This window comes from Galleria mellonella, unplaced genomic scaffold (assembly GCF_026898425.1).
Source record: "Galleria mellonella isolate WM207_F2 unplaced genomic scaffold, CSIRO_AGI_GalMel_v1 utg23, whole genome shotgun sequence".
Taxonomy (NCBI): Eukaryota; Metazoa; Arthropoda; class Insecta; order Lepidoptera; family Pyralidae; genus Galleria; species Galleria mellonella.
The window spans coordinates 2,432,461-2,576,639 of record NW_026442045.1 but is presented as its reverse complement, the minus strand read 5'-3'; the positions used below and the strand labels follow the sequence as shown (position 1 = coordinate 2,576,639).

Here is a 144,179-nt window from a genome sequence, read left to right as displayed (position 1 = left end):
CTAGCAATGGGATTTTCAGTCTCCATTACTAACAATCCCTTTCCCCCCAATTTAGCTACATTAGCCATATGAATCCTGATAGATGGGCAAAGATCTCCACCTAGTTGGAGCCTACTGATGATCAGCGTCGTCGAGCCCGGCCTAGGAAGCGATTGCATAATGATCTAGACGCATTTAAAAATGACTAGTTTGAGGTGGCACAGAACAGGAAGTTTTGGAAGATGGGGGAAAGTTTTGCCCAACAGTGGGATATCATTGATAGGAATGCCAATATTTTATGCTAGCTGTATCCCCCGGATATATTAATTTTTTAAAAATATCCTGTGTTCTAAGTTGGTATATACTCTATCCATGTAACAAATGTCAATAAAATCTGATCAGTAGATTTTGCATAACAGGGTAACAAACATCCATCCAGCCTCACAAAATTTCGCATTTATAAATAGTAGTAGTAATTTATCATTATTTTCCACTCACCTGATATTTAAATCGGCTTCATTTATCTCATAATATATAAAATGCAATATAACATTTAATAATCCTTCACCACATAATTATTTAAAAAAACAACGACTGTTAAATTCCGAACCGCCATAACAACTGAGGTACAACTGAAAAACAAAGGCCGATTCACACGGTCCGCCATGATTTCGTTGCGCGACCAATAATTAGTAGATGCGGCGGCCAATCGCGGCCCGATGCGATTGGCTCGTTCCGACCATTGGCCTTAGTGAGGGTCGCTCGTCGCTGCGGGATACATAATTAAATTGATTGCGTATTGTCGTGAAGCAACGTAGTTGGCTCCACAGACGAGAATGTAATTCGTGCACATTAAAGATTTAAATAAATTTTAAGCGACTCCTAAAATGATGGGTCTGAATTTATTTGTATTTTTTATATGTGTGTGTGTGTGTATGTATATGTGTTAAACGATTACGTCGTAATTCTGAACAAATAAGATTCTGAACGATCTTGAAAAGTATACATAGCTAGGCATTTAAAAAAAAAACGTTTATACTCATTTTACTACGATATGAATAGATACACAAGCCTCGTTTTAAATTCAAATATTTTCAATATAATGTATACACGAAACAGCTTATTATTCATTAGCATATTTTTCATTAAAGTTATTGATTTCTTTCATTAGTTACCTAAGGTTTCAATTAAATAGTTTTGAAGTTATTCTGGTATAATAAAAAAGGTATTTTGATTGTTTGTTTGTATTAACAACCAACGCGATTTACTTCCGGCGGTGACAAAGGTATTGTAAATACCATTTACTCTAGCAAAGTACTAAGAAGAAAGATAATGGTGAAGCATATATGCATATAAAAGGGAGACTTTGTATAAAAGTCGATTGCTTGGGTACCTCTGTCCCATTCGTGTTTCTACCGTGAAGCAGTTATGTTTGCATAGCTGTGTTTCGGTTTGAAGGGTGGGATATGGCGTGAATTTACAGAGTACAGTGGAATAACATCTGAGTCCTTAGGAATGGCAACGCATGGGGGGTATCATGGGCGAAACAGTATGTGTGTGTACTGTTATGTCCATGGTACTGCTCATGTCTATAGGCGACGGTTACCACTTTCCATCAGGTGGGCCGTCAGCTTGTTTGCCATTCTAAGTTGTATAAAAAAAAAATAATATAATAATATTTATTGAAACCAAAAAGATATGTAACATGAGCCTTCCTCTGCTTACAAATCTTATAAACTAACTTACAAAATGTAGCTAAATAATCAATCTAGACATATATCTACTTATACATAGTAGATGTCATGTCTTCTATTTAGGTACCTGATTTAATCTCTAGTAGTCTGATATTTAAATGGAGTAGAACATGTGCTTCTTTTAAGTTCAGATCACTGCGATAATTCTACTAAAAGATTGTTTTGGCTAGAGACCACTTCCTCTCTTCCAGAGCTGTGGGAAACCGAAATTAAATTTGTATCTTTTTTATATTAACTTCATTATTCGTATCAATCTTAATATATTTTGGAATAAAAATAGATAAGATGTTTCTTATTAGCATTTACATTTGCTATCAATAGCTTTCGGAACATCAAGGCACTTAGTATATGCATTTTAAATTTTCCTGTAAATTAAGTACGACCCCACAAGTAAGTAAGGTACTTCCTATTTTATCTACTTTCCTGCGGAGTCTATTTTTATGTATAAGTATTATCAAAATTGTTGTAGAATTAACGACACAATTGTGTAATATACAAAATCATAAACAACAAAGATGAACTAAGAATCTCCTTCCTTTTTTAATCTACTTAAAAGCAAACAAAAACAATCATAATAAATAGGACAAAATAAAAACAAATGCCACTTAACCATATCAATAGCCTGGTCCTAAAGCTAAGATACTTTGTATTATGTGGATCCAAAACTTGTGTCACTTCTTTTCTATTGTTCATTGCCTCTCTCTATCTCTATATATGTCCTTATGAAACATGCTGCTACGTCTGCTGCTTGGTTTCCAAGTCTCGGTGACAAATACAATAAGAAATAATAATGGAAATAAGTTTAACGGCGCGTGACGAGTGCGTGACACGCGCGTGGTCGGTGCATGAAATAAACGTATTGGCAGCATAACGTAACGCGATAACGCTCATTAGCGCGTCCGCACTCCGCAACGCTAACGAGATACATTTCGCTACATTCCGCCCGGAGCGACGCGATACCCTCAATTAAACTATCACAGGATGATCTTGTTCGAGTCACTCGGCGATTTTCAAACTTTGCCTTTATGTCATCATCATCAGCTATTCTGATCCACTGCTGGATATATGTACACATGGCCTTTCTTAATTACTTCAAACCAATACAATTCTTTGCTTGTTATATTAAGTTTATTCACGGTATATTATTTATTTTTATTTGAAGAAATCTTAATAGATATCTACTCTTTTCAAATGGAAGTACTGTAGCATATCTACTAAAACCCCACAATGCTTTGCTATTACGCAATAGTAGATACAGCTACGGATTCGCCTTCGTGTTTTATTGTGATGTCAGTGGCGACGGTCATACGAAAGAATAAACTTGGAATTATTGTCAATATTCTTAAAAATGTGACAAAAATACTAGCACTAATAATTTTGAAATATACACATAAGTTTTAAATTATAAATGAAATTCTGGAAAACTAACTCAAATATAGGTACGCAGTTGATCTTTCTTTTTATACAACTTAGAATGGCAAACAAGCTGACGGCCCACCTGATGGAAAGTGGTAACCGTCGCCTATAGACATGAGCAGTACCATGGACATAACAGAGTTTACTGTTTCGCTTATGATACCCCCCATGCGTTGCCATTCTTGAGGACTCAGGTGTTTTTCCTCTATACCCTGTAAATTGACGCCATATCCCACCCTTCAAATCGAAACACAGCCATGCAAACACAACTGCTTCACGGTTGAATCACGAATGGGACAGAGGTACCCAATCAATCGACTTTTGTACAAAGTCTCCCTCTGGTGATTATAATACACGAATCGTTTAAAACTAACTTTGATACAGGCATGACTATAGTTTTTCAGTTAGATAAACTAAACATAATCCTAAAGCATAGTAACACACTTAGGTTAAAAAATTACCTATGCATCATTTGAAAACTCAGTCATACTTCACATCGTTATGTTTGTAAATTGTCTTGTTTATTTCCTATATTATATAATGCAAATAAAGTATACTCATTCATTCATTCAATTAATTTTACTTATAGAAATTTAAAATATTATTGCAAAGAAATTTATGTCTATTACAGTGTTTGTTTGTTTATGTTTCTCTCTATAGGTGGGCGTAGACAATACAATATTATATTTATTTACTAACATGGTATTAAGTATATAAATATTGCATTGTATGCGTTTTGTGTAAACACATCAAAAGAAGAACCAAATTGTCATTTGAAATCAATCAAATGTTGCTCAGTTATTGCCTAATTCAAAAAATACGTAGTTGAATTAATTATCTTCAGGTCTAAAAAAAATATATAGTACCTACATTATTATATCTATATATTATACGTATATAATAAGGTACCTCTATATATAGATCTAGATTTTTAATACCAGTTACTAACAAAAATTAAACATTATACCAATGAGGTTAAAGTTATAGCAATTCTACGTGAAAATTCGCAAAGATGTTTAGATGTTTGTTTCTCTTACATTTAGTTTTAACATAACAATTTTGTACTCTTAAATGACCAAATTAATTTGTGTTTAGTACGAAAATGGATTATATTTTCAATTAACATAATATGGATTAGCTTTATTCTAACTCACACAAACAAATAGTGAAAGCTAACGCATAACATTATTGGATTACATACATTTCACGCTGGATCTATCTAGGCCTTCACTACCATACACATATTACTTCGTTACTTCAGTCTACTCGTATTCACGGTACATTAACATAGTTTACCTACGTGATCGTGATAATTTTCGTTTCTTATAAATTATAAACCATCCAATATAAAAGTTTAAAAGTTAATACTGAATTGTAAATACTAAACATCTCTTCGGATGTTAATACCTGAGATATAGAGAAGTGGAGACGTCATTGTAGTACCTGAATAAATGCCGTTATACTAAAAAAAACAAAACATCTTATAAGCATACTGTATAGGAAGATCGGTGAAAGAATTATCGCCAATACATTACAATATAAAATAATTTGCGAAGTGCACGTCGCCATTCGGCCTGCCCGTCGAAAGTCACGAACTCACGCACCGCTTGCCGTACTACGCCCGCGGCGATAACGCCAGGGCTGGTACTCTGTAACAAAATATATATAATTAGTCAAATATTGAATAACTAGCAGTATCTTGAGGCTTATCTCATGTTAATTAGTATCTAATGTACCAACCCTATGTGTCGATCTATAACGTGATTTAGATATACATGAAATTTCATTCAAATATCTACAGCCATTTGAGCGTGATTAAATGGTTACCGTCACGATTATTAATTAATTACAATGATATTTTAAATAAAATTTCGTCCAGAAATAGACAATGTCTTACATTAACTACATATGTTAAGAGCTACACAGTACAGAGCTACTTTTAGTCTTATTTACTTTAGTACAGCTATGAAATAAATACTCATCTTCGCCGAGCTGAAAGTATATTTATATAATAGTTACAGACCTATTATAAACGTTAAATTTTTATACACAGGAATAAACTTCATTATAAAGGTATTTTGGAAGATGTAAATATAAAATTAAATAAATGTAAGACAATAACGAAAAATCTAAAAATGTGTATGGAATTTTGACAGTTTTACAATTACACAACCTCTATTTTTTTGTCTTTTATGAAAAACATGGGTCAATTATTTCTTCAGAAAAAAATATTCACTTCCATTGATTCTTACTTAACACTTTACGTTAAATGGAGCCATAAATAAAACAGCCACATTAGCTCGGAAATCCCTGTTTTCTGTAGAATCAGCTCCAGATAATAAAAATAAGTTTCTAGCTACTTCTCGTATTAAGGATGCTAATAATTTTTATTTCATCTAGTTTCGATCGTCTAGTGTATATTTTCGAAAATAAAACTACAAAAATATTATCTTAACTGTTCTATTTAGGTACTTACCATTTTATTATAGGATTTGGTAATTTATAATAATGTTTGTATATAGTAATTACAATATCTTGATATATTGGCTTGATAATGGATATACCTATATCCAATACATAATAACAAAATTAAGGACCCCATAACAATAAATACCTATATAGATATCCTACACATCCTACTGGTATCAGTGATATCAAAGTGTGTGATGACCTTTTTTTCTAGCTTTAATGTAATTAGTTGCACCGACAAAGGGAAACTTAAATGAAAAGAGAGAATGTCCGAGGAAATCAATATATAGATATTACCCATGTCTGTTATAGAGCAACTTCGTGCTTTATTTTCACTTTGTTTTTAGAATTATATTGACAACCCTAACTGCCAAATTATGTCGCCGAATTGGTTTATACAGCTACCTAAATAACAATGAACAGTAGCGAACGCGGCAGCGGGCTAGTCACGGGGCGAGGGAGGCGATATCAACTTATAACGAGTTTGGACAACTTGCTAATGAGTGGAGCGCGAATGTCACGCTCGCTTCCCGGCCGACGCTACTTTGTCACCGGCCGTCACTTCGTCACAGCCGCTTCGTCATTGTTACAAGCCAATTCGTCATGAACTGCGGAATTCGATTTCAATTAAATGTTGAGATTTAATGAGAACATTGATGCGGATTTTAATGATATTTGTTCATGGGATACAGAGATGAGGAATCATTATAATTGTGACAAAATTTTTGCATAGTGGTACTGAATACTCAATTCAGGCAAACTATAACGTGTTATGTGTACATAATAATAGAAATAAGGAGAGAACTTATGTGTAATGACTGTATATATAGGTATATATGAAAAGTGGTAACCGTCGCCTATAGACATGAGCAGCACCATAGACATAACAGAGTGTACTGTTTCGCCCATGATACCCCCATGCATTGCCATTCCTGAGGACTCAGGTGTTATTTCTCTGTACCTTGTAAATTAACTACAATATCCCACCCTTCAAACCGAAACACAGCCATGCAAACACAACTGCTTCACGCTAGAAACACGAATGGGGCAGAGGTGCCCATGCAAACGACTTTTGTACAGTCTCCCTCTGGTATATATGAAATAGATATACACCTACTTACTAAAAAAAATATTCTTGAAACTTACGAGATCGCAAGTATTTACATACGTTACTATACGATCGAGTTACCACTAGTATACCATTACTCGTGATGACTTGAAACTGCATTATTCTGATAATTAATCCATATATGAATACATTGGGATTTTTGTGATGTTCATGACATATATATGATTTACCCCTCATATTGCATTGTGTACTGAACCTAGTAATTTTATTACCCAAAGTCAACTTCTGGCATATCTTGACATGTAGAGACAGAACGTCATGGTATATTCTTTGATATCAATGATATTCTTCACGTATATAGACGACACTTACCACTTTTCTTCTATCAGTCTGGTCATATTTGGTTTCAAAATTTACACAGAAACAGAAGGTAAGAGGTTGCAGGTAAAGCCACAGCAAAAACATAATTGATCGTGTACCTATGTATTTTGTCTAAAAGTTTTCTTCCTGAAAATTTATATATTTTTCGTTATTTCAAAATCTTGTAGGTTGATTATTGAAGTTAATTTAAGTATTTGAAAATATTTTTAATACATAATCCTTCTTTTGGGAATCTTATGATAATTTACCAGAGGGAGACTTTGTACAAAAGTCATTTGTTTGGGTACCTCTGTCCCATTCGTGTTTCAACTGTAAAGCAGTTGTGTTTGCATGACTGTGTTTCGGTTTGAAGAGTGGGATATGGCGTGAATTTACAGGGTATAGAGGAATAACACCTGAGTCCTCAGGAATGGCAACTCATGTCGACGTTTACCACTTTCCATCAGGTGGGCCGTCAGCTTGTTTGCCTATCTAAGTTGTATATAAAAAAAAGTAAATATCAGAACGGATAACATGGAGATGTGGGTTCAAAACCAACTTTATCAAGTCGTTTGAAAATATGTTTTCAACCTATATATTTAGGATTCTTTTTGAATATTAACTATATATGCGAAGATAATCAACATCTTATCCAGACTTATAAAATGCATACGAATTTATTAGATAGACTCTTATTTAAAAAAAAAAAAAAAAAATTACGTTGCGCTGATATAGATCTCGAAATATGAAAATTTGTACTTGCTCGTATATGGGATGAAAGGTTTATTTGGTATTTAAAATATTCAAAATCTTAATAAGACATAAGAATTCGTAAGAAAAGAACTATCGGGAGTGGCAATGCGCGACGAATTCATATGGTATTGTATTGTATCAAGCATTAACTGTTCGCTGTTGGCATGTCCAGCAGTGGAAAATAAATTGGCTCTCCCATAAGGAGGCTTTTGCTAGTAGTTGTCACGCTTGGTAGGCAGGTCAGCAATCGCAATTAGGTTTTAGTGCTGCCTATCCCTCGACCATTAAATTCTCTAGTCGTCTCTTACGATACCAACGAGACAATAAGAGGCAGCCCATTCTATGCCAGGACTACACGACATAATATAATATAAATATTTAGTAACAGTGTGATAATGCCGAGTGGTATTATATACAGGAATAAAATCTATTCTTTAATTAATTGTTTTTGTCTTCAGAAATGTTCTATGTTAGTTATTGTTTGTTATGCAATATAAATACAACTTTCGTCCACTATAAAATGATATTGATTAATTGAATAATAATGATATTAATAAATTAAATGAATGTTACCGTATCAAACATAGAAGTGTCATGTTGATATCGTACTATACCAATTTTAGCAAGTTTCATGCAAATTTTTTATATCTAAAATTTTATTCAGTTGTTATTATTTTAATTTTACGCATAGACTTTTTTTAAAGGAGAACATTCTCAAATCGAATGCAGGTATATTTTTTTAGTTGAACGTATTATTCACTAATTCCAGGATATTGTTTAGCGAAAAGGTTTACTCCTATACTTTAATTTTGATCAGATCTATATTGATGAGCCGGCTATGTTAATTTAATCAATATTAAATCGTTTGATATTTCATTTAAAAACATTCGGCAGTTACTAATAATAATTTACTTTAAACTATTTTTTTTTTTTATAAATTATACTGATTAGGTACTATTTTCTTGTCCTTTAGCTGTTAAGGTTCATGTAAATAGGAGCATTATCTATATTTATCATGAAGTTGCTATAAACACTTTTAAAAAAAGCTAACATCTTCAATATTGTTTACATGTGTATATATACATTTATATTTATTATTACACAAGTAAGAAAATATATATTATACAAGTATTTTTTGAGCAAGCAATTCAATAATTACAGAAGTGCGGGTTCTGTTGACGTGAAATGTGGGTATTCACCCCCTATCGTTGAATCAAAACCAGTATCAATCGAAGATAATCCAAAATTGCGTAGCATTGGAGATATGAAGTATAAGGGCTCAATCAAAGGGCTTCTCAGCCAGTGGCTTTCACTTAGCAAATCCACTTTGAGCCCCAAGCCTCATAACTCGAGTGCTCTGTAATCTCGCTTCTTTGCTGACGTTACTTGAACAAAATGGCGGCGTGTGTGCACTCACCCCAGTACCAGGAGCAACCCCTCTATGTAAACATTCCGAATAAAAATGCGCCATTACTATTTGCATTCATATCTAAAGAAAACATACATGCTAAACATTGCGACTGCAAAACACACTATAGACATTAACTTATAGAAAGACACTTATTGCTATGTATTACAGTTCATTTTCGCTGATGTTGTAACTCGCATTCGTTTATTTGAGTGCACATTGTATTTGAATTTGTGCAGTCTGTCTCTGTCACTCTAGGCTGAAAGGTAATGCCAACTCGTTCTAGCATTAAGTAAAAGGTAGTATGATTGCGACGGTAACTGGCAACTGCCACTGGTCCCATTATACGATAGGAACTGTAAACACCAGAGGGGAGACGCTGATTGATCGATCAGATTATATCGATATTAATTTATTTGTTGATATGAATCGAAATGTTAATAAATGGAACAGATTATGATTGCCAATGGTTGAAAGTTGTACTTACTTATATCTATAATTTACTTAAACTGGAAAACAGAAAAGATGTCGCGATTACCACGAAATATCATTAAAAAGATTTAAAAATAATGAGGGCGAACGTTGAATCTTTACTGATAGTACAAATTTGAAAGTAAGTTTGTTACTTCGTTACCTCTTAGCACCTCAACGTCTCAACAAATCGTCATTAAATGTAGTACACACGTAGTATCTGAGATGGAAAAAAAATAATTGCCTAATATTTAGCCCCGTTAATTAATAATCAAATTAATGAAGACATGGGTAAAGAATAAAAAAACACCCTAAAATTAATACAGCCAAAGCATTAGTAACAATAAAGTCTATATAGATAAATATATATTATTAAAAAAAAATCACACATTACAACTGTTCCGGATATTGTTTGTTTAGGTCTAACCTAATTTATCCCTGATATTATTCATACGGCCGTGTAGTCCCGGCATAGTATAGGCCACCCCTTCCTATCCCGTGGATGTTGTAAGAGCCAACTAAGGGAGGGCGATGAATGGGCAGCAGCGTCCCTCTTAAAACCATCTCTAAAGCCTGACTGCGATTGCCAATCAGCCTGCCAAACGTACCTGCCTGGCAACTACTGGCAAAACCCCCCAAGAGGGAGGCTTATATTTAGCTATGGACAGTTAAAAGCTGATATGATGATTATTCCATATGTCATATATTATGTTTTGTATATACGCAACACTGTACATAAACGACCTAACGAAAATTTTTTAACTAGGCAATTTAGAGAAAATATGTAAGTTTTAGACTCAAGAAAACAGAGTAATACAAGATATGATATTAATTAGATTAAATTTCAAAATCCTACAAGAGAGAAGAATCTGATATTAATCTAGACAATGTAATAAGGCCTTGCAGAGTAACTGAAGCAGATAGAAGCAGAGCAAAAGAAATAAAAATAAAACAATACAATCGATATGTTGATGTTCTACAGTGATAGATAATCTATTGCTATGTAGTGTTGCCAATATATAAAACATTGATATGACATATGGAACAAATATATTTACTTAAGCAACTTATTAAAATGTCTTTTATTAATTTTTCATACACTTTATTGTGTACTGCTTTACTGTAATAATACCTTAATAACTTTATTTAAATAAATTTTATATAAACGCACCTTATTCATATTTAGATGATAAAGAAATTTCCTTTTAAATAAAAATATTAGTAATTATGTGTACATTGATCTTATAACGACCATAGGGCTAATAAATCATAAAATTATTATTTTATGCTCCTTGTAAAAATTATATATAGGTAGTATAATAAATGTTTCCTCCCACGAACACTCAGGTTGTGGAATGAGCTCCCTGCCGAGGTTTTCCCAAGAGACTACAGCATGGGGTTCTTCAAAAGGGGGGTAAAGAGGTTTCTTCAGGGTCGGCAACGCACGCGTAATACCTCTGGTATTGCAGGTGTTCATAGGCTACTGTAACCACTTGCCATCGGGTGGGCCGTATGTTTGTTTGCCAACTCAGGGATATAAAAAAAATAAAAAATAAATTAGACAGAAAGATACTCTTTATTGTTTCCTCCAAAAGACTACAATAGTAAACTTATAATAAATACAAACAATTACAAGAAATAATCACTGTGAGAAAATAATAGGTGACCTTATCGCTAAAATCTCTTCCAGGCAACCTTTGGATGAAGGAGTACTTAAAAATAGTTTGATCGAAGACACGATGAAAATTCTATCATTTCTAAATATGGAGATGTAAAACATGTAATAATGTAAATATATATTCCTATTCATTATTACACATATACACACATACATAAATAAAATACAAACACATAAAAATATATAATAAGATTTAATTTTTAATTACTTTATAATAAATAAAGCTATAACAAATCACAAATATCGATATTTTGTCACGCCACATCTCTACTGCGGCCGGCCGCTCGCCCAACCATAACTAATAGTCGTGAATAATCGCAGCGGTCGCACAAAGCCACGTTTTTTTCCCTGCGCGCGACGACCAATCGCATACCGCCGCGCCCGTCTTCTCCACCAATCACGTTACGACTTTTCAGAAAAGAAACTCAAAATTACACTCGCCTCAATACACCACTCATGTTTTCACTTCAGCCTCGAGCTCCGGGTCGCGGCTTCATTCAGCAAATACTTTTTCATCAAATCAATATAGACTTTTCGTCTCTGCAATAAGAGACATAGTAACAACAACAAGAGCTGTGTCAAACTTTTGAAGTACAGAAAAAGGGTGGTCGTAATTGTGATTGCGATTGCAAATGGCGTCGGGGACTCGCACAGTTAATCGAATCATGAAATTGTACGGAAACGAGTTTTATTTACATAGATATAACAAATCTCACTGTGCAATATGTAAAAATAATAAATAATATATAGAGATATTCGTCTTGTAACTAAAACATAAGAAACGACAACACCTGTAATTAGGTAAATTAATTAATTATTAAAATAATAAAAAAAAATGTAAAATACTACTACTGAATAGAATGATAAACGACTATGCAAGGAAATGTTCATTTCTTTGTACAACCACTCTTTGGAATCAACTTCCAGCAGCAGTATTTCCAAACTGATACGACATCATAGCCTTCATCCCAACCATCTGGACGAGTTCCTCCACCGAAATCTTCCACGCACAACCACTTTTGGAATCAACAGCAGCAGTATTCCCAAACCGATACGACAACATAGCCTTCAAGAAAAGAGCATATTCCTTTTTAAAAGGCCGGCAGCAGACCTGTAATGCCTTTGGTGTTGTGGAGGATCATGGGCAGCGGCAGTCACTTACGAGTACCATCAGGTGAGCCGCATGCTCGTTTTCCCTCTGTGTTATAAAAAAATGTGTTTTGTTAATTATTGATAAACCTCGAGAGTTTTTGTAGTAGTAAGTATGCGTAATATAAAAATATTGACATCTAATTCATAAATAAGTTAATACAACTTAAAGTTATTATTTTATGTATCATAGTGACAAGAATAATATCTAAAATTGTGTTAGCAAAGTTTTCTTCTAAATTTCAAGTAGGTACTTGAAACTTATTTCATTTATAAAACATCTCTCGTTTGCGTAAACATATTTTTTCTGATTATCTTTTCATACAATAGCCCACTGTCCTGTACTAACAATATCTCAATACTGTCATCTCCAATTCTGACATCACACTTCAAATTCGCTACAACACACTCTTCTTACACAAAGCCCATTGTCGTTAAATACAACAAAATAATAATATAATAATGCTCATATTACTGAGGCAACCGACACTATTGGGATGAGTCGGCAAAACTAGTCCATTGACCACATCGGCCACAAAATGTCTGATAATTTGATAACAATGAGAAAGGAAACGTACCTGCTTGCAGCTGCCAATACAAAGGTCGGTCGGCTATTGACCATGCGTTTCTTTAATTGTATTAATATCTATTTATTATCAATGCGTGTGTGACAGAATGGGCGCGATTGTTCGCTCATTGTGTGGAGACAGTTGTGACAGCCACTAATTGACAGGTGTCAAACGGTTATCGACATCGATAAAAAGGTGCGAGCGACGCGTCCGCACTGCTCGCGATATGTGATATCTACATCCAAACATCGCTTTGTTTCGATCGATGCCGATCAATAAACGAAACTTCACTTTTTTGGCATATCGTATCGCCTCTTTAACGGATGTCTTCTTGTTTTTTAAGAATAGTATTGTTTCCAGCGACCCCTTTCGTATTTATTGTAACTTGAAACTAGTATTTAACAATCACTCGTCATTATTGACACTCATTACGTACTCGTACGAGTTTTACGTATCATGTTGCATAGTTCGTATTTGTTACTACATTTAAATTTTGTCAAACAAATGAAAGTGAAACAAGAAACATGCAGTTTATGCTACAAAACTACCATTTAGCTATAGATCCAAGTAAATTGGCATTCAAGCATAAACTACAATCTTTTATTTAGAATCCCTAGAACTGTAATATGTTTTAAACGCTTTTGAGTGAATTTCCGTCCTGAGTGATTTTCCGTCCAATAGATACTATTTATTAGTACATAAAATATGTATATATAATATAGTGATTTATATATATATATATATATATATATATATATATATTATATATATATATATATATATATATATATATATATATATATATATATATATATATATATCACACATAGTTTTATAATATTGCTATTTATTATTACATATATATATATATATATATATATATATATATATCGGTCGATATATATATATATATATATATATATATATAAATTATATATAAAAAAAAACATTTCCAGGAGTCTATTAGGACATAGTCATAAATAGCGTTGCATAGTCGATTACAATTATTTTGTTTAATTCCGTTAACATTAGTATGTATGCAACTGCTATTATTATGGTAGCGAAATTAAACAAAATATTTCTATTCGGCTAACAAGTGATATGGACTTCTGCAAAATAATATCTAGTTCAGTAAAATATAAATGTCGTTAAAATGGCAATCATAATAGCAACTAACTACGAAAGGTTTATTTTTATTATCGCTTTTTATTACCACATTTACTTTCTAAAATTTTAGTAAAATTTTGCAGAAAGAACGAGCTCAGACAATATTTCTGTATCAACAAAGGGATTAAAATCAATACTGTCCGTAGAAAGAGGCAAATATTATTCTGTAATACTGCCTCACAAATATTGTCACTGCAGGATCTAAACTTAAGGTGTTAGTGAATCATCTTCATTCACTTTCATATGAAATATAGATAACAAATAAGTTTAATGTAGTAAAGGCTGTGTAAAGGCCTCAGACATCAATGCGTAGCACACGCGTAGCAGTCTCAAAATTTATCCGCTACGGCACTAACGGACTGCTGGACGTACCTGCATTTTTTTTTATAATTGGTGAACACCCTGAATAATTATACAGTAATTATTGATAGAGTTTGAAAAATATTTTCAGATAATATTTCGGGCGTATGTCGACCAAATAGGTGACGTCCTGAAGAAGAGCTAAATTAAAAGTACCTGTAACCGGCAAGCATGTATGAAATGATTAATAAGTGTGGAAGAAGCGAAAGAGGTTCATATGAATCGAAACATTTGGCATTCCATTGTTTCTGCGTACCCTAATGGGAAACAAACGTGACAGATACGAAAACTGGATATATTTATTAGGAAAGATACTTCTAGCAGGTACAATTTGAACACATTGATGGAGATTCTTAGTAAAGCGAGGACAATAATGTTCTTTTCCTCATTTATTTAGATAAACAAATACTGACGAAATAAAAATTAATAAAAAACATTAATAATAGAAAATAATGGGTAAAGTTATCATCAACACCGTTTACCACAGTTTCGTTTCAAATATGATATAAATAATTAAACAGTGAAAAATTATGCGAGTCTTTCAGAGATTAGTTTTTTAAAAGTACCTACTAGGACAATAAATATTAAATATAACCCTTAGTGTTGCAAACTTCCATAGGTTACAGTAACCGTTTACCATCAGACCTCCTTCGTGGTATAAAATAATTTAATTTTTCTATTTAATTGGGTAATATTTAATAAATAAAATTGAATACTCATTTATGTTAGGTCAATAAATTTTTCGTAAAAAATTACTATGTTATATTAATTAATATCGCCATCTGTCAAGCAACATATTTTATTTGTAAAATAAAATAAATCTAAATAAAATAAGCATCAACACACAAAAACCCTTAGATTATATCTTAACTAAGTAATAGGACATTTATTTAATTCATGTAGTTAAAACCACGCTTCACAATCACACACCCAATGCCAATGAATTTTTGTAAAAATATAATTATGTTTACATTTATGAAACACTGCAAAAAATAACAATGAACTCTTATATAATTACCATAAATTAATATTATTACCAAGTATGTAAGATAATTTGATTATTCAATATTCAACAAAGACTGGCCCCCTTTACAGCTGCAGTATGGCATATAACCAACCCCTGGCATTATAAAATGCTTATCGCGCCTTTTGTTGAATATCCTATTATGTAAATAACTAAATATAATAATTTTTGTCGTAACAAGGCCCGCGTGCAATATCACGTCCCCACAATAATAAAATAAAAATATGTCAGTTTGCGTGTTTGTTTGTCCCTCCACCCACTGGCTGTAACTCAACACCCATTATACCACGTCACTCACATACAACGTGTCAAGATTTCATGATAAATTTAATGTAAATAACACGACAACATGCAAACGTCACGCAGTCGTCAAATTTCATAACTTGATGTTGTCGCTTGAATTTTAGAATTAAAAGCTTAATTAAGTAATAAAACAAGAACATTGATAGAAACAATAGAGAATAGAAGAAGCAAAATGCTGGGCCACCTTATACTACAAGACCATTTTATAAAAAGCATACTGGAGGGGAAAATAAAGGAAAAAAGAAGAAGGGGAAGACCAAAAAAATAACTACATGGGACAGATAAAGGAAAATCTAGGTGTCATGTCGTATAGGGAGGTCAAAAATATAGCCTGGAATAGAGCTGGTTGGAAGAGAATGCATGAATTAGTTACCCCGACAACAGGAAACTCTTAAATGTGAAGAAGTAATAAAAAAAATAAACAATAAATATAGAACTGAATTATTAAAAAAAAAAATTTCTTTAAAGTTTCGCAATATTACTTAATTAGTGTATTGCCAGTTGTAGCCACGTTTGACAGGCGGGTTAGCAACCACAGTTACACTTTTTTAAAAAAGACGCTATTACCAAATTATTTTAATTAAACTGTTTTATAATAATGAAATAAAGCATAGCCTATTTTGCACTGATTTTGATAATTATTTCAATCAATAATGTTTATTCTCATGTGCCTAAATGAATTAATTAACAATTTCCCATATTAATTTCGTGACGATCGAAGGTTGTTTTTTTGCGGAACAAAAAACAGCTTGTTATCAAGCAAAATATACTGAACACCTAATGTACAACTGTAACTGTACTTGGACTGTAGATATCTTAACCTCGGGATATCATAATGGTAACTCATCTATAAAATGATAGTATAAGGCAGAAGAAGCACAAAAGATCCCAATGGGTCAATGTGAAAATACGCATATATAAGATAGGTAAAATATGCTAGTAGACACACAATTCCTCATTCTATAATCAAATATTTTCAATCTAATGTGTCTACAAAACGTTTCTTCGTTCAAAAGCATATATCACGATTTAAATCGGTGTAGGTATAATTTTTTTTAAAACAAAATGCACTTTTATATTCATAGTACATAATTTTTTTTGTTAATCCAATCATCTATCTCATCCGTGTTATTTGAATGCTTCATTCACAACTGAAGGGTTGTCCACTTTGAATATTACAAGAGAATTTCTTTGTTGCAATGTGCTGGAGAACACATCGCGGTCTATTGTTGTGGAAGCGACGTTATTGAAATTACAGATGTCTATACGTACCAATAAAAATAACTCTATAATCGGTATTCAGATGAAATACTCATATTTATATTTTCCTGTTATTGTATGAATGATAGAATCAATACTAAAGTTTTGTAAATTATAGAAGTTACAAAAAAAAATATTGATTTACATTTTTTTTATTTCTTATCTTTAACAATAATTTCTCTATCGTTTATTATGTATAAACTAATATTAATAAATTAATAACATACTATTGAATACTATGTTTACAGTCGATATATTTTAATTACAATAAAATAATTAAAAATTGTGTCTCACAAAAAACTGACATCAAATGTGACAAAAACTAAACTATTGAACAGATTTTGATAAAATTTTTATGGGTCTAATCTATAAGTATATTCTTTCAGAAAAACCGAATCGGTTTAGAATTGATTGAATTATGAGATAACAATTATTAAAAAAAAATACAACCGAATTGATAACCTCATTCTTTTTTAAGTCAGTTGATTATAAGCAAATCGTAAGTATATTGATATTATTTGACAATTGAATAGTGTAATCTGGTAATTAAAATTAAATATGACGCCGTACTTCAGATAGATCGAGGCTTTATATGGTTGTAAGAAGAAGAAAGAGTCCCGATTCGTTAAAAGAAAAAAGAGACAAGTGACAATAAATTTATATTTAATTTGTTTCTGCGTCGAAAACAGTTTCGTTTTGATTCCATGTTAATTTTGATAATTATAATGTTTCCAGGGTTATTTATTTAAAATATGGTAAAACCTTAGGGTAAAACATAGCGCGCTAAATATTCTACAGTATCAAACTTATAAGTATACCTATATTAATGCAAAGAAATCATTGATTAATTGATTACTTACTCAGTGGAGTCATATAAATATCAAGCATAAAATTTTACTTAGACTTGTTCAAATAAATCGTACTGAATATATGCGTATACATATTCGTGCATGTGACGACGCGGGAGGAGCATTGCCGAAGATTGCCAATAAAATTGATTATTAAGTTACCTAAAATCATCGCCACCCTCAATACGACCCCATAACAGTTCCATATATTTAGATATGTCATATATTTAACTGACATGAAGAAATAATTGTTAAATATCGATAGATGATTGTTAAATGAAATACACGTATTTAATAATAAAGAAAAATAGTGTACTTTTTTATTTCTTTTAATAAGGATAAGCTAAAAGTAACTAATACAACTAATACCTAATTAAAATAAATAATAAATATTATACTTACATATTTATTTTAATTATATACTTAAATATACTTCTATATAAAAGTGAAACATCTATTCAGAATCTATATTATAGACAAGTCCTATATAACCTATATTATAGAAAAATATGATATTTAGCTATTTTCATGAAATTTAACTATTAAACGTTTACAAAATTGAACTTTTTTATTTCTATGTACCAGCTTCAAATATATAGGCCTCGTCAGCAAAAGGTAGCTGATATTCCCCTCAAATGGAAAGCTACTGAGCCGTGGCATGACAAATCACATCAAATCATATATCAATCACGCAAGATTCGCTTCTTATAGGATTAGCCACAGTAGGAAATATTAGATACTACAATTTTTTTTAATCTTTTTTTTTAATTCAATAATTTACAACTCTCTTACAAAATAACTTACAAGCTGAGTCTCCTATAAATACAGCCAATAACAACAATTAAATAATAAATGATTATAATGAATAATTGAAATATTTAGGTATATTTTTTAAAGACAATAAACAATGTGGTAATAGAAGTTATGTTTTTTAAAGGCAACTTAGTCTAAAAGAATGTATCGATGGTAAAATGAGAAAGGATATGCTATAATATTTCAGGCATGTGAAAAGAATGCCAGATTAAAGGTCAACCTTTACTGGTATTCGTACAAATGTGGATGGCTGTAGGACCAGGGAAAGCCTAGAATAACCTATTATGATCAGATGGACCGTGTTCTTTCTAAATTAGGAGTGAAGAGTCTCTGAAACTATATAAGACGGGATATATCGTCGTTATGTTTATAACTATATTTTTATATATAACATTTTTTTTATTTTATACATAAAAATCAAAAGAATTACTACAATAATATACTGTCAATCACTACAAATAAGTGCTTTCCGAGATCTGTGAAAATATATGCTCGAGCGGACTGTCGAAGATGGAAGAACGATTAAAGAATGAACCCTTCAGGCTCCAGTGCTCCTCGGCCGGAGTACGGCGGGGTGTCGGAGCGAGGGGTAAGAGCGTAGGGAGGACACGGGAGATTACGTGGAGAGTGCTACACAGTAAGCACTCTTTAGAAAATCGCAAATCGCCAGCCGCACGCCATACCTCTCGCCATTGAGATATGAAACAGCAGGTATGCTAGAAATGTTGTCTTAGAGATTTTTTTTTAAATAACAAAACGACTGTCTATAAGGCCATAAATGATTCCACTGACATTAAAAAAATATTTATTTATTTATACAACAATATATAATACATACACAACTATGTTATTACATATAGATATTTGACTTGATTATAGTATACAGACAAATCATATTACAGAATTTGGTAAAGATATTAGGTACTTGCTGCTTACTGTTACATGCTAGAATGTATTTCATTCACACGGACAATAAAAAATAATAACTATAGTAAACTTTAATTATTGTTTTTTACAAATTAGTTGTTTGTAAATTTCAACATAACAAATCAAGGTACACTTTGAATTATAACAGAATCATAATGCACGAAAGATATTGTATTCAATATTATCAAAGTAGATATTACTACTTTAAAGGAATAAGAAAGAATCAGAATAGATCCCACTTAAAAAAAATATATTATTAAAAAAATATTATTATACTGTTATTAAAAGTGAAATTATTCAAAATTTTTTTTTGTAAAAGTTGTTAGCGACCGGCCGAAGAAAAGTCCTTTATATATATTTATTTTTCGAACGTTTTAATTTATAATTATGGTTTTTTTTTGACATTGTCTTCTCGCTTGGTTGCGGTTCAATAAATTTCTGTCAAAGTCCGTGTCTTTATTATTTATCACCTCATCACAGTCCACCGCTTCGTAATAATGAGCATATTTACCTTTAATATTAAGATTATGTTTCCATCACAACATTTTGTAATCATATGACTTACAATCACATTGAACTTTCGGTAGAAACAATTAAGACTCGACTGTGAATTTAATATCACGTTAAATTCCAAAAAATAATGGAATATGCGTAAAAATATACGAAAGTTATAAAATGATATATTTATTTTTATATATTTGTAAAAATCTATATATTTATATAACTACAATTAGTTATTTTTCGATAGAAACAATATATCACTACGATTTTTGATAATCAACATAAGTAGGTACTATTTAAAATTTTGCTGATTGATAGACCGTGGGCTTGAAGTACATTCAATCCAGACAACAGAGAAAAGTTGGTTCAAATCTAATCCTATCTGATGAAGTTTTCGGAAATAAAAATTTTTTACTTGTTATTAACTGGGTCTGCTTGATATTTTACCGAAAATCGTAACTCAATGTAACGAGTGTGTCAGGTCTGCCCATTAGATCGTTCCTTGGCGCTCGATTGTCAACTGTTCAGCGCATCCCTAGCTTGTGCGCAGCACCCTCGCTCTCCATTAGCTTTTATTTTTTATTCTTAAATCGAATGCTCTTCAACTACACGTACCAATTTAGGAAACATGAATAGATGTTAGTTCAGGCTTTTAAACAACTTCATTTATTTCTAAGTAGTTATCTTCTATTCGTAACTAGAGATTAACTAAGCGTTTATTAGGGCTTATAATACGTATAATAATATAAATGTTCAATTTATATAGTAAATTTCACATATTTTTTTATAGAAATGAACACTTTTATTTACGTGTATTATCACATATGTACCTGCACGTAAACAAAACTTTTTGTTTGTAATAGTAATATTTAAACTGAAATATTGATTTGAGCATAGTCACTGTCACTTTTCGTTCTTCTTCGTACATTTTATATTTTTTTTTTACTATGAATTAAAATAGAATAGTCACTCGCCTGTGCCTTATATATATTATATTACTCTACGCTGGCAGAATACCAATGAGGGATAATAGGCGATGATGAAATTAGTTTATTTGACCCATCACAACCAATTCGCCAGAAATTAGTATTGGTTCCATTTTTGAAACGATCGTATTGTTTCAAAAATGGAACCAATGGATTTCGATATTGCTCGAAATGGTATAAATGATTAATAGTAATCATTAACTCCGGCACTACTTATCACGAGTTCATTATCATTTTTATAAAATATACCTATTTCACACAATAGAAGAAAGTCTATAGAAACTATAATAAAAATTACTGTAACATTCAAAACAATACGGCTTTGTTCAGTAAAAATAGTTTAAAATAACGTTACACGTACACAATACTGACTTGTGAAATTGGTTTGTTCTTAATATTGCGAAGTTACTATTGTTTGCAGTGTGATAAAAGCAATCTAATTGTGCTGTCAAGCATTGGTTTATAGCGTAAAGCAATTCGGCTATTCTTCTCTTTGCTTATACTGTAAAATATTTACATAAATATTTATAAACTTAATAAACAAATATTCTCTTAAATACACAGTGTCTGGTCACGATAATTTTCGAATCACGAAACCATTCAACCGATTTTAATGAAATTTCTTACTAATTATATCACGCAATTTTACGCGTGGTTTAGTACATAAAGTATTCTATATGCTAAGTTAGGATATAACCTACCTGTGTACCAAATTTAACTCTATTTTGTTTAGTATTTTTACGTGACAGAGCAACAAATATCCATCCATCATTATAAATTTTTTAATGATTGAATTTTAAAAAACTGAACCCAGTAGTTGGCAACGTATTCAGGATCAATTACTAACGTTATAAGTATATTAAGCTGTGTAAAGAATTTGACAATAATACAGTAGTGGCCAGATTTTTTTTTATACAACTTAGAATGGCAAACAAGCTGACGACCCACCTGATGGAAAGTGGTAACCGTCGCCTATAGACATGAGCAGTACCACGGAAATAACAGAGTATACTGTTTTGCCCATAATACTGCCCATGCGTTGCCATTCCTGAGGACTCAGGAATGGCAGATAATTCAATACGTCAAACATACTGGCAATTTAATAATTTTAATAATGCAAATAATTTTTAAAGAATTTTAAGGTAAATTGCTGCTTCATGATATGACAAGAAATTTATTGGAAACACACAATGTTTCATATAATAGCCATGGTACTGAGAGTAAAAGAAACCGCGAGGCAGTTTATTAATTATCAGTAACATTTTTTTAACTGTTTTCATGTTATATATCTCTAAGTAAGCGAATATAATATACATACAAAATAATATACACGATATAGATTTTTTTTGTTAGAAATTACTTAATAACATACCAAGAAAATTTTCACAAACATTCCTCAAGCGACGAGGACATTCACTAAGAAAAATTTCTTGGAAAACATACTCAAGGGATCAGGAAATATCTACCGAGTTCTGCAAAATCATGGTCGAAACAAAACCATGCAATTTCCTACTCATTATTATATATGTATATTTGTAATAAAATTGTAAGTAGACGATGTCTGTGCATAGATGATATTTAAAAAGAAATGTAATTAAGTAATTATTAAGACTAGTAATAGAAGCCAAAACACTAATTGTAAATTAATTTCTCTATCTATCAAATTTATATGTCTGTATTTGTTTGTATATTTGTCACAACATTACGCCAAAACTTCTACACTAAATAAGATATATCTAATTTAGTGCAATAGAGTACAGGCGAGTTCCTGAAAGTCTAACTTATAATCAGTTATATGTTTTCTTACTTCCAAAATTCCAAAAATCATATGTACAATGATTGTTTTAAATAAAGGAAAACATTATATGTAGGTATATTTTAGTGATAAGGGTTGGTCATGCCAAGTCAATACACAATAGCTAGTCGAAGGGGACAAAATACAAGCAACATTAAACGCAGTAGTAGGCTAGGGGTGGAACGGAGGAGAGAGTGACGTATTGTGGGTAACGGGTAACGTAAATATTGAGCACATCAATGGACACTGGGAACTCTGTGAATACAAAAATTGTGTTGCAAAAAAACTGTGATTAAATACAAAATAAAATTATAATAATTTATAACATGAATGTAAGTAATTTAGTAATGAAACATTGAGTTTAAATTGGTAGGCTGATGGTTTTTATATCTTCATATTTGTGTATATAATAGGAAGAGGTATAAAGTAATTATTTAGTCACAAAAATTTCAATACTTTTCACCGCATAATTTCAGTCAACTTACGGAAAAACATTTCTGTTTTTCCAAAGATTGACTGGGAGAGAATGCTGTATAGCATTAAGTCTACCTTATGTACTAAACATTTTTTGTAACGACATCAACAAAGAATAAATAATACCATCTGACTGATTACTTTTTTGGCCGCAATTCTTAAATACTGGTGCCATCATATTTAATATATTATATATTTCTCTTTCGCGTGTTTTCTAAAGAGTATTGTTATACGATTGAAGTGGTTCTTTGTGATGTTTTCTCATTCTACATTTCCATATTATTTTGTTTACACCGCGCCGCTCCTCCCCCACCCCGGGCCCGAAGTACGATGCCTATAACGAAGGAGCTGAGATCAAAGCCCTACCCACCACTCTACAATATTGAAATGGAACTCTGAAAATTGGACGGTCCCATTACGTCGTTGTATAATTTATGTTCTCCTTATATACTTACGGTCTCAAAGAATTGTAAAAAAGCGACCTTATTGGAGTGGGAGCTCGCACTGAGAGGCGATATTTTCTTTTTCCTTTTACATTCTATTATTGCTGAAAGAATTGAGTTTCTTCAAAAGATGCATCATTTTAATCTGTAATGGTCGTTGATGTCTTTTCTTCGTGCTCATTAAAAGACGAAGTCACATAATTATTATGATGACTGATAACTACGATCTAATGACCATCATTATGTAGCAAAACGCGTTGTTTTGCGTAAATAAGATCTCGTTCAAGTCAATTTATAAAAGTGATCATTTATAGACAAATTTACTAGCAGGGTCATGCCACCTGATGTTAGTTGTTTGTCTAGTTTGTCATAACGATATCTAATTTAATTACTTTAAAACACATTAATTTATATTTAATAATCTTAATCCAACTGTGTTGTTACTAATATTTACATTGATTTATGCTACTGCTCTCGCAGTAATCAATTCATCTTTATACTGTTATAATTGTTACAAACTCCTTTGTAATTTGTATTTCTAATATTGTATTCTTTTAATTATTCATTTTTTTTATATAAAACTGTCAGTATAACTTTTCAACACGAACTGGCGTTTTCTTCATTACAATCAGTTCACAATAATAATATCTATATACATTGAGATTATTAGAAATATTTCTCATATCAACTTACTGCAATATAATATTATTATTTTTTTCATTTCACTACTAAACTAGTACTATTAAGAAATCTATTAATAAGATTTTTTTTATATTCTGCTAGTTCTAGCCTACGGTTTTACGCACGTGTGTTATTATATAAAATATCGTATGTGCTAAATTAGAATATAGTCTATCTGTGTACCAAATTCATTCAAATCCGGTCAGTAGCTTTTGCGTGAAAAAGTAACAAATATTCTCTCATCCATGTATATAACCATCGCATAATTGAACGAAAATTTGTAAGGTTGGTTGGATCTAAAGAACATATATATGTCACAAATTTATGATATCATAAAATGTTATAGTAAGATTGTTTTAGATATACTAGTTATTTCAAAAAGTAAGAGGTACTCATTGTATTATTGTATATTTGATGTTTGTTGCCCTAGAAGTCAAAATAACTATTTCAAAATCTTAATTTGAATAAAATCTATTATAATATTTGACATTAAAACTGGCATTAACTTACTTCACAATTGGTAATAACAGTAGCTAGGCTTTACACTTCATAAATCACGAATTTGTAATGTCCGATATTTGTGTGGCCTGACGGTAAATAGAAAAACTTGTCCCCCCTCCCTACCTAGGAATGGGACAACGATTGACGGACGAGTAGTGTGGGAGACTGTTAAGGTGGAATTAGATTTAAAAAATCAGAGCACAACATAAAAGATAGGTTTCAAAATCTAGAAGATAGGTGGTAAGAATGCTATAATAAAATATAGCTAGGTACAAAGTTGTTTGCAAATGAAAATGAATCAAGTAAATAATGAATATATCTCGAACAATCTTAGCACGGTTACATTACCCTAATGATTGGAACAAAATAAAAAAAATTTTAACGAGGAAAATGGAATGGTTACTTCTTCTGCATTATCGGCATATAATAGTAAGGGACGATAGATAAGAAAGAGAACAGATCAATTGAATATTCGTGACGAATTCGTCACAATTAATCACAATAGCATCCAAGGGGACCACGAGGAGAGTAACTTGAGGTCGCTAGACTGTCATTATTAAAATAATCCCATAGTTCTTACAACAAATACTTGCTCGTTTGGTCTAACTCCGCCTTTAAACATATAACTATGTGTTCGCAAAATTGACTTTCAACGAGTTCACTCGAATGTGGAATAAGATGGAATATATTCAGTTCGACGTGAATCAAGTCAATTGTAGAAGTTTCGTCGCCAACCAAAGTTATTATTGGATGCAAATATAAATGCTAAAATGGGTAGCTGATAAAATTGATTTACCTTAGCACAAGTGCATTATGTCACAGGGGGAGTACTTTGAAATAAAATTGATTTACCTGAATAATTGTAAAATAAAATTTTTAAAAAACTTTTATACGTACTTTCCGGTGAATACTTAAGTTCTGGGTAAAAGTATAAAAAAAAAAACTATATTGTTGGATTCTCGTTAGGATTTCATATTTTATAAGATTTTGTCGATAAAAGTAATCTAGTTAAAAGTAATTCAGTGATACTCTGTTAATAAAAGTTTATTTCTTACGTCTTTAAATAAACCTTAACTTATTAACGAATTTTTGACATTAAATATATATATATTTAAAAAAAGATATAAGATAAGACTTATTTCCCCAGGTAATTATATTTCGAACAATTCATATATCCCGGTTAATACGATACGTATAAAACCGCGTGCACATGTGAAAGTGAATTTGTGGTTTGTTAAAGTGAACTTTGGCAAATAAGTGCAAAAAATAATTATTTAATAGAATAGAATAGTATGAAAAAGCACATATGCTACTTTCGTCTTAGTCACTCAATGTGCAATAATTTTAATTAATAAAAACATTAATGATACTAAGCACTATTAATTTATTTTGTTTTTTACATAAATTCAGTGTAGTGTCGGCATTAAACATCTCTTTCTTTCCCGTGGATGTAATAAGAGGCGATTAAAGGAATTTAATGGTTGAGATATGAGCAGCAGCGTCCCTTTTAAAACATCACTGAAACCTGTGATTGTCAACCTGCCTGCCATGCGTGGCAACAACTAACAAAACTCCGGTTATGGGGGAAATATATGTTCAGCATTGGACAGTTAACGACTGAAATAATAATGATGATAAAAACATAAATAAAATATTTTTTTTAGATTTAATGTAATTATGTAAGGTTATTAGGTTACGTCATCATATCGGTTAACTGTCCACTGCTGAACATAGACCTCTCCCATAATGAGGGGAGAGGTGGAAGGTACATAGACGATATTAGATGATAAAGAATATTTTTTTATAATATAATATTTAGTCTAAATACCTACTTTCCTATTACAAGTATACCTATACTGATTTCTTCGTCCTCACAGATACACTATTGAATATTACTGACATCGACTATTATTAAACAGGCCCCTCCTGCAATCTCATCATATAACTATTCTCACTATTCTACTCTAATATCATTGTTTTCAGCGATGACTTGCCTATAGAGGGCGTGATGGAGGAAAGAGGGGGACGTCATTACCGGGAGGACATCGTTACGGGGAGGAACTCGTTAACTATAGACAAAGACGCTATGTGCCCGGCCATTTTTGTGAGCCGATAGTCTAGGGGCCAACAATCCTGACTGACTGAGATTGCTGGTAAATACCTAAAAAAAAACAAATTATTGGTGGAACAGTTGAATAAAAACAGTCAAGCTTGGAATTTTTCCTAGGGATCAAATTCAAAATTATGTATATCGCCAGGGAACTAAATTTACTATAAGAGCTTAACATATTTAGTTCTAATACGAGTATACTTCTACTGAACGTAATCTATTCGTATCTGCTGTACAACCAATAATCATTGGTGTAGATGTATTCTATAATAGAAACCATAAGTCGAGAGTCAGGAGTCCGGAGTAAGAAACAGTCTATAGCTCCATCGGGAGTTTCCAGTTATTTCAGCTAGTCTTTTTTTTTATACCACTGAGGTGACAAATAAGCATATGGCCCATCTGATAGTGAGGGGTTCCCGTAGCTTGCAATACCAGGGGTAAAGTAATTTACACACGCGTTGCCAATCCTGAAGCCTCATTTTTGAAGAACCCCATGCTCTCTTCATCTCTTGAAAAACCTCGACAGGCAGCTCATTCCATAACCTGAGCATTGGTAGGAGAAAACATCTCTGAAACCGCATTGTACGCATATATATGTGATCAAGTATATGGAAACAATGGATGGAAATAACTGGATGCGAAAAACTTAAGTTTGCACTTAGTTAGCATGAGATAAGAGATAAGGCAAATTTTATGGAATAAATACAAGTATGCAGATAACGATGGTGATTGTTATGATCTTGATAATTAAATAATATTTACGTCCGTATCAAACAATAAAACCTCATAAACATAACAATCTGTAGACGCTCTACTTCTGGCCACAAGACATCTTTCTTCGGAAGATATGTGATAATAGTGTTCATATTATACTTATTAATAAAGAGATAACTTTTTATTTTTGAAACACTGCAATATGTGAAGGTTTTTATGTTTGCCACTATATATTCTCTGCTATTGAGGTCCATGGTAATAAATATATTTATAGTCGACGGTTACCATTGTTTGTTGGATAGGCTATAAGATTATTTGCTGATAATTTCTTTTTATATAACCTGGAATCGCAAATAATCTGACCACTTAATACAATTTTTGCCTAACTATCGCCTATAAATATGAGTAGCATCATGTATATTACAGAATATCCCTTATATGTAGGATTGAGGTGTTATGTTTCCCTACCCTGTAAACAATAACTTTTCAAAATGAAACACAGTCAAGCAATCACAGCTGCTTAACAATAGATACACGTGTAGAACAAAGGTAACCATTCAAAGAAATTTGCACATAATCATTTCTGGTAAATTCAAAACAAATCTGTTTAAATCACTTTTAGACAAGCTTTTATAATGTAATCTTTTATTATATGAAGATTTTTTCAGGCTCAGCAACGCGTACGTGCTACCCCTAGTGTTGCAAGCGTCCATAGGCTACAGTAACCGTAACAGTAAAAAGACTGGCTGTATGTTTGTTTGCCACCTTCGTAACTTTAACTTTAACCGCTTACCATCAGGTGAGCCGTATGCTTGTTTGCCACCTCAGTGGTATAAAAAAATATATATAAAAAAGAATTCTTGGAGGGGCGGCCATATTGACGAGTGAAGATTCTATATTTTAAACATATAATTTGAAGTATTAAATATTGTATTATCATCAGAACTAAAAATGTATGTAATTTTTAACTTAATCGGATAGCAAAAAGTGGTTTCAATTCAACTTGCAAGGTTTGACCTTAATAAACGAACTTACTAACTAACGAACGTATATTACAGGTTAAATAAAAGCTTGTGAAAATTAAAACACAGGCTCCCGGAGTACCGTCATTCGTATGACGAGATCGGGCCATCTCAGTACATAAGGGACCGCGCGTTCCAGAATTCATCTCGTTCGTTAGCAAATGCATTCCATAATGAGCGTTTTATAATGCAAATGCAAAAATATATAAAAACGCAGTGGCGAGTACAGTCTGTTGCTGTTTACACCGCACCGAACTATCTTTAATATTCGCTTATGTTCTGTGTAAAAAAAATATATTACAAATTATAAACACGGTTATACGAGATTATTTTTGAATGTCTTCTGAAAAGAATTTTATTTCTTATAATTATGTACATGTAAGTACTTAACCTATATAACTCGTTGACATAGGGGGGAAAAGGAATGTTAGTTATAAAGACTGAGAATCCCATTGCTAGCAGTATATCCAACCAGGTCGACCTTCTCGCAGTTCTCCCTGGAAACTATCATGGTTAATTCCTGATGAATTCATCATGATGGGCTAACTGGCTTGTTTTCATTCTCATCTATCACCCTTCACTGGTGCTCCGCCAGCGTATCTCGTCATCATACCATTTTCACTCATAAAAAAAAAAAACTCGTTGACATAAAATGACCGAAACAAATTCATTTTTACAGTCTAATTTTGTTTTAGTTTAGTTTATGTTTCACTTTATGCTGCGTAGCCGTACTTGCGTGTTTTGATTTGTACTCATGTTGTATAAAGAAAACGCGTAGGAGCCTCATTCATAACGCTAATATGTTAAAGCGTTACTTTACACCCACTTGAAAAACATGCAAACGTGCTAAAAAATACCTCACATTTTTTCGTTTTATTGATCACATAATATTTTATATAAAGATTTAGTGTCTATCAATATCTCTGATATATACGGGTATAATTTTGTTCTTTCGAAATACGCTACTAATTATAGCTGCAAATTCGTCGTTTACGTTACTTTCCATCACAAATATTAAATGTAGGTATAATAAAATTCATGGTGATTTGTTGGATCGTTAAAACTCTAAAAAGTAACAAAAAAATATTATCATATTCATGACATAACTTAAAAATAGAATAGTATTTTTTTTATACAACTTAGAATAGCAAACAAGCTGACGGCCCACCTGATGGAAAGTGGTAACCGTCGCCTATAGACATGAGCAGTACCATGCACATAACAGAGTATACTGTTTCGCCGTTCGTGTTTTATCGGACAGAGGTACCCAAGCAATCGACTTTTGTACAAAGTCTCCCTCCTAATTCAAATTAAATGTTAATGATGTATTTAATGTTAATGAAATATCTTATACATAAATCAATGAATTTTCGACAGCAACGGTGTGAATGAAGCACTTCTCATCTTAATAATGAGCGCTGTAATCATCATACCGCCCTTCCCTGTACAATATCCAAGCAGACAGAGACGCAGTCAGCTCGTATGCGTCAGTATATAGCGGTAACCAAGCATTATTTATATCTTAGTAAAAGATTATAGTTCTGTATAGTGACTGGGGAGGAGCGCTGAAGCACTTTATAGCATGGTATATTAGATACCTAGCATACAAGTGAATACTTGTCATATTTAAATACTATAGAATATTACGTAATAACGATCTGACAATGATAATGTTTATTATGTTATGGGCTATAAGAGAGGCGTATGCACGGAGTTTCTTTACGCGAGTCTAATACTTACGTGAACGTGTCAGAAGAACCAAAATGACTTACATAACTCAAAGGATGAGCAAGTTGAAGTAGCAATGGACTGGTTACATAGCTTGAAGAACACACACACCATTAAGAAAAAAAGGTTATTGAATGGCGATTCCGTAAACAAGCAAACGCAGTTTAGAACGACCCCGCATTTTTTTTAATGGGTGAAGATGAAATGGTAATCCCACATACGCAATCGATATATGCTGGCGAGGTACCTTTTTTTAATAAATGAAAATAGTATGGTGTCCTCGTCTGCGCTATCAGTATACACTGGCGGGGTAACAGTGAGAGGTGATAGGCGAGGATGAAAAGGCAGGTCAGTTGGCCCATAGTGATCAATTCAACAAGAATTAATCACTATGGTTTCTAGTCCCTTTCCCCTCCAACCCACATTAGATTGGGCGAGGATCTCAAATGCATTGTAGGAAGTCAATGTATCTATACAGGTAGCTTAAAACCGTTGACAAGACAATCTGTGGGGAATTCTACGAGTAAGTTCAGCAGTGGATGGTTAACGACTAGCATGATGATGATGAATAGTAATGTTACTAGATAATTTAATATTTTGTTATTTTGCTCTATAAAAATTTTGTGAAACTAATACGGGCCTTGTTGTTCAGAAGTAAACCCTATAAATTACAAAAAAAGAATCTGATTTTGAATTAGGAAAGATTGGTACGTAATTAGGTACGTATATAATAAGTAAATACCAAATATAAAAAAAGGAAAAGTTGATAAAAATTTTACGTTTAAAATATTAACACATTAAATACATAATTTTTTTTTATACATATGAACAGCGTCATGAACTACTGAACAATAATTTTGTTATTTTCTCATTTTAAAAGTCATACGAAATAAGAAAATTGTCGTGACCAACAGATCTTTTTATTCTATGGTTGTTACCATATTACACGAGCAATAAAAAATTGTTTTTGAAGCAAATAAGCTGACGGCCCACCTGATAGACAGCGACAACTGTCACCTATAAACATTATATTAACCATGAACATAACAGAATATACTAAACATACTACTGAGTATACTATATAGAACCCATTGTTTCTTCATCACGTGTAATCAACAAATCGGTTATATTTATTTATCAAATAATTTTGATTTTTATTATTCTCTTAACACGTCATACACGTACTTATAAACATTTCTTCTTTCAATACTAACATTGATTTTAAATTCTGTACAAAATAAGTACCCACACAGATATACTAAAACAATAGAGTTAGCATCATTGTTTTAACAACGCATTTACTTTACATTGCAAGGCACTAGGGTATACCTACATCTAGTACTGGTTTCCTTTTTCTAGCATTGATGTATTGCGCTTTTTACATAGTTGTCTCTTATGATCCTGGGGATGAAAAGCAATGTATACTTGCCGTCACCATTTGGCGTACTAAACTTCTTTTTCTTCTCGTCGCCTTTTCCCATTACTCTGGGTATTCATGTAACACCATTCGTTCCTGTTACATACGTCCTCCCCCACAAGATTCAATCGTTTCCTTATGAACTGTTGATAGCCATATGGTTCGAGGTTTTCTTTCTTTTTTTATTTCCATGTCTGTGATATACTGAACATTGCAGGATATACAATAATATCAATTTCAATGAATCAAATACTTTGTAAAAGATTCTAATAAATAGAGCTACAGAATCTTGCAATAAAAAAGCTATATGCCCCGATTCTCGTTCCTCGTAATTGTTTTATCTCCAGAGTTACGCAATTTGCCACGTTGCCAGTTGGGGTTAGACGAGGATTGCTACTGGATTTATTTGTGCCGGCAAATAAATTGCTATTAAGGCGTGATCGAGGGTCCTACGCCCTCCGTTCGTTACCCGCAAGCATCTCTCTAACACTGTTAAAGATTCTTGTACGTGTACAAGAAGTATGGTAAAAAAAAAAAAGAAAAATAAAACAAAATTTGATATTGGGCATATAAAACAACTTAACGAGCGTATCATTTTATTATATCTCTTAACTGGTAATATAAATTTTGTTGTTCAAAATTAACCTTTCCATATTACATTGACAATTGTAGTTTTTTTTTTTATAAAAAAGAAAATTTATAAACAAATGAAATGAAAAAAAGAATATATACAACACATCAAGTCAACAGACAGATTTTTACTTACAAATAATATAATTAATAAATAATATATATCTACATAACAAGAACCAGCACATTTTATAAACAATTGTGTTCCCCAAAAAAAACCGACTTCATTTGTAGTAAAACCAGTTATTTTAATTTGAAAACTAAATTTCTGAACCAATTTTCATAAAATTTTTATAGGACTAATCCGTAAGTATATGCTTTCAGATATTTTCTGAATCGGTATTGGAAAAACTACAACCGAATTGAGAACCTACTTTCTATTGATGTCGATTTAAAAATAAAATTAGATATAAAAATAATCCATATCCTAAATTAATATATATGACACTTTTTATAATAATTTACCTGGGAAAAATGCACGAAATAGCTGCTCGTATATTTCTTAGAATATTTTATTTGTGGTGCTTCCTATGGAAACATTTTCAATATTTTTACACAATTGCTCATTAATAAAATTGAAATAATGATTGGATTCATTATACATTTTAATAAATAGGTATTTTATACAGCAACAATACGAAACGGCACGACACTGTAAGGGATGAAATTGTGTAATTGGTCGTCGTAGCGCCGCCACCTACCGCTACGGACAAAATGGCGGATGCGAATTATCGAATTATATACGAACAAGGACACCCTAATACTGCAGTGAACCAGGGCTGTACTTATTACTTCTGAACAAATTTATTTTTCGTTAATTTTAACTAAATAGTATTACAAGTTTTTACTTCTTACCCGTGTCGTATGTAAGTATATGATGAAAATTTGTTAATTCAAATAGGTTGTTGTTGTTTATTTGAAAATAAAAACTCTATACAAAAGAGCACCTCATTCTTCAGAACACCGATACTTATCCAATTATCTACAACTTTATCCTTTACACTGTAACTACATCAAAATATAAATTCAATTATGTAATTTTTTTAAGACTACAATAAGAGAGATAGACCGAAAGAATCGAAACGTTGGCAAGAAATAATAAATTTGAAAGTAATTGCCTTCTGCTGACAGCCCTGTTGTTACACTGTATTGCAGCTTGTTTCGAAATATCTATTTACGACTTTACGATCTAAGTAATAAAATTCAATTTGTAATAAGTACCTATATAAACATTGTAGAATAAAAGACTCAGAATATTGCGTTTACGAAATTAAAGAGAATTACCGTAGTAAGGACGACGAGAAACTATGAAGAGATTTATCTAATTGTACTTTTTTTATTCTTAAATGTATTTTATTAGGTAAATATTTATTTCATTATGTGCTATTAAAGTATACTGTTTTATATAAAGTAGTTCTGTCCACGTGCATCAGCATGTAAAGTAATAGACTACTTTAAGTGACGTGTCAAGTTAGGAAATAACCTGCACGTATATCAAATTCCATTTAAATTTATTCAGCTATTTAAGCGTGATTGGGTAACAAACATCCAAATATTTTTACAAATTTTATAATTGTACCAAACAGTGTAAATTTAAAAATTATATAAAATATAGAGACTGTAGAAAAGTAAGTATTATAAATAAAAACCTAGGGAAAATCATATAATGCCATATAGTTCTAAACAAAGAAGAGTTTGTTTAGTAGATTTGAATATTACTGATTTTTATGGATGTTTTATTTTAATATTCTTTTATTTAAGTTAGTATAGAAAATTAATCATACATAACTTAAAAGTTAACTTAAAACACACACAATGTGGCTGTTTGGCTAACGTTATTTTTCTTATATTTAAAAGATAAATTCAGAAAAAAGTAATGCAAAAATAGTTTATTAAATACTTTCTAAATATTGCGGCTCCGTGTGAATCAACCCATATACTATCCTATGTTCTAAGTTACGATATAACCTACCCTTGTACTAGATTTAATTCCAGTCAGTACAAGAATAACAAACTTCTGTTCATCCATTCATTTGTTATTACAAAATTTTCCTTTTGTAATATTAATAGGATGTAATTTATTTTTGGAACTTCAATATTAAATTTTAGTAATATAGCCTGACTGCGTACCTACGAGTAGACAGAATATTCGAAAATAACATATAGCCTATATTACTTGCTGATAATGTAGCTCTCTACAGTTGAAATAATATTTAAAATCGATAGATTAATTTATAATTATAAAAATAATTTTATTTTTTAAAATATGTATAAAATAAAAACAGTATGTTTTTTATGTGTTTTTAAAACATTATTTGATCTTTTAAAACTCTTCCAGTAAGTAACAGTTAATACAGTTACAGTAACAATAAGGTATACGGATTCTTAATTAATTCTTAATTCATACATACTACCGCCGTACATATGTACATATCCATGCGTACAATGTCAACTGTCAACCAGTTCCAGACTCGAATCTGAGAGCACATAGGTAGTAGGTACATACGGCCCCTCCCACACTATCCGTAGGCCGCAGTTAAGCACTAAAAGAGGTGTACAGACAGAAAAATAATTTAAGATTTCATTCGTGAAAAATGCTACTTCGAGACGAATTAACATGAAACCAATACGAGAGCAAACTATCTATTAAATATGAATAATTTCTATTGATACAGAATTGTATAATATCATATACTTAAAATAAAAAATAGTGAATTGACAACTTCCTGCTTTTCCAATCGTTTGAAAATCTATTTATTACAATAATTTATCGAAAATAAAAATAATCTATTAACCATTTTCTAGGGAACTATAATGTACCTACTACATACATATGTATGTAGTAGGTACATTATAATCAAAATTAACAATCCTTTAACTTGGGGCGAGAGGGGAGAAGAGATTATTAGTAATGAGATTAGTCATGCCATTGCTAGCAATATACCCTATTAGGTCGACCTCCATGTGGTTTCCCTTCGGAAACTATCGTGACTGATTTATTTCCTATACTGGTACCCCGCCAGTGTAGGTATACTAATAGCGCGAGTAGGGTAACCACTTTATTTCATCAATTAAAAAAACCATTAATCCGAATACTTATTCTAGGTCAATCTATTTATTTATTCTTTATAGCACAATAAAACTATGTTTAAGTGGTGAGCTTAATGCCATATAGCGTTCTCTACCAACTAACTGTTAGATAATATAAACAGAATAGAATTTTATTTTTATTTTTGAATATTTACAAAAACTATTACATTTATACATTTATATACTAACCGCAACTTCCGTTTCCTTTCGTTTGCTTGACCAGGATATGTTCACCGAATTCCAAAAGTCGTCTATGTCCTTCTCCATTCTTGTCATATAATACGTGTATATATACGTGTATTGAATCCCTAACGATCGGAATGTGAAGCAGTACACTAAGCTACTAAAACACCAAAGTTGAGAAATATTTTTTTACGATCTTTGTGCGCTTATACAGTATATCTTTGTATTTTAATGGTTTAAGAGTACAATTGTCACTAGAATGTCATAATCTGTGACAATAGGAATGAAGTACCATAAATAGTTATTTATTATTATATTCTTTATTGCACTTGTAAGTTACATGATTTATGGTAGTAACAAGAGAAAGAAAACCTAAAATAGGGTTTTCCCTATGAGCCAATGTGATAATAGTAGGCATATGACCTCCTCTAATGGGAATTCTATAATTGTTATGCACTTATGCAATAAAAGTGACTATGATGTATTTATAAATATATTACAGAATTCTTTTTACAGTATTAAAGGAAAAAATTAAAAATAGCAATAAAAATAATTATTTTTGTCTAAGACATAAAAAGTTCTAAACAGTAAAAATTAACTCTAATACATCGCAGAAGAGTTTTTTGAATCAACATCCGTTCCTAGGTATCAAGCCCTAATGTCTGTCGATATTTCTGTCGAATAGGGTATACACTAGTCTTTAAACAATAAGTAAACAATAGTCTTTCTAACTGAAGATTTGATCGTGCGAAAAAAATGGCAAATTCATCATCATCCTCTTCCTGCTCTTATCCGAATTATTTAGCGTTGATGTAATTCACAATATCCAAGGTTTTACATTTGGTTTTACGTCTGGCCGCCTACCAGGCGTCTACTCTCCTTGGTTTTGTATTGCATTTGGAACGCATTTGTTGATGGTATTTGTTACCTATGGTATGGAGGAAAAGATTGAAGAAAAAGGAGGGAAATTTTGGGAATGTGTAAAGAAAGTTGGTAAAAAAGGAATAAAGGACTTACAGGGAAAAGGAAAAGGGGGACCTATAATGAATGGATAATATGATAATTTATAATGAAACCACTTTCAATTTATAGACCTGGTAACTTTTGTAGATATACTACACGTGCAGATATGGAAGCGAATGCAGCGATACTCTAAATACTTAAGGGACTTATCAACATCGGATAACAAACTTGGAGGGAAAAAACTAATAAAATCTATAAAAGACTCCGTCCAAATTTAAATGAAACACTTATATGAAATTAGAAGAGAAATGATTGATGAATGATTTTAAAAATCATCATCATCATATCAGCCGTTAACTGTCTACTGGTAAACGTAGGCTTCTTCCGTAAGGTTTTGCTAATAGTTGCCACGCATGCAGGCGCCTTATATAACAGTTGAGCTTTGATGATGTTTAAAAAGAACACTGCTATCCATCCCTTGACCATTAAATATTTTAATTTATTTTAAAAATACTTAATACGTCACTCATGGGTGGGAGCACCTAAATACCAACTTGAACCCTTCGACTCGTTGCAACGACGAGCTATGAGAACTGTCGACGATCCCAGGCTCAAAAGCGGTATCGAACCCTTAAGTCTTAGGAGAGATTTTGCCTCACTCTGCGTGTTCTACCACTTGTACAACAGATTGTGCTCAAAAGAATTGTTCAATATGATGCCCACAGCCACTTTATACCATCTTACGGCTCGTCATTGACAGAATGAACTCATCCTCATGTCCTACAGCCTCAACCAAACCAAAGTTACCATCAGGTGGGCCATATGCTTGTTTGCTACCTCAGTTTTTATTAAATTATTATACGAACTTTGATGGATATTTAGAAATTTCAGAAGCAAATTTAATAAAATATTTTATTATAAGTTTATGTGTAATTTGATTTCTGATGAGCATTATTTTTCGCAATTAAATATGCTACCGCATACCGCATATAATGCATAACAGAATAATATCTAAATATTGGTGCGGGAAATGATTATAATATGGTAACAGAGATCATACCTAGCAACATTTCAATCGACTTCAAAAAGAAGGAAGTTCTTATTTTTATGAAGCATAATTATGTCACAAAACCGAGTAACAGATTACGTGATATTTATCTATAAAATTGTCTAAACATCGAGTTACATATATAGTCGAGCATATGTAAAATAACATTTGATTTAAAAATTATTCCATGTTTACTTGTATAATAAGACTACATTTTTTTATTGTTATTTTATTCAATTAATTCGACTGCAATGGATCACAGTCTTATCTGATGTTAAGTGATGACGTAATCTAATCCTTTAACTTAAAAGAACGTTAAATTACAAAACTTAAGAAATACAGGCTTAACTTAATAATTAACCAATATATTTTTAACAATAACAGGGAGTTTCTGAATTTTCCTGTACTTTTTGTACGTTTATTATGCGATATCTAATAATTGTTGCCAATTATATATCAATTTCAATTTTTTTCGCAACAAACATTAATATTTAAGGTTATTTTCCTTAACAAAAAATAATGCATATGTACTTTTAGACATATCTTTGCTCATAGTTAAAAGCTCTGGCCCTGTATCGCGGTGGGGACCAAATAATTCTGCGGTGAGCATATCCCAACCACCCCCCCCCCCCCCCCTTAAGTACACCTATGACAACAAATATAATGAACTCCCTGGACTGTACTCGTATGTTAATTTTCTTACGATTAAAATCATTTCTTTGTGCGAAGAAAAATCATAAATTATGTATCTTTTTCAAATGTATTTGAATATATAACTTCTCATATCTGTTGTGCCTATCCAATAATCGGTAGGATAGGGTACATTTACGTATGTACGTACGTAATTATTACGTACGTAAGTACGTTACCCATTACATTTATTATATTAACAAAGTCAAAATATTTATAATACTTAAAATGACAAACAAGGTGACGACCTATCCGATGGAAAGTGGTAACCGTCGCTTATAGCTATTAATGATGCCTGTACATATCATGCGTTACCATTCATAAGGACTATGGACTTTTTATGCCTTCGTAACCTATAATTTACCAAATCTGTCCCTTCAAACTAACATATGGGCAAGTAAGCATGGCTGTTACATGGCAAAAATACGAATAGGATAGAGGGATGCAGATGAATTAAGTACCGTCACCCTATGATAAATATAACGAAATTCTAATTCGTAATTTTTTTAGTTTTCGTGCAATAAGGCATGTCAAAAATCTTCGTGTTTTACGAAATGGTGGCGAAACTCTAGACATTAGAAGACACTATCCTCGCACGTGTAGTAACTGGTAGTAGTTCAAGTCCAGGCACATATGAATTACTGTTATCATCTCTGTTCTGGAGCACTGCAATACCATTTTCTTTCATTAGACCATGTTAAACGTTGGACAGTTCGAATTAACTATTTTGATGGTCAGTCCCTTATTATCTGGCTCGACCCACTAAAACTACTAAGAAAAGTTGCAGCTCTATGCATCTTTTACCAGATGTATCACGTCGAGTGTTCTAAGAAATTGTTCGGATTGATACCAGCGCTGAATTTCAACATCGTACATCCCTTCTACGCACGACCACGCTTTAGTATCCACTTCCAGCAGCAGTAATTACGGATCTGTACGATATCGTCACCTTTAAGAAAAGAACATATTCCATTTTAAAATTTCTCCGGTGTTGTGGGTGTGATAGTCACTTGCCATAAGGTGAGCTACATACTCATTTGCCCTTTGTGTAATAAAGAAAATTGTGACATCAAAGCCTTTTACTTACACTCACGCATATACATATTCTATTAAATGAAAATAAACTGTAAAAAAATTTTGTATAGTTGGTAGTTGCATGAAACGTTTAGTTTATACGGTGCACAATTAGAACACTATTACCAATACAAGTTCCCAATAAATTATACTGCATGTAGACAGACATCAACGTACGTAAACATTAATATGTAAAATATATGTGAATTGGATGTACATTGTATGTTTCAACGAGCATGTTCTCTATATAAATTCACTCTGTTTTGAAATATCTTTTTATAAGAACTTTGTTCATTATATTCAATCATATAAGACATAAATATGTAAGTATGTAGATACCTAAGTAGCGAGAGATTACATAGGTATACATGTTTAAAAGCGGCCCATTGCTTTCAGAGTCGAGAGCCTCGGCTCCACAATATTATAATCAGAAAGAGCTTACATTATGAGGGAGGTCCACCCACCCACTTTTACTCTCTCACTCTCACCCACACTGTAACCATAAAGTCTTCTTAGTCGCACACGCTGCAAAAAGAAATCATTTATAGCAAGAAAGGTGTAGTATATCATTAACTTAAATAATTATGTAGGCGAACTCGTTACCTCGAGCTGCGTAGTCTCTACCTCAGTCCACAGTGTTAACGTTAACACAGTATTACTTACAGTATGAAAACGTAACGTTTACGATTGCGTTTCGACAGTCGTGAATACGTAGTGGGCGAGGTTCAACGATAGTTTCGTGATTACAGTTTCGTATAATGGAGTGGGAGTGAAGTGACTCCGCGGCTTTAATCATTGGGGAAATATTCAGTACTCCGCCGCGAAAACGCGAATTACTATTTTCTTCTCATATTTATGAAACTTTACCCCGGTGTACTTTGTTGCGCTTAATGACGTACAAAGCGACTGAAAATGCATAAATATAACAATTAGAATCTCAAAAACGAAATTATTAAAATTTTAAGCTTTCAACGTATTCCGTATTCCGTTCAAAAAAGGATCAAGATGTCTATACTCAAGAAGTGAATTTAACAATTTACATATTAACAATTTTTTCATAATATATTTATTATATATAATTCATTTTGTGCAACAATTTCAAAATGATTATGTAAATTGTTTACAACTTTCATATGATAACTACTAAACCTTATAATTTTACGATGAGATATTTTACATTGACAGTTTTAATTGCAAACAATGTAACTACTCCTATAAAAAACTAATTTTTTGATTATTTCAAACTATTTCAACGGAATATTGTTAACAGTCAGTTACATAAAATTAAAAAGTTTTTAAACGACAATGCTGAGGGATGAGATAAACTCATTTCAGCGGTGGCAAACAAGAGACAAGACTCATTATGCGTGCCCTAACTGGACATATGCCAGTAAGGCATATACTACACAAGATGGGTCTATCTTCGGACACACTGTGTAGACTGTACGGGGAGAAATCGGAATCCATGGAACACTTGATGTGTAATTGTGATTCGTTGGCAAGTATGCGTATGTCTACTGGGAACGGTTTATCCAGAGCCAGGGGACTACAGATATCTTAAACCGCGGGATATCGTTAAGGTAACACATAGGATCTATAAAATGATGGTATAAGGCAGGGGGAAGCACAAAAGATCCCGATGTGTCGACGTGCAATGGCTTACTTAACCCAATATGCGAAAATAAGACAAGATACATAAAATTAAACACCCGATTATGTTTATTTAAATATTTATACTTATTAGTTCAGCCGTTAACTGTCCACTGCTGGACATAAGCCTTCCCCATAAAGGGAATTTTACCAATAGTTGCCACGCTTGGTAGGCTGGTTGGCAATCGAAGTTAGGCTTTTAAAGATGTTTTAAGAGGGACGCTTCTGCCTATCCCTCGCCCTTCCTTAGTCGCCTCTTACGACATCCACAGGAAAGGAAGGGGTGGTCTATTTTATACCGGGGCAAATACGGTGATTTAAATATTTATACTTATAAACAATCTGTAGTTGGCAATGGGCCGAGCCTGTAGCTCAAATAGCCGACAACCCATGGTGGTTACCCCGTACTAACAAACCAAGTATAGGACGATCCCCCACTAGATAATGATCTCAAATGTACAATATTACAGGAAGTAAATAAGAACTATGGGAATAGTCCCATAGTCGAACATAGGTTCGAACTAATTAATGGTTGAGATGATCACGATAATGGTACTTAGTTATATTAGGTAAGTATATACAAACTTTACATAATGAAATAAAATGAGAATCAAGCTAACAGCCTTTGTGCCCTATGCCTTGACGACTTAACCAATCGTCATGAAATTAATATAATAATAATATACTTCTTACAAAAACAATTTATAAAACAAATTATCTTTTAACAAAATATATTTTTTAAATCCATTAAATAATAAGACAACTGTGTCTTACCTAGCAGATTAATATCTGTATTTTAAACATCAGCATACTATATACAGAAAATTATTAATTAACAATATTACAAACATTAATCTCTTCTCTATAATATAATTATATAAATTATATAATAAAAAATATAGTAAATCAAAAACATTAGCAAGTTTGCTCGACGTGTAGTCCCAGCATAGAATGGGCCCTTCGTTTACTGTGTATGTGCAAAAGGCAACTAAGGAACCTTAATAGTCGATTAATAGGCAACAGAGTTTTTCTTAATACATCATTTAACTAAGCCTATTTGCAGTAAGCAAGCATGGAAAGACTCTTTTATGGGGCGGCGTATGTCCAGCAATGGACAGTTAACGACTCGTATGTAGATATTATGTTTAAATAGACTTATTCAATTCACTAAAAGTAATTATTATTTTCAGTACATTGTGCATATTATGTGATATATACCTACTTAATATTTGGGATTGACAAGGATATAGGCTACTTTTATCTCAGTTAGTCAATATATTTTAGCCTATTGATGAAATATGCAATTATTTAATTGAAACTTTAATTCACTTTAAAATATTTCCGAAGAACAAATAAACATAGAAGTATGTAGCTACTTTTATCCTTACGTACCTGAAAAAATTATATATTAGTACTAAAATATAAATATACAACCTAATTATTTTGTATACACATTTTAATGATTAAATGAGTAGATAACAGTGGTAGTAATTAAGGTCAATATATCGCGCGCACAGGAATTTTATTATACCTATCTATAACAAAATAATAATGAATAAAATTTGCATAATTTTATTTCAATTTCCTATTTCGATATGCCGAAAATATATTATAAATTTTTTTGCATTAGTATATATAAATAAAAATCAATTGACGAATGTATCTAAGCGCATCACTTCAGTACAGCTTCTTATTTTCTTTTTGCTGTGTTGTTGTCATGACGAAGTTTATATGAAAGAAAATATTTGAAATTTCCTACAATAAGTGAAAAGATTGGGTTAAAATTTTATGGAAAAAGTGAGTGAAAGAGACAGACAACATTAGGGAAACCTTCTCTTATTTTCTTTTATTAATAAAATTCTTATTTTCTTATAGTACGTAAGTGCGATGCCGGGGCTGGCGGCTACTTAATACTTACATACCTATAATCGATTCATATCCATCTTAAGACAATATATGCCTTGTGTGTTAAATTTAGTTACATTTAAAGAAGTAAAATCTGTAATAGCATCTTTGTTAATTGGTTATTAAGTATCCGACAGTAGGCAATTTCGTACAAAAGTTCTGTTTGAGTAGCTCTTTAATCCACAGATTTTCTGCAGTCAGTTTGTATTTCAATATGACATAGAAATTACTGGGTATGGAGATATAAAATCTTATCTTATATAAGCTAAAACAATATAAATATTTTTTACAATATATTTTGTCTTACCGTCTATATGTTTATTCCAGAAGGTATGCCACAAAGTAAACGACTACACCAAATTATTATATTATAGAAAATGTAACATCATGTCATGTTATTCATTAGAATGTGAATGAATACACGGTGAGAGGCAAAATCTTGAATCAGATATGTCGATGATCTACATAAACCAAAAGGCTTGTCCAAAACGTGTAAAATTTCAATGACAATAAATGATAGGAGAAAAATGGAAAAAAAAATGATAATAGGATTAGACGCCGGAACTTTTTTTTTTCATCCTCTATTCCTCTACCTTGTACTTTATAATTTAGGTTATTTTTTAATTTAATTGTTGTAGACACATGATAGTTTGCTTCTAACTTTCTGGGTGGATTCAATTGACTTACGTAGTTATTGCACTTGATCGCGGTTGTATTGCAAGCTAAAGTTCTCCAATATCTATTATGACAATATCTTTTCATTACTAAAAACATTATTGCGTTAACCAAAATGTAATCTTTTATTTATTTTGCTATTTTTCAAAATTTTATAAAAGGCCTATAAGTAGATAGTGCAACTAATATAATTAAGTTATTAGAGCTAATTGAAGTGTGTATAGGCTATTCGTGGGCCTGCGACTTCTATCTTAGAGGTTATCATTACTTTCCCACAAATAATGGGTCGTGATCTATCGCAGGATCCTCAGCAATAAAAAAAAATAGTTATGCAGAAGAAATTACCTTACCGGAAATATCCATAACAGATGCTCTATGGACTGTTTTCTAGTAGTTCCAAATAACAGATAGGTACCCAAACTTTTTCGTATGTGATATTTGTACGGATCTATCTCAAATTTTGTTATCGACTTACAGGAAATATTTACTTATTATACGATATAGTAATTTATATAAGCTATTTATTATGTAGCAAAATAGATTACCTACTTAACAGTTATTCTAAATTACTAAAAATTCTAATAATATGTAACATTCTGAGAACAAGTATATGTAACATAGTAAAATGTTCTATTGCAACAAAACTCTTATAGGACGAATAATTTTATTAATAAACAATGATATTTTATATATCTCTATATTTTACTAATTATATGACCCGGCTTTGCACGGGGACATAGATATTTTAAAAACAATTTAAAGCCCGTGTTACTGGTTAATAATGTAGGTTTTTACAAGTGATTTTAAAATTGGTCGAGTAGTTTTTATGTTCATCTATTATAAACAAACAAACATTTTTTTTATAATATTGGTATAAATTAATAGTACAGTTGTGTATATTTAAGATAAAGATAGTCAACATAATTCCTAGACTTTGTAGTCTTCATAATTGAGGACACAAGAAGAGCATGTCATACATATTTATAAGTAGGTAAGTAATAGAATTGCTATCACTATTGTCAGTTCATTTGTCAATTCCTATAGAAATAAAAATAAATTAAAATTGAAATTACTACCTACGCAACATAATAAAAATTATCAAAGTATATAACTATGTCAAACTAATCAAACAACTGTGTATCAATATAAACGATACGATTCGAAAACTTCTGTGAGAATTTGGTAAGGAATCCATAGAATAATTATTAATTTATAGGAAGCATTCTAAAGTTCAATTTAATTATTTAGGACCCTCATGAAACAAAGTACAAGATAATGTTAGAAAGAGTTCAGAAGGGGGGGGGGAGAGGGAGGCCATTCCTAAAAAGTGTATATTAAGGTTTCTTCAGAGTCGGCAACGTGCACATGACATGCCTAGCGTTGCTAGCGTCCATAGGCTTCAGTGACCATTTACCATCAGACGGACTGGATGGAAAGAAAATTTGGACGTTTCCTGTAAAATAAAGTCAACGCCTACTATCCTTATCTACACCCATTACTGTTTGTATCCAGCATGATAGGTATAGAAATGCCTGAGACAAGTCAAAAGTGGTGCACTATTATCTGTTGTTCAACGGCAGAATAGACAATCTCGCAGCTCTCAGCCATTGTTCTTTATACACACCTCAATACTGCATGCGATTGCGTGTAAGTCGACTACTGCCGACACCGCCGGTTCGCACCTGTATTGCTCAGTTTGCTCCCACTTATCAGGCTAATTCTCTGTTCAATTCTCCGATTGCTCAGTAGCCAAATATTGATATTTTTAATGACAAATTAGATGATGATATCAGCCATTTACTATTTACTACTACACATAGACCTCCCCCTTAGGGAGTTTTGCCAGTAGTTGCTACGCTTGGCAAGTGATGTTTTAAAACAAACACTTCTGCCCATCCCATCACCATTGAGTTCTTTTAGTCGCCTCTTACGACACCCACGGAAAAGGCAGGAGTGGTCTATTCTATGCCGGGATCACACGGTTAAATTAGATAAATTTCTTAAATGTTGTTTAAAATACTTAAATTTGTAACATTAACTTATGGCTCACTACACGTATTGGGAAGCTAATTGAAGTGAACAGTTTATTCTTAAATAAAGAAATAGGTTCATAATTGTTAGAAAACCAATACTTCCATTACAGTCAATTAAACTGATCGGCACTCTTTCTTTTTTAACAAGACACCCACTTAAATATTTGGATAATTTAAATTGAAAGACAAATATCATAAACTCCAATAAAAGAGCATATTCCTTTTAAAAAAGCCTGCAGCACATCTGCAATTTCTCCGCTGTTATAGCTGCTCATTGTCAGAGGAAGTCAGTTATACAGTACGCTCGTTTTCCCCTCGTGTTATAAAATAAAACATTTATCCGCCAGTTTAAATTGTTTTAGCTTAATAGAGTAACAAACTACCGAACATCCAATATCATCATTATTAACATCTTTTTAACCTTAAATTGTGCCAGTCAATTAAAAATTGTAACAGTCTCATTGCTAACAATACATACTATCAGGTCGACCTCCGCGCGGTTTCTCCTAAATACCATAGTGGCCAATTATTGATAAATTTGTCACGAGGACACAAGTGACCTACTTTGTCTTCATCTATCTTTACTTACTGATACCCTGCTAGTGTATACCAATAGTACAGGCACAGTTCACTATTTCAGTCATCATCATTGACCGTTAACTGTCTATTGCTGAACATAGGCCTCCCCATAAGGAGGGGTTTTTTTTAATGGATGATAATGGAATGGTAGCCCTGCCTGCGCTATCGGTATGCACCGGCGGGGCACCAGTGAGAGATGACTGGTGAAAATGAAGCAGGTCAGTTAGCCCATCGTGACGAATTCCACTAGAATTAACCACGATGGTTTCCAAGGGGAACCGCGTGGAGGTCGACCTGATAGGTTGTATTGCTAGCAATGGGTCAGACCCCATTACTAACAATCCCTTCCCCCCCCCCCATAAGGAGGGGTTTTGCCAGTAGTAACTACACTTGGTACTATTTCATTATCACCCATTAAAAAACATATCCACTGCTGAACATAAGCATCTCCCATAGACTATAAGAAACAGTTCACTACTCCTTGTAATACATTTGAGGTTCTGACTATCATATCTATTATTAGAAGTAAATTGTTAATTACGAATATTCAACATAATTATAAAGAAGAGTTGATAGGTCTAGGTATATAATGGCTGATTTTATATTAGTTGTATAATATTATTTTAGACCTCTTCTTATTTGAAGTCTTTTTTTATACCACTGAGGTGGCAAACAAGCATACGGCCCACCTAATAGTAAGCGGTTACCGAAGCCTATGAACGCCTGCAATACCAGAGGTATTACGCGCGCGTTGCCGACCCTGAAGAAACCTCTTTACCCCCTTTTGAAGAACCCCATGCTGTAGTCTCTTGGGAAAACCTCGGCAGGGAAAAGCTCATTCCATAACCTGAGTGTTCGTGGAAGAAAACATCTCTGAAACCGCATTGTACGCGACCATTTAGGCTGTAAGGTATGAGGGTGAACTCCCTGTCGATGGCGAGCCGTACGATGATAGAAAGTGGCCGTAGGCATTTGTAGTAGCAACATACATGTAGGTATACAAGCTAAGATGTTATTTTGAATGATATCACCGTACACTATTAAGTAACCCTAAAAAAATAAGTATCATTAAAGCTATTATATTTTGACTTTGCAAAGTACTATTTTCCATAAGTTATATATGTTATACTAACAGTATAGAAGTATTTATGGTAAATAGTTATTGAGTTTTTTTATTAAGCATTTTATTTAAGTTAGAAAACACTTTTATTTTATTTATTATAACTGATACTAAACTACTATATTTGGATTTTCGTAAAAAAATATACATATATTGTCTTCAGAAAATAATCATTAAGCCTCGCAAAATCCACCAGAAATATCGTGCACAATTACTTCATTATTATCTTTTCTTCGGGATCCGGGTAAATTCATGCAAAATACAGTTCCACCGGCTGCTGAATGATGCTAAATGGACTTCATTAGGCGCAAAAAAGGTGGACCGACGGCGGCGAGGTGGCGAGGCTGCGTGTCTGCGTGCGCGAATTATGCAATTTCATTTCAATTTGTGGTGCAAAATGTCGCGGGGTACCTCGCGGCGAGGGGCACCGGGGTCGACCCCTCGGGAGGGTGGTACCACCTATTAAGGCGGTTGCACACACGACACAACCACACAGTTTTTTTGCCACCCTTTGCGAGGCAATCACACGACATTACACCTAAACACGGCGGGAATAAAAGCGAAAGACGTCGGATCCCGGCTGATTAAATTATTTCGCCATTATTTGATTCGCCACCTCTTTCAAAATGGCGGCAAAAATTGCATTGCGTATACAATTGTACGTACTCAAATGAGTGTAGTTTAGATGCAGACAAAACGCTGATTAAGTAACCCTTACCAATATTAAAATGAAAAACATAATAAATCTATAATTTATAAAGTTCCGTTAGTTACATTACTGCGATCCTCTTAGTTTATATCTTTTCAAGCTACCTACATACTCAATCATTCTAAGAGTAATAACAGAATAATTTTATATTGCAAATAAACGGTTTTCCTGTTATTATATCATAAAATAGAAATTAATTTTACTTAAATAGAGTTGTTAATAAGTTATTTTTAACCGTCACTTTATTACTTTAACAATTAGTTTCGGAATATTGTTATATGCTAAAAAGAACCTGTAAATACTATAGCCTAGGCTCGCACTTATCAAAACAAATTTAAATAATTATGTATATTTTATTTATCTACTTATTTATTTACATAAACAGTCTTACCAAAGTCTGATACATTTATAAATTTAAATCTTAAAAATAATGCACAATCACCAATCCATTCAACTACTTCCCTTCATTTTCTTTCATAAAAACCTTCTCTTATATAAATCCTGATTGTTTTTTAAATCAGGGTCAATAAAAACATATGCTACAAACCCATTAAAAATATAATTAACCGAATAGATGCAACCATTCGTACAACCCGCCATAAACTAAAATTTCATCCCAACCATCTGGACAAGTAGCGGTCCTCCACCGTGCGTTTCTCAAGGCACTTTCTTCCACGCACAACCACTCTTTGGAATCAACTTCCAGCAGCAGTATTTCCGAACCGATACGACAACATAACTTTCAAGAAAAGAGCATATTCCCTTTTAAAAGGCCGGCAGCACACCTGCAATGACATTGGTGTTGTAGGTGATCATGGGCGGCGATAGTCACTTACCATCAAGTGAGCCGCAAGCTCGTTTGCGCCCTGTGTTGTAAAAAAATGAAGCGTTTACATACATTTGGCAATTGATTTTTATTTATATACGTATATATGTAAAGTTAACTTTTCAGCAAATCAATTATAAATAATAAAAAAAGCATATCAGTGCCACAAGCAACACCCTTTTACCAGTATGATGGATGAGGCAATTAGTATTAATAACAATATTATATGTATCTTTCATTACATACCATTCCCTCTTAAATTAATCACGTCAAAATTTTCTTCAGGTAAGCTATCAGCTTATTTTTCATTCTAAGTTGTAAAAACAATTAGAATCGACAGGGAATAAATCCCTTTCAGAACAAAACTTATTCAATTCAATCAGATAGATAAATATTTAGTTTTTAAACCTTAATTAATACCAGTTACATTTCTATATTCAAAATACACGGACACTAGTTCAACTTTCACTGTCGTTTTATGATAGTCACCGACGGTAAATTTGTACCGATGCGAAAGCAACTAACTAACGAGGTGAAGCTTTCCTCTACATTTATATATTTCTGAGAAAAATATACTCAAATAATCAAATTCGGATCGGAATATTTATTCATGGAATCAATATTATTCTCAGGTTGTCAAAAGAGGTAACCAAAGGAGGAATAACTCAAACTGAACCGAATATCAAGTAGCCTGGCCATAAAGTAAGGAAGTAATACAACATTCTAAAGGAGTCTTTCTTATATAGTAACTACGCTGTATCTTCCTCTTATAACGAGAGACCTGAAGGGAAAGGGATTGTTAGTAATGGAGTCAAATAGCTCCATTACTAGCAATATTCCCTGTCAGGTCGACCTCCACGTGGTTCCCCCTGGAAACCATCGTGGCTAATTCTAGTTGAGTTCATCAGGATGGGCAGACTTACCTGCTTTTATCTTCATGAGTCATCTTTCACTGGTGCCCCGCCAGTGTATACCGATAGCACAGGCAGGGTTACCATACCATTATCATTACCATTCAAAAATAAAAAGCCTAGCCGAGTAGTTAATGGGTAAACAGAATAGAATAGGAATCGGATGCAAAATATTGTCAATCTACTGATAAAAAGCCCCAAAAAATATAAGAAAACTTCCACTGATTTAAGAAAAACTGCACGTTCAATCAAGTCATCTAAAGCGTTATTTATCATTGTTGTTTACTTAAAAAATCCCAGTTTTTTCATGTGACGTCATTCGCCTCATTTCAGAGTCAATAAGAAAAATAACCTATGTTATTTCTTAATGTACAATATATACCCATATCAAATTTCATCAAGTTGTTTAGTAGCTTTGTTCTAAACCCTAAACAAAATAAACTATAGTACACTAATACGGAAATAAAATATGATTATTAAAAAAAGCAATTATCAAATTTATTCAAATATATACAAGAGAGCTTTTATTCTGAAATATAATTTAGACGGACAGAATATTGAATTATTTTTAAAGATATGCACTTGAGAACTGACATAGAGAAATGAATAAATCTTTAATTGAGGTACTAGTATTTTGTGTCAGTATATATTACCAACACTAGATTTACTAAGGTTACAATGAAGCTGACATTGTTCTCATAAGAGAAAAGTCCCTATGTAAAAAATAAAACTAAAATACTTAATTGTAAATAAAAAACATCGTATTGGTAATGTAAAAAACTGCTGAATTGAGAACTTCCTTCTTTATAAAGTTGGTAGAATTTCATAAAAATAGTGGTACCAGTAATACTTATAAACCTGAAAGTTTTCAACTGGTACCCTGTTATCTACCTATCATGTCTATTTATACTTCTAACATAATAATAAAACAACAAGTGCTTCTTTTCTTCTATGCCTATATATTCCTTTATCTTATCTATACTTTAAAGTTTTTTAATTTCTCCAAATGTATAACTACTTGCTTTATTTGTATTATCCGAATTATTTTGGACTGATCTTACTTCTTAGATGGAACACTAAATATTAATAAAACAAAACGAAGTACTAATATTTTTATTATTATTTTTATGTCATTTCTTCTTCATTTTCGAAACGTTTGTTTCGGTTTTTAAATTTAGACTTACAGGTTTTGTTACATCAAGTAAGTCTAAGAGTTTTTATTATTATTAGTGTTTTACTAATACTTGCCATAGTTCATTCTGATACAAAACTTTTACTAGCACAGTCCCTTGCAAGAACATTGCTTCGTTGACAAAAAACGTAATATTTGCACCTACGTGATTATAATATTGAATAAATAAGTAAGGAATCTTCGAGCGTCGTAACTCGCGTCGGGAGCGGGAGGGTTGACTTGGCTAGCGATCGCGCGCTTCTCGCGAAATGAGATTCAATTATCTACTCATTTTTTATTTGGTCGAATCAAAGGAGTATTGATTACACAATCGTCGAGGTGCGTACTGATTGAACGGTCGTTAGAGCGTAATCTCAATTTCACCATGGCATCAATGATTAAAGGCGGTAATTCAATAAGGAGCGGATTGCGAGCGGATAATCGGAAACAAAACAAAAGAGTGCGGGCTCGATTTACGTCATTAGGAGCAGAGGCCGACTCGGTGACACCTCAAAGGTTTTGAGCCTCTTTAACGCGCCTTATAATACTTCGTTTTCGCGTTCGCTTCCGGCGGCATTGTGTTGCTGTCCAAACAGTGGGCGTCCCCCGCCTGCCAGCGCCTCCATCACACCCGATCCATTACTATCTTTGAGTATTTCGAATTGAACGGATGACGTGTTGGTTTGTTTTCCCTATGGCCTGTCATTCCCTTTTATTGGGACAATGCTCCTTTTAGTGATTTATTGGAAAAAAAAATGTGAATAGGAAATGTTTTCGTGCCAGACGCAATGCTTTATTAAAACATTTAGCAATCTATCAAATTTCAGTCGGTCTAATCTGTTTATGCTGCCCCAATTTTCCGTCAACATAAATAACATTAATTTAACTGATTTACCAACATTTATTCTTCTTTTTTCATTTAATCTAAACACCTACTTCATCTACTTTAATTTTATTTTCACGAATTATCTACTTACTATAGTTATAAGAGTAAGCCTACCTATTTATTAGAGCTTTAGAAAAAAAATTAAACATGTTAATCTTGATTTTTTTTTAAGATACTTAACTAAGCGAGTGAATATTCCTGAAGTTAGCTACAGATCATTTGAAAATACCCAACATTCATAATACCATACAATACTTATTTACACTACCGTATAAGTACCTAATAGCAATAATACAATATTATTCCGCTTAAATTGTCACAATTTAAAATTAAAAGCAACTAAGGGGAAAGAATTGTTAGTAATGCGAACTACTATTCCCCATTCCATTGCTAGCGATATAAGCTGCAAGTCGACCTCCACGTGGTCACCCCTGGAAACAATCGTGCTAAATTTAAAATTTCAGATGTATCAGGTAAAAACCAAAATAAAAAACATTCAAGATGAATATTATTAAGTGATTGTGTACTGTATGTTTAAGATACAAAGTAGCTTAAATCCTTCTTCACCCATATACGTTTACTAGATTTTATAGTAAGTGGCGAAACTGTTAAGACGCTAAAACGTAACATACAAACAAATAAGCTCACTTTCACATTTACAATATACAAATGAAGGATTAAAATTTTCAGTTTTTTAAATGTATCTAGTCATCCTTGATTATAAAATATGTACTCATACGAGATAAAACTAGTGTTTACATAAAATAAGTTTTTGATGAATTATTTAACTGAAATTTTCATTAATAATTAAAATTCAATGTGTCATGGCCTATTAATCATTAAACTGAACCGCTTGTTTCTACGCAGTTAAAAAAAAACTAGTTAGTCATTGTCAAACTTCAAATGTCAAGTGTCAGTCAAGATTTAACGTCAAAACTTATTAAAAGTCAAAACACAAAAAAGAAGATAAAAATAACCTATAGAACTATTGTCCCTGCCTTCTTCACAATCAAGTTTTTAAATTTGCAAGTAACAAGAAAACAAAATGTTTACTTCTCTTCTCAGTAAAATCAGTTCAAGAAATCTAACTTGTGGATTTCACACTACCTCTTGTTTAAATGAAGTTCGTTTGTTAACCCGACTGCGAGTGGTAGACAACTCTGAGATTGGAAAGCGAGCGATGGCTGAAGGAAAACCACCGAAAGTTATTTGTGTTTACAATAAACAGCGTAAGTACATTTTAAAAATTAACTTCGATATTAGTCGTAGCCTCAGCCACATGGAACTCGTATCTGCTGATATCAAATTTCAAGAAATCCTTAGAAAATGTGTTATGAAATGTTCATGTTTTTAACCTCATTAATTACTGCACAAGTCTAAGTCTATAGGGTCCCTTCAAGACGAGAGTATGATCACATAGACAACCATTTAACAACATCTGTTATTGAGGGAAGGGATTGTTAGTAATGGAGAGGTAGGGACTACCTATTGCTATCAATATATCCTATCAGGTCGACCTACATGTGAACCTTCTAGAAACTATCGTGACTAATTTATCATTGAATTAGTCATGATGGGCTAACTGGCCTGCCTTTTCATCCTCACTAATCAATTCGCCAATGTATACCTTTAATGCAGGTGAGGTTACTATTTCATTATAATTCATTAAAAAAACATCTGATATAAACTAGAATTATATTTATGAAGCAAAGCAATAAATATAGATAATTCAAAATTCTATTAAAAACTTTTTGAATTTCTCCATAGTGACCATGTTATCCCCACTCAGATCTTATACCAAAGGGTGGATTTAATTTTAAGCAAAACTTAACATTAAAATCGTCAATGTATTTTCATTGTAATTTAGTATTTGGTTAGCAATTGGTAATGATAATTTTTTTTGTTCTACTATGCCAATAAGGAAAGATTTTAAAAATTATTTTAACTACAACTTATGTATCTACAAAAATTTTTTAAACTTATGTTTTTATCTGCAGGTGTTGGTTACATCGGTGACAGAGTGATGGTAGCAATTAAAGGACAGAAGAAGAAGGGCATTTTAGTTGGGTTAAAGCAAACACAAAAAGTAAAAGTACCTAAATTTGACAGTAACAATGTGGTACTAATTGATGATAATGGCACACCACTAGGTACTCGTATACATGTGCCTATCCCCACCATCTTACGTACCATACTCAAAGAAAGAACACATTCTAAAGGTGCTGATTACACCAAATTACTGTCTATAGCAACGAAATTTGTTTAAGCATTAATTATTTTTAAGTAGGTAGTTAATTACAATTGTATATTGATTAAAAACTTGTTTTAATTTAGTGTATTACTTTCCTGTATTATTTCTTCAAATGTAATTCTGTAGTTTTGTTCAGACACATAACTTGTGCTCTTGTTCACCCCAGGGTGTAAATGGAGCTTCACAAAGACTTGTCTGAGTATATATGAAAATTTTTTAAAAGTCAGTCCCCCTCCTAGATAATTATACTAAATATGCATCTTACTTTGATTTCCTTGGATATACTCATCATTCAAATGCAGTTGTACTTTGCTAAAACTTTGCCAGGGTTGATATACACATCCATATATTGCAGTATTATATGTGCATGTAGTTGTGGTTCTGTATATACAATAGTAATTGAAGTGTGTAGTAGTTGTGTTGCGAATAGGTCCTAGAAACCAGACATGAGCTCATGCAAATAAATAATTTTCAAATACTGTGCAATGGTGTACTATAAAATCGTAATATAAACTGAAGACAGGAGCCATGTCTGAAACTCATATAAATTATATCAACATGATCAGTGTCAAATGTAGTGTTCATTACTACATTTAATTGTTTAGGAAAAAATAAAAACAAATTCAATCATTGAAATTTCAAAATTTAATAAAACTTATCAGTTCCACTTTAGAGTAGACTTATAGGACACGCTACCTACTGATGGAGATGAGTAGATGACACAACATCAATTTAATGTATTACATTTCAATCAAATCCTATACAAATATACCTAGTTGACGTTGAGGCGGTAAGGCGCAGCCCTATTGGCGTTACTGAAGTAATTCAAGATTTACAGTTGAGATATAGAACACAAATAACATCTACGACTGGACAAAACAGAATGTCAGTGAAGCCACAGTTGCCAAGTTCAAATGCAAGACATACTACTAGTTAATTTTTCTTCATTATAAAAACATCGTGTGTTTCCAATAGTTCTACTCCATTCATGATGCAATACCACTATAGACAATGTATGTCAACAATAGGTATATGATTAATTACATAAGTATTTAATAATAGTTAATTTAGAATTCCAATTACAAGAAACACTGGGTGGTAATAAATAAATTTATGTTAAGCAAATTCTTAAACCATACCAGTAAAGCTTAAATTCATGCATAGTATCTGTTAGCAAATACTGTAAACTGTTTAGGAATTTACTTATTTTTATTTTTCATACCACTCATTAAGTACTTACTAGTACAACACTCGAACACTTATTTGTTGCATCTTAAAACAAAGTAGGAATACATGATTTAGATACTGTCAGCTTACAAAATACGTATAAAGATGTCGTCTTTTCCCAAGTAAGGCTTTAGAATTGTAATATTGCTATAATTAACATTCAATTAGTTAAAGCTGTGAGCAATAGGTACCCAGACATCTGAATTATTGACAAACAAATACATATTCACAGTATGAACAAGAACGAGTCGAGGCGCGGGGCCCCGCCAGTGTAAAGCATGAACAAGTACGAAACGGGGCCCGGAGCCCTGTTGTAACGTAATGTAATGTTTGCACAACAGCTGTGACTAGACATAATAAAGATTCACGTGCAATCACTACTACCCAAGTCTAACTCGAAACATTAAACAATCCGGTAATCAAACTATCACACGACACAATTTAATAGAATTTATCTTTATTATAATTAATATAAATTAATCTTAAAACTACGACAACTAATCGGAAGAGTTAGTGTCGCTACTTCTATATATTGTTAAATCAGCTTTAAATAAATAACAAAAGCAATATTATTGACATGGCCCGATTCTGAAAACATCATTCTCTAAATCGATAAATCTATTCACTAGTTTTAGAAATGGTCTAACATCATCTCTAAAGTTAATAAAATTTGTAAATAAAAAAATTTAGTAATTTCAAATAAAGTAGTCAAAGACATTAGAGACTAGTTATTCGAACGGTTGGGAGAAAGTGCTGCTATTCGGATGTTGTATAAAAAACTATGTAACGAATTACATCAAACACTATTAACTGAAATGTTTTCATCGAATGTAACACTCAGACTACATTGCACTGGTTAGTGAATTATAATGGATAAATTTAGGGCATGGCATTTAAACAGAATCAGGCCCGCCGTCGCTATCTATGCTCAGTACACTACAGAGGAGCAAGTCAAAACTATCAATTCTAACTCCATTCACTAACTCTTTAGCTTTAGCGAACATTCTTAGTAAGAATAAGAAAAACATTTGCCGCATGTCTGAGGTACTGAGCTCGTTCTTTCCATATTCATCTATACCGAATAGTTTCCGTAAAACCTGCTTCCTTCTTAGTTGATATGATTTTAGATCAAACATTTGTAAAAACAGATATCTAAAAAATAACACCCAATAAATTGCTATATAATATATAATTATTTGTACAACATTAACATAATCTAAAGGTGAGACAAGGTACTTGGACCTCTGTAGTCGAAGGTCACTTGAGCGCGGTGAGGACCTGAGGAGGGAGAGGGAGATCAGAGTAAGGAAATGGATGGATTGGATTCCTTCATTTTTACACACCTATATAATACATGGGTTTGATTAGGATAATTTCATTTTTACACAATATTATTCCAATATTTTTGATTATCTAATCGCAAAATATCAAAAATGTCTTATTATTCCATGTCTGAGTTTAAAAGATAAGGGCGCTACGCGCGTCATAGTTCATGTGCGCAAGAAACGTGCATCGTTTATAATCTATAACATCTTATTTCACTGTTGGTGACAAAATATAGTTTCCAGACAGCCTTCCTTTTTTGCACGATAATTGTCAAGTTCTCTCAGTACCTATTTCCATTATAAGAAATTATAAATTATAACGACATCACAGAAATACTACCTACATAACCAATAAGTGATAGTGAAATATTTAAAAAAATATCCGATTGAATGTAATAGATGAAACGTCGTAAACTAAAGATCACGGAAGTGACAATAGAAAACTAACTACCGACGCTAAACCAACTAGCTACTACGCGATATGACTGACGTATCACATACGCGGCACAACTGTTACCGAACGGCACACGGAACCCTTACCTGAACTACGGACACGTGAACTCGCGCTCAAAACAGATCGTGTAAAAATAAAATACTAAATAACAAACTAAAATTACCGTAACAAAAATAATAAAAATCTTACTGTTGATTTGACTACGATAAAATTTCCACTAATGTTAACTAAATATTACAAATTTATATAGTATACCTTAAGAGTTAAATTGTAAACGAATCACGATAGATTAGCGCGCGCCGACTGCCCCGCGGAACACATCGCCGCGAAATATCGCCCCATATCGCCACAAATGCCCGCATTCGTGTACTAAAGTCACAGCCCTATAGGGTCAGCAATACGTCACTCGACGATATTTTATGGCACAATTTACATTGTATGTAGTGAGCACTAAGAGGCCCTTTCTAATAACAATCGCGACTTGCTAAATTTCGTTGGATTTATTATTTTACTTATGACGTTTTAAAATTTTAAAATGTGTTCCAAAGTTATGTTGAATTTGCGTACGAACAGTTTATAAATAATTTGCAGTGGTCATACAATGACAACTATGATCTTAAATAAAGGTCTTGGGAATTTAGAATTTACGTGTTTTTAAATAATGTCATACATAAAGTAATAATAATAAAAGTTATACAAAATTCAACAAGAGATCGCGACTTGATGACGGCCTCTTCATAACAGTTCTACACTGTATGTCGTGGAGACTAGAATTATTAACAATAACATTCACCAAGTTGACCTTGTATGAACGTAGTTTTCGTCAAGACTAAATAAGTAAACTATGTTTACGTGACATGAATAAATTTACGCAATTTTACCGAGATAAAGGTCATCAAGGATCGAGCATACGACGACGCGAGTAACGTATTGCGTAATGTTTTACCTGAACTGCTTTGTACTCAGTTAAATGTGTATGTACATAGATACAATAGATATTCCGGGTTCCTCCAAAAGCGAAATAAAACTTCGTTTATTTGGAAGACGAATAGAAACTTCCCACGGAGCAAGCGACGCGCAATTTAAATAGTGTTCTAGCTAGAGCAAGAAAGTAGAGGGTCTCGAAGGAAGGTGCTGGTGGAGCGGGGGGCGCGAGGGTCGCCTACACGTCCACCACCATCTTCTTATGTATGTCTGTGTTGCCAACCACATTACAGAACTCCTCAAACGAGATCTTGCCATCCTCGTCCTTGTCTGCAAACAAGATCGTCTTGTCCACAATCTGCTGCAGTTGAGTGTCCTTCAAATTGTTGCCAACCATCATCTTCAGTACCTGAAAATTTAATATAAAAACCATTTACATATGTAACACTGCATCCACACTATGTTGCATGGATCTATTTACACTGAATTGTAATTTTATTTGTATTGAATTATTAAACTTGATGCCCAAAGTACTGAACTAGTATTATATATCTGTACCCAGTCATCTTCCATCATGGCAGTAGTCGCCGTAATAGATAATTCACCACCATACAGTGCTACAAAAGTAGAACAACCACATTAATCATCAGCTACTAACTGCCGATTTAATACTTTCATATCTATATTACATTTATCAATCTTCGTGAATCTCTTGATGTAATTTGTAATATGAATTTAAACTAATTTATTCTATGCTGACTCTATGGATTTTTCGAATATGGAATCTCTATATTTAGACAAACTATCTGAGCTAAATGAATTCGATGTTAATTTTAATTATGATTTTGTTATCACACTCAATTAGTCGCCTTTGATGCCAGTTACTGAGGATGACCTGATTTCAAACCGTAGTTTTCCCAACAGACTACAGCCTAGAGTATTAATAAAAACCATTAAAAAGCACGCAATATCTATTATTGGGATATTACATACGATACGGATTGCCACTTCATTAAAGTAGTAAAAAAAAGTTATCGAATTATAAACAAAACAGACTAATCATTTTAGATTGTTCTACAAAAAAAAATTAATTGTGGCAAAACAAATTATTTAAAAACTAAACTACTGAGCTAATTTTGATAAAATATGATAATCTGTAAGTCTATTAAATTAAACTTATTAAATTACTAAATCGGTTTATAACTGACGGACTTACGAGGTAAAAAACAAACCGAAAACCAAAACTAAACCTCCTTTTTGAAGTTGATTTGCAAATAATCTGCATGGCCATATCTACAAATATAATTAAATATTCTATCCATATATGGCAGTAAGTCCTGAGGCATAACAATTTAGTCTTTAGGAATGCAGGAGTTGGCGGCTCTCCTGATGGTATAAAATTACCAGCGCTCGTGAGCAATACTAAAGGAATAACGGTTATGTCAATGACCTTTTAAGGAAGATTATACTCTTTCTTGAAGGTTCGTCTGGGTCGATTTTAAAACACCATTTCTCTAAAAATATCTTTAAAATTAACATTTCAGTTTAATATCACAGCGAAATCTTTATTCTGAAGACCAATATAAACTAATATTTTTAATTTGTAAATTTAGTTTAAGATGGTTCATAAAACAGTAATTTTGTGAAACTAGATATTAAGAGCTATGGATTTTGTAATAAATTAACAGGTTTAAAGAAAGCCGTTGGCGCCTCAGAATCGACTCTAATATCATGTCTATTCGGAAGCAATGATATCATATTTCATGTAAATAAAGGTTTATGAATATTACCTGAAACAATTCACCGTTTGAGATGAACCCATCGTTGTCCATGTCGTAGATGCGGAACGCGAACCGCAACTTGGACAACTTATCACCTTTGACGCTGAATTGAGACACGCCCTGGATGAACTCTTTGAAGTCCACCTGCATCAATTAATTTAGTTGTTATCGAGAAGTTTTATAAAATAGCACTTAGCATTGACTTAATGTGGGCTTATCAAATATTAGCTGTTACTCGCGGCGTTGCCCGTTTATTTCAGTATATAAAGTATCCTTTAAGTTAGGATATAACCCAACCTTTACCATAATTCATTCCAATCGATTCAACCGTATAAGATGTTTGAGTAACAAACATACAAACACCTTTACAACTTTCACATTTATAATATTAGTAGTATTGAGTTCGTATATGGCAATATTTGTCGCCAATTTATTTCTTTTGTTTCAATTTGCCTTTTTTTAAGAAATTTTTGCGACGTGAGAATAAACATCCAATCTAATTATAGTATTTCAATAAAATATGACTGCCTTATTGAAATATAAAATAATAAATACACTTATTCGAAATTACAAATGATGACTAGAGTACGACATAATATCATATTTGTTATTGACCTAAATAATAATTCTGCCTGTATTAAGTGCGCCATTAAACTCATTTAGTAGAACTAATTTACTCAAACAAGCATGAAACAGTTATATCGAGCGTTATAATCAAGTACATCGTTTATCAAAGCTATCTCGAGGGATTTCTACAGATAATGTCTTATCCCCCTATTCTTGTTGACCATCTCTTTATCCGCGATTTTTTGTCTGTATGAACTTGGATTTTATTGTAAACAGTAAAATATAAAAGTATACATTTTTTTTAGAATTCAAATAGGGCATTCAACTACGCTAATAGTATACAGTAGTGGGACACCAATATAGGTTAAAGCGATGACTGATCTGTCTTCATATTCAGTTGACTCTTTATAACGAATTCAATAGAAATTAACTACAATGGTTTTTAGAAGGAAAAGTATGAAGGGTGATATGATTAGGCATATGATGTACATAAACCATGGGATATAATATATAGTTAAAAATACTTAATCATTTTCAAATCATTATATTTTAATGTAATAACTACCAGTATAACTTACGTGTAATTAGACCTTAGTCATGAACGACTCTGACACAGTAGCTCATGACTAAGGATAACGAATTGATTCCAAAACTAGTCGATTTTTCTCGATCTAATTACACGTAAGTTAAACCGGTAGTTATTACATTAAAATTTTAAAATAATTTTTAATCTTACCTCTCCATTACCATCAGCGTCGAATATATCTATAACGCGTTGAACAAGTGGATTCTGCTGTAACTCTGGTAATGACATAAACTCGTCGATGGACAGAGCGCCGGAATTGTCCAAGTCAAGCTTCCGAAATCGCTTGCCCAGCCGCCGAATCTCATCCGCGTCGACTGTCGGTAGCGGACACAGAAAATTAGTGTTACTTGAGAGGTTCCACTCGTACGCGAGTTAGTGACCCACGAGAGCAAACGATACAAGAGCCGTCCATTGCAACATTCTTTATGTAAATATCAGAAAGAATCGCGTCAAATCAATAGACTGCTCCATGCAATTTAATCTCGAGTGAACGAAGCCTACCATTAAACGCTTAACGCATACATACAATTGCTCCAATAAAGTATATCTACCGAACATCTAGTCCAGTCTACAAGCCCATTATAGAATTAAAAATTTACAGGTAAGATATATAAGACGATGCTGATATTTTCAATCTTCATCATCTGTAAATCAATATAATTATCGCAAATAACTATACAATTATAATTGTTTGAATAATTATTTATCTTTACTGCACAAACTGACGGCATATTGGCTAAAATTATTGTTTCACAAAACATCATTTATGATGACGTTGGCGGTACCTAAACAAAACCCAAAAAGCCTGGGAGAAAAGGGACTGTTAATAATAGAGATTAACACCCTTATTACTAGCAATATATCCTATCAGGTCGACCTCCTCGCGGTTTGCCCTGGAAACCATCGTGGCTGGTCCATTGGTGAATTTGTCACGATGGGCTAACTGACCTGTTTCATCTTCAGTTATTACCCCTCACTAGTTCTTCGCCAGTGTATACCGATAGCGCAGGTGGAGTTACCATTCCATTATCATCCATAAAAAAAAAAAAAACGAAAAGCCTAGTAAGGCAGCCTATAAAAAGTATTTATTTGAGTTTTGTAAAAAAATTACACGAAAAGCACACGAAAATTTAAACATGGTTTGCGTGATACAATTAACATAAAATTAACAATGCACGAGTATTACAATTATACACAAATACACTTTTATTCTTCCAAGTGTTTTTGTGAATAATATCAATATGAGTACTATATAACTGGACTACGGAAATAATGAACTCACTGTGTAGTTTATGAATAACACGTTTTAGATTTAGGAAAATTCAGGGAGTACTCGACGACAGCAAAGCTCATGTAAGCGAATCATGGGTATAGCAGAAGAAGTATTAAGATAAATGCTGTAGAGATGAGAACTCTAAGAAGTGTAAACTGAAAGACGATGTAGTGATAAAAATCAAAAAGAAAATGTTGCTTTGGTTTGGCTATTTGGAGAGGATGGATGAAAGAAGAGTTACGAAAGAGACTTATCGAGCAACAATAAAGATGTCGATAGGAACCGCCCTAGATGGATATGTGTCGACCAAATAGGCGATGTGCTGAAGAAGGGCCAAACTAAAAGTAGCCGTAACTGGCGAGCGTGTATGAAACCTAATATTAATACATATTTAAATCTTTAATTTTATAAAGATAGATGAATGCGGAGGAAGCGAAAGAGGCTTGATAGAATTGAAGCATTTGGGGTTCAATTATTTCTGCCTATCTTAATGGGAGACGGACGTGAAACATGTGTATGTATATATGTATAGTATAAATTTAATATTGTGTTCAAAATTGCAATAAGTGTAAAAAATAATTAGTATTAACATAAGAAAATTAGACTTTGTGTCTCTTATGAAGGTACCGCCACTGGATTTTGGGTCACTTGATTTAACCCTTTCAACATTTTCGATGGGTTTGTAGACTATTATTGAACGGTTCTAAAATTAGTTATCGTTCAGATTCGCTTGAATATATGTCGCAAGTGTATGCTTGCGTCTTGTCTACTAGCTCTAATTTGAACTACGTGTACATTGAATTCTGGTATTCTGTACCAATATCTGGATGATCTCGCAATTCCTACCTGTACCTACATATTTTTAATCAACAATTAGCTACCTAGCAATTGTTTATTTATAGGCACATAGATATAGAAAAAATATATATTCAAACCACTAATTATCTTGCATTTCAAATACACATTAAAAAAAAAAAGAAGCTTCTCAAATTACTGACTTTTAGAAAAGGGCTAAGTCCCTAGACAGATTTATTATAGCTCTACTATTCACTGTCTATACATATAACGACCAGACTATTGTTTAAATTTAGATATACAAGAAAGACAAAAATGAGTATTTTTTTAAACAAATGTTTGCGTTGACATTTCTATTTTAAAACTCAATACCTAATTCATAATCTATTTACAACAGCTATCTATTTATTTCTTGTTCTGATAAATTGTTCTAAATAACTATAAATCACATCAAAACACACATCGCAGCAACATAGGTACGTAGGTACCGTCTACAACGAGTAACAGAATGAAATAAACATCGACATTAATTTTAATATCATGACACTTTAAAATGACTAAGTATCCTACCTAGAATGGTATGTTCAAATAGAAAACAGTTTACTGCTATTGCATACGTAACAAATAGCAATGCAATTATATAGGTAAACTTCTATATTTAAAATATTTATGACTGTCATGAATTTGTCTGTCTCCATTCCAGTAGCAGTACTAGGTAGGAACGCGAACTTGTTTATATGGTAGCAATTTTTAAATTGTACGATATAGTCATAATATAAAAATACTGTGAATAATCTTCCGTAAAAACACCCATTCGGTCATACCATGGTAGGTATTAGGCCACGCGGTCATAGTGGATATTTTTATACGCAAGTAGGAAAACATTAAGGAAATCCCTTTTGATGTTTACCTACACGTAAAAACGCCTACAATGGTCGCGCAGCCTATCAGAAGAAGCAACATTTTACTTAAATTTCCTAAGAGTAGCAAAAGCAACAGCTACCTATTTGATTTAATAACAAACGCGTGCACCAACCACCCTTAGGTCCTCACGGATGTTATCATCAGTTTTGTTCTGTATAAAGCTGGCGATTACTTATCAAGTGGCTCAGATATACTAGTCCAACGCACACTTGTTAGGGCTGTAGGCGGGACATTTATAATAACAAAACACTAAAAACCCAGAGCGGAATGTTTGTTTAGTTACAATTTGTATTTTTGAAACAGTTTATGTGAAAAATTATTAAAAAATAAACAATGTACAAGTAAGTTAAATAAAAATTACAACCAGGTCTGGGTTTTCTGCAGAGCTACGAGATAGGTTGGCAAATTTGAAAAAGTATAATAAATAATTATTCCCATATATTCCTCTAATATTGGCAAAAAATTCCAAAATTATTTTCTAGGGCACACTGTTCATTACAAAGGTCAATATGAAGGCACTTAAGTTAGATGTACCTATTACTATTTCAACATATAAACCTCATGATGAACTGTAGCCAACCTTTCTCATTTGCATAGATTCCTCGCACCTGAGTGACAGCATATTAGCATTCTATAATTAAACATTCATAGCAATTCTAATGTTTCCACTAAAGGCTGAAATGTGACAGGATGCACTATTCAAACAAAATGTCTTTCATAATACAACTATGTTTATCCAGAACAATTTTTGTCAATTTACTCTGACGTGTCAGGGTGGAGGAATTATGCGCAGACTGACCAAATTTACATTATTTAATTACCAAAATTTTTCTACATCATTAGATGTGTGGAAAAATACAAGAAAGTACAGATTAAGAGATAAAAGCTCAACAAAAGGGTAATTTAAATATTTGTAAGAATATATAATACATAATAAGATGTAGACATATTTAATATATACCTCTTCAAAGACTGCACATTAAGAAAAATTTAATAGAATAATTTTGTTATTTTTGTTCAGTAACATAGGTATCATACCATATTTACTGATAGATATTATCAATTGTAGCTAGTAAATACCTAATACATTATCAAATTGATGAAACAAGAAAAATTGTTCTGGACTCTAACAGTGTACGTGCGGCAGCTAACATATAGATGAACATCAGAGGCGGGCGAGTGACACTACGACACTCACAGTTCTCCACCTTAAAATCAATGCAGTTTACACGCGCTGAAAACAAACCTCTTGTTATGCTTTATATGCACACCCTATTGTTTCAATGATGACAATTATACTCAAACTATGCTGCACAAAGTGGCAGTCCTTGCTGTCGCCATCCCCACTGTCCAGTGAAGGAGGTAGTTTGAAAGTTAGCCATACAACATAGAATTAGGAAGCATGTTGTCATAAATATAAAGATTAACTAATTCAAATATCATATTAATAAATATATTAATATGAAATATACACTTTAATTCATTTAATACAGCATTTAGTTAATAAGCTAGGTATAATACTTATATGTAGGAGTATAGTTAAGGCAAGTAGATACGAAGCAACCAGAATCTTTTAAAGTTAGTAATAAAGAAAAGACAGAATTATAGAAAACAATTATTATTATACTCACAATTTGAACAGAGTTCCATGGGAATAGAGTTTTCGTTACCCTGTAAAAATATTTTATTCTTAATGCTTACAAAAACAGGATAAATTGAGATCTGCCAAAGGTACCAGATTTTTATTTCGAAATTAGGTGGAGAATTACATACTGTCAAGGAAGCTAGAAGCTGCCCCAATTTATAAATATTATAGTTATTTATATAGTATGATATAAATTAACAAAACTGAAATAAACCTAAACTTTTTTCACAACCGGGATACAACAAACAACGATATTGTAAATGCGACAAGCGATCAATTATGGACGCTCATCACATTAACTCGATCTTGAGCATAAAAAAAATATGCATACCATTTTGTCTTTTTATTAGTGTTCTTGATTTATTTAAATTATAAAGACGAAGATAAATCTAGGCAACGTGAAATCCTAGTTCTTCAAACGCAAAAAGATTAATCACACACAAGACACCTCCATTGATCTAAATAAAAAAATTACAGATCATAGAGACAAAAAAATCGCATGCGACAGAGTAATAAAGCAAAATTTGCATTAAGTAGTGACATTCCGAACCCAAAGACAAAGAATAAGTGCTATGCAGTTAAAAATTATGTAGTTAGTTATCTACGTATAAATTAAGAATATAAAGATTATCTGAGATCACACCCAATCCCATCAATCACAGTTAATGTCAAATCAGCAATCAATCTGTGTCGACAAAGTATTCTCGATCGGTAATGAGCAGAGACCTTTCACTTTCGATTTGAGAAAAGATATCTAATATTCACAGACATATAATAATGAAGCACGTAAACTTCATTATTCTCTGTACTACTATTAAATGAACAATAAAAATTAACTTTAAATCTAAATAATAGGCCTGCGTCAATATAAAGACAAGTATGTATAAAACTATGTTACCGCCCTGAGTCAATATTAAAAACTTTGTCTGTCACTCATAACGTATTATGGCCCTCTTAATTAGCAATAGAATATTTCAAAAACAGCACTTCACTTTTTGTAAGTATAAAAATAAATAATATGTGTTTTGATAAAACATAATAATAAACAAAAATATAAGTAAATTTGAATGAATTTTAACATAAAGGAATGAAAAACCGAATTAAGTATAAATGAGGTTAAAGTGTATTGATTAATTAATTAACTTACTTGTTTATATAGTAGTGGAGTCGAATTTTCATGGTATATTACGAATTTTGATGAATTCTATAAAAACATATTAGTTTATTTTATTCTATTATTGGTTCAAAAAGATCATATATTTTATTTTCCAGATTACGTAGATATAAAGACATTGCTAACTTTTATAATGTAGTGATTATTTATTGTGATTAGAATTAACAGAATATTAAAAATAGTAGAAAAGTTAAATTGATATAAATTTCACGTGTCACTTTATAAATAAAAAATGTAACCAGTTCATTGTATTTGAAATTTTACACTATAAAGCTATATCTTTTAGACTATCTAAACGGCAATATTTTTGATAAGTCGTGATATCGGCATTACAAATAATTGTACAATACGACATGTGACATGAATATGAATTTTATATGTATATATTATTTAATCAATACTATAAAGTGATTACATAGATTTATTTTTGTTTCAATATTAGGGTATTGCGGGGCAGTGTAGACTCTTAATAACGATTGAATGATTATGAGATATGTATTATCGTCTATTTAGTTTGTGGATTATGAATTATTATAGCTGATTAAAATATCATTGTATTACTTATCTATTTCTCTTTGCTATTCTGAGACTAATATTTTAATTTCCGTCATTATCTCTTTGACAAAATTATTATTATTTGTAATGGTGTTACAAAACTACAGGGTATTTTAATACGTACCTGTGAATGAAAATGTAGTAAATAAAAAGTGCTTAGGAAATACAAGAAAATAATGTTTATTTTGAATGTTATTATGATTACAAATAGAACATAACTGCAACTTTTTTACATTTTTATTTGGATCTGCAATATGGATTTCAGTTCTTGTAACCCTCGGACTTCTAATTCATTAAATTTAGCTGCAAGAAATAATGATGTAGAAGCAGTCAGATGCTTACTTAAAAAAATTAATCCAAATTGTACAGACAATAGAGGATGGACCTGTCTCCATGAAGCAGCAAATATGGACAGTTATGATTGTTTGTTATTAATTTTACAACATCCTGACTGTAGACCACTTGCAGAGACACACGAAGGATATACTGCATTATATCTGGCTTGTCGGCAACAATGCTCTCTTTTGACTATTAAAGCTCTCCTTGATAGTGCAGATTATATGGTCAACTATGGAAGCACTGAAGATGTTACACCATTACACATAGCTAGTGGTCAGGGTAGAGTGGAGTTAATTCAGTTACTATTAGAATATGGTGCAATTATTAATGTTCAAGATTTTGATGGTGATACTCCTTTACATGATGCTGCATTGGCAGCTCAACATGAAGCTGTTACATTATTGTTACATGCAGGTGCAGATCCTGAGATAAAAAATGGACCGAGCCTTTTGACTGCATTCCATTTAGCTTGCTGTAAAGGTTCTTATGAAACTGTCCAAAATATTTTCCCTTTCATCACTGACATAAATGAGCTGGCTGCAGGTGGGGAAAGTCCCTTGATGTCAGCTGTAAAAGGTTGTAATGATGATGTCATACACTTTTTATTACAACATGGAGCTGATCCTCATATACGGAATGTGTATAATCAATCAGCTTTAGATATGGCTCTAAATTTTGGCCACATATCAATATTCAAGATGCTTTTGGGGGTCACAGACAAACAACAAATAAATCCAAATATAATTCTTGACGCTTGCAAACCTCACTATTTTAAGTTTGAAATAATTGAAGCTTTATTATACTATGATTTGGGGCCAGATTTCTTTGATTTTATTGAGCCTTTTCATGTAACTTTGGAAGAGATTGGTGAACATAAACCATTTTATCTTACTAATGCCCCTCTGAACTCCTACTTAAACATCTGTGAATACATTTATAACCAATCACCAGATAAGTTCAGAGAGTTTTTTTATTTATTCCTCATGAGAGGTGTGAGTGTTAATGCATTTGATATTACTGAGTGCCCACCATTGGTCTATATACATTATTGTTTACACTCTGCATGTTTTGTTGAAGTAAGTATATGTTGTTAGTAAAACTGATTTGAAAAAAGAAAATTTGGTTATGCTGAATAGATATTAACTGTTATTTAGCAGCCTTAATAGCAGTTTGTTAAAACTAGTAGTACAATATTACAATGTGAAGAAATCATGCTGCATTAAATCATTGGATTTGAAAAAAAATTGGCACATAGGTTATTGTAACTTAACACTTTGTATACTGCTACAGGAAAAAAAAAACTAGTAGATAATAAAGTCATGGTGGGTGTAATGACTTATCATTGTGTATGTTTTTGATGACTTAGCATTTTCCTATTTTTATATATATTTGTCAAAATTTGATAATTAGTAATCAATAATTTATTAGATAAATAGTTGATTTTTATAATTGCTTGTATGTTAGGTGTACTTTTTATTTAAAAAATGTTTCAGGTTTTTAAAATACTCATAGAGAATGGTCTGAATGTAGACTACTGTACTTCAACTTCAGTTTTGGCTAAGGATCTTTGTGTGCCTGATGCTTTTCTAGCATCTCTCAGTTCAGATCTTGATACTGCTCCATACATGATACCATATAGTCTTACTATAGATCCTGAAACCTTCTTAAGATTTGCTTGTGAAAATGGAGTAGCTGGCAGAATATCTTTACAAGTAAGTTAATAACATATAATAAAAAATAATAAGTGAGTAATCACCTAGTATTTGAAAATTTTTAGTTCTCAAAAAACAATATAATCATGATTTATTTCTTTTTAATAGTCTAAATATCAAGTTACCCATTTTTATCTTAAAAATGTTGAAATTCCTATACTCAAGGACTATTTTCCCAATTAATCTGTCTTTTAGTTATAAATTTTATTTTCTAAAAATAATGCTTTAAGACAAGAATAAAATAATTTATTTTACATTCTTATTCATACTTATCTTTATAATTAAGATGGTAAAAAGTATTTATCATTTGGGTAGGTGCCTAATTGAAATCTTAATTAAGCCATTGTTGCCAGTGATAAATAGAATTTTGTAACTCTGATTTCCAAGTTTATCAGCTTTATCTTGATGAATCACATCACCTAAGCACATCTTTACAAAATAGTATAAACAAATTTAGATTATAAGATTTTTCTTATACCACTGAGGTGGCAAGCAAGCATACGGCCCACCTGATGGTAAATGGTTACCATAGCCTAAGAACACCTTTAATACCAGAGGTATTACGCGTGCGCGAATCTGAAGAATCCTTTTTACCCCCCTTTAGAAGCACTCCATGCTGTAGTCTCTTGTGAAAACCTCAGCAGGGACCTCATTCCACAACCTGAGTGTGTTGTGAAAGGAAACATCTCTGAAACCGCGCAGTACGCGACCATAGAGGCTGTAGGACATGAGGATGAACACTCTGTCGATGGCGAGCCATAAGATGGTAGAAAGTGGCTGTGGGCATCATATTGAACAATTCCTCTGAGCACAATCCATTGTACTCAGATCATGTTTATATATAATTTGTAACTCGACTTAAGTTACCTAATCATATAAAGATCTTTCTAATTGCATTATATCATCTATGGCTCTATCTGGCTTTTTGATTATCATATGCAATTGTTTTCTACTTTTCATATGATTTCATGATATTTATATATTAAACTTTACATCATTTTCAGGCACAAAAAAAGCTTGTGTCTTTGATAGATGACAACAATGAAATAGTTTGTATGGAATATCTACCATATATAGTGCCATCATTAAGACATTTGTGTAGACTGAGAATACGAAGTGTATTCAGAAATAGGGGAGACATAAAGTCTACTAGTGAATTTCATTATAAACTCAATCATCTACCTATACCTCAAGCACTCAAGAATTATTTAAGTTACCTGTGAATACTGCTGTGTTGTATACATAAGTACAAGACACAAGTTAAAAGATATTAGATTTTATTATTTTTTATTTACAATTATTTATCACAATGCATTGCATATTGCACATGTTTTTGCTCAATTACATATAAATGTATAAAATGTTATACAGAGTTATTATTTTGTACATTACATTATTGACATTAAATATGAAATATTATCAATCACTTCCTTGCTATGTTGCTGGAGTGTTGCTATAGGATAAGCATATTATTTCGTAAATTGTTGACTTTTTAGGTAGAGTTAAACCTGTACAAAATTTCCACTCAATAACTTCTTTTGAAGGGTTCTTTTGTTACTTCAACTTATATATATATATAGTATTACTTGTTTTAATTACATGATTTATTTATTAATGTCTTAATAATTATTTGAAATTAGCCCCATTAGCCATGAAGTCTTCAATCTCAGCAACACTAAAAAAAAATAAGAGTGTTAAATGACTAAAAAAATATTTATTTTAAATTAAATACAATTTATTCATATTTTAGAGTGAAATTAGATATTTTTTTAATTGTTTTATACCACTGGCATGGAATGGCAAACAAGCTGACGACCTATGTGATAGAAAGTAGTAACCGTCGCCTATAGACATGAACAGTACCATGGACATAACAGAGTATACAAAAAAATACAATTATAAATTATGTGCAAATATTTGCGCCACCTTTTTTTTTTTTTTAATGTAAAACTTCAACAATTTTTTTATGCTAACTGTTCGAAAATCACATTTTTTATTTTATTTCTTCCAAAAAATAACAGCATATCGATCGTCGTCTATAAATATGATGCTTGTGGAATCCTTCATATGTTGCCATTCCCAAAGACTAAGAAGTCATGCTTGGGCACCTTGTAATTTCACTTGATGATATCATATTCAACCTTTTAAATCAATGCATATAATTAAAATAATAGTCATTGTTTCTACAAACTCACGTTCTTGGCACGAATGTGAAGTTCTCTATACCATCATCTGTAACAAGTACATCATCCTCGATACGTACTCCGCCGAATCCTCGGAATCGTTCTACCACTTCCCAGTTGAAGAAGTGCGATTGCGCTGGGTTGTTTTTAGCAGCGTCTAACAACTGTCATGGAAATATTACAAAATTATTGTAGATATATATTGTTTAAAATTACATCCATTATTATAGGAAATCAATATGACATTTAAATAGACTTTTATAAAGTGATCCAATACATCATATAAAAAAAGCCTTAACAATAACATGTTGCACTAGACTAGAATATTAATAAAATAATATAGGATTGCGGATGGAATCTGCCCGAATGTTCCATTCACAATGGCAAGAATAGAGTATGAAATGATAAGAATGCCATGACAAATTCAAGAAGAATTAACCACGAGGATACTGGAAAGATTGCGTGTCGACCTCACAAGTTACAATCCCTTCCTTCTCTCTGAGATCTGTTGTATGTATGTGTCGAACGTACTCTGGGTATAAAGTAGCATCCAGGCTCGACTGTGAGGAGCATGCGTGCCTGCAGGCGACGAGCGGTTCGCAGACGTGACAGGGGCGGCGCGGGGGGACGCGGGGGACAGCCGGGCAAATATCCTCCTACGTCGTGCACGTCCAGACCTATCAAGTGGCCAAGACCGTGCGGCTGTAGGATGGCGTTCACGCCGTTCTGCGAACGAAAATTATACGGACAATTGTAGTAATAAGTAAACCATATTTATATCTTATTTTAATACTTCGTTTGCGCGATCAAATACTATATGTATATGAAATTCCATAATTATCGCTTCTCTATTGTAAGCGTTTATGCATTACGATGGCAATTTACCTTTAAGCAGAACATATGTGCCATTGTTACCCTAATTATATAAAAAAATATAAATCACCTTGATCATATCTTCAACATCTCCTTTTAATAAACCACCTTTTTTCAAATGTTCCAGCATTACTCGATTGGCTAATAGGTGCATATCCTCCCACATCACTCCAGGTTTTCCTTCTCTAAAATAATAAGAGCAATTATTATTTTTTTATGACATAAAAGCAAGCGAGCATAAAGCTTATCTGATGGTAAGTGATTACACCCCCGACCATAGGCATCTGCAACGTCGGAGGAAAAAAAAAACAACAAAAAGTATGCTGCCAGCTTTTTAAGATGGAATATACTCTTTTCTTAAAGGTTTCAATGTTATATCTATTCGGAAATGCTGCTGGGAGTCGGTTCATACTGTGGTTGTGCGTGAAAGAAAATATCTACAGAAATGAATGGTGGAGGATCGCCATTTATCCAACTTTAGCGTGTAACATCACCGTATGGCGATGAAAATTATCAGTAGGCATTAATTTAAATAATTTCTCTGAACATTCCCATGACATTTATATATGGGACAAAAGACGCAAAGACACGCAACGTCTCTACGCAATGCTAGGGAATCGAGTTATTTCTAAATTAAAGTAAAATACTAGTAATGCAGACCTTAAGTGCGTGTTGGAGAATAAAGATATTACATTAAAGACATTCAATTATTATTTATTATTATTGCAAATATTGTAAAGAACCCCCAATAGAAAAATCATATTCAGAAATAGCAATGCATGAGGGGCACTATGAGCATCCCAGCGTATTCTGTAATGTCTATGGTTCTGTTCACGCCTATAAACATTGGTAACCATTTTTCGTTAGGTGGGCTTGTTTGCCATTCAAAGTTGTTTAAAAAATAAATAAATTAACATTTACCCCTTATTTATAAAAACGTTAAACCTATTTTAGCTATTAAAGTCTTTGTTTTTTGCGCAAAATTCGCAATCTGAAAGACGGTGACAAAATACTCTAATATGTTTTGTAAGCCGTTTTAGTTTTTAGGATTAATATTTTTATGGTTAGTTCATGTGCGCAATAATAAATTTATAAAATTATTAATTAATTCTTTTTTAGTATGGGAATTTGTTCTGCAGTGGACAATAAATGACAAAGAATGATAGAATGTAGGTACCTTATAACAGCATCTCTTGCAAACAATACCGCCTCGTAGATTAGTTTCTGGTCAGGCGTAAATTTGCCGTTGGCTGGAAATGAGCACGTAATATCGGCTGCATAGCCCGCGTAGTTGCCCCCCATGTCGAATAGGCTGTTACGCAATTTATTTTAAATTAATTTTAAAGTTTCTATAAATCGTAAAATTCATATGAAATATGGAAGTCGTTTCTGAGGCATCATTTCTCTAAATTAATCACTAAAATTTAAACATATCACAGTGAAATCTTTATTCAATATATATAATCTATATATATAGTATGGATTTAATTTCTAATAGGTTTCAGTAAAAACTACTATTAAAATTATGACAGTCGATAAAATAGAACGTTCGAAAACATTGAACGATTGAAAACATTAAATTATAAGATATTTAAGAGAAATGTCGCCTCAGAATCGACCCCATTATTTTGAAATTCATTTGGGAGAATTAGTAAAGGGAAAATATATCTGAAAAAAATATAATAATCCCACATAATTAAATCTTAAAAAATCAACTATTCATATGGGATATACATAGTTGAACGACTGATTTCTTTTATGCCATGAAAATGGCAACGGCCTTCGAAAACTATCAGGGACAAACGTCTGTTGGGTCGGCTATAGCTAAAGAATAAAAAAATAAAATAATAGTATTACCACATGTCGCCGTCGCGTATAAGTTTACTGTTGGGTGCGGCCGCATGGCCGTAATGTAGAGTGGCGGCGTTGTGGCCCGAACCGCAGATGCAAGTGTACGACACATGCCGGCATCCGCCCACGCGGTAGCAGTGGTCCAGGAATATCGACTCGCACTGGTACTCCATCAAACCAGGCTTTGTGTACAGCATCACCTGTGTAGTATGGGATATAAGAATTTTGTAAGTATTGTAAGATAGACGGTACTGTCAGTCACTGAGTAAAAAAAAAAAGACAAAATTTAACTGAGAAAACGATACTGGGGGCCTATCATGAAATGAATTTCCGAATTTTCGGGTTCAATTTTGTGTTTTTGTTCATACCTAAATCGACCCAGTAAATGGAGCTTAACGTTTCATTCATCATAAATCCTATCCTAACAATCAAGAGGGACGATATTTTAATATTTTTAATAATTTTAAATGGCATGTATTATTTAATTTTCACATCAAATTTCTATTTCGTTCGTCCCCGAAATTTCGGAAAATATTTCATGGTAGGCCCTCTGTATATCTTAGTTATATTAAAAGATTAAGGGTTTGGTGTTTCAATATTTTTTCTACATACAATCGTTGTGCTTGTATGTAGTTGTGTTGGGAATTTCCTGCTTCACCCTCGCTCGCACCATCTTTGCGGGCTCTGCGAGCTACAGCCTGCAATGTGAGGCGAAACGTTGTGCCGCAAAGCGCCTCAAGACTTTCGAGTGAAGTCGTAACAAATGTTGGAAATGACAAACGACGACATAATAAAATTCCTATTGTGTATGTATGTAGACAAAAATGAACATAAGTTTAAAAATAATATCACCTGTTTATGTGCATCAGAAGACACTTTGCATACATAACGCATAACTTCAATTTCTGCTGGTGTCTTGATAACCCGACTGTAAATAATACAGATAAATTAATGAGTTTTTTTTTTTTTAATATGGATAGCATATATAAACATATAAAAAAAATCTGTTGCGTCTACTTGATCGTCCAACAAAATTAATGAAATAATTAATTTGATGAATTCAAAATTATTTTGAGAAAATATTACATACTTATTTCTTTTATTGTGAAATTCTAATTCTATATTAGTCCGTTTTATAGATCTCTCGTTAGGATAAGATTTATAATACTATATCTATTGATTCCCTACTGGCAGAGTGAATTAAGGACGCCAAAAGGATTAATAAATGTAGAATTTATAAAAGTATATAACACTTTAAATATAAATCGGCCATTGGTAACACTTATCTGACGATCAGTGTGTTGGTTTTGTCTTATTATAATGATATTAGATATATCGATATAAAACTGTAATGTACCAGTTATTATCATCTACTTGAGATAAGATTTACCTGAACTATACCCAGATTATTTAAATAAGCAAAATATATTTTAATGTTATAATATTGCACAGATTTGTATAAAAATTCCATTATGTTTATAATATTTGTGATTATTATCAATACTTACAGTTCCGCTATAATTGGGAATAATATTTCATTATCCACTTTGAATCTGGAAACAGAAATTAATAATAGCTAACTATTTTGAATAGCTCACTTATGTGGGCAGCAATATAGATATCAGAATTTGTTTAAATTTACAAAGTCATTTGTAATAAATAATAAAACTCAAAATTATTTTACAATATATGTACTTGACACTTGAATTAATTATATGTGTAATAGTTATTCTGTTTATATATATATATATATATATATATATATATATATATATATATATATATATATATATATATATATATATATATATACATATATATACCATATACCACGTTACCACTTTCCATCAGGTAGACCGTCAGCTTGTTTGCCATTCTAAGTTGTATAAAAAAAATATTTTTTTCTTTATAACCTGATATAATATCTATTTTAAATGTGAATACACAATAAAGCTTATAAAGACAAACAAACTATACACAAATAAGCTTGTTAGCGTGTTGTGTTTCAATTTGAAAAATGAAATATGCCATTAATATAATAATAAAGATTATATAATACTGCACATAAAAATATAGTCATGGGCTACAGTAATTTCAAAGTTAAATATATAAGCATAAAATGTAACATTATGCCTAGCACATTAGTATCTAAACTAGGCCAAGCCTGTATATTAGACAATAATACTACTACATACTTGTACTCAGGATTGCATCCTATGATATCAATAGTTTTTAGGCCTTTTTCTTTTTTTTTTACTTTTATACGACTTAGAATAGCAAACAAGCTGACAACCCACCTGATGGAAAGTGGTAACCGTCGCCTGTAACTCGAGATTTTCATATAATAAGGGCAATACATAAGTGATAGCTCTGGTGTGGCAAGTTTAATTTTGGACAGACCTGTATATATGAGAGCCACTTTTGCTAAATATGATAAAAAAATAGTTTAAGTACTAACACATTATTATACTTACTCATCAATTCCTTCAAAAACTGCTTCTTTAGCTGTCAATCCACTATCTGTGTTTGGTCCACTCTAAAAATTATACATATTGTAAAAAATAAAATTTTAAATTATCTAATTAAATATTTTATTCTATAAAAACCGTGAATAATTTAATGAATATTAACGTTAATTTAGGTACCCTTTTGATACGCAATAAAAATCGGCTTTCCTGTTGACTGGCTCTGCAGTCTGTGTGAACAGACACAAAGCTAGTAAGGACTGATTCATTATAAATTAAATATATTTAATAAATAAATAAATATACTTACTAGTGTCAACAATAATTCTGTATTCAAACTTTTGAGCACATCCCTCAACTGCAAATAATAAGAAATTATTATTTATGTATGTTATATATTATATTAAAAATTAATACGCTCGAAGATAAATACTCGATGACTCACGAGCCATAAATCAACTGGCTATTGTAGTGCCTTCATATGCCCACATTTAACCAAGCTTAACATACCAAATAAAGTATAACTTGGCACGTTATAAGGCATTTGCCAGAAATTTAATCCAGAAAATTAATCGTAATGTAAATTGACATAAAGTTATTAATGTCGGCCAGATTTAAACTCAAGATTAAAAGATTTGCTCTCTGTAAGTCAATATATATATAATATGTCTATGATTGAACATTTTAATTAATTATATAATTTTTCTTTTATTTTTATGACTTAAATTTGACATTTTGTTAATTAATTAATATTAACATTTATAAATTGTTGATTTTGCAATTTAATTTTGTAGATTAAAATTAAAATTGTTTACATATTGATGCTTGACACTGCCTATAGTGTGTTGGAGTTCCAACATCTTCTGTAATGTATAGGTATTATTGTAAAGTAATAAATTCTAAGTTATCTGCGATACTAGCCTAGAGCTTAGTGCAGGAGTCGCTGTAAAAGTGTGTTACTTTATCCAAGTATGTAGAATGAATAAAATAATTAAATAAATAGCAAACTTATTCTTATTATTTTTGGTCATAGACTCTCTGTGAATCACATAAGAGACAGCATGAAGATAGTTATATAAAAAGCTGTGTATACCTCGTCTACATAATGAACTTCATCAACAGCATATAATTTTTTGAACTCATCACATGTCAACAGTTTCCCCATCCAGACTTCATATTCTTCAGGCAATCGAGGCACAAACAGATGTCCTTTTCCTGTGTTTGCATCCAGAGCAAAGTAACATCCTGGTTCACGCACTCCACATATCCAGGTGAAATATGCTTCCTAGTCATAATATTCATTTTGTTCAGTATTTGATTGACAATATAAGAAGATATTATTATAAAAAATGTATACTAATAAGTTAAAAGCAACAAAATTTTAGGGCACATTTATCAAGATACAATAATAGATTCCACTCTTTGGTATATATAGAAATTTTTAACTGAAATAGGTGTTATTTTGCATAAGTCTATATCACTGGTTATTAGATTAGAATTGTTTTGTTCTTATGGTAGCAGAATTAAACAAAATAATTTTACTCATATAACCAGTTATATGAAAATTGTTGTAGGGCATGGAAAAAAATTTGCAGGTATGCATATGTTTATAACCAAATCAAAAATTTATTAAATGGTATAAGTAGACAGAGAATAAGAGTACATAGTAGTAAATAATCATGCCCCAATTTCTATATTTAAAAGTTTTCTTAGATATTTCTATTTTGAGAAATCTATTTAGTGGAAAGTATTAAAAATCACCACAAAATTCACTATTATTGTGTAATGTAAGATAAAAAAAAAACAATAATCTTATATGATTAGAGATCATACAAGAATATTGTATATCTAAAACATACATATAAAGACCATTTTATTGCTGTATTGTTAGTAAGCAATTAAGGTCATTAATTAATATTTACTGCTTTAATATTTTAAATGTTAATTATCATATTAATATAAGAAAATTGTAACTAAACAATGTGTGAGCAATAGAAGCTAAAATAATAATTTTTAGAAATTTCATCTGTCAGTAAGTTTGTTTTGACATCATGCAATTTACTATAGGGAGACTTTGTAAAAAAGTTGTTTGCTTGGGCACCTATTCCATTTGTATTTCTACCGTAAAGCAGTTCAGTTTGCATGGATGTGTTTCAGTTTGAAGGGTGGGATATGGCAGTGAATTGACAGGGTATAGAGGAATAACACCTGAGTCCTCAGGAATGGCAATACATGGGCAAAACAGTATACTCTTATGTCCATGGTACTGCTCATGTCTATTGGCCACTGTTACCACTTTCCATCAGGTGGGCCATCAGCTTCTTTGCCATTCTAAGTTGCATAAAAAAATACAAAAACAATTACATCAAATTACATTTGGTTTCCATATTTGTCATTCTGATGATCAAACTTAAAAACTGGTATGTTTTATTTTTATACATCACCCAGAAGATTTTACGAATTTTGAAATCTATACATATCATTGTAATGGACAAAAACCTAGTTATTAATATATTTTGTTAGCATGTTTATATAAACAGCTAATAAATTAGTCAACAGTTTAAGAAGAACTAATACATGACCTTATGAACAGCCACTCAATGCATAGGAATAACTATTTAACAACAAAAGAATGTTGATAACATGATAGCTTAGTAATCATGGGTTGATAAATGATATAAAACAATATTCAGTAGTGGCATGTAATAAGTATATTGTAATGATATTATAAATTAAATAAATTTTATTATTTATACAATAAGTACCTTTTTACTATTATTTAATTATAATCAATCTAATCTTGCATTTGTAATAATTATTAATTGAAAAGATAGATAACAAATCTAAAACCAATTTACCATTTTGACCAGAAATATTTGCCACACTTTTCATAGATTAACTGCCCTTATTTACAACACTTCCGTGAAAATTTGCTTAGGTAAATAGCATTAAAAGTAGAAAATAACACTAAGGGGCTTTTTTTATGGATGATAATGGAATGGTAACCCCACCTTTGTTATTGATATGCACAGGCAGGGCACCAGTGAGGGATGAAGGGTGAGGAAGGAAGGATGTAACAATAGGGTGGTAGAGTGAACAAAATGCTCAAGCCTGAGGGGGTCTGTAGGTATCATTACCTCATGCACAAGAATCTAATATTTATTTATTAACTAATAAAAAAATATTTATTCATTTAAGAATTACCATATTAACTCAAGAACAAACACAAATTATACCAATAAACTACTAAGATGAAAAAAAACTATGCAAGTTTGCTATTCTACCCATAGAAAATTCTTTGAATTTTCTTTTATTTATATAATGGGAGGGTCCTTATCTATAAATTTGCCACAGACCCCTGATAGTACAGTTACATCACTGATTATAATATTTTACAAATAATAATTAACAAAATGAAACAATAACAAACATATTTTAACTAAAATACATTTCGAACTGAAGTCTTACCTGTCTAAAAACATATTCCACATCTGTATCATAATGGTTTATACTGTCGCCTCCTTGCAGCAATACAACTTGTCCAGGCGACAATTTATCGACAAGCCTCTGCCTATTTGTGGAAAATAATGACAATGGGACTTCGAAAGTACCCGGACCCATAGACCAGGTAATTGTAGTGGCGGCCATTCTCACTGCTTGATACGATGGTTACCTACAACTGTTGTTTTACAATACTATCAGGTTAATGATAAGATAGATACACTTTGTGTTGATAAAATAGACGTAGTATGATAATCGGTTTTGTTATTGTCTTTGTACTGCGGTGACTTGTCGGTGGCAAAGTTGTTCAAAACAATTTGAAATAATGGTCTCATTTGATAATTTTTCCAAAAAGTTGTAGAAAAATGAAAATAACTAGTTATATAAATTTAAAAGAACGACACAGTTACGCCTGTATGGTTTCGAATATTAGACGAAATGCTATAAAATAAAGTACCTTATATTATGTATATACCACCTGTATACTACGCACAGGTTAGAAAGATCATTTATATCTACTAAATATTAAATACGTAATTATTAAATATAATATCACTGAGAAAGTAATTAGTAGCTATAATTGTTTTGTTTATTACGAAATACAGATCAGAGAGAGTATGTACGAAACTCGCTATCAGTAACGATATAAAGAATTACTCTGTGAACGGCACTGCAGGAATTGATAGCGACAGAACACAATTTTTAAAAGAAAATGAAACCTTCAATGAAACCATTTAAAGCTAATCTTACAATATAAATAATATTTAACAATATTATTAGTTGCAGTGTAGTTTTACTCAAAAAAGCCATATCAATTGGTACGACAAAAAAACTTAACTATTTAATTGTGTTAAATAATATTTTAAAACGTAGTGAAAATCATGTACATTAGAACAAGTATTTAGATTCATGTATTTTTTTATTAAATAATCCATGCAAATTAGGTTTAAATCTTTTAAAAATCCATTAAAAATGTTGCTTGTTCTTTTTTGAGAAAAACTCGGATTATTTTGTTTTTAATATTTTATATAAAACTTTTATAAGTTTTTCTTACAAATTCTTGTATAAAATACGTTTATATATAAAGTTAAACTTGATTATGTTAAGATTTACTTTATGGATTGACCTGAGTCACCGCTATGAGTAATGGAATGCTATTTTTAATATTGCATGGAAATATTTGCATTACCATTTTTTTTTATTTAAAGTGATATGGATATGAGGTGAGATATCTATAAACGAAATTATAAAAACAAAAATAGAGGAAACGGAAAAAATGGCGGGAATGTAGATTGTAAGCAGAGAATTATTAATTTTTTTTTAATATATATGTGTATAGATTGACAATGTGTAATTGTTCGTTATAATTGTGACGCGCTTTGAATATTCTTAAAAATAGAATAACGATGATTTCTGAATCGAGCTTCTTATAAATGACGCAAGCAGGAATGGCCTTTTAAAATCACAGATTAGAGAAACTATATTTAAAGGTGATTATGATTAAAATTTGAAATTGCCATTCAGGAAAACTATGAACAATTGAAAGACAAGAAGAAAAACGAAACACACAAATCATAATTACGGACGACACAAGAAAATATTTGATTTAACGTAGAAAGAGAATGGTAAGAATGACAAACTTTTACTACAGAACAATTGCTACTTGTTTAAAAAAATATATTGCGTAGCACGATTGTTTTTCAACTACTAAGTAGATTATATACATAGTACATAAACGTACATATAATATAACTTATCTGTGATAAATATTGTATTGTTATTTACCATCAATTGATAAAAATTGCAATTAATTCACAATAGTAGCCTTGGTTCCTAAATCGCTTTACAGAGGCTGCACTAATGTTCTGAATATTAGAATTAATATAATAGGTAAATAGTTCAATTTTCAGCTATCCTACCATATTTTGGTAAATAAGTTATAGGTATGGACAACACCTAATGACATCAAGTTCATGATCGCAAAGTAGGTATCCTAAAAACAAGGTAGGTATTTACATGAAGTATAACAGCGCCATCTCCTAGTAAATAGTATAATTTTAATTTCCATAAGCATAGCAAGGAGAGATATTTTCGTAAAATAAATGAACACTATTTTTTTGTCAATAAACGATACTATTAAATATTTTATTATTACTAATTACAATTGTTTACATTGTTATATGTAGGTGCTTACACCTATATGTTCTCAGTTTTTTTTTACACCGAGCAAGAATCACCTTGACGAGTTATGAGTTTGAATCTGGCGCACACCGACGATTAGTCGTGAAATTTTGGTTGTAAGCATGTTGTTTTTTAAATCTAAATGCATAAATTCCAATATTTCATTCTATTCATTGGTATTAATGATAATCTATACATGCGTTAGGTACCTATATTAAATTACCGCTGTGAACATAATACTAATTGTCTATTAATATTATGCTCATTACTGAACTTGATGTATTAAAATAGGTAACTCAGTTAATTGACGTGATGTCTGCTGAGGACTAATATGGGAAGAAATTTTAGATTATAATTAGTAACAAACAAGATTGTTCAGATTATATTAGGGCATTGGTTACTTAATTTTTGCAAAAATTGTTTTAGTGTGCTAGAAATAAGCTTTTAAACCATAAAGTCATTTTAGCATTGATAATTCCTCATAGCTCTGTAGGGTTTAGTTTAAGGGTGTAAGAAATGTTGAACAATTCCACACGCTACAAACAGCTTGATTCTTCAATTATAAATTACTGGCTTTGACCCGCGACTTCGTTTTGCATGCAAAACCTAAACGATCATGATCAGGATAAAAAGTAACATATACTCTCCATGCCATATAGTAAGTGAATGCTAAATTTCATAGCGATTGGTTAAGGCGCCAAGAGGTATCTAACAAACAAACAGTTTCACATTTGTCATCATAACTGCAATACACATCCTTACTAGAATATTATATTTACAGTAAGGATTGTCATACACTTTATGAAAATCCTCCTAGATGGAGTTAGTAGCGATTATGTTATACCATCCGTAAAATGTGGTGAGCACAACTAATGGAATTTAAATTGTGGTAGGTATAATAATTATTAGGGCAGAAAAGAAAACACGTACATATTTCTCAGTTTGAATATTCATCATTTATTAATTAGTTCTTACCTAAATCACAAGATCGACGATAAATTAAACTATCTAAAAATCACAAAATGCACTAAAACATGCACACATGTAATACCTATTACAATGATTTTTATACCTGATCTGGTACAATTGTGCATAATTGCTACGTCTAGAACAGGTATTAGTTTTAAATTATTATTGCCTAAAATTTCCTATAAATTAATAGAAGTACATTGGTAGATACAGCGAATTATAGAATATATATATAATTAGTATATATAATTCCTATATATCGCAATAGCTATTTATTCATAAATTCCATATTAATACGTACTTTACTATGTATACAGATACCTATGTACTCATACACATGATGAAGTAACTGTATTATTCTAAAGTAGGTATGTACAGTTAGCTCTACAATCACTTTGAATTGAAAGCTTTGAGTTAACTTGATCCATCTTAGATATTTAAATAGATAGTATTCGCTAACACAATAAATATCTATGATTATATTATTTTAAATGCTTTCAAAATACATAATAACATGTAATTGCAACTTTTTATAATAAACATTTCAAAATGGATAGTAATAATGTCTAGATAGTTATTATTTATACATCTATAAAGATAGTTACCTATATACCCAGTTACAAATGGAACGTCTGGCTGAAAGTGGGTTAATTATAATTTTTTAAATTACAAAATAACTGATGTTCATAAATGGTACTGAATAGTTAATATAGTGCACATAATCAATAGTTAAAGCTTTTCAATACTTTACTTAATAATTTATAAGTATACTATAATTCGTGACAGTAATAATAAAGAATGGAAATGTCATAGCGTGATTGACTATTTTGTTGAACACTAAATTATTTTAATATTTTAGAAATAAGTTGATCAGAATGCATGATAGTACCATAATCTAAATTGTGACAATACTAAACGCTAGTTACGTCATTCAGTACTTTGATCAGTTAAGGTCAATATTTAACGAAGAATAAATATTATGATTGTAGAGTACGCGCGGCCATTTTGGTTGGTTCTCGTGACTGAAGTCGTACGTGGCACGTCATAGATGGCCGTCTCTCTCTTACACACTCTCTGCTTATAGCACCATTGTAACCCGACACGTTTCTAACACACAAGCGATTTCACAACACGTTTTACACTTTCACAACTAAAATGTTTTGTTTATAAATTATGAATCCACGGATATTTCATGACATGGCTGTTTTTTTTCTTGAAGTCTTCTAACAGCCTCAGCAACAAGGGCACGTTGTTCCAACAGTCTTTCTACTAAATCGACAGGTTCTTGTTTCCTGATGTAATAAGGTGCAGCTCTGGCTCTAGCTTGTAGGTGAAGTTTTTGTTTCAGGCCAAGGGTAAGCTCCTCTATTGCGGGTAATCTACTAGATGCTAGAGGACGTCCTTGTTCTTCAGAGCTATGACGGTGTTCGTATCTAGTCTTTTCCTTCAACATAGTGATGGACTCGAAGTTATGTACAGAATAGTTTATCTACAAGTCAGAAATTTCACAGGCGAGGCGCGGCGCAACGGACAACGCGCAGTGTTTGCAAATAACGAATGAATGAGCGAGTGAGCTGTCTCGACCCCAGCGTAGGGAAGACAGGTCTCCGCGGGGTAAAGGGAAGGGGGAATGACGTAGACAGATGCGCATTCGTGCCGGGCTGTATACAAACAATACGATGGACGTAAATAAACACAAGATAGAATTATTTATGTTACTTGTAGATCTCAGTGCCTATTCTGTCTGTTATTAACAAAAGCTATTTACTACCTTAACTGTAGTTGTATCCATCTATTGTAATATTTATTTAAACCTGCTTTCTATGTGGTCATAAAAATAATAATAAATACCATACCAGCGTTACTTAGATGTTGGCGAAATATTTAAAGAATCTGCCCTACTTTCTATACATAAGATATACCTATGTGTATTACGGAAATAAATCGAGGGCGCTAATAGTTCTACCTGTCTAGGTTGAAGCTTGTAACGCATAATTATTTTCGTAGTTAGGTAGTACCTATCTGGAAAATTACTATTAAAATAGCTTGAATTTTTTTTTAATTTACTCAAATTATAACTAAGTACTTAACAAAATATTGGGGCTATGCATTTTGGAATACTTTTTTAATAAGTGTTATATAAATTTATAATTAATACTCCCACTTCTGGCCCACATTTTGATTATTTTCTTTTATATCTGAATAGTTTTGATAATCTTAGTCTATTTATAGCATAAATAAAAAACGGACACATGGATAAAGACATTTTTTTTATTAATTAAAATAATCATAGGCATAAATTTTTAATAATAATGCTTATTTAAGTTAGAAAATGAAATATAGCAGATTTTTAAGTGTTCGTTTAGTGGAAAAGTTCTTTTTCTACATCCTAACAATTTTTTATTTTAAGGCAATGATATGCAATTTTTGTTCTGACATATTTTCGTATTTTTTTGAGATATATAATATCTACGAGTATATGCATTTCGACAATATTTTTAATAGCTTACACATGTATTGTAACTAATAACTACTTGGTAAAAGATTAATGTAGGTAAGTAGAAAATATCTTAAAAGTATAATAAAAGTTTCTTTAGATATAATTATGTTAGCACTGAAAAAGGGAGATATCTACCTGTTCTTTTCAGATAGCATAGAAATATATATTATGCACTTATGTATTTTTACTGAATTATATTATGTGTGTGCCTACTTTTAGATTTTATTTATATTTCCCGTTTTTTTCCATGACTAAATTTTATAGGTAGATTATTTTTAAAACTGAACTTCCTGTTTCGAGTGAGCTACTGATGTGAACTACCAATTCAAATGTTTTGTAGGTAGAGTAGGGCTTGCTTTTCTTTATTACAATATTACTAGTTAATTTAGGAAGTTTATAATTACCCTGTAAGTATGTATTATTACAAATGAACCTTATTTCTATGATCATAATGTCGTAATTGTAATCTACTATCCACAGCTCGATGAAGTCGATGTGTTGGTGATAATATACATGTGGTAGTAGGTAGGTAGTCTGTATTCTCAACGTTTCGTTGAACCAAAACTAAATTCGGACATTGCCCTCTGTTCACGCGGTTTTTTCCTTTATCAACGATCCTACGTTTGTTTTATTATGGTTTTGTTTCGTTACCAAAACCAGATAATTTTTTTGTCTCTCTATTAGTATAGTTATGGAATGTCATTTAATATACCTAAGCATGTACACAATATATCTGCTGCAAATGGTATAAATAAAGGCACCTACTTATTTCCATGTGGTGATGGAATAAAACCACGTGTGATTTTTTCTTTTAATCCCTAGGACAAGTTTTTTTTTTTTCAATAGATGAAATTGACATGATGCCATGTTCACCATGTGCACCGCCTATGTTAACGGCATACCACGGTGGGGCATCAGTAAAACATGAAACAAAGAGTACGAATTTATGTTATTCATCGCGACGAATTCACCAGAAATTAATCACGATTTTTTCCAAGGGGAACCGCTCAAAGTCGATCTGATAGTGTATTGTTAGCAGTGGGTAATATAATTTTCTCATTACTAATAATCCGTTCCTCATAGGATATTATTGTATTTAATAGTAGTGATCACATAATAGCCAGAAAAAGAGAACTTAAAGTACCTAAAATTCTTTAGCCTTCTGGTCATCGTGATAATTTTTTTATGTAACTTAAAATGGCAAACAAGCTGACGGTTTACCTGATAGAAAGAGGTAACCTTCGCCAATGAACAGTACCATAGACATAACAGAGTACATTCTGTCATCCATGATCTGCGTTGCCATTCCTGTGAACCAAGTTGTTACGCCTCTGTACCCTATAATTCCACTGTCATATCCACTCCTTCATTCCCAAACATTTTCCGAAACACAGCTATGTAAACAACTGTTTCACGGCAGAAACAATAATGGAACAGAGGAACCCAAGCAGATGGCTTTTGTACTAAATCTCCCTGTGATAAATTAAAGAATTCAATATTGTTTTATTGAATGAGAGAGAGAGAAATGAATGCTTAGTAGAAGATGGATAATAGATTGGTGTAAAATAGTACTCATCTGCTACATAGATACTTATAGATAATACACCTGTGTAAACAGGTACCTGCTTAACTAATATGACCATTTAGAACGTGTCATTGACTTATTTATGTTGGCTACAATACAACAGAAACTGTTATTTTCCTTATTTATTATAAATCATCTTTCAATTTACATCTAATATCTACTATTTTATATCCTCTGTGTGGTCTCGGCGTAGAATAGGCCTTCCTATCCTGTGAGTGTCGTAAGAGGTGACTAAGAGAACTTAATGGTAGAAGGATGGATAGCAGCGTCCCTCTTAAAGCATCATTAAAAGCTTAACTGCGGTTGCTAACACGCCTGCCAAGCGTGGCAACTACTTGCAAAACTCCCCTTATGAGGAAGGCTTACTATATCTAGCAGTGGATAGTTAACAGCTGATATATATTTATGTATATACGTATTAGTAGTATTACTTGTACTACTGGTATAGTATAATATTGTCTGTGCTTATATTGTGGTATAAGATAGATGACAGAGCAAGATTGCGATTATGTTAGTGTGAACTTTTACATGGTGTCACACTTAGTTACAATACAATACAGGAAACAGGAAGCATAAAAGGTTCGCCTTTGAAAATGCAATAAATAATTCGCATATCATAGTTACATAGTCGTATCCATAGGTATGTACAGTATATACATAACCTATGTTTGTAGTAGATGATAATGAATGATAAGAATATATATATATATATATATATATATATATATATATATATATATATATATATATATATATATATATATATATATATATATCTATTTATATTATTCTTAAGTGTTGGAATTCATGAGGAAATAAATAAATCTTTATAACCCCAATTTTAATGTAGTAAATGTGCGGGGATTGTACCAGTTTTTGAAAAGTTTCTTAACATATAACAAATTGAAGTATGACGAACCACTAATTAAATAATAACAGTAATGTAAAGTATTTTAATATATAAATTAATAAGTAATTCTACGTAACAAGTCGCGTAAAAATGCAGTGATAGAGATAATAAATTATTGCGTCAGACAATGACACAGTAAATCTATTAAACATTTTCCTGTTTATTGAAATATTAATAATAATTTATTATTTTGCTAAATTCCATAGTAGTAACTAAATCACCATGTGTTACTCATCACGTTTTATTTTTCTGTTGCACCTAAATGAAATGTGGTGTATAATTAAAAAATATTACAGGAAATACTTGTTTGTGTCATTATAAATATATAAACATAAAACTATGTAGGTTATAGAGTATTGACAGAGCTAGTTTATTATCATAATAAATGAAATAAATACTTACCTACTTCCTATATTATCATAACCTTGAAGTTATTCGTAGATAAGAATAGTTTGTAGGCGTACAAGGTTAGGCGTTTGATGATTCCAATAAATTATTGGTAAACAATAAACATATTGAAAATATATTTTGTTTTTATTTAAAGAAAGAAAAGCTAAAAACAAAATATAAATAATAATAATACCTACATGTTACACCATCTAGTGTGAAATAGCTTTAATCACCATTTACTAGATTTTTCTAGACTATACATGAGAACGTATTTTTCTAGATGGCGCTGCATACTACTGTATTTACGTAAACATCTTTTACAATGATTTTCTGATAATAAAGATGTTTTGAATAGGAAGAAATAAGTAATTTTAGGAAATTTGTGTGAGCATATAAAGTACCTACGAGAACTACGTCTTATTTGTATTTTAGGTTGGGTCTATGAACTCTTCATAGGCACTCACGACACCGACGCACATAATATTATATGTTTGCCATTCTCAGTGAAATATACTTAATTAGTTATTTTTAATTAGTTCTAGTGAAATACGAATATGTCACCACTTCCTTTCAACACCATATTGAATCATGATCATATTATGTGGCTATTAGGGAAACAAAGCATAGTATATTAGCACAGGAAATTTCAAATTAAAATTCTATACCAAATCTCTTCACCAAGTAATAATAAGCTATTCTTTTTTATAAGGAAATACCCTTATGTCTCGAGGTCGCGAGGTCGAATCTTTTGTAAAGAGTTAGTTTATATTATAAATAACAGTAGTTTATTACCAAGAGAATTTGCTTTATACATAGATCAATAGGTAACCGAATAATAAAAGATAATCAAAAATAAAGAAATGAGATTTGTTTTAAGAAGTACCGAAAAGGAACATATTATTTCTAAGTGAATTAATTGATAACTTCACTCTATTCTATAGACCGTTAAAATGGCATTTCCTGCAAACACATTCCATTTGTGAAAATTTCCAACCGACATACCTACTTACCTACCACTAGTTATATCTTGCGCGAACATACCGGTTGCGAAATTTGCATTATACGGTCTTCCATTTCATATAGAGGTAGGTAATGCGATTATACCAATGGGTTTTGGTTTGTGTCAGCTACATTTCTAAATACATGAATCAACTTATTTACTGCATTTACCGGAATATAGGACAATAACTCAGCAGAGAGAATAAATGGTGAACACTTGCACAATCAGTTGCGTCATACACTTTCATAACTCGTCTCATGTATCATACCGAAGGCTGCTGATTCTCTTACTTAGTATAATTATTTATTTATTTATTTATTACATCAACTGGGTAAGCCTTACGGTCTTCCAATACACTCACCCAGGAAAGCACGAGTACAATAACATATAAAAAATCAATAATAATATAAAAAGATTTAACTCAAACAAAAAACGTCTGAATACAAATAAGTTGTATAAGTTGTTATATAAAATTATATGATATATGATATCGCCGCCTCGTCCGCGTGTATCAGTAAGTATATAAAGTTTCTTTATGAGCAAAAATGCATTGGTAACCCTACCTTCGCTATTGGTATATATTGGTGTGGTACCAATGAAGGATAATATGTGAGGATGAATACAGGTCATCCTCCTAGCATCTTAGCGGCTTAAACAATCACTATTAATTATGGTATACAGGAATACGTATATAAAAAGACATATACATTTTTATACAAGTCAGCGAAGATATTCTGCTTACGTCGACAAAATCGCGGATAAAGGCTAATTAGGGATATTTAAAAGAAAATAGTTATAGTTTATAGTTTTAATAATATTACAGATATTTTTATAAAATTGTATTGAGCATTGATAATGTGTTGTCCTTATCAAATGATGTTGTATAGAATGAGTAATTCTTTACAGAATGTTGTGACGGAAATCTGATAAATTTAGCGAATCATGCTTACTAGATTACATATACACATACTGCGAAGATTATAAGCTGCAATCGTCATATGCTTAAGATACTTTCTTTATCAAAACAATAGTACCAAATTAGATATGTCTTTATGATATTTTTCACTACGATAGACAGTACGTACGTAAATACCTTATTCTATTGCAATATTTAGATAAAAAATTTAATATTGTTCTTATATGAGTTTGTCTCATACGCCTTAACATACAGATAAGTCTTTTTTTAATGGATGATAATGCAATAGTAATCCCACCTGTGCCAACGGTATACGTTGGTGGGGCACCAGTGAGGGATAATGGGTGAGAATGAAAAGGCAGGTCAGTTAGCCCATTGTGATGAATACACCTGAAAATGAGCATGATGGTTTCCAGAACAGACCACATGGAGGTTAACCTGCCAGGGTTTATTGCTAGCGATAGGACTGTTAATCTGTATTACCTATTAACAATCCCCTCCAAGGGTACAGATAGATTATCCGCGCCATTTAGTCTATATCTACATTCAAGTATTAGTTTATTTAATAGCTTAGCGATTATATACAATTTTAATACTTATCTTACCGTAGAATTAATTTGCTATTATAGATTACCTACGTATAGATTTCCTACATTATTAGAAATAGATATACGCTGCTTTTTAAAAAATCAAATGGTTTTTTTCGCTTCCTCGGTAAAATATTATGACATTTAAAAAAAATACGTCGACAATATTGTTGTGTTTTGTTTTATTCCACCAAGTAGGTCATTTACGTATACTGATATGTTCTATGCATTATACATATTTTTTGTGAAATTCATAAGTGTATTGAATATAAAAACATGATATGCCTTCTTTAAGAGGCCAGCCCTCCACTGTAAAATAATTTTAAATACTTAAATAAGAGAAGAATAAAAAATTAAATTTGCAATGGTTTTCATTGTAAATTTAATGTTTGAAACAAATTTTCTCAATTAGTTAAAGGAGAATAAAATTTCACGAGGGATCTTTAAAAATATATTAATTTTTGTATTGTAATTATAATTAATGTTGGAAAAGCCGCGGATTACAGTTAGCTTAGCATAATGTAAAATTTGCGCAATTGTATGGCGATTATCGAAGCGTAAAGTCGGTCGGTTGGCCGGTTAACCACCTAACCAACAGTTCGACGTTACCTCACGGTTTACCTTACGGTCTGCCTTACTTTTCGTAGAGTTGCGATGTCACATTTCACAGTCGATAATCGATATTATCGACATTTTTATCTCAGATTTTTATATTCCCTAAAATCTAATGTAAGCTCGACGAGATTTCTCATCAGCAATTTTATATAAACTTTTATAACCTAATAATATCATAAAAGAGAACCTCGGGGCTAACTAAGGGTTAGCCCAGAGGTAATCAAAGCAGGTTCTATTATGCTCACCTATCATTTACTAATGGTGCTTTACTAGTATATTGATAGAACAGGAGGGGTTATTATTTTATAATCGTCCATAAAAAACCTGCACTATTGCTAGCTATATACCCTATCAGGTAGACCTCATGAAACTATCGTGGTTAATAATTGTTAAATTCTTCATGAGGGGGGGAGAAGAGATTGTTAGTAATAGGGACTAACAACCCATTGTTAGCAATAGCAATACCATTTTAGATCGACCTCCTCACGGTTCCTCCTGGAAATCATAGTGAATCAATTCACTATTCAATTTGTCATGTTGGACTAACTAACCTGCTTCGTCACCTATCATCTTTTATTAGTGCCCTGCCAGTGCATACCGTTTGAGCAGGTGGAGTTACCATTCCATTATCATCCATTAAAAAAATCTAATAATATCTCAGAGAGAAGTGATAATGATCGTGTGATGTATAAGGACAATTGTGTAGGGAAAATGATAAAGATAGTTATATAGAAAGATAAAACATAGACTTCGTGAGAGATGATGTAGCATGAAGAGGAGTGAATACATATACCTATTGAGATGGAAAATAGATATAAATGGGAGAAAAAAAAAACATCATCACAAATCATAAGGATAATAAAGTGAATTCTTTACGTACTTAAGTGTAGTGTTAATGTTGATAAATTGAATTATACTGTTATTTAAATCAATATTTATTAAAGTATCTTAGCATTGTTTGTTATTGAATTAAGTATCTAACCATACACATAAATAGAACGTCAATAGGTTAATGATAATGATGATACACGTAATGGTAGGTTTTTGAGGTAAGTATGAAGTCAGATCAGTTGCGATATGGTCACGAATCTAAATCAAATTAAAACCACAATTTAATCTAAATGGTTATCAGGGAGAACTACATGAAGGTAGATCTGTAACGCTACATTGCTAGCAATAGGGCTATTAGTCCTCATTAGTAATAATTCATAACAACTCATTAGTAAATTGCCTATTGGTTATTATAATGAAAAACTAAAGTTATTACTTTTATTTGTTTGTTCAGAACTATGAAAATATAACCTTAAGAAAATTATTATTGTTCTAAGTATTAAATGCGATGGTGGCCAATACAGATAAATTCAAATGTTTTTAATCAGTCAAAAGCATGTAAACAATTAATGTTGATAACGTATAAATCTGTTTACATTATACGTTTATGTTAGCTTCACGTGATTAATACTGATTTATTTGTTTATTCAAGAAGAGAAAAAAAAATCCTCGTTAAATATGTAGAATTAAAAAAATAAGTAACAGCCGGATAAGAGCGAGAAGAACTTGCGTTCTGAAAATTCCTTATTATTTTGTTAATTACTTAAAATGCCCGTATTACAAGTTAAATTGCTAAATGCTATTATTAGGTTATAATACTATTATTAAATTATTATTAAATATTTATATGCTACAGGTATCAATATATAAGAATAACTGGAAGTACTCTATAGACTTTGATTATATGTTAGTTTTTAGGAAATAGATATAAGCATATATGACAGATAACTTCTTATTGAATATTGTAAAAAACTTGAATTTTCAGAACAGTAGATCTCAGTATTTAATATATTGATATTAAATTCAGGACAAATGTGTAAACAAAGTGACCCCTCTAAATTTTAAACAGTAAAAACATGCTCCAATCCCCCATTGAATTAATTCTCGAAGTGTATATTCGATACAAACATAAATAAAACAATCATATTAATAAATGAATGAAACCTTTTTATTGTTTTTTCAAAGAAAGACACCTACTTATACATCTATTTATAAAACTATTTATGAAAAAATAACTATGCACTATACTCCGTTATTTATTTCCTGTGTACCATTGGACAGGCAAAAAAGGCGATGAAAAGGCAACTGTTATTGTACCTATAGACATAAACATTACAGAATATACCGGTCCTGCTGATAATATACATAATAGTTTTGTACCATCTATAACACCCCTAATGTCTTCTAGAGTTTACTTTGTCTGATACTGACTATCTTAACCTTCAAATCTGTTTTATAAGAGGGAGATTTTGTACAAGTCTACTCTACTAGTGTTTTTATTGCCAAATAACTCAGTTTACGTGATTTCGTCTGAAGGGTGTAATATTAAAATATAATCTATGGAATTGCAAGACACGGAAGCACAATATTTTGAAATTATAATGTATGAAGGATGCCATGGGCATCACAGTGCATGTAAGGTAACGGTTATCACTTTTTATGAGTTAAACCGCCAAACAGTTTGCCATTTTAAAGTACATAAAGAAATATTCTGTTATTAAAAATTTCTTAGTACTCATATGTAGTAATATTTTCACAAATAAGTCGTGGGGCATTTTCGTCCACATTTGATGTGTGAAATGACTAAAAATGTTCGCAATCATAGTTTCATTTAGCGTTATCAATAACATATCTTATCGCATTATTGTCGGTCTGTAGGACTATGAGATGGTTAATTCGCTAATAGTAAGTAGAGATATTATCAAGCTTTCGCAGTGCAGTCATATTTAACCTATTCCAAATTTAAACCGTGTGTTTTAATTAATATTATAGTGTTAAAACAACACTAGACAACAAAAATTTAATTGCATAGACCACAAAATGTCGAAAGAAAGTGAACGCAACCAACACACCGCGATGACTCTTGCCGACAGTGTAGTTCGGTACCCTTACTTCAACGCTCGCCTCGCGCGAATTTTAAATTCTGAACAGACTGCATTCGATATTTGAAATGTGTTTATATTCTTTTTTTATTATTTAGAACTACTACTCAAGTGAAATAAATAGTGATCTATCTGATAACATTTAAAAAGAAACTAAAATGGATTTACTTGGTGAGGCAAGCAGTGAAACCCGAATTTTAACTGCTCGGCATATAAGTGCTGAGAAGGCACTACCTGACACAAACAATGCTGTAAATACCACGTTATTGTGTTATAGTTACAGCATGCAGCCAGACTTCGGGTCATATTTAGCAGGTAGCAAAAATATTTTTTCTGTAACCGTACGGGAAATATTTATAAGGACCGTATACTAAGCTAACTTATAACTCGTGTTGAGGTCAAGGACGGCTGGTAACTTTCTCCGTTAAATCGTTGATTTCAATCAAATTCAACTGTTATGAAATCACGACGCTTATGTATGAAGCATGCTGTACATATGAATATTAATGGGTAAACAAATATAAAACAGTAAACACTAACAATCCATTAAAGTAATATTTCTGCGACAATGGTCTCTCTCCATAAGAAAATTTTACGTACCGATGCAATGTTGGCCAGATGGTTTGGTTATATTTCGCGGTTTTCTTCTTTTACGCTGGTCTTTTGGGATGAATGTAGTGCTAACAAACTATTCAATAGGTATTTACCATCATACTATTTTTTTTAAACTTGATGCTAAATTTATAAAATTTCTAGTTCTATATCGCGGTTTTGTTCGCGTGAATTATAATAAAATTATGCCATTAATGCGTACTAAATTAAAGTACTTACCAAATTTTATTTAAATGCGCTTAACCATGTAAAAGAATGTTTGAGTACCAAATAAACATCTTAAAGCCAAACATTTTTATAAATATTCATTTGGTCGAGTTAATGTTGTAAGAGACCTAGTGGTCTATCTGCTACTCTAATTTTGACCGTCGGTGATCGTGGATTCTAAATTGGTTGAAACTGCGTGTAAATTTGTCTTCGCGGGATTTTAAATACCTATCCAATGGTTGAACGCTTGCCTTGTATCTAAACCTAAAAATAATAGGACGAGCTGTATGCTTATTTGTCACCTTAATGGTATAAAAAACATAAGTCGAAAATACCATATGCCTAGCCATCAAAATAGACTCATTTAAATTAATAAAATTTAGACGAACTCAATTTAGAAAGCTTACAATAATAACGCCGTTTTTATCCATAGGCGTATTTATGGGATGGGGAGCAGTCCACCGCACAAAATATTCTGATGCCCATTCCAGGATCCGAGTAGAGTTTTCAGCTATGAGCAAAAGACTCGTCTGAGGATACACTATACGCTTTTTTTAAAAGTCCAGATCTTGTAATTTGAAATACGCTAAAGTTTTTATCATAACGGCGCGTTATTATTGTAAATTAAAAAAGTTTGTTACTTAGTTATATTTCAAATACGACGTTAAGTACGACCAACATATCTTTATAAAATAATACATTTTTATTATTCTATTCTATAGTAGTTTCGTGTATATTCGCCATGTAGATACCGGCATAAAATGGGTCACCTCTTCTTTTCCCGTAGGTGGCGTAAGAAGTGACTAAGGGAACTTACTGGTAGAGGTATGGGCAGCAGCGTCCCTTTTAAAATATCACTAAAAGCCTAACTGCGGTTGCCGACCCACGGTCAAGCGTGACAACTACTGGTAAAACTCTCCTTTTGGGGTAGGCTTATGTTCAGCTCACAAAGCTTATGAACAGTTAAAAGCTGATATAATGATAATAGTAGTTTCTTGTACCGACCTAACAATATTATAACCACAGATAATATAATACTATACTAGTTATTACTTTTGCGCTTTGATCCCACTTTATAACGATACACTTTATACGACACTAAAACTTTATAATGATGTTAAAATGGCATAAAGGCTTCATAAATTTATTTAGCTATGATCCTAGATATTAAACAGTATAATATACAACGTATTACTAAGAATAAAGTATTACTACGAATATACCATTGTACCTGCTGTTTATAGGTACATTACAGTCAATTAGAACGTATTCTGTTATGTTCATGGTACTATTCAAGTCACAAGCAACGGTTACTGACCACTTCCCATCAAGTGGTCTGTCAATTTGATTGGCATTCTAATTAGTATAAAAAAAAATTGTCAATACCAGTCACTTTGTCTCGTCAATGTTTTTATGACGTACCTGGTACAATTATGTATAATTCGTTTTAGTTAAACTATTTCTAACGCAAAGCCCGGATACGTGCGTTGTATTTTAGTTTGAAGGTTTCGGTTCGACGACAAAAGTCGGCGGCTATTTATTGCATTATGTTTAAATCTGTTCACACCAAAGTGTAGCAGTGAAGTAATATATGCATTAGGTAGTTACCTGTTTATTTAAAAAAAATATTATGTAATGTATTATTGCTATAAATGGGAAAATGAGTTTGATACCTTTTAGTGTCTTAACGATAAAACCAATAATACATATTTGGAATAGACGTAGAACGAAGGTTTTTATCCCAGCTATGCGTACGAAGTCGCGGGTAAAAATTATTTTGTTTCTTTGGAACACTTTATTGTACAGTAAAGCCTTAAATTATAGGATACAGATATTTTAAGAAAAGAATAAGTAAAATTGCGGACTTATACCATAAAATTAGTTTACAATATTTTTTGTTTTGCAAGTATTTATATAGTATTTATAGTATTTTAAATAAACGTAAATTATGCAGTAAAAAAAAAAAAATAAACTATCCAAATTTATATTTGAAAACTTCAAAAGCAAATATTTTCAACAGTTTGTGGTAGATTTGTGTGCAATTAGTAATGTGATTAAACCGTTAATTCGCTAATAAAAATACTAATTAAATAATCATTTAAAAATATTGCAAAATAATATAATTTTAAAAACTGACGTTACCACACATCTGTATAAACGTTCTATAGTTTGGTCATTGAAAATTAATTGCGTTCATTTATGTGTTCTATTTATATGTCTCTATTTTTTGTTTTCACGGCCAAATACTAAACAAATATTTAAACTTTGACACTGAACGAATTTAAATAAAACTCATGGAAACTTACGGAAATAAGTCTATACCAGACTAAAGCACGTGGAAGTTTATGGTTCTTTGAATTTACAGATTTAGCTGTCTTTCTATATAGTTATATGTATAAATACAGTATATGTATGTCACATATTGTAAAAATATAAAACAAATTATCTACTGTGGCATTTCCTAATAGATTCGACGTGGGGACGTCCAAAAAAATAATTTATACTCGTACCTTTTTAAAAGGCCGCCAACGTATTGGCGGCTTTCTGGTGTTATTAGTGTTCATGGGCTGCGGTAATCACTTACCATCAGGTGAACCACATGCTCGTTTACCGCCCTTTCACATAAGAGTTATTACTATAAAAACTCGTGCAAGTTTACGATATACACCACAAATTGTGTGTGCATAACACAGAACAGAATTGTTTTAATATATCTGTTGCTACCATCATAAATTATCTGAAATGAATAAAATTGAAGCTGCGACAAGGTTGACTTGACGAAAGTTAACCTTATTGTTTACATTGAATTCGGGGTAAACAACTTGGTCATTTATTGGAAACGCTTTCATTGTTGTTGGTATTTCTGTTAAAAAAAATTACCGTAATATACAATCACAAATTCATTCACATTATACTAATCTTTTAGAAAATAATGGATACATATAACACAAAAGAATTATCGGTAAATCTTTACAAAGGGAAATTTTTGAATGAGATAAAATAACATGCTTAGTTATTATCTAATGGTCGCTTTGTTATTTTCTCTATTCATCTTACCGCTATTACCACACAAAACAGTATTCAAGGTTTTGTTTTGCTAGTCTATTGAATATTATTTGCCTGGAAAGTGATCCTTCCTCTTGTCTCTTGCTTTTAATATGTAGTTATCAGAAAAATGTAGGCAATAGGTTTATCTACCTATAGACCTATTGCTTTTTTATTACCACGTAAAATAATTTCGGATAGGTAATTATTAGAATTAAATAGATAATTGTACATAATCAACAATATGAAGGTGATATAAATTATAAATATTAATCTAACATAAAACAGAGAAATGTATTCACAATTGGCAACGCTGCAAAATTGAATTATCCGAATAAAATTTGTTTTAGAAATTACAAAAAAAAATCTGTTTAATTGCATATGAATAATGATATAAATCATTGTGAATGCTATAAGGTAGCAAGCATAATATAAAAATAAAATTGTAAAATAGTCAAGTAATTTTATATTTAATAAAAAACTTAAAATTTCATTAAATGGCAAAAGTTAATACTACCAACAATTGTAGGCATATCCTTGATTCAAATATATATTAATCAAAATAAAAAAACAGATAGATAACAATATATTTATAAATTAAGTATTAATGTTTTTCGAGATAAATCGATACAGTGCATTAATATAGTTGCAACGGATATCGAGACCAGTCGGTGGTATTTAATTTCTTAATGCCCTTGTGGCAATAACCGACGAGAAGGCCATTTGTAAATGACCAATGTGCCTTAAAACAGTCATAACTGCATTAAATTTGAAGATAATTAATTAATTATATTTAAAAATAAACAATATTTTATACTGAAGTCTTACTTAAATCATTTATAATACTATCTAGATTAACTAATGAATACTGATTTTTATTTAGGGAGTCACATTTTATGAAGTAAATATTTTGTTCATTAATTAGATATACGGTGCCATGAAAACCGTACTTTTGTTTCTGTATCAAAATACTTTCATGTTATTAACGTAGCTAATATTAAAAAAAGTAGACAGTTAATACCTATATAATTAACAAGGGTTGTTACTGGACACTACAGACTAAACAAGCACAAGTCTGTAGCACTTAATTTGTGTCTGTAGTCTACTCATATATAAATGATATATTTCCTTTGGAAAACACACTTTATATCCTGAGGAGATAAAAAACGTTGCTACAGAAAACATCTTAAAATTCCTATCCTTGATAGGAATTAGCACCGAACTTTAAAAAGGACGAACACAAAAGATCACGGAAAGGTCACAGTGTCACAGGTTTTTCTGCCTGAAAAAGCCCGTCTTTCAATAATAATATTATAGTTATAGTATTGTACACTTATTTTCTAGTATATGTGATTGTAGGATACTATCTAATAAATCTTTATTCTAATAACCTTTTTCTTTTCTTGTATTAAAATTTATTATGTGCTCTAAACATTCTACTTAGCGATTATATAACTCTCGAGGATGCAATGTTGAAGTATAATTAATGGTTTAAGAAACTTATCTTGTGACATTTGACAATAATTATATGAGATGTTACATTCGAAGAGCGTTATAACCTTATCCTTAGTCAAATTCTGTGTCATGATTGCAAAGTTTTACCTATAAATCAGACATTACGAAATTTCACTCTAAGGTAATAATAAAGCGACAGTGTGAGAGTGCGCCCTCTGTAGTATAATTAAGAATGTCATTTAAATACTTATTTTTTTTTAATTGACTCTAAAATTGTGCTTGATGCCTATTACATAGAAAACTATCTAGTGATTATATAAATCTCTTAAGATGCAAATTCTCACATAATTATGGTCAAACGTTACAACGTAAGTTAGTTTAACCATTAATTATTCGTTGTGTTTGTATTTCTGTAAGTAAAGGAAGGGTTATTATCTTGTTCAATGTTTTAGTTAAGTACAAGTAAATATTGATTGTAATTTTATGAATATAAACACAATCTGTTTTTGTATGACACATAACTGTTTGTTTTTGTTCATTTTTAGAATTACGAATGTTGATAAAATTTACAATAATAACAAATATTCTGTTTACTTTATTTAATCTTGATTACCGCCTATTGCGTGGACTTAAATAGGATAGGTAAGTCAATAGATAACATTGGTTTAGGCTGAATACATATTATTTATAATAAATATTAGATAACATGTAAACATGACAATTTACTAAAAAATAAAAATCTTATTTTTTAGGGTAAAAATAACAAATTGACGAAAACTTTTTCTAAAATAGAGTTTTATAAAATCTAGGTTGGTTTTATTCTATGACTTTCAATACGAACACTAAAACCCATTCTTATTGTTGTAGTATCAATAAATTTGATGATTTAATTTATATTATTTTTTCAATAAAAAATCTGCATTATTTCTATTAATTCTAGTAAGAAATGCCGTTATAAGGAAGTTTTGTAACGGTACAAGATTTTTTTACAATATGACTGTCAAGACCGTTACAAATTTCTATGAGCTGTCATCGCTACGCAAAAAAAGTAACGTAAGACTTGAAGTAACTTTATTAGATATATGTTAGTGGCTTAGATTATATAGACAGAGCTTCGAGCCTCAAAATAGGATCAACTTTTTGTCAGCTAATTGTCAAATTAGCTAATTCTTTTCTTATTAATTTTCTATATACTAACACACATAACATATCTTGGCCTATTTATATTTAATAAATAAAATGAGTTTTTGCGCATTAAAAAGGTCCAGAATTTATAAGATAAAATAAATATAGAAGTTAGAAAGGAATCACTCAGAACTATGTATTATATTTATGACGCAAAATTATATGAAAAAGTTTTACCCGCTTTTCTCGATGCATTTGTATGAAGACATTTTATTTATATAGGTATAAAAACTATATATGTAATTATATCATATTTTCAATGGTATCACCTTTTTTGCGTTACTATGCGTAGGTAAATTAGGTTCTAGAATCTACTTTGGAAATGATGGTTTTCTCTAGAATGTTTCAGATAGTGTACTCAGACACAGATAGGTTCGATGTCTTGAGGACCAAGTAATTACCTAATTATTTAAAAATAAGTATTTGTATATTATAGACTTATTTTTTATTTTCTAGCAATACAACCCTACGCATGCTTATTTTGGTCCTGCGGTGCCGTAGTGTTGCTTGTGATATGCGCACTATACTTCTTGACGATTCGCTCCGCATCTCAATTTTGGCGCGAAAGCATCAACAACGTAGCTATCGTTTTAACAGTATACCCGGTAAGTAAAACTAGTTCTAAAAATGAATCTATAAAAACTATTTAGAAATTTTAAAGTAATTTAAATATATAGTAGGTATATATTTTGTTGCCTAAATTATTAGAATTGTCTGTCATTTTTATTAATACACATATAATTATTACTTAATCAATTTGTCTACACATAGAATAAACCTCCCAATAAGGAGTGGCCTATATTCAGCAGTGGTCAGTTAATGGGCAAAATGATGAGTCCTGGTTTTATGAAATGAATTATCTACTTGAGACGTAAAGTTCTTTTTTTTTTATTCAGAGTATTTAAATGTTAATTGAATATGAAAGAATTCCTATTATTGTGATAAATAAAAAAAAAGGACTGTTTATACGATCAAATCACCAATTAAAAAAATTAGGACGTTTTTGTTGACAAATTATTTGGCGATTTACTATCTAAAATTTATTATCTGTAGAAACATATAGCGAAGTCTCCAGTACCAGCTAGCGTAGATGAAAAGACTTATGAAAGAGTTATACGAGTCAAGGGCATTACCATATTATGGTACATTCTCTCTGCCTACACCATAATTACCTCGTAAATTACATAGTGTGAAGATAGATAAAATTTATTCAGACTAATGAAAATAAACTCTACCTGTATAAAAAAAAAAAACATTGAAATAAATATATATTTGTTATTACTCAACATTAGTGTTACTCATTCTTGCTCTTTTATAGTATGCGTCAGCAACTAGATGCGATTATAGTAAAAACAAACCAATACTAAATAAAGTATAGTTATAACTAGCTACTAGATAACACTTAGATAATTCCTTCATAGAAACTTCACACGTTTTTTTATCATTCATTTCTATAATCAATTATATCATCCAAAGAAGGCTTTTTATGCATAATATTGTATAGATACATATGTTATATAATGTTCAGGTATATAACTTTCCTACAGATATTTTGTGGTGTTGATTAATAAAATTGATCAGTAAATTAGCTAATGGAATATATAAAAATCTATAAGGAATTGTGCTTATATTCCTGTTTTAATTGAAATATAAAGGCATTGAAATAGGTTTGCTTTTTGTTTGTTTACAACATTAAGATAGAAATATTGGTAATATTAATTAATAAATGTTCTAATGTAATATATAAAAATCTCTAGGCAACAGTATGTCTGTTTATGTTGAAATTAAAAAGATAGCGAAATTACATGGTACGGAGTCATAAAAGTATAGTTTTAGAAATGTGAACGCATGAGGGGTACACGGAATCACAGTATATCTGTGATTCTATTGTGTAAAAAAGTGCTTTTGTTTTTTTTTTTAATTAAAAGAAAAGGCAAAAGAAACTGTTACACTTTTAATTTTATAACAGGAAAAGAAGGTGTGCCTTTAATCTGCTAAGTAAACTGTGCTTACGTCATATGACCTCAGTAGTAAGCTTTAATTATTTAATTATGACGTTTAAAATAATTTCGTTTTAACACTCCTTACATTGTAGAATGTAAATTACACATAAATACATTGCTGACAATATTTGTTTTTGTAATTACACAATTGTTTTTTACCTATCTACAATTAAAACATACAGAGCATTGACAATTAAAGTATGGTGTACAAATAAGAAATGTGTGTAAGTAGGTTATCTCTTTAAATACGAGAGCTGTTTGAGCCACTACGTGGTTGTGGGTCATTATTGCATAAGCCGCGCTGGTACAGTGTCGTAATTCGAAACATGTTGCTGAATACTACTACGTAGGTGCCTTTGTTTAGTCAGCAAAATTATTTAATTGTACAATATCTGAACCTTAACACAACCTCATAGAGTATAATGTTCAACCTAAATATTTAAGTAATGTAGTTATATGATAGTCTGATTTTATTCGCCATCGTAAATATGTAACATCATGAAATTTTTGCTTCTTTTTAAGTAATAGTAATCAATAATATCGTTGCCTTGTGCTAATAGAAATTCAGAGATTTTATTAAATAGTATATTATTTTGGTATATAAGTACCTATAGATAAAGACAAAATATACAGTAAAACAAATAATACATTGTTAGGTAATTCTAAAAATATACTCGAAAAAGAATATAAGATGTTTTTAAAGAAAATTTTGCAGCGCACTATGTGTTTTAAAATGAGGACGACCGTTCAAGAATGTAGATAAAATTATTTCCCATTATAGCGTGGAATAAATGGCAATTAGATAATGACAAATTAAGGGCATTATGTCACGGCTCTTTAACGTAATGTCTTTGTAGGTTAACTATCAATAAATTGTCGCATTGACAATAATTTGCAGTACTTTTAAGTTATTTTGTTTAATTCCATTACCATTATTATGTAAGTAACTTCCAACATTTGAGGATTAACTATTAGTAAAGGCTCTATGCTACCTTCCATATGAGTCATCAATCTCTGGGCATTATTCATAAGATATTTTTGCAAAGTGACAAGCTGATAGCCTACATTATTGATCACATAGATCAAGCATAGTACCTGCAATTGATAAAAATAAAAAAGATAACTGTCGTTTTAGGATATAAAAAAAGTTTTTCTTGTTTATGGTATAACAGAATATCTAGCAACCACGCGCAACATGCACGTATCAAATCTCAAATGTGTTCCTATTTCTAACTACACTAAATAGATATATAGAGCTTGGCTAGATCCTTCAAGACAAAATAATAACAGCATATATAATTTGAAATATAATAACAGTGATGTGGTACTCGAATGTATCCAAGCATGACACTTTCTTTTATCGGTATGAATTGGGATTTTATACCGTTACATCAAAATATATCGAATCCTCTGTTCATTTCCTTATAACTTATATATAACTTATAACTTATAAATAGAAATATTTATCGTTGTTCTATTTTATAATTTCTACATTAATAAATATTTAAATATATAAATTAATAACACAAGTAGGTAAGCACCAATGCGTAGAACATCTTCTATCGTCCTTAAGTTTATGTTAATTGTGATTGTTTTAAGCAACCTGGATGTGCTATTTGTATGCCGTGGGAGAAATTTTTGCGACACGTTATACACGTAACTAACTACAAACACAACAAGGACAAAATAATGAATGAATATTCATTATTTATAGTAATAATTTCTTGCCGTAGACTTCCCCTTTTTCTTTTTATTTATTCATATGTTTAATTGTTCATTACTTTCCTTCAATTGCTCTATCTCAGACTATAATAGCCTTAGCTTTCATAGGATAACGTAGTTATAATCTAAGTATCATATACGACATAACACCTAACTGTTGACTCGTATAATATTTTTCCTTGTATTCCAATATTCTGTTTTCTTATGTACTGTCTTTATTTTTATCTAAGTTTAGATTTTCATCCATTTAACAGTTATAATATTTTTAAGAACCTCAAAGATTCTTAAAAATATTATAGCTTTTTAGGAGTCTACAGATGCAATTGTGAATGACAGATTGAATATGATTATGTAATGATAAATGATTATATTTTAAAAATATTTTTTTCGTATTAATTAACTTTTAATGTATCCAATATAAATTATGTACAATAAAGATTTTACAATACAATACAATATTAAGTAATAGAAAGTTGCCACCATTCAGAACGCTAAGACGCCATTGTCTTCCTGTTTATTTGTTTGTCTTCACGATAAAGATAATGAATTTGAATGATCATTTAGGTCGAACAACGCTACAGTACCTTAGTAAACATAATAATCGTAATAATATAATAGCAACCACATTCTGCTAACATCATTAATTTATTGTTACATATTTAAAATGATAATGTTAATTAGTTTCTCATTGTTAAAGTAATTTAGTTAATGTTAAATGATTATTGATAATGTAGTACTATTAGCAAATGGCGTTAATACTGTTGATATATTTGTAATTACTTATTTTGTAATTTATAATATGTATAATCTTTTTGAATACTTCATCTTCATCATACATGCCAAATAACAATATTGTTCATAAACAATACCAAATTTAAAATTGTTATCAAAAGATGTGTAAACAATCTAAAAGTTTAAAATAAATAATACCAAGTATAGAACAACAAATTTTACTATACATTTGCCTACACATTCATTTTATGAATGAAAACTACTTGAGTAAGTGCTTATACTTATTCAGCTAATACAATAAGTGAAAACAATAATGACAAGCGTACTTTGGTACATCGTAGATACAGTCCTTTGTTTATACATTTTACCCGTTTCCTTTTTTCTAATTTTAAAATTAGCTATACTTGCTTTTACCTGGGCTTTTGTTCACATATTTCTATTAATAATAGGTAACTAACTAATCGGTATTATTCTTAAAACTCTTAATTGAATTCTATGTGCTTTCAACTTGTACCAACTTATTTTTTTACTATATATATATATATATATATATATTATAGTATATTACTATAAAATTTTATAAAACCTACCAATGAATAATTATGTACCAAATTATTAAAATATAGCATTTTAAGTGCCTATATGAATACCAAACTTCTTTAAATCGGTTTAGCAATTTAATTGAAGAAATCAATGACAAAGTATAATGAACAAATGTTCATAAAAATGACAAAAACCAAATGTAGTGCATAGAAAACATTTTTTTATAAAAATGTTTATAGATATTTGCCGTTATCTAATTTTTGTTAGCGCCCTCAAATAAACAAATTAATAATCGTGATAAGAATCTGTCACTTACACGTGTTAAAACCAAGTAACTATTATATTTAATATCTCACGTGATCTTACCATCATTTAGGTCAACACACCTATATATTAATCTATTTTTCTTTTTTGAGTACCAATATTAGGTATCAATTTCTATCCATATTAAGCTGTATATATATATATATATATATATATATATATAAGCTGACGGCTCACCTGACAGAAAGTGGTAAGCGTCGCCTATAGACATGAGCAGTATCATGGATATAACGGAGTTTATTGTTTCGTCCATGATACCCCCCATGCGTTGCCATTTCTGAGGATTCAGGTTTTATTTCTCTGTACCCCGTGAATTCACTGCCATATTCCATCCTTCAAACCGAAACACAATTATGCAAAAACAACTGCTTCACGGTAGAAATGGGACAGAGGTGCCCAAGCAAACGACTTTTGTACAAAGTCTCCCTCTCGTCAATATATAATATAATAAGTTATATTACTGTTATCAAAATACAATATTTTAAACATTTGTTACATTCGTTAACATATATTCATATTAAAAAAATTTATAGAATATGACTTCAACATTTCGCATTTGTTATTTCAGGTGGTGACAGCTTCGGCATTAGTTGCTATCATAATTCCAAGATCTCTGATACTATGCGAGGCTATAGCTCAAGAAGTCGTTATGATAGCGATGTACCACTACTTCCGTATGCTTATAGCTGAATGTGGAGGCGTTGATATGCTTATCAGGTATGGTAAACAAATATATAGTTCCACTCTTGGTACTTATTTAAACTAATGTAGGAACTACTTAACAAATGTAAATCATTTGTTAAATATAGTTAAATACTATAAGTATTTTTCAACTACCTAGTCATAATTTAATTGGTGATTGCTCTAAATTTTTCAATTTCTCTTTGTATGTATAAATGAATAATGTCGCCATCTAGAATGTGCGTTTTTCAAAGGTTCTTAAGATAACATTTGAGGCCTCATATACAAAACGGGTCAAAGAACTCTTGATACATATTTTTGATCCTCCCACATTACCCTCCTACACTATTAACATGATCAGTATTCACTACGTCAATATGTAGTATCATGATGGAACAACGCGACTTTATTTTTTTAAGTTAAACATGAAATAGTGATTCCGCCTGACTTACAGATAAAACGCTGGCGGAATTGAGTACCATCACTTTGAAATTACATAAAAAATAAAAGGAATAGAGTCCTTATAGATTCAGTTGCAGCTATTATTACAGAAGGAAATACATAATTAAGAATATCGACGATAAATAGCAGGAAATAAATTTTCAATACTAAAAATTGATATTCTAATCGATTACCTCATCTCACTGATAACACATAGGTAGGTATGAATAATGCCACCTGTATAAGCAGCTGAAATAGATGATTTCATACATGTTAATCTTATATTGTCTCTTGAATTATGTGGAGGCCTTGCAGTAGGTTAATGACATGATAAAAAATATTTTGAAATGAAATCAATATAAAATTATATTTTTCATACAGATCCATACGAGACACTTATGACACGTCATTTTTTGTTTTTTGCATTTCAGGAAATAGTTTTATGTGGTTCTTTTTATAGCGATAAAAATGGGTTATTTATAAATAAAATTATATATTGTTTTATATATGATGGCTTTATCAGTAATGCAAAATAGCGTAAATGAAAGATTGTAGAAAATTAAGTTTTGTTTACATTACACTGTGTTATTTTTTAGGCGCGCAGGCGCATCTGAACATCGTTTAGATACCAGAGTCCTACCATGTTGTTGCTGGCCATGTTGTGTTATCCCACGACCACGAATACAAAAGTAAGTTTTTTTTAAGCTTGCATATTTTAATTTTAAGACTGTAACTTAACCAACTGTGCGGTCTTAGCATAAAATAGGCCACCCCTTCCTTTCCCGTAGGTGTCTTAAGAGTCGACTAAGAAGGCCAAGGGATGGACAGCAGCATTCCTTTTAAAACATCTCTAAAGCCATCTGTCTGCTAAGCGTGGCGACTATTGACAAAATCCTCTTATTTACTAGGGATTTCGTCCGCGTAACTGCGTTGTATTGATTGATTTTTATTGGTGAATTAATATGGAGTACATGAATTCATGTCATGGTTACGGGTTAAGACTAGTCAATAGATATATAAATTGTTTTAAAAAACTATATATACATATTATATACGTTATAAAAACTATATATATTATAATTCTGAAGACATAACTCAAAATATAAATCTCGCCCTCGAAATATTTAAAAAAAATTTTTTGTATACATCCGATTGAGAATCGAACCTAGGCAGTTTACACGCAAAGTAACGTACCACTGCGCCATGAACACTTTAATATAACTATAATAATAATACAACGATATTTCAAAATTTCAGAATATTGTAGTTATTATTGAATAATTTCTTAAAAAAATTTTGGAAGTTGATAAATGTTGCTGAAAACAATTAGGTACTTGTTTGTAAACAAAGACATTAGTCGTTATGGTATTTGGGCGAGGCTTTTAATTGAATGCTTTTAATTTGATGGGCCTAATGGAATTCGTATTGACAATAACAAATCTTTCTAATGTTGTGTGTACCTGCTTAAAAAGTAAAAATGACATCGAATTTTCCCTTTGTTTACAAAACATTTACGTTAGCTATTTTTTAAATTTACCATTTTCGGTTCTGTTCGTATCAAAATGGCAAAAATTATCTGACATTGTTGAAAACTGACTGATAAAGTGAAAAAATACTAATCTCCTTATCTCCGAAGTTTGTGAACCAAAAACAATTATAAATTATTACCGTTAATATAAAGGTATATAGGTATAGGTATATGTCCTAGACGTAATTGAAAATTATAAAACTAGGAATATTTATAACTACCACTATTTTAAAAAAATAAAAAAAAAACTTTGGTATTTATCATAATGCAAAGTGTTATCGGTCACTTATAGGTGTTGTTTACATGGTCGTCACAGAATAAACTGTGACACTCAATAACCTAATCACCGTTATTGATAAAAATAACTGCCACAAAGATGTTACGTTATAAATACTTTGTGTGAATCTGTTTTTTAAGACATGTGGGGCAATAAAATACTTGAAATATTCAGAAATAACTTTATATATTTACAGAACGAGTTCATTTGTGCAAAACTGTAGATGTATGATTTTTGAAAACGGGTAGAAGAATAAAAGAAGTAGGACATCTACTGCAAGTTTTAAGTCCATCAAAAAACAACGTTCTATATTGCTATTTCTATTATATCAGGCTTTAAGAAAATCGTTAGATAATATTAACACTAATATTAACATTGTATAACATACTGTGTTAATAATAGTGTGTTATTCTTAACTATAGTATACTCAATACTGATATATTATATATATTTACAGAAAAAGTTCATACGTGCAAAACTATAGATGTATGATTTTTGAAAACGAATAGAAGAATTAAAAAAGTAGGACGTCAACTGCAAGTTTTAAGTCCATCAAAAAACAACGTTCTATATTGCTATTTCTATTATATCAGGCTTTAACAAAATCGTTAGATAATATTAATACTAATATTAACATTGTATAACATACTGTGTTAATAATATTGTGTTATTCTTAACTATAGTGTACCCAATACTGACATGTCTACTTGTATCTGATTCCAGACAACATTTGACTTCGCTACGTTATTTGATACTGCAGATGCCTGTGATTCAAGGAATAATCTACTTTATTATCTTAATACTATGGGCGGAAGATATGGTAAGTGTATTTTATTCCTCCTCGATTTTATTATAACAATAATCATAATTATTCCACAGCGGAGATTAATTACTGTATTCTAAAATGTATTTTATTTTTAATCTTAGATAAATAAAAAATAAATTACAATCATTTATTTTTTATGTATCCATCATTTTTATTAGCGACTCGGTAAGATCTAATAATAGTTATTCTTCTTGGTGTCAGTACATGACAGGACAGAAATATGCAATCCTCATCAAGAGGCTTACCATCTTGGTTCACAAAAATGGTGACACAACATTCTGCCATGTGTTATTCTACTCGTTTTATTTTAGTAATAGTGTATTTTCATCAGGTGGGCTGTTAGTTTTATTATTTTTTCCAAATCGATAAAGTACGTATATAGTCAAGTTTACTGCACTATTTATTTATTACCATTATATCTAGTTAGAAAGAATAATATAATTTATTATGCTTTCTAGATACATGATATATGAGATATATTTACTTAACAACTTGTGACAAAAGAATTTGTACCTATCAATTTACACCTTTTATGTTTCACATGAAATATTTGTTACGACAAACCGTAATAAAAACTCCGTTTTGAAAGTTTGTTAGGTATAATCGACAAAAAAATATGATTGAAATAGAGAAAAATTACGTAAAAATATTACGTGAGATATTATTATGTGAGAGAATTTATAATGTAAGATAGTAAGGGATTTATATAATACACATCCGTAGGTATTACCATCTTATTTACGAGTATGTCTGCCATGGTGGATCAATTTTTGAGAAGCTTTAATTCAGTTTAAAGGTTAGTGTAGAAATCTCTGATATGAGAAACTTTAACGACTTCTCAGGAGCTACATATTTATTAGGGGTGCTATAAGCGGTAATAAACATATTCCTTGAGATCCTTGGTACTGTTCATACCTAAAGACGATTTTCAGTTCTTTCAATTTGTATAAAAAAATATATATATTTTATATACTTAGGTAAATTTTTTACGTTTTACATTTTTAAGAAATGGGTGGTTTTCAATTCTACTGTATTTTTTGTTCGTATCTATATTATGTGACACCTACTCTTGATTTGATAATTATTAATTGTGATAATATTAATTTTATATATTTGTATGCATAATAAAGTATTAAGATATAACGTTATAATATGTCTTGTGAAATAGAATGTAACCATAGAAATTACAGTACTTAGTTTAATGAAAACCTTGGATATCTATCTAAATGAAGAAGATTTTATTGCCAGCTATAATATCTTGATTAATTATTAACTCATAACGGGGACATGACCTCGGTTATCCTGTATAATTGTCGATCGTTAGTCACAAGTATTGTGTTGAAGTCATAAATGAAGGGTTAATTAATTTTGAAGTTGATATTTTTTATTTAACATTCTGTTGTAAATTTTTAACTATCCTTAAATTCAATATTACAATTTTTGTTCGTTCATCTCTGGTTAAAGTATATTCTTTGTTCTCAATAATTTTTATTCCGATAACAGAAAATGGAATGATAATGGAATGGTAACTTCGCCTGCGTTAACAGTATACGCTGGCGGCTTGACTCCAAACGGGCAAACGCAGTGCAGGAACCCCCCCCCCACTCCTCCCACTAGATAGTGACGATCTCAAATGCACTGTAGGAAGTCAGTGGATACAGGTGGCTCAGGACCGTTTCTTATGGCAGTCTATGGGGAGGACTATGTTCAATAATGGACAGATAACGGTTGCAATGAAGATGATGATGATGATGATATTGTTTTTTTTAATGGATGATAATGGAATGGTAATCCCACCTGCGCTAACGGTATACGCCGGCGGGGCACCAGTGAGGGATGATAAGAGAAATGAAAGAGCAGGGCAGTTAGTCATACACCTGGAATTCAGCATGATGGTTTCCAGGGGGACCACGTGGAGATCGATCTGTCAAGGTATATTGCTAACAATGCGAGTGGTAGTTCGCATTACTAACAATCCCTTCCCCTCAATGATGATGTAGTAAGAGTAGTAACAACTTACTATTGTAATTATATAATTAAATATTCATTATTTTATATATATTCTTTCAGACACTACAGATGCAGGCCACGAAATACATCCAAGTGTTTATCGCGGCATCTATACTGTCTGGTATGTGGGGGATAATAATGTGCGTGCGATTGGCCGAGTCTTTGGGCCTGAGGCCAAGGGCGAGGTTATTGTCACTCCAGTTGGTGCTCCTGATTGTGAAACTGCAGTGTGGAACCGCTAGATCTCTGCCGGGACTGTTCAACTTGCCATGTGTCATGTCTCTCCATCCATTTGTGTTTGTTAACCGTGAGTATATTATCCTCGCTAATGTTTCTTTGATAAAAGGTTGTTAACTGATTACCTTAATTTGGATTTATTTTTCTATATGTATAAATTTAAATGTCATATTAATATGACATTTAAATTTGAGTGCATTTTTTTTATACAACTTAGAATGGCAAACAAGCTGACAGCCTACCTGATGGAAAGTGGTAACCGTCGCCTATAGACATGAGCAGTACCATGGACATAACAGAGTATATTGTTTCGCCCATGATACCTCCCATGCGTTGCCATTCCTGAGGACTCAGGTGTACCCAGAGTACCTCTGTACCCAGTAAATTCACGCCATATCCTACCCTTCAAACCGAAACACAGCCATGCAAACACAACTGCGTCACGAATGGGACAGAGGTACCCAAGCAATCGACTTTTGTACAAAGTCTCCCTCTGGTAAAATAATAAATTAAAATAATCTCGTCTAAGGTACAAACAAATCAAATATTTTATATAATAAGGTTAGGTGAAATTTAGGAGTTGGTTCCATTATTACATTTAATAAAATTTATTGGTTAAATTTAAATAAGTGTTTTTAATTATAAGACTAATTGAATTTACACAAGCAGTGAAATTACAGAGTATAGAAGCATAAGATCATAGTTATCAGGAATAGCAGAATTTGATGGGGCGTGGGCGATCATGGTCAATTTGTTTTTCAATATAAATATTAAAAAAAACCATTTTCGCTGAGTTTATACGAATGTAATTTAGTAATACGAGCCTACTATCGTAATCTCAATTATTACGAAGATTTGATTTTAAGTAAATTCAAACTCTTTTTTTTAACGTGTGGAAAATCTTCAAAAGAACGTTCCAACTGCCGGACTGAGGGCAGAATTGTTGTGTGGGACTCTTATCCACTAAAAACCACACGAAATACCTCGAGGAGCGTTGTCAGGTCTTCGGGTTCCTAATGTAGACTATTGGAAAGGATTCAAACATTAAGCCAACTACTGGGTCTTTTGAATTGACTTGTTATAGAGATTTAGTGATTTACTACTTCACTTTGCAAAAATTATATTTTTTTTTTCAGTCGTTCAAAACTGTGTAACAATTATGCAAATGTTACTACTCTCCATATGGGCTTGGAGACTATACAGCGTACCGCCAGGGAAAGTGGTCGATAAAGTGCAACACGCGGTGGTTTCTATTGTGGAAGATATATCCGGAGTATTTGATGTTAAGGCTGTCAAGAGTGGTATTGACAACAAATCGTTTAAAGATAACGGTGATATATAAAACAACCCAACCGATTAGTTCTAGATTCAATTTTTATAGTACAAACTCATTTGAAAAATGGAAGGTTTGTTAAAAAGGTTATTTGAACAGAATTTTGGATGGCATAAAGTCTTTGCAAAAACCACTGATAGACGCTTCCAAAAATTATTCTTGGTTTATTTTTTAATTTAAATTAAAAACTAGGAGGTTTTTATGATTCGCTTTACATTTATCAGAATAGGATTAACTTAGTATAAACCGCTATTAAAATTACTAGTCCATTAGTATTAAGTCCTCGGTGCTGGAGGCTTATTAAACTTGGTGAGTTATACGAAATGAATCCTATTATGATTCATATAGAATTTTTAGTCTGCCTACTAGGTCAATAGGTAATTGAAGGATAAATTTGGTTACATCACATAGGATAGTAATTTGTTAACATCGACGACATTATTGTGTAAGCCCTGATTATATAATAGTGCTTGCCACCTTAAACTGAGAATGTGATAGGTAGATACTTATGTAAATTCTTATACAAGAGGCATAACATTCCTTAGGAATGACAACGAATGTATGAATGGAGTGTACATTTATGGGCGTCACAATATATTATGTGATTTCAATAATTAATATTCCTATGTATAAGAGATGCTTATCATTTGAGGCGTTAGCATGTTGTTTGACATTTCTAGTTGATACCTAGTAATATAAAAATATGTTATATAAAAATTTTGATCATTTAAAAAGAGTTGATTACGTTTATGCTAATTAAATAGATTTAAAGAACAAAATAAATAGTAATCGTATCTATGTACCATTAATTCAGATTTTAAGTAAATGGTACGATATGTAAAAACATTTTGGTTGAAGCTTGTTGAATTTATGACAACAACAATAATAGCTAAACTGCAAATAAACAATTATCTAATATTGGTAAATAAAGTATTCGTCCTAAAATAAGTACATATAAAATACGTACATACGTGTTTCCTTCATTTATAATCTCGGATCTTTTAAACATAGCGTGAAAAAGCTTTTAGTGAGACATAGTGCGGTCAATTGTAAAAAGTATTCTCTTTTCGGTTGATCATATTCATGGATAATATTCTTTCCGTGTTCGCTCAGGAGGTCACATGTCGTATTTTAATAAAAGTATTGCAAGAAATGGATTAATATGCTCCAAATTACCTACCTACTAGTAATGGCATGTTAGGTTTAGAAATTACTCATACTACACGTAAGTTCTCTTTAGAAAACAAAACAGCTTCAACCAAAAAGACGTCGATTTTTGGTTGTATAGAAAAAGTGACCTTTCATAACTATTTAGATATCTTTAGAAATTTTCGATAATATGTATTTTTTCATAATGTCACGATAGATGTAAAAAGTAACTGATTTATCTTTTGTTATTATATCACATTACATTTATGGCCTGCGTAAACGACGGATAAACCATAGTGTTTATTTTTGTGTCATAATAGAGTATATTCAATTGATGTTATTATATACACGCGCTCATGCAAGAGAACATACCTTCGCGTTGAACACACAGGTAACTTTTATTCTCCTGGACGAAGTAACAAATATCTTTCATTTATGCAGGCTCTAGATCTTGGTACTTACATAGTTGTAATCATTGTCATCAACGTTATATATGGTATGGTCATTATAAAAAAATTTGTGATATTAATTTGTGATTTCATAAATTTCGAATATTGGATTAAGTTGTAATAAATTAAGGTCATAACTTTCCTTTAAGTTATGGAGGTATTGTTTTTTTTTTTATAAAGTTGAGGGCAAACGAGTATGCAGCTCACCCGATGAAAAGTAATTACCACCGTCCAATGTTAGAGAAATTGTAGGTGTGTTGCTGACTTTTTATGAAAGAATATGCTTCTTTCTTAAGAGTTACAATATCATATCTGTTCGGAAATACTGCTGTGATAAAATTCAGCACCTGGCAATAATCAGAATAATTATTCGGAAAACTTCCTATGATATACGCGATTAAAGACGTAGAAAATACGCAATAATATGCCAGTGGTTCGAGTTGATCGACAAATCGTTGGTCATTAATAATCCGAGTCACCCAGCATTGTATACAGTCCAATGGAAGAAGCTAATATTGCAGTGCTTTCAGCTCAGACGTAAGAACAGTATTCCATGTGTGTATGGATTTGAATTGTATATAATTATAAGAGATGAGCTGGCGTGAAATAGCGTCTCACTTTACTGATTACCTAACTTTTTTTATTGTTATTTTAGCTTTTTCTTTCAAATGATCGCATAACTGGACGCTGTTGGATATATTAATGCCAAGGATCCTCCGATTTAGCTTAATATCAAGGGGAGTGTTCTTAAATTGAAGAGATATGACAAATGGAGTCTTTTTTTGCTGTGAACACGCAGACTTGTGTTTTCTTGGTTAAATACAAGATTTTCTTTGCCTCAGATCGAAATCTGATAAAGTGAAGTTTCAATTTCAGACACAAGCCTGTTCCGCCACTCGCCAATGTGTACCGGCGAGACGTTTGCTTGGCCGGTATAAGTGGCATCTCCTGTGCTATTATTCGCATATTATCGCAAATGTTATTATTCGGCAACATGACGTTGACGTGCAGAAAAAACAGTGTTAGTGATAGCAGACAGTCTTGCGGGATACTAACATTCACGTGTTTAGAGTCTGAGCATGCACCGTTGTTAATGCTTCGCTCTATGAGAAATATTTGCATAGTTTCAGTCATATGCAGCCAGAAGAATGGTAGTTTTGAAAGCACTTGATGTACCTGATTATGATTTTAATATATTTTTTACTTTGATGTGTTTTAAATGATCATTAAAATTGAATTTTCAATACATTTATTGTAAATTAAAAATATAGTTTTATTTTTACATTAATAGATACCAATTAATTAATCATAATTAAAATATGCTAAATAATATTCATTTTACAATAATTAGTAACATATTAAACGTCAGAGGCATTTTCGTCATTCTGAACATTGTCTTCGTTCTCTTCAGACGGTGTCCCAGAACGTGAGCTTTCAGAACCATAAATGTTGTGTAATTCTTCCAATTTGTAATGTATTTTTACACCTTTAGTGGTTGTTTTGTTTACTTTATTAACAAGTGATTTTGTTTGTTCTTCTAATCTTTTTAAACGTATGTCTCTTGCAGCAAATCTTGCCTCATGGTTTATCTCACTAGATGTTGAAGGCTCGGCATTATCATTAGTTAGTTTTGGGATGTCTGGTTGGTTTTCTCTCTGAATAGACTGAAGTATATCAAGCTTTTCTTTATTTAGGACTTCATCATCAGTAAGATTGCTAGAGGTACTATTTAAAACTTCACGACAATCGCATTCTGAATTCTGAAGGTTCGGACTATCATTTCTTATTTTAGAGTCAATAACCGTATGGTCATTACTTACAGCACATACGCTTGTTGTAGGTCGATTGATAAGTTCATCCAATGTGTTGTTTATTTGTTCACTAAATTTGGCCGTATCTTGTGTTTTCTTTACTAATTTTGCACTGTTTTTCTCTAAACTTTCCAACCTTTCATCTTTTTTAGCAAGTCTTTCATTTTGTAATTTTATATTTTTCAAAATTTCCTTGGGATCTATTAATGTTGATATATTAGACGGGTCTATTTGTGAGGATCGTCCAATATTCTCTTCAATATTATTAGAAGCAACATCTATACAACTAGTCGTACTATTATGAGATGTTTCTTCAATACATGAATCGTTTATGTCACCTATTTCATCTTCAGTCTCTTCGCAAGTTTTACTTGCTTCACTTTTAAACACATCTTCACTGTGACTATCATCTTGATTATCCAAAGGTAAATCGGCAACATCAAGCATATCACTAACTGGATCCTCTCTTTCAGCTGCTGGATTGAAATCTGTGCTGGAATCCAATATAGTTTCAAAAGATTTCTTATTTTTCTTACATCTTAATAGAGATTCTGTTATATATTCACTTTCATCATTGGATTCAGATGAGTCATCTGAAGGTCTTTCGTCACTATAGCCACTTTCAGCGGAATTATTAAGTGAAGGAGAACCTGATTTAGTTTTTCTGCTTGAAAATTCAGCTCTAAGTTTTCTCCAGTCTCTTTCTGATTGAGAATTCTTTTCACGAGCCTGAATCCATTTTTCACGACAATATTCTAGTTCTTCTTTCAATTCATTAAGTAGTTTTCTTTTTTGTTGTAATTCATATTTTAGAATTTTTTCATGTGTATGCAATTGATGATGATGTCGGCGTAGTCTCCCAACGACATGCCAAGTTTTACTTAGTTCAGCTGTGACAAGACACAGTCTTCGTTCTTGTTCTTCTAGACGGGTCTCTAAATGTACATTAAGTTGTTTCATTCTATTAACTTCTTTGACCAGTCCTAACTTTTCAATTATTAAATCCTGTAAATTGAATAAAAATATTTATATTTGCATTTATGATTCCGTATACTAATGGACTAGTGACTAAAAGTCGTCAATATATTTTTTTACAAATTCTGCGTACGAATTTGGCACTTGATCAAAATATTCCAACGATGTGTTATTGTACTCTCAAAAAGTTGTTGTGAGTTTTTTAATATATCAAAAATTTAATCGTAATACAAAAAATCCTTAACTATTTACAAATAAGTACACGCAGTTATACAAAAGGATTTAAATACGGTTACTTACTTTTAGTCTGATATAAGTTTGACTAACACTTGGTACTAATACAGAGCCTGATTTTGTTTCTACTGATTTATAACATGTTGTGACCTTTTCTGAAGGGTTAGCATCAGTAACGTTTTGATGACTCAAGAGCTCCATTAATACTCTCCAAACTTTTGGAAGATTTTGTACAATCTCTTCTGGTGTTGTATTCGATGTATTTACAGATTCTGTAAGAAATTAATTGTATTATTATTGTGTAATACATATGCCAAGTTGTTTGTTTGTTTGTTACACATTGACGACTAAATTGCTTAGTTGATTATGATTGGTTTTGATGAATTTTGATATACTGATAGATGTGACCCTAGAGATGTTTATAGGCTGCTTTTTCTTGCGAAAAACCTATAGTGGTGGGGTAAGGAAGGAACAATTTTTATATGAACTTTTTTCTTTTTGTAATTATTTTATATCTCTTTCTACAAAACTAATTAGAAATGTTGAACAAAATATTAACGTAAATAAAGCCGCGGGTAAAAACTAGTATTGAATAAATACCTGTATCTTCAGTAGATATCTCTGGTGATTCTTTTATTTCTATTTCTTCATTGACTATTTTTTGTTCCCCTTCATCGACCTGACTTACTAGTTCCAAAAGAAGTTTTGGTAAGGCTGTAGATGCTTCAGAACCGTTTTCTTTTTCTGCCATATGAGTCAACAATCCGTGATTTTCTTCAAGACGATGAACTAATTTATCCAAGTCCTGTTTGGTTTTATAACCAAGTAACACTTGGGAGAATAACTGCAATTAAGGTACAAAATTTTATTTGATATTAAACTTTATAGTAGACTCTCTCCGGTATTTTTAATAGCACGAATATATAGTTTCTATAGAACATATTTCTAAAGTTTCGAAGTCTTTAGTTTTTTTTTTTTATATTTATTTACATATTATTGATGATAATTTAATGATCTATAATATTTTTTGGTAATGAGGTAACAGAGTTTTTAAAGATGTTAGAATAACATATATATAAAAAAATAAATACAATTAGTATGATTTCGTTTGTAGACGGTATACGAGTATATCATCTGATATACATATATACTAACATATAAAAAGGAAAAGATATATTAGTAAATTTTAAACTTTATTGTTGTTTACTTATATATTATTTTCCTGCAAAAAATTTTCATGGCGTTAAGTCCCGATAGTGTATATATATAAGAGTTTTTTTGTTTGTCTGAACGTTTGTCTGAAATTAACAATCGAATTTGAAAAAAATATGTTTGCATTTGATAGCTCAATTCTTGAGGAAGAGTATAAGCTATTGAACATTACATTACGACCACAGGTGAGGCCTCGAGACACAGCTGGTCTATCATAAATTTTATAGTATAACTTCGATAACATGTTACAGGAAAATGTAAGTAAGCAAGTAAAGTAGTTTATAATTTAGTCTTGCTCGCAACTGACGCTTCTATTGTAACTGTTAGGTAAGACGTATCATTTTGCAGATTGCTACTTGTGTAGCATGAAAAGTAGAATTGTAAAACTCTTTATTTGTTAAAAGTCTTATCATAATTACCTTATTTACAACGGACATTTCAGCCTTTAGCCCACGTGTTTCGTCTTGCAAAGTAGTTATTTGAACGTTTTTATTATCGATTTTTTCATGTAGTGAATCCACAGTTGTTTCTAGTTCTTCCACTTTGGCAGCAAGATTTTTACATCTGTAAAGAATTTTATATTACATATTACAAGTAATTTATTTACAATAAAAATTTATTTTAAACCACCATACTTACTTATTTGATTCCGCTTGATGTAGTATTTTCTGCTCTTCGAGTTCACGGACTAAGCCCAGTCTTGTAACTTCCGACAATCTAGCACGTTCTTCATATAAACCACGCAAGGTTCGAATATTTTGCAATTGGCGTTCATATTCTTGTCTTAAATCGGTGGACAACATATTTGTTTCTCTATCAGCTAGTGACCGCTCTATTTCTTTTAGTTTATCTTTTAACTATAAAAAAAAATCAAGAAAAATGGTTTTAATATTTATTAACAATAAAAGAATTTAGAAAGTAATATCTGTCATTTGTAGATAGTATAATTAAGACCCCTTTTTTATTGGAACTTTTAAGGTCTATTAGAGTAGGTATCATGGGCTATACAGTATATTCTGTTATGTCAGTTAGTACTGTTGTAGATGTTTATAGGCGACAGTTACCACTTTCTATCATCCGGAGTGTAAGCTTGTTTGCCATTTAAAGTTACATAAAAAAGTATTTATTATTTACTATGTGTCTGGATATGTATTTTTTATAACAGACCGAACCACAATAATATACGCATTGGTGCTAAAATAATGTCTATTCATGCAGCTACTTATTAGAAATAATAAGCAAAATAACAATTTAATTTGAAATTTGGTTGTGGCGTATATAAAAATGGCATCACAATTACACGATTTGTGCACTTGATTAAATAAATATGAGTGAGTTTGTGTTTAAATTTGGCAAATTGTCAAGATCTAATGCCAATAAAATAAACGACCATGTAGACGGAACTGTACATACGTCGTTCCAGCGTCAGCGGTCCCTGACCGCTATGGCACATGTTTTACAGGTCGTTGTCATATTATTACATGGTATTTAAATATCAAATAATATATTTCAAGCTGTCTTGATATTGATGCTTGTTGAAATTTGGAATCAATTTTGATAAAATGCGTTTTTGTACAAATTATTGCGCATAATATAAATCCATGTAAAAAAATATATTGTGTTTATTTGTTGTTATGTCCAAAAATTAGGTATGATTTGACTTGATTGATATAATTTGTGAAAGAATGGTTTTTGTATATAATATTGATATAAATGCTTATTCTTCCTTTACGAGAAGAGGATCGTGATTGGTAGTGGGAAGCTTGTAGTAGCATGTAAACACAATACCTCGTTTAACTGTTGTTCACGAAGATTTATCATTGTTTTGCTAACTGTTACAACTTCTTTTAATGCATTAATATGTTTAATTGACTCTGTATTTTGTGAATTTAAATCTGCAATATCAGAAAATGCGCTTTGTAGTGCACTATTCGATTCCGCTAAATTTTTTCTTAAATTATTATTATTGGATCTTAATTTTTCGAATTCATTTTTCATTTGGAGTATCGTATTTGTTAATTCTGAATTATCTTGACTCTCTTGAAGTTGTTCAGGTATTTCAATATTATTTTTAATCAGAATCTCACGAAGCTGTTTATTACTTTCATATAAATCCAACTTAGATTTTCTCTCATTTTCTAAACATTTTTCTAATTCTTCTTTTTCAGTTCTATGCCGAGCCAAAATTTGTTTTCTTAATTCTCTTTTCATATCCAGCTGTTTGTGGAATTCAATCATCTCGTCTTCTTTGGCTTTTGCACGAATTTTCTCTTCATTAATTAATTCATTTTCATCAATAGTATCGAAGAATTCTTCAATGTCTTCATTTATTTTTGTTTCGTTAGAATCACACATATTGTCCATTGTTTGATTTTCACTTATGACGTTTTCGGTTGCACGTACCCTTGCTGAAGCACTACTGAGTACGTTTCCCATTTTGGAATACTTTTATAAACAAGACGCACTTTCATCCGCCTGAAATGAGGTTGAGGGTGCGCGACTTTAAAATAGGTAACGAGTAATATGTTTTAATAAGACAAAGAACTGTTGACTGTTGGATTAGCACGCGTATACTGTGAGGCAGACGTTTCCCAAAATAGCTCCTTCATCAGCTACGTAGATGCGGGGCGCAGCGACCGACGTGCGATAGCAAGTACATGTTCAATATTATCCGCCAACGCAACGCTTCGACGAATCTCTGCCGATATTTTATTTTTACTCAGGTTATTTCCGACAAGACTAGTTTTATAGACATTGGTGAAGCATTGTTGGACTCACAGGAGAAAGTGACCTTGGTTCTATGAATTACATTAGCAGTTATAGTTTTTCTAAGTCTAGTGCTTTTTTGTCTTAAGGGGTAAATGGAACCTTGTTGTGGCGAGTCTGTGCATCTAACTACCTGTGAGAGACTTCTGATTGTATAATAATTCAATTTATCATCATCATTTCAGTCAATATTTGTTCACTAACTACTAATTACTGAACATAGGCCTCCCGTATAGATTTCTACAATAAATAGTCTAGAGCTCCATTTATTTTTTCGAGGGCAAGAAGAGGGATGACAGAAGGTCTATTTTATGCGAAGAAAATTTAATGTTAAATTTTCTATGCTATTAACCATGACCGCGTGGATGTCGATACGATAGGCTATATTACGTACATTACTAGCAATGGGGTTGCTAGTCTCAATTATTGAGTAAAAAGAGATTGTTTAGTAATAGGGATTTAAGGAATCCCAATTACTAGTAATGTATCCTACCACGGCGATCTCCATGCAGTTGCCCTTAGAAACTATCTAGGATAATTCTTTATGAATTCGTCACTATAGTGATGAACTATACTCCACCTAGCCAGTTTTATCCTCACCTATCACTTTTTACTGGTGCGCCAGTGTACATGTATACAGATAGTGTAGGCGGAGTTACTATTCTGTATTCATCTTATTAAAATAACCTCTAAGCGATCTTTCTTCGGAAACCATCATAGTTAATTCCAGATGCATTCATCACAATGGGCTAACCGACCAGTTTTCATCTCTTCGTACTATAACCAGCCAGTGGATACAGACAGCACATACGGGGTTACCATTTCATTTTCATCATTAAAAAAATAGTCTTCGTTATTAGCAGTTTCTTCCCTCTGTGGCATCCTTTTTAGATCGCAGTACTATTGGGCGCCGCTTTACCGCGACCATCCTAAAGTCTGTACTGCAGCCGTATTATGAACTCTTATTTCCAGGCAGATTACGGCGTAAATTGAACTGCCTTGCTAATTCATATTATGAACGCTACAAACCAGCCAGTCAGTGGTCACGTGACAGTTGAGCGACATCTGCCCGTATTTTGGCTGGTTATTTCGTATTACGAGCTCCTGATTTGACATTTCTACGCGTCATTTGACTATTTAAAACTTGTTTACAAACCATTCAGTTTACGGCGTCTTCAAGTGCCTTTTTTTGAATTGTTTTGTGTGTTTTCTAGATATGAAAGACTTATTTGTATTCAGTTTGCATCGATTTGAAGTGTTTTTTTTTGTTTCTAATTTATTAAGTTTGTGTGTTCAAGTTTGTTAAGTGTTTGTAGTTCAGTATGTCTGATGAAGGTGAAATTTTAGAATTTTTGGAAATGGACGCTATGTATGAAGCAGAACAGCGAAAAATTAAAAGAAGACGATTGCGAGACCAATCCAATCCCTTTGATATTGACGATGAGCAATTTATAAAACGATATCGTCTTAGCAAAGGTTTGGTATACAGTCTCTGCGATGAGCTTAGGCCTCATATGGCAGGATCATCAAAGTCCACAGATTTGACATTAGAGACTAAGGTTACACTTTTACCTTATTATGATGATATTGTCATTAATATATTTTCTTAAATTAACTGTGACTTAGTTGACTGTCAACTTTTTTCTATTTTAGGTTTTGGTAGCATTGTCGTTTTTCGCAACGGGCTCTTATCAACGCCCAATTGGCGATATTGCTGGCCATTCTATCGCCCAACCTACAGTTTCTATAATAATAAAACAAATTACAAAATTATTAAATTTGCCTGAAATACAGGCAAAATATATTAAATTTCCGAGGACGTCAGAGGAGCGAAGAGCTAACATCATAAGGTATTTTTTTATTATATTATTAATAAAGTATTAACCTCCACAAAAATAACTAAGATTTATTAATACAAGCTATTCCTTCTATCCATTATTACTGAACACATCTCCTTTATAATAATAGCTTTTCTTATAAACATACTAGAAAATATTTTGTAATGAAAAAAGTATTTTCAAAAGGAATTATTAAAGAATGAACCTAATAATTTGTTATAGATTTTATAATAAATTTGGAATGCCAGGAGTGTTGGGGTGTATCGATTGTACACATGTTGCAATTGTACGCCCAACTGAGAACGAGGAGAGATACTACTGTAGAAAACAGTATCATTCGCTAAATGTACAGTTGGTATGTTAATTTATTATGTTTGATGCTTGTTGATTTCAATTACACTACATTAAATTTTATACACACCAATATTTAATTTTGTGATTATATATAAATGTACTAAATTAATTCATATGAGCTTTATTACATTTATAAAACAAAAATTAAAATTTACAGTTATGTTAAATATACATTATACTAACTTATAAAACACATTAAACAATAATTTTATTATTAATACATATAATTTACATCACACTTATAATTAAATATTTGACTAATATACTTATTTCATATACAATTTTAATAACTTAAGATTTATGTTCTTCTGTCATGTTATTAATCTGAAAAAAAAAAAACATTTTAGATTAGTAATGCTGACATGGAAATTATAAGTGTGGATGCCAGCTATGGAGGAGCTACTCATGACTCCTTCATTTGGACAAATCATCCCCTAAGACAGCATTTAGAACAGTTAAGCAGAAATGAGTCCATTTGGTTACTTGGTGAGAATTGATTTGTATTATAAAAATATTAAAATTGTGTTTACTCATTACTGATTTTAGAACTTTAATACTTTTTGTAAAGAATTTTTTTTTTTTTTGTATTATTAACATGCTACTTTTATTTTTAGGTGATTCAGGATATGCTCTTAGAAAGTATATGATGACTCCCATTACAAATACTGTCCCAGGGTCACAAGAAGCACATTACACCAGTGTACATGTGAGGACAAGAAATGTGATTGAGAGGACAATTGGACTCTTGAAAGCTAGATTCCGTTGCCTGCTTGTATACAGAGTACTTCATTATGCCCCTGAGGTGGCAGCATCTATAGTGAATGCTTGTGTGGTATTGCATAATATGACAGTAAAGTCTAATATACCAGCACCGACACTCACTGATGAAGATGCTACATCAGAGGGCACAATGCAGCTCCATCATGCTCACCATGATCTGTCTCAGTCTTCAAGTGTAGAATTAAATGAAGGTTTAGCTGCCAGGCGCGCCCTCGTTTCTCGCCTCTGGAGTTCTCGAGCTTCTACAAATTAAAAAAAATATAGATTACTCTGAGAAGTAGACATTAGGCATTTTAGTTCTTAGCATATTTATTAATTTCTTTTTTATTTCATTTATAGAATGAACATTAATTTTAAATGTTTTATATAAATAGTTTATTACTTCTAATTGCATTTTTAATATAATTATATTACTCTGATAAAAAGTCTATTTATATTCATAGAATTTTAGTTGATATAACAAAACAGAAATATTGTTTGAGTTTGTATATTTCTACTGTATGTTCTCCATAAATTTGTAATAAACACCAAATATTCTCTTAGATATATTATATAAAATATGGAAAAAGTAATATAAGATATTAAAAAAATAATACAATGAAAATACTGAAATAATGTTGTTGTTTTACCTGTTAATTGATTCAGCTATCCTATTTAATGTATTGAGCATTTGCTCCATAATAGCTGTCTGTCTTCTTTATTCTTCTAGTCGTGACCTTGCAACATCTATTAAAGCATTCCTTGCTGCCTCCATGCTAACAGTTCTCTGTTGTCTTGGTCTACGACGTGTCGGGCGAGACGGAGGGGCTTCTGTAGGAACTTCTTCTATTTGAGGATGTGGAAGCTCTTCAGTTCCTGTGTTTTGTGTATCTATAGTTGTTATATGTATGTCTCCTCTGGACTCTGACTCTGATGCAGTGATCTCAATCATTACTGCATCAGAGTCGGTGTCCAGAGGTTCTGATCTCAATGCAGTGCCACTAGTACTTGGTATCTGAAAATAATATAAATTTATTTTCATTTCTATGCAATTTATTCTATATATAATTATAATATTGAATAATTTATGGTAATTTCGGTCAGGGTCATATGTTAATAAAGGAAACTATTATTGTAATTGTATTTCTTAACCCTTAAATACATGAAGTTTCAAATTTGATACCGGTATTATAAATCATATTGGGCGCCTACAATCGATTTTATTTTAATATTTGGCTGTTTACATGTTACCAGTTTTTTTCAAAATAAAAATATAAAAATATCGTTTTGAATTTTTTTTTTACTATTTTTCCCCATTAGTAAACACAGTAAAGGATACACTTATATTTTTTTAATTTGATTTAAAAAATCAGGCTTTTAAGGGTTAAATATTGTTAATTAATTAAGATAGTATGCTTCCAAATGAAATAAATAAAATATCAAATAGGCAGAAAGTGTCAGGCATTTAGGAGAAAGAATAAATATTTATTATGACTTACAGATGGTAGATATGAATTAAAAGTTTACTCTCTAAAACTGATTTATGTACATGCGATGAATCATAAAATTATATAAAACATAGAAGCCTCTGGTACTCTACTTTTCTTTACCTACTTTGCAAGAGACTTATTGTGAACACAGAATTTATATTAAAAATTCCTACAATTTACTTACGTTTGGAAATGGGTCGACTTGTACATTACTCAAGCCCGAACCGAAACCTGCCCCTAAAATGCTCAAGAACTTTTGTTCTAGTGCATCCAAGGGTGGAACATTCGAAGGTCCACCTCCAGTACGGTTTTGAGACAGACGTACTGCAGCAACTCTTCTTTTTAATTTAGCTTTATAATCCACCCAATACTGTAAATATATTTTTGATATTATATAAGTTGATTATAATTTGTTATTAAAAATTAAAAACAATAAGTTTTTGTAATACTTACATTTGACCATCCTTTCCAGTCTTTAAAAGCTCCTTCTCCCAATGAATTTAATGCTTCTGCGACTTCTTCCCACATACGTTTTGCGTATTCTCGCGCTTGGGCAGATTTATTAAAACCGACAGCCACGTCCTTATTGGAATTTAAAAATTCCCACAGAATTTCTAACTGCCGGTACGTTACGCGACGACGTGTGTGAGAATTTTCAGCAGAAGTTGATCTGCGATTTAATTAAAATAATTAAGTCTTACATTAATTTAATATAGCATTTTTTTAGCACACAATATATGTAGAAAAACACTAAAAACACTTACGCCATGATATATATTTTTCTTGTTGATAAACAAAAAATATTTTGTAAAAATTAACTGACTTCGAACTATTTGGAATGCAGCCAAGTAATGAAATAGTTTCACAGTTTCAAACTCCACTTCAAAAAATTCATATTCAAGTGGATTCGGCGCGGAATTTTAAGTGGATCAACAACGTCATGTAGCTACGTTCGAAAATGTGCACGAAATGCATTCTAAGATATAATTCGAAACGTTCAAAAAGATAACGAGAATATTTTAATTAATAACGTAAATTTATCTATCTAATAATGTATTGTAATAATTGCATTTTCGTTATATTTATTTAACCACTACCATGTCAAAACTATGTGAACATAAAAACCGTAACTTCCCGTAAAAATTCTTGTGTTGTTTCTGAACGAATGGAGTGTAAATGAATATCCAGCCATAGACAAATTATCCAGGCAGAAGTCGGATTGTTTTTTGTACGTCATAATACGAAAAAGAACAAGGCAGTTTACGGGCGTGAAGTGAATTGCCTGGAACTTGCATGGATGTTTAAAAGTTCATAATACGACTGCAGCAGTCGTATTATGAACTGATTGCAATATAACTTGTTGTAGCAATATAATTTCTTGTCGGGGAAAGGATTTGTTAGTAATAGAAACTGGTAGCTCCATTGTCAAATATATATTCTGTCAGGTCGACCTCCACGTAGTTCCTTTTGGAAACCACCGGGGTTAATTTTTGATGCATTGGTCACGTCACGATAGGTTAACCTAGTTTCATTTATATTTCATCTAAGTTACTCCAATACCGTAAGCTGGATTACTATTCTGTTATTATCCATTAAAAAAAATTTTTTTTTTAATACCTAATAAATGATGGATTTTATTTAAATTTCATTTTTGTCCCTTGGCTCATGAGAGTAATATTATAATTATTTATGTTGGTATTACTTTTAAATTCAGGATAAATTAGTCTAGCATTCTCCAATTCAAAATGTATGTAAAGTCGACCACAAGTCTACATAAATAATCACAAAAAACTATTTGTAGTTTGAAATTGGAAATTATAGTCAAAGAAAATAATATGTGCGGCGTATTACTGACCATCATAATACGCCTTTTATATTACTGGCCGTCATATTCCGTCTTTTATATTTTTATACTGATTTTATATTTTCTTATGTTTTTACTATTCTGTCATTAGTCTTTATGTTTTCCTACCGATGAAGACGTGATAAAAGAGAACTACAATATTAAGCATTTTTATTATCAACCCGTTTCTCTTAATATGATACAAATTTAAGAATACAAACTGGAGGGCTTTTATTTACTTAAATATTATTATTATTATACGATACGATATTTGAAAAAAGTACAATATTTGTTGTTAGTCATCACATGCTATATAGAAAGAAAGAAAGATTTATTAGTATCAGTAATTTGATGTTAGTGCGCCTCTATAGAGTGATTTAGGAACTAAAATTATTAATTAGTTTTAGCATAGATAATATATGGTTTTAGTATGTCACTCGCCAAGCTTCCAATCCTTATTTAGGTCTAGATATAATCCCCTTTCTACGAGTACGCCACTTAGTACCTTTGACCGGTTGTTATTTCTAAATTAGATAACTAGAATTATGCATAAGCAATGAATCATATGAAATTGATGCCTTCAAGTTCCCTGATTTAGCAACCTAATCAGAAAGCCGGTTAAGTATGAAGAAACCAGGTTAAGTCAGATTTGTTTGAACCGGGTTCAAACTTATCAAATTTTACCTATTACTAATCTATGGCTTTAATTCACGTAACATTGCCAGATTGGTCGTTTTTTTTGCAATTTTGGGTAAAAATTTTCTTGATAACGAAATTTTTGAGAAATGAAATATTGGTATTTAGTTTGAGGTTATGGACCGAGAGTAAAAGGTAAAATATGATTGAAAGTTATGGTGGTGGTTCAATTGCAAATTCCATTTTCAACACTAGACCGTCATCAGCAAATGATAATGAGAGTGGTAGTCTGCTGTCTATCAAAAAACTCGATGGGAATAGCAATTACAACAATTGGAAATTTGCTATGGAGCTATAACTTTGCCTTGACGATTTATGAAAATACATGCAGTGGAAGCGTGCTGGGCTCATAACCTGTTAGTATTTATCTGATTTATCTGAAATTTAATTTTGAGAAAAAAATGTAATGGGCTGAGAGAAGTTTCGGTAATTTTTTTGTAATAGTGATATAGAAAATGTAGTCAAAATGTAATTTAAGTTTGAGATTTGGTAAAAACAAAGAAAATAGTACCGATTTAGAGGAAAATACTATTATTTGATATTTGGGTATAAATAAAAATTATATTTGGCATTCACGCTAATGTCAGTTGACAGAAGGAGTTATATCCATGGTCATGAATAAATTAAAAAAAAAATATGCTAATGTCAGTCAATCTGTCAACAGTTCAGTCAGTCACTCTTATCAGCTATTAATTTTCAGCATTTTCTTTTTGGGAAAACCCAAATTACGTATATTTAATTCTAAATACATTTCTTGTAATTTATTCAGATCCCATTTTTTGTATGACTTACTCTGTTTGGCTGTTTCCTAATCTAAGTAAATACCTATATCAAGTTGTGTGTAAAATTGATTTTTTATTTTATTTTGTTATAACGTGGCTTATTCTTAATAATAGCTAGTACACTATTTGTGTGACGTCGCACAATTTAATAATTGAACGTGCTATAATGTGAAATGTGAATTAATTAAGATTGTTGAGTGATGGATGAGAGCAATAAAAACTCTCCTTGTAAGGTAAAAATTGTTTTGCTGTTTTACATCACTTGGGATGGGGGTTTTTTCGAAAATTTCATTTCTCTGTTTATATTTTATCAATGTACTTTTTATTCGTAATTCGTGTTAGTTAACTACCTTACTACTTATTGGAATTATTAAACTGAATAAGTATTAGTTTATCAATTCAAGGAGAAATTTGTGAAATTAATTAGGGACTAATTTGTTTTTATTATAAGTAGTATATATTTTAGTCTATTAGAAGTTATCTTTTGAAATCCAATGCACTGTGCTTTTCTATTATCATTTGCTCACATTTAGTTCATTTAAATATCTACAAATCAGATAATAGTTTCACATACCCAATTCAAAATTATTATAATTGTTATACACAAATCATTATACCAATATTTAATTTGATATCAATGAAACTGCTAGTAATCTTATTTGAAATATTAATTAGTTGAAAGGAGAAAGGTAAAAGAATGATTGACTCCACTAATAGTTTAATGATGTCCAATTGTAAGTATATTACACTAAAAGGGAATTTATGATTTGTGTAAAGAAAATAATTAAGTTTATCAGAACTTTTTGTTCTGTTTAATAACTGAAATAAGTAATAAGTACTAATAAAACATAATATAATAACTTTTATGTTTATGTTTAGTAATTTGTTTTCTTTACTATTTAATCAATTAAAAATATTGAAATTATAAAATACCAATAATAAGCCTATGTTTTTATTGGCAGAGTATATATTCTTTATATTCAAATATTATTCCTGTTTACTTAATATTTTGTTATAATTTAGAAACAATGACTGTACTCAGAAATTCAATAATAACATGATTTATTTTATTTATTTAAATAGATGTTTTTACGTGATTATTACTTGTAGTGTTTAAAATCCATATTTTTTTTTTAATTACCATATCTACTATTAATCGGTATTTGTATGTGTCTAATGGATTTCTTTTAAATTGTTTGTATAATTTTCAAAGTAGCTGTGGACTTTGTGCATGCTATAGGCATGTTTTAAGGGACTATTAAAATTGCTTATACCTAGCTAGGTGTATATATTTATACATAAATAAACATATTCATCTGCTCTAATGAGCAGATAATTCTGTTCATAATGGAACATTTTTATCTGGACTGAGCAGATGTTGTTCTGAAACTACTGGGAATAACAATATGAAATTTATTTTTTAGGATAGATTTATTTGGACAGTGTTATGTAATAAACAATTAATTCACACTTAGAGCAAATTGAGAAAATGAGCTTTAGAAATTACGCATTTAAAATTGTTGCCATGTTTACACCTATTATGTTAGGAGTTTACTCCTTTTACACTGAAGTTATAAAAAGTGCATATATTTTATATTAGTTAAGAAAATATCACATTACACAATATTTGTTTTATATAAAAGGCATCTATTTCACTTAATTCATTCAAATATGCTAATCATTTATCTTTAATTTATTCAGTATAAAACATTATAAGGATTGAATTCAGATGTAATGATGAGATATATAGTATTTACATTAATTATTTATTGTTAATCAGACTAAATGTTTACATTTACCATACTTTTCCAATTCCATCTTATGTTTTACTATTTTTATTATTATCTTCTATGTCAAAATTATTGTATCTTGATTATCATCTTCTAAATCACAAGATTCAAGTTTCACAGTGTTGTCTGGCATCAGGCAGAATGAGATGAATGGATTTTATACCTTTTAGCTTCATTAGGGAAATAGATTTTCCTTCTGCCCAAAGTTCTTCATAAAAACTTGACATTTTGTCCATTCTTTTTAGTCTATTTCTTTGTATATGTATTTATTATCTTGATCATTCCTGAAACTCCTACAAAGTAGTCTTTTCTATTTTACTAGCTGTTAACAATCTATCAATATATTACTCTTATTACAATTTGTCATCACATCACTGTAGTCTTGTAGTTGAAATATATAGCCGTGTATGGGTTGTAAGCAGATTGTATATAACCAAATTATTGGATGCCAGTAGATTTAATACTGCATCTTTAAAACAATGAGATCAAAAACAGTAAGTGGAATTAATGTCAACTTTTATGTCTTTAATCCATGTATGCAGAATTAGAACATAACAAATGTATGCACAATGTTTAAGGAATTCTGATATGACGTTTGATTCAACCCCTTAATATAAGACCCTGGGGATGGTTTTGGAGCTGCAAAATAATTGAATACATAGTTTATCATGCCTACAATTGATCTACATTCATAATTTTTTTGTTCCATTATGTCACTGTTGATTCTTTCTTACATAATGCTGTCCGATTATGGAAGTGTATCATTTACAAAAGATAGAAATTTATACATTCATCATGTTTCTTTTAGGGTAGGATACTCTGCAATTTTTAATCTGATATTCTATCAAATAGTTTTGTTTTATTAGGTACTATTAACTTCATGTTCAGTATTTCCCTAAATTGAATCTATAATAAATATTTACATTTTAAGACAATAGTCTTAATTATTGTATGGTAAATCATAATAATAATACAATGGAATAATAATATGCAATATTATAATAAATGATTGATGATCGATTGATTGAATAAATATTCTACTACAAATTTAAAATATTATGAATTTATTTATTAAATGTTTTTTTACTTTTACACAGTAAAAATTTTTTACATTTGCACATTTACTTTAATTAAATAGTTATACAGGTTAACATAAAAAAGAAAAACAATTATGTGAAACTATTAAATATGTACCTACATGACACACCTGCTTGTTTGTTTTTGTTTTGATGTTGCACATTTGGTAGGCATGCAATGAGGATGCAGAGGGCGTGCAGTTGCATGCTGAAGTGGAGCATCTACGGCAACATCTCAGCGAGAGGGATGCCCACATTGTAGCTATAGAGAGCGAGTACATCAAGTGCACTGCTAGAGCCAACGATTTAGAGGAACAACTCAATACGTGGCGGGAGAAATACGAGAGGTGCAGTTTTGTTTTTAATGTTTTATTTGCTAAGTTATTATTAGTCATCTGTTCTGTAAGATACTTTATCTTGTGGGCATAGACATAGGATATAAGGAATAATTATTATTTTTCTTTTTTATTACCGTTTGCTGTAACTTCGTCTACCTGAAACAGTGACTTATGAGTTAATCTCTATATTTTATTTAAATCCATTTGTAATGAATATTCTAATTTACAAACTTTCACATTTATAATATTAGTAAGAGTGAGTTTATAAAATGTAAATACGAATTCAATGAATGTTTAAAAATACATATTTTTAAACATTCATTGAATTCGTATTTAAAAATACATAGACAATTTTCAATACCCATTTTTATATTCAGAAAATAAAATAATTAGTACAACATGTGACAAATATTAAATTATTTTATTAATTTATTTTTTTATTGTATTTATAGATTGTATGATTCACACAAACGAGTACAAAAGTTAAATCAAGTCTTAGAAGATAAGTTATTGCAAATGGTAGACAAAATGAAGGGAGAGAAGAGTCAGCTGACCAAAGATATTGCCACTTTGTCAGTAAGGCTTGCAGAGTCTAAGCATAACTACAGTATGCTGCAAAAAGAAAATGTATGTTGTTCTTTTATTTATAAACAATAAGATTGAAACAATAAGATATTTCAAAAAAATTACGTTAAATAACATAAAGATACATAATATGAAAATACATTAAATAAAAAAAAAAAATATTGTTATTTTTACTTTCAGGAGAGATATAAAAATGACATGAATCTAGCAATCCAGCTGCTACAATGTAAACCTGATAACTTTGTATCTCAGAAATTGGATAATGTAAGTAAAACACGTTGATTCAAATGACTAGACTCTTGTGTACGAGATACTTGATCAATTTGTTTTCTTTACAGCTTCCTGTTGATACTCAGGCACGAGTTTCACAATATGTAATGTCGAAAACATCAAAGCCATCTAGTTCTACTCAGTCAAAAAATGGTAATGAGAATGATACCTTTGACGCAAGTGAGTACGAATTTAATATTTCGGCCTCATTAATGTCTAAAATACTTGAAGATAGCATTCAAGATACTGTCACTAAACATTGTGATACTTGTACATGTGCTAAATCGCAAAGTAAGCCATTCTGTTACAATGACAGTTATTATTCTGTAGGCACACAAACTTTATTAACTGGAGAAATAAAGAATTCACTTTGTATGAATTGTAGTTCTGAAATAAAGTCTGTACATTCCAATTTAAGTACTAGAAGTGTTTCACCACATGGTATTAAACTTGTGGATGACAAAATTGTGAATCGTGGTACTGCTAGTTCCATGTATTCACCTCAACCTGTTTCTGAAATGAATAATGAAAATTTTGAAAATGTTGTTGATAAAATTAATGTAAACTTTATAATTAATGACAAAGAAAATAGTCATATAGATGTTTCGCAGAATAATGATGATCAAAACCTTATGAAAAAGAATGTTAACACAAATATAGAACCGACAGTCCATCATAAGCTCTGTGACCGTACAAAAACTTCAATTTCTAGCAAAATAAGTAGTAGTCATAGTGTAAGAAATGATGATTTACTCATTAAAGATGCTCCCAATACTAAAGGTCTTCATATCAAAGATTATGGTCGAACTGGAGATAGTTCTAGTCTCAGAAAAAATTCACAAAGTTCTATGGGAGGAATAAGCAGAACGTCGTCAATAGCTAAATCGACGGTAAGTACACATAAGTCCAATACTCAAGTGGGCCCTGGACCAAGGTTTTGTCATTTACGTATGCAAGCTGGCTCTAAAAATATCTTGCTAGACAACGCGGAACCTGATGTACCACCTGTTTTATACAGGAGACAAAGTAAATGTAACGAGAACTCAATATTCAAAGATCTGAATGATGATCTAGAAAATTTCATAGATTTAGATAAAACCAATGATAATAATACAAATATTATTAAAAATGATAATATTGTTGTAGAAAGTACGCTTATCGATGTTCATGTTGATAGCAATAATAAAGATTCTAACACGATCACTAAAGGCACAACTATAAATCCTGTATTATTGAATGTTTCTTCTAGTCCGTTACAACCATTAAAAACTCATAACTTCTCTAATGGTTCAGAACATAACAACAATAACAATTCTCTGAGTATTGGTAGTCAACAGAATGCTTCTGGAATTGATAACCTGCTAAGTGATTTTAATCCTGATTCTAGTAACATTCAAAATAATAACACAAATGAAGAGACTAAAAATCAAGAAATTGTGACTCCTGTAGATAATCACAATGTTAAGATATTTAATTTCGATAGATATGAACAAAACAAGTTAGCTAGTCAATATAACAGGCCTTTGAGAAAGATAGATATGTCACAACTTCATTCTATTGAAAATACAAAAATTTCTAAAGATTTTCCACCGCAAGATTTTACTAAACCAGACAAAAAGGTCAGCTCTGCTGTAAAATTGACACTTCCCGCTGTTGTTAATGTTTATCCCAATTTGACGCAGACACACTTGAAAGTGAACGAAAACAAAGTATTTACGAATGAACAGAGCACAAGTTCTCTTTCAAGTGACGATAGCGCTGCATTGTTACAAAAACAACAATTGCTTAGGGTCGCTGAATGGGTAGAAAAAAATTTAGAACAACAAAATAATTATAATGATCCGTTAGAGGACGAGGTCAGTTTCAATAATCGAGCGATGAGACGTGATAGTAAACTGTCTAGACTAACAGAAACACTAAATGAATTGGCTCTTAATATGCCGCATCCTGTAAGTAAATATTCAAAGTCTTATTCTAAAGATGGTCGCAATTTGTGGATCCATAATAAAGTCACTCAAAATGAAGAAAAGTCCGGAAAATTTAATTCAACTAATACGAAAGTTGTTAGTAATAACGTAGTTAAAGAAACTATATTCCCTGTGGAAAGTGATGAAGTGTCAGTCACTGAAGTGAATGATGAAAGTACGAAAAACTGCGTTAGAAATAATATTGAAGACTTTGATGTAGGCAAAGAACTAAGAGATGCATTTAAATCTAATAGCGATAAAGAAATTACACCTGAAGATTTGGCAAGAATGGAGTATAATGTGAAGAAGTTCTTGCTGAGTGGACCTCACTGGGTAAATCCAGGCTCTGTGGGAAGAAGTCGGCGCACTAGTAGCAAAACTGAGACTGATGTATAATTCCATTGTAGGTTGAAGGTAGTTGTAACTTTCTATGTTTCGTGTGTTCCATGGATTTAATGTTATTTGTGATAGCGGCATTGTAGCTTCTTTTTGTTTTATTATATAAAAATAAGGGCTAAATATTACATAGAATGATTGAACATGTCACTGGGCAGCCATATTTTGACCAGCATATGTTACATGATGGATTTTGTACTTGAATATGTTTTCCGTTTTTATTTATCTATTACCCTGCGTTACTAAATATTTTGGGTTTAAGGTAATCAACCTTATAAAATGAAACAATACAATCGTTGAAGATAAAATACATTGAATATTCTTTGAGTTCTTTATGAGTTTAAAAATTCTATAGGGCTTAATTGTCAGATGATAATATTATTACTAAATTTGTTCCAAAAACTACTGAAGTTATAATATTTTTAATTTTGAATTTAATATTAATAATTTTTAGAATAGTCCATTTACCGTAAAATATCTATATCGGGAACGATGCGATCATTATAATAAATATGTTCTTTGTAAATTCTTGTTTATATCGCTAATCGCTAGTTTATATATACAAAAGTATGCATTTTAAATTCCGTTTTTATTCTAAAATCTATGGAATCCTTTATTTATTAGAATTTCTTAGTCTATTTAATTCTTACCATGAGGTAGTTTTTATTAATTGCCATCTACGGTAAGAAACATAACGTCGCAGTTTCTGTTGATTTATAAATTTTTAATTCTATTTATACAGTCATACACACATTTTACAGGACATTTTTTTTTTTAAATATGTGAACCATGTTAAATAACAGTTAAAGTTTAAACAAGTTTTTAAATATTTAACGTCGTATATTATCAATGAAAGACAGAAAAATTGATTTCACTTTGTATTTCTTAGCAAAGACGGTTTCTTGTGCACGCAGTATAAATAAAATTTTTTTTATGTATTTAATCTGTAAAATAAAGGCTGCCCTAATCTAGTTTAACGTAGAATAAAATCACTAAGAATTAAGTGGGTGGGGCTTATTTTTGCACTACCATGGAAACTCTATATTCAAAGAAATGGAACTTGAAAATATTTTTTCTAAAAATTAATTACAAAGTTTATCCATCGAATTTGGTTAATTTCGACGTAGGTGATAACTAGATATTTTAGCTATATTTAGTGCAGTATAAAAGTGCCGAGTTGTCTAGGTGGTATTATAAGGCTTGCCTGATACGTTAATTCATGGGTAAAAAATAGATGCTTCTCAGTATGTGATAAAAATTAAGATTTATCGCTTCAAGTGTTCAAATATTTTATTAGTACTGCTGAATGAAAAAGTTTTTATGCTTGTTAATTTTGTTGAACTTTAATTTGAGATTTTTAAGTAGTGTTTCAATATAATTGCGAATTGCGAACCAAATTTTTATTTTTTCAATATAAAAATCAATATAAAAATTTATATTTAGGTTGGATTTGAACGTGCACATCAAGTCGTAATCCATGATGTATAATACCATATTATAGTCGTCTAGACAAAGTATAAATGAATCTACTGATAGAATCGTTATTGCTAGTCAGTCTATGAGATAGAAAGAGCCATGTAATCTGCCTTATTTTTGTCATGTGAGCACTGAGCGAAGCGATTCAATCGATAAATTTTACATTTTGTCTACGAGGGCTGAATAATTTTCGTCGAGCCATGTATGTAAGAAATAATCTTACATCTTTCAAACAAACCATGCCGTTGATGTGTACCTAATATTATATAGTTGCCAATCTTTTATACAAAAGTAGATATATATATTTTCTTTTTATGTTTAATATTTATGTTCATAAAACTTTTTCATCCAAAAGTTACAGTAATCTAGACACATAACTTATTTAGCTTTATAACAATTTAAAAAATTACTATAAATGTATTTTTCTAATCTGGCAACTTCTAGGTAAATAAAACAGCTTGTTAGTGTATTTTTCGTTACACTTTGTATAAAAATAATAATTATAATGTATTGTTGATAATCTTAAAGAATATTTCTCTGTTTTTGGTTTTTACAATTATAAATCTGATATTTATGATGTTAATATCTTTGTCTCTTGATATTCCACGTATATATTAATGTTAGGGTAATTTATTGAATACAGGCAGACATCATTAGCATCCTTTTAAGTTAAAAAAAAATTATTATTCTCCAAAGAAAAATTAAAAAACAACTTTCTTTACTAATACGGCGCGTTCAATTTCAATTTCATCGTGTATAGTAGGCATGGGTAATATAGATACTGATCTGATATCTATATATCGTGTTCTTCTGGACAATGATGGTGAAAAAATATCATTACCCATATTGGTTGGATATCAATTTTCGAATATGTCTGTTATACAATATTATTTTTTGGATAACAAATTTTTAACATATTCGTTATTGGACCAGTGTATAGATATTGCTATATGTTATCCACCCCCTAGTGTATAGGTACTTCCGTACCGTCCCAGATCTCGTCGCTGAATGATACTCCTAAGAGGTTGTCATTTCAGAAAATTACATGTACCAAACAGTTTATAGTCCAAATGTATGCCGTCGATCTATTGAATAGTATATTGAAATGTATAAATAATAACATTATTATCTATAATAGTTCACTACACAAAGTATCATGCCTCCGCTTACACGTAAAACTATTTATACAAAAGTATGTTATAGTATATTAAATGGGCGTTTTTTGTGTATATTTTCCTAATTATGTAATTGAATGGAATATATTTTTGAAATATTAGTTACAATCGAGTATACTGTAGCTAGGGTAAATGAGAGTATATTAGTTTGTAGTGAGCAGCCCGCCAATATATATTCTTGTAATGTCATAACATTATGTTAATGTTATAGATTTTAGCATCGACAGATGTAGCGTAGTTTTGTTCATTGTGCATACATTGTTGACAGACATTACAAGGAAACATATTTTTGACATCGAAATTTTGAATTTGAGCAGAAAAAGCCCTGGTTAACATGGCTATTAAAAAAAAGATTGTATATAAAGCTATACAATTGTGAATGATCTATTAATTTCATTGGTTACGTGTTCAGAAACCCTTATATATACAATAAACATTGCGATCTGGCGACGTTTCTGATTCATAGTATTGTTATTTAAAAAAGAAAAAATATTTGTTGACAAAATAAAGATAACAGTATAATTGTAATAGTTTGTATTACTAGAAAGGCAAATCAGATTGTGTCGGGAATTTTTACGGCGCCCCGAAATAATTTCTTTATAGAATATTATTGTAAAATTATAACAACAGTCATGGTAACATCATATACAGGTAGGTTATAATCTTAGGTTATACTATACGAAATTATAATATTTGCATAATAGCCGAACTGCTAAGAAAATTATAAAAATGAAAGTTATACTGAAGGGCTTCTTAAGGGATTCTTTTTCTATACGTAAAAAGTTGTATTAGTCAGGTTTTATATATTTCTTAGTCTGTAACAATTCTATGGATTGGAGTTAGCCATGAATCAGATAATTGTAAGGAGGATACTTACGTGTGTGAGAGAGATAGATGTACTTATCTACGCTACAGATAGAGCACTTGAAAAAAATCATAGTAATTAATATTTGGCGGTCTGCTTGGTCCTCTAGTTGTACTGAGCACAAATTTGGTGTTGTTTGTTGTTAACATTAATGGGGCAACAAAATAACAGTAATAACAAAACATTCCTAGCGCATTTCCAATGTCGTGTATTAAGATCACCTAAATCATTTAAAATTGTTTTATTTTAATACTTTATCAATTGTTTTATAATTTGTATTTTTTTTAGAAAGTTAATCATGAGAATTTATATTTGGCAAAGTTACATCACATAATGAAAAATTTATCAAGATTTTTAAATATTTAATGAAAAAGCTATTTTTGGAAATGGGAGTGAACGTTAGGTATTGAATTTAATTTAGAATGATGAGTAATTGAGCATTTACAATAAACCCTATTATTAGATCTTCCATTCAAAAGTCTGATCTGATCTGAATTCACAGTGTGAAAGAAAAAATTGGTGCTCACTAACTTTTTCAGCATCATCACAAGGTAATCTCATTGCTAGGTATTGGTTTCCCAATAAAAGGATACTAACCTACTACCACACTAGTCAGATGATTTAGTATAAGTTTTTGTTTTGATTTTTCTTTATCATACTTTATTGTGTTTTGTTCGCTGAGATGTCTGATATATGAGGTATGATACAATATTTTTGGGATAAGTCTCTACTTAATAGAATAAAAAAATGTTTCTCTCCATGATGTTTTCTTATTTATAACTTATTGACGTTGCCAATGATTCTCATGATGTATGACGATAATATTGTTTGGTCTCATTTTTTAGATTTTTTTTTGTTGTTTTTATAACAATTATCTAGTTTATAGATATATCTATATTTAAACCAAATTGCTATGGCTGGTTCCACTGAGTATAATAGCTTTAGCAGCGAATACTTTGTATTGATTTATGCCATTATTTATTAATAAATGCTAAAATATGTAACTGTATTTTTTATTTCGGTACATGTATGTTTTTACCTTTATCTCGGCATTGTTCGTGTGAATCGAGTTGTACATAAGAATCCTCTGAATTATTATTATGGGCCATCTAACCTACCTAAAACATAAGAACAAATCTATTTATGTTCTAAGTACTATATGAGTCCGTAGTAGATACAATACAGAAGGAATTGTACATCTGTTCACTTAAGATCGAAGGTACCAAGAAGCTTGGCTAGCAGTGCGTGTAATAGCTTATCTAGCTAACAAGGAGGAAGGGCTTATCGTCGATCGAAACGACACCTCTGACCTTTGCATTTCCAAAATCGCTCCGTGCATGTCCATTGTTAACGCGGCCTTGTGGTGGCGCGGCCATTGTTCACGGAGCGATTCCTCAATTTTCGCGTTTACATGAAATTTCACCTTGGATGATTTACAATTAAGAGGGGTTTTTATCTTGTTTATTATCTGTGTAGTAGGTAGAGTTTGTGTTAAGTAACAACAGCGCGGTACAGTGGTAACATTGGTTGCATAATTTACAACTAACTTCAACGTTAAGGTTTCACGTAACACCAAATATTCATTTTTAGATCGCTAGTAGCAAAATAATGTACAATTAATGGTAATATATTAATTATTATTAATTAATTTACGGTTATTACCCTTGTACATTCTACAGTTTTCTTTCAGCTTATGTATTCCGAATAAATTCTGTACAATAAAGATTTTACAATACAATACACTTACATAACAACAAATCATTAATAAGTAATTAGCATTTGTGGCACAGAGTGGGCAGATTGCTTTCCGTAAAAGAGATCTACCAGAGGGAGACTTTTTACAGGGTACAGAGGAATAATACCTGAATGTTCAGAAATGGCAACGCATCGGGGGTATCACGGGCGAAACAGTATACTCTGTTATGTCCATGGTACTGGCAATGTCTATAGGCGACGGTTACCACGGTTCCATCAGCTTGTTTGTTATTCTAAGTGGCATAAAAAAAGATCTCGGCTTCAAATCCCAGTCGGGCCAATTTAAGAAAAATATTTTTCGGAATTGACTCTGATGTGGATGTTTTGAGTTGTACTCCCAGATGTTCGTTGCCTGTTTTCCTGTTTTATACAGAATATCCTAGTACGAGAACCAGGTAATTAGCGTGATTTTTTGCCATTTATTATATTTTATATTTATTAAAATTCTTATGGGCAGTAGCATTCCTCTTAAAACATCCAAAACATTAAAAATCTAAAATGTTGCCAACCCATCCGCTAAGAATGTCAAGTACTAGTAAAACCCCTTATGATGGATAGGGGAGATCTATGTTAAGCAGCGGACAGATAATGGCTGATATGACGACGATGATAATTAAAAAAAAAATCCCGCTATTAGATACCTCAGGAATCGTCAAGAATCTTCAAACAATTTGGATCTATGAGGTGAGATAATATAGTATTAAACTCTATTGGAACGAGCTGTACATGTTTTAAAATTTTCAGAAATTTTTATAGTCGAAAATTCTAAATTTCTGTTGAATTTGTCACCTGATTTGATCGTCCAACTGAGACTAGGACTTTATCTTTACATATTATCTCTTACTTGGTGCCTAGCCAGCATAAGTTAATAGCGCACGCGTCATTATCAATCCATTCTTAACCATTAGAAAACGTATATAATCTTTCATGCTTATTATACTTCTTGGACAGGAAGTAATATTGCAAGTAATAGTTAGATGCCTATTTTCTATGGGTGTGTTACAAATATTGCACGGTGGCCAGACCACTTGCGGCGTGGCAAAAGCAATAGAGGTAATCAAATAGATGTGAATGACCCCTGATTCGCGCCACGCGACAGGTGGTCAGCCCTCTACAATTTTAGGGATATCGTACACGAATATCGATGACAAATAAGTTCCTCACAATTACTTGGTCCTCAATAGGTGTTGAATTTGGAGAAGGCGAGTTGGGTAATTGCCCATATCGGCAGAAATGAGAGGTGGTAAACAATTTATAGATAGATAGATAGATAGATAGATACTCTTTATTGTTTCCTCCAAAAGATTACAATAGTAAACTTATTATAAATATAAATAATTACAAGAAATAATCACAATGAGAAAACAATGGGCGACCTTATCGCTAAGAGCGATCTCTTCCAGGCAACCTTTGGATTATAATTAGGGTGTGTGTTTTTTTAAAAAAAAAAGGATTCGGCAAAACCAGTTATTTTGATTTAAAAACTAAACTACTAACTTGATGTTGATGAAACTTCTATGGGATTAATCTGTAATTATATTCTTACGGATAAAAGAAACATTTTCCAAATTGGTTTGTAATCGATGGAGTTTTGAGGCAACAAATATAAGAAATGCAACTGAATTGAAAACCTCTTTCTGAAGTCGATTGAAAAGCATGTCAGATGTCACTCCTTTTTTAAAAG

At 31.3% G+C, this 144,179-nt stretch overlaps 9 protein-coding genes across 12 annotated transcripts; 5 read left to right on the top strand and 4 right to left on the bottom strand.

Annotated features, from left to right (window-relative positions):
* The first annotated feature begins 53,237 nt into the window (after window positions 1–53,237).
* On the top strand, window positions 53,238–54,621 carry LOC113512942 (39S ribosomal protein L14, mitochondrial). Its single transcript, XM_026896912.3, has 2 exons — window positions 53,238–53,521; window positions 54,290–54,621. Exons 1-2 carry the CDS (start codon window positions 53,338–53,340, stop codon window positions 54,556–54,558), a joined length of 453 nt encoding a protein of 150 aa, XP_026752713.1. The 5' UTR covers window positions 53,238–53,337; the 3' UTR covers window positions 54,559–54,621.
* Window positions 54,622–55,169: 548 nt separating this feature from the next.
* On the bottom strand, window positions 55,170–66,534 carry LOC113512866 (calcineurin subunit B type 2). Of its 2 annotated transcripts, XM_031911020.2 has the most exons (6): window positions 66,376–66,534; window positions 66,031–66,070; window positions 65,598–65,633; window positions 61,558–61,721; window positions 60,264–60,398; window positions 55,170–58,882 (listed from the first exon to the last, which is right to left on the bottom strand). In XM_031911020.2, the coding sequence occupies exons 1-6, from the start codon at window positions 66,376–66,378 to the stop codon at window positions 58,712–58,714; spliced, it is 549 nt and encodes a 182-aa protein (XP_031766880.1). In that variant the 5' UTR covers window positions 66,379–66,534; the 3' UTR covers window positions 55,170–58,711. The 2 variants fall into 2 exon arrangements, with proteins under 2 accessions (XP_031766880.1, XP_026752616.1); XM_026896815.3 differs by lacking the exon at window positions 65,598–65,633 and having other exon boundaries at window positions 66,376–66,533.
* A 1,173-nt stretch (window positions 66,535–67,707) lies between these two features.
* On the top strand, window positions 67,708–71,190 carry LOC113512865 (ankyrin-3-like). 2 transcript variants are annotated; one of them, XM_052894782.1, is made up of 3 exons: window positions 67,708–69,188; window positions 69,606–69,824; window positions 70,466–70,795. In XM_052894782.1, exons 1-3 carry the CDS (start codon window positions 68,028–68,030, stop codon window positions 70,487–70,489), a joined length of 1,404 nt encoding a protein of 467 aa, XP_052750742.1. In that variant the 5' UTR covers window positions 67,708–68,027; the 3' UTR covers window positions 70,490–70,795. The 2 variants fall into 2 exon arrangements, with proteins under 2 accessions (XP_052750742.1, XP_026752614.2); XM_026896813.3 differs by lacking the exon at window positions 70,466–70,795 and adding an exon at window positions 70,829–71,190 and having other exon boundaries at window positions 67,709–69,188.
* On the bottom strand, window positions 71,085–81,311 carry LOC113512867 (xaa-Pro dipeptidase). Its single transcript, XM_052894783.1, has 13 exons — window positions 81,155–81,311; window positions 80,665–80,875; window positions 78,290–78,481; window positions 77,507–77,554; window positions 77,206–77,267; window positions 76,240–76,284; window positions 75,584–75,659; window positions 74,738–74,931; window positions 74,058–74,192; window positions 72,951–73,065; window positions 72,539–72,733; window positions 72,020–72,171; window positions 71,085–71,499 (listed from the first exon to the last, which is right to left on the bottom strand). Exons 2-13 carry the CDS (start codon window positions 80,842–80,844, stop codon window positions 71,451–71,453), a joined length of 1,443 nt encoding a protein of 480 aa, XP_052750743.1. The 5' UTR covers window positions 80,845–80,875; window positions 81,155–81,311; the 3' UTR covers window positions 71,085–71,450.
* A 13,786-nt stretch (window positions 81,312–95,097) lies between these two features.
* Window positions 95,098–117,308, top strand: LOC113512920 (organic solute transporter alpha-like protein). The gene is made up of 7 exons (XM_026896881.3): window positions 95,098–95,598; window positions 102,244–102,392; window positions 107,680–107,828; window positions 108,830–108,922; window positions 110,762–110,858; window positions 112,935–113,181; window positions 114,248–117,308. Exons 1-7 carry the CDS (start codon window positions 95,442–95,444, stop codon window positions 114,451–114,453), a joined length of 1,098 nt encoding a protein of 365 aa, XP_026752682.2. The 5' UTR covers window positions 95,098–95,441; the 3' UTR covers window positions 114,454–117,308.
* LOC113512892 (putative protein tag-278) lies at window positions 117,275–123,246 on the bottom strand. Its single transcript, XM_026896849.3, has 6 exons — window positions 122,063–123,246; window positions 120,914–121,131; window positions 120,694–120,838; window positions 119,663–119,906; window positions 119,129–119,334; window positions 117,275–118,858 (listed from the first exon to the last, which is right to left on the bottom strand). The coding sequence occupies exons 1-6, from the start codon at window positions 122,708–122,710 to the stop codon at window positions 117,401–117,403; spliced, it is 2,919 nt and encodes a 972-aa protein (XP_026752650.2). The 5' UTR covers window positions 122,711–123,246; the 3' UTR covers window positions 117,275–117,400.
* Window positions 123,247–124,064: 818 nt separating this feature from the next.
* Window positions 124,065–127,275, top strand: LOC128199977 (putative nuclease HARBI1). The gene is made up of 5 exons (XM_052894775.1): window positions 124,065–124,599; window positions 124,694–124,890; window positions 125,101–125,233; window positions 125,580–125,718; window positions 125,847–127,275. The coding sequence occupies exons 1-5, from the start codon at window positions 124,363–124,365 to the stop codon at window positions 126,263–126,265; spliced, it is 1,125 nt and encodes a 374-aa protein (XP_052750735.1). The 5' UTR covers window positions 124,065–124,362; the 3' UTR covers window positions 126,266–127,275.
* Window positions 124,921–128,660, bottom strand: LOC128200659 (uncharacterized). The gene is made up of 5 exons (XM_052894776.1): window positions 127,935–128,660; window positions 127,666–127,851; window positions 126,642–127,006; window positions 126,164–126,254; window positions 124,921–125,556 (listed from the first exon to the last, which is right to left on the bottom strand). Exons 1-3 carry the CDS (start codon window positions 128,007–128,009, stop codon window positions 126,710–126,712), a joined length of 558 nt encoding a protein of 185 aa, XP_052750736.1. The 5' UTR covers window positions 128,010–128,660; the 3' UTR covers window positions 124,921–125,556; window positions 126,164–126,254; window positions 126,642–126,709.
* Window positions 128,661–130,665: 2,005 nt separating this feature from the next.
* LOC113512819 (uncharacterized protein MAL13P1.304) lies at window positions 130,666–141,744 on the top strand. 2 transcript variants are annotated; one of them, XM_052894750.1, is made up of 5 exons: window positions 130,666–130,837; window positions 133,840–134,015; window positions 134,459–134,633; window positions 134,772–134,855; window positions 134,930–141,744. In XM_052894750.1, exons 3-5 carry the CDS (start codon window positions 134,523–134,525, stop codon window positions 137,222–137,224), a joined length of 2,490 nt encoding a protein of 829 aa, XP_052750710.1. In that variant the 5' UTR covers window positions 130,666–130,837; window positions 133,840–134,015; window positions 134,459–134,522; the 3' UTR covers window positions 137,225–141,744. The 2 variants fall into 2 exon arrangements, with proteins under 2 accessions (XP_052750710.1, XP_026752549.2); XM_026896748.3 differs by having other exon boundaries at window positions 130,666–131,035.
* The last annotated feature ends 2,435 nt before the right edge of the window (window positions 141,745–144,179 follow it).

What these genes read in the sequence shown, in the direction of transcription:
- LOC113512865 (XM_026896813.3), top strand. Translation starts at nt 68,028, where the DNA reads ATGGATTTCAGTTCTTGTAACCCTCGGACTTCTAATTCATTAAATTTA. An exon ending in ACTCTGCATGTTTTGTTGAA is followed by an intron (nt 69,189 to 69,605) that starts GTAAGTATATGT and finishes AAAATGTTTCAG; the next exon opens with GTTTTTAAAATACTCATAGA. An exon ending in CTGGCAGAATATCTTTACAA is followed by an intron (nt 69,825 to 70,828) that starts GTAAGTTAATAA and finishes CATCATTTTCAG; the next exon opens with GCACAAAAAAAGCTTGTGTC.
- LOC113512920 (XM_026896881.3), top strand. Translation starts at nt 95,442, where the DNA reads ATGGATTTACTTGGTGAGGCAAGCAGTGAAACCCGAATTTTAACTGCT. An exon ending in GGCGTTGATATGCTTATCAG is followed by an intron (nt 107,829 to 108,829) that starts GTATGGTAAACA and finishes GTTATTTTTTAG; the next exon opens with GCGCGCAGGCGCATCTGAAC. An exon ending in TCCATTTGTGTTTGTTAACC is followed by an intron (nt 113,182 to 114,247) that starts GTGAGTATATTA and finishes TTTTTTTTTCAG; the next exon opens with TCGTTCAAAACTGTGTAACA.
- LOC113512819 (XM_026896748.3), top strand. Translation starts at nt 131,003, where the DNA reads ATGGATGAGAGCAATAAAAACTCTCCTTGTAAG. An exon ending in ATAAAAACTCTCCTTGTAAG is followed by an intron (nt 131,036 to 133,839) that starts GTAAAAATTGTT and finishes CACATTTGGTAG; the next exon opens with GCATGCAATGAGGATGCAGA. An exon ending in TGGCGGGAGAAATACGAGAG is followed by an intron (nt 134,016 to 134,458) that starts GTGCAGTTTTGT and finishes TTGTATTTATAG; the next exon opens with ATTGTATGATTCACACAAAC.
- LOC113512892 (XM_026896849.3), bottom strand. Translation starts at nt 122,710, where the DNA reads ATGGGAAACGTACTCAGTAGTGCTTCAGCAAGGGTACGTGCAACCGAA. An exon ending in GTGAACAACAGTTAAACGAG is followed by an intron (nt 121,132 to 122,062) that starts GTATTGTGTTTA and finishes TTTTTTTTATAG; the next exon opens with TTAAAAGATAAACTAAAAGA. An exon ending in AAATGTCCGTTGTAAATAAG is followed by an intron (nt 119,907 to 120,693) that starts GTAATTATGATA and finishes CCTTAATTGCAG; the next exon opens with TTATTCTCCCAAGTGTTACT.
- LOC113512866 (XM_031911020.2), bottom strand. An exon ending in CATGGAACTCTGTTCAAATT is followed by an intron (nt 65,634 to 66,030) that starts GTGAGTATAATA and finishes GTTTGTTTTCAG; the next exon opens with CGCGTGTAAACTGCATTGAT. An exon ending in TGATTTTAAGGTGGAGAACT is followed by an intron (nt 61,722 to 65,597) that starts GTGAGTGTCGTA and finishes CGCTACCGACAG; the next exon opens with TCGACGCGGATGAGATTCGG.
- LOC128199977 (XM_052894775.1), top strand. Translation starts at nt 124,363, where the DNA reads ATGTCTGATGAAGGTGAAATTTTAGAATTTTTGGAAATGGACGCTATG. An exon ending in ATTTGACATTAGAGACTAAG is followed by an intron (nt 124,600 to 124,693) that starts GTTACACTTTTA and finishes TTTCTATTTTAG; the next exon opens with GTTTTGGTAGCATTGTCGTT. An exon ending in TGAGTCCATTTGGTTACTTG is followed by an intron (nt 125,719 to 125,846) that starts GTGAGAATTGAT and finishes TTTTATTTTTAG; the next exon opens with GTGATTCAGGATATGCTCTT.
- LOC113512942 (XM_026896912.3), top strand. Translation starts at nt 53,338, where the DNA reads ATGTTTACTTCTCTTCTCAGTAAAATCAGTTCAAGAAATCTAACTTGT. An exon ending in TTGTGTTTACAATAAACAGC is followed by an intron (nt 53,522 to 54,289) that starts GTAAGTACATTT and finishes TTTTATCTGCAG; the next exon opens with GTGTTGGTTACATCGGTGAC.
- LOC113512867 (XM_052894783.1), bottom strand. Translation starts at nt 80,844, where the DNA reads ATGGCCGCCACTACAATTACCTGGTCTATGGGTCCGGGTACTTTCGAA. An exon ending in CTTCTGATGCACATAAACAG is followed by an intron (nt 74,932 to 75,583) that starts GTGATATTATTT and finishes CATACTACACAG; the next exon opens with GTGATGCTGTACACAAAGCC. An exon ending in TTCACATTCGTGCCAAGAAC is followed by an intron (nt 71,500 to 72,019) that starts GTGAGTTTGTAG and finishes ATTTTTTTTTAG; the next exon opens with TGTTGCTGAGATTGAAGACT.
- LOC128200659 (XM_052894776.1), bottom strand. Translation starts at nt 128,009, where the DNA reads ATGTGGGAAGAAGTCGCAGAAGCATTAAATTCATTGGGAGAAGGAGCT. An exon ending in ACTGGAAAGGATGGTCAAAT is followed by an intron (nt 127,852 to 127,934) that starts GTAAGTATTACA and finishes ATATATTTACAG; the next exon opens with TATTGGGTGGATTATAAAGC. An exon ending in AAGTCGACCCATTTCCAAAC is followed by an intron (nt 127,007 to 127,665) that starts GTAAGTAAATTG and finishes TATTATTTTCAG; the next exon opens with ATACCAAGTACTAGTGGCAC.